The following is a 144179-nucleotide window of genomic DNA, read 5'->3' as shown; positions in this document are numbered from 1 at the left end:
GATAATCTCGTATCTCGCCGGAAATTTCCTCTTAGGGGTTTCATCCACCAAGGTTTTCCTCGTTTACTCACCGATATCTGAATTTCCTTACTCCTCATTTACTTACCTACTTCTTTTTCTAACACCATACCGTCGAGACTCTTCTGTCCTTAACCTATAGTGGAAATATCGTCCTATCTCGTAATACTAACACCATTTGTTTTCTCACTACTATTCAGGTTTCGGTGTCCCTTTACCCGATTGAGGCCTCCTTTACCGTAGCATAGGTTGTTAGGACACACGTGTCTACTGATACCATCACATATGGGATAACGTGTGCACCCACATCTATATATATAATTATTATCAACTAACCCACAAAATACTTCCAAACTTTATTCAAGCCTATCCTAGTTCCCGAGCTGTGACATACTCTTTTGCCTCTTCACCGAGCTAGTCTACCTCGTTTTATGCGCCTTCTTATGGTCTCCAACCACCCCATACACCATAGTCTCACTCAGGTTACTCTAGTTTTCCATTTGTTCCCTTAAATTTTAATTTTGCAAAATTTTCCCAATTATTTCCCAGGGGGGTCACCCATCCTGCAATTGCTCCCACCTGAGCACGCTTAACCTGGAATCTTTAGTGGAATCCGATGCCTTAATGCTGATATTTTCGGATCCACTTTCTCGCATGACCTTTACTACATGATTCGGGACTAATCGAGGTCTTACAGATCCCGGAACACCCTCGGGACACGTCTTTTCTTTCACAATTACCATTTTACCCCTTTTCAGCCCTCAGTGCTCACCTTTCACTTTCTTATGTAACTACCTTTTATCCTGGGTTCCCAGACCCCTGCTGATAACAGATACACCTTCGTTGCCATTATTTTATAGATGCCCTGATATCAGTCTGTTCGAACTTCTTACTCACCGCTTTTACATAGTAACCTATGGCAAAATTAATTGTCGACCTTCTGAATCCTCCATCCGACCTTGTTTTTCTTATACTATCTTCCTGTACACAGCAAATACCAACAACACCTTACAGAACATACAGCTATACCACATTCTGGCCATCCGGGACTGCCAATTCCAGGTAACAAATCAAATACACCGATACTTACCCCTGCGACTTTCCATGTCATCACTCACCTTTTCCGTCGTACGTAAGGCTTACATAAGAAATTTCATTTCCTATAGCTTGGCTCTATCGCACGATCTATGACAGAAAGAAGGTCAACAATCCCTAAATGCCCCGTAGCCTCCTGTTTATAAATGTGGCGCGCTACACACCATAAACAGGACTCTACCGGACACGACTTTGCAGACAACCTCTAGGACAGACCTGCTCTGATACCACTTTGTCACACCCTAACCTTATTAGGGTGTGATGGGCACTCGACCCCACATACAGAGCCGAGCGAACCCGCAGACCCCGATTACACACCTATGTTTTTTTTTTTTGAATTCTGAAAGTCAATTACAAATAAAATACATGTTGATCTTTCAAATTTACTGCTTACTATTTTCAGAATTTAACAAATCTGTAATTATATGAAATTTACTACATAACACAAAATGACATATTGGCTGATGGAGCTGCTTACAGACTGACTATCATTACCCACGACGTTGTCTGCAAAGTCTCTAATACTGATCAGACATCACAACATGCATACTCTGATTCGGCAGCACTCCTGGAGGAAATGGAGCCGCCAATCCACTGGATCATCTTCAGCTAATCTCGTCTATCCACTTGTGGGTACCTGCGCGGCATGAAACGCAGCCCCCGAAGAAGAGGGGGTCAGTACGGAATATGTACTGAGTATGTAAGGCATGAGTACAGAAAACGAAACCATGACTGAGACAGATAGAACAACATACAAATAGCCTATCCAGAAAACCAAACACTTATTATTTTTTTCTTTTTTTTTTTCTTTTCCAGACACGAATCATACTTACTCATCTCGTATGCCAGACGGATTACAGAACGTACAAATTACTCAAATGATGTCATATAGCAAACGGGATACAGAATATACGGAACGTCAGAATGCTTACTCTCCAACACAAGTCATGCATATCGGAATCGGATATCATATCACATACGCGGTAACCCCGGGGACATATACCACGCCGGGACAAATACCATTTCGTACATACGGTAACCTCGGGGACAAATATCACGCCGAGGGACCGGTCACATCCTATCATATACATGATAACCTTGGGGACAGATAACACGCCGAGGAACCGGTGAACAATGCCAAGGGATGCGCACTATAACGTAGGAACGTGGTCGCCACTCCTACCTTTGGCGCCACAACACATCATATTTCAGAAAATTTGCTCCGATCTCCGTCACACATCATAACATAACCACGGTACCCGGGGGCGGACAGATAACACGGCACCCCGAGCCCGGACACATCATACTTCATAATATATCCTCGGTAACCGGGGACGGACATATAACACAGTACCCCGGAACCGGACACATCATACTTCGGAATTCATATATGGAACCCGGCCCTTAACAGAGGACTCGGCGAACCATCCGCACGATATATATATACCGGCCCGGGATCCGGTGAAAGGGATCATAGCACATGCACGAGCAGAGTAGTGAGCAACTAAATGCACATAAATCGAGACTCGATAGAATGATCGAACGGGCCATCAGAATAATCATAGCAGGTTACCCATATCAGAATGCTTATATTAAAATACTTATGTCGGGGTACTCATATCAGAATACTTATGTCAGAATGCTTAGGTCATAATACTTATATCAAAATACTTATATCAGAGTGGTTATAACAGAATACGTATGTCAGGATTCTCATATCCAAAATACTTATATCTGAATACTTCTATCAAAATGTTTACGTCAAATTTCTTGTATCGGAGTACTTACGTCAAAATACTTTTGTCAAAATATCCATATCGAAAATACTTGTATCCAAATGCCTATATAGGAATACTCATATCAGAATTTCCAGACACTTATATCAGAGAGTACAAACAGTTCATAACAAATCCAGATCAATAGCCCAAGTTTCTCTTAATTACTATGCGGAAATGAGTCCAATAGAGCAATACAAATGGGGTTCGGGAATTATGGCCCCACCTCGGATTAAGTCGAGGTGGCGTATATAAACTATGAACATTTAGCCTTATAGAGTCATCCATGAAGGTTTCAGGGCAATCCGGTTTCATTTGTAGAAGTTACGGACGTTCAAACTATGTTTCCATCAAAGCATAAGGTTCTTAGTTCAATTTCACTGAATGAATAGGGGTCCAAATCAAGCTCGGATTTCTAGGAATAGAGTTTCCCTCGAGGCTCGTATCATAGCCTATTACAACTAGGACATGCCAAAAGAAAGGAAGGGTAAGCCTTACATACCTGTGCCGCGACCTCCAGCTACGCTTATGCATCCAATTTGTTTGTCTACATGCAGGAGAATCCATCCATTCGTTAGTTTCATTATCATATACCTGCCTTAACCTTTCAAACACATTCACTTGTATCCTGCCGGAATTTCGGCAGCACCTCCCCTGTAAATATACCAACCCCGAGAATACGGCTCGGCTCCAAATCAACAACAACAACAATCCGGGAATTTGACCCGGCCACAATATCAACAACAATAACAACAAACATTCTAACAACATCGACCGTTAATGTAAACGCACTTTAACATTAGCAACCTTCTTTCGCATAATGCGACGATATTCCAATTACGTTCAAATCAAGATATATAATCAATCCAAAACCATTCAAACATGATTCCATAACATTTCCAACAATTCACAAAATTTTCCAAAACGACTCGAGCAAGGTTCCAACTCACCCGAAATTGTCCCCAAGCCCGAGAACAACACCAAACACATTCTTTCCTTCCAAATTCACACATTATGTCACAATACATACATTTACAACTTCATTTCATAAATTCAAGAAACCACATCAAAACTACATTACAGTCATATTAGCCTCCAAATCAGCCCACACAATTATAATCTTAACTTGGATTATTAAAACTTCATTTTCCATCATAGAACTCACAACGACGACCACCCAAAATAGTAACGACGATTTATTCATTCCCAACTACACAAAAGGGGACCATACGACCAACACTACATGTACACGGCCAACACCAACAAGTCCATATTTCATGAATTTCTTCCAATTCCACATACTACAACGTGCATGAATCATCCATAACAATAACAATCATAAGACTAAGTAAAATTTGTTCATTCTTTCTACTCAAAACAGCCCATACACACGGCTCAACTACAACACACACCCTTTCATGGTTTTCATCCATTTTCATGTACCATAATACATCCAACACATCTATAAAACATGCAAGAGAGGATTGAACCATACCTTTCCATTCATCTTCTCCACTTCCTCTTCTCGGCTAGAAGTACATATGGCAACAACGAACGATCATTTTGTTCCAACAACTACTCCACGTCGACGAGGACCTTCCAATTAGTATGGAAGCATGAAGAAAGAATTTTTTTCCATGATCAACTCATGGGGCTGGTTCGGCCAGCCCCTATGGCCGTGCCCTTCTTCTCCTTTTTCTCTCCCTCTCTCTTGAATTTTCTAGACCTTAAAATGATGAATTGTCTTGTTCTTTCAAGACTTATACATATATATATATATATATATATATATATATATATAGTTTTAGTGGCATGTGAGGGGCACATGCCCCTCTCTAGATTTTTCTTTTCTTTTTCACCTTTCTTTTTCTAGACTTTTCTTGAAAATTTAAAAAGACGACTTAATTATTCTTGCCATGCAAGCTTGTCTACATGCATATTTTCCCCTTCTATTTTCGGCCAATATGGCTTTTTTTTGAATGCCTTGTGAAATTACCATTTTACCCCTAAGTTCCCACATTATTTCCATTGATCATTTTGCGAATTTCGCCTTTCGCCCTTAACCTCTCTCAATCTTTCCATACTAGTAATAACCATAAATAATATTTTCAACAACTCGTATGTTAAAATAATTTTTGAAAATGATCTCGCCCCTCACTTTCCACGACGGCTATAACAATGATGTCAGTTGAGTCCTTTGTGGATTTTAAAATAGTATGTATTTTAGATGATTTCAATTGGTTTAAATTACTTATTTGATTGAAAGTTTTCATAATCATTATAAAGATAATGATTTCTATTTGAAAAAGTTTTATATTCTTAAAAGTTTTTGAAATGATAGGATTTGATAGAGCGAATGTCTAAAGGTTCGCTCGACTCTAATGAGAGTCGGGTGCCCGTCATGCCCTACCACTGTTAGGGTGTGACATATAAAAAATATGAACTTTTTTCCTCGTTTGGATTTTTTACTCAATTTTTTGGCTCCATAACTTAAGATTCTAACCGTCACGATCCAAATCGGAGGGCCGCAACGGGCACCCGGGCCTTACTTGTCGGGCACCACCATGACATACATCCATAAAAATACTAACATACATAAGTGGGCCGCAATGAGACAAACTGAATAAAACAAAGGATACTCGACAATAAATGACCTCAACATGATATACATGAGATATACTGGCCTAACAGGCCGGCATGAGCATCCATACAAAACAACTATATACATGACTACAAGCCTCTAAGGAGTACATAAATATCATAAGGTCGGGACAAGGCCCCGCCATACCTATAAACATGTGAACATATCCATACCGACCCAAAAAGGCAACTCCAGAGCAAGTGGAGTTCGACGACACTTCTGCTGAGCTGATAAGCTACTGGGAGGACCGTCAACCTGTATAGGGGGGCCTGCGGGCATGAAACGCAGTGTCCCCTGGCAAAGGGACATCAATACGAATAAAATACTGAGTATGTAAGGTATGAAAGTAACATAAAGGAGACATAAGATCAACATAGGATAAGAGCATACAACCTGTATAGCTGAATTACCTCTGAGGGCCATGATATGCATAAGTACTATATATATGCGTATATATATGCATATATTACGCCATCGACCTCTGTGGGTAGCATTATACTATATATATATATATATATATATATATATATATATATATATATATATATATATATATATATATATATATATATATATATATATAAATGCACAAGTATGATAAGAGTACATTCTGAGTTTGTCGGAGTGACGTAAGGTCGTTACACCTCCGAACATCGTTATGAGACTAACATCATTATCATTGCATGACTCTATAGGACTCACAAATCATGAATAAACTTTCTGGAAGCAATACTGTTACACCTCGGAAATTTTTTGATTTGTTGCCCTGAAAGTAGACCAATGTGAGTTTAAGGTGATTATGAAATCCTTACGAGATTACGTAAGGTATTAGATAGTTTAAGGTGCATACCATAAGATTTTGAAGTTGTGCAAATATACGAGCCTTATTTCGTTGAAGGAAGTGAAATGTAAGTTGTGTCCGGAAAGGTATTTGCTATAATTGAGCTAATATTTATTTGGTGATATCTTGAGGGGCTGATATAGAGCCTATTGTATGGTTAATGAAGTATTATGTAAGTGCCTAGAAGGTTCCACGAGGATTGGAAGTCAAACGAATCAACGAGAGAAATTTTTGCATAACTGGGAGTTATACGACCACTTATATGGTCCGTATAACTTTATACGGTCCATATAAGGAGGGTCCATATAACTTGACCTTCACAGAAAGGGTCATTTTCTTGGTAGTGTTATACGACCACTTATACGGTCCGTATAAGGGGGTCTGTATAACTTAACCTATTTCAGAAAGGGACTTTCCCATGGTGGTGTTATACGGTCCACTTATACGGACCGTATAAATGGTCCGTATAAGTCCATCGGGCAGATTTTTAACTTTTTGTACAAATAGATGGCCTTTGTTCGTTTATTTCATTTTTCATTTTCCACAAGACTTGAGAGCTCCAAACCCTTCTCCAAGCATATTCCACTCCAATCCAAGAGAAAACAAAGATCAAGAGGCAAGAATCAAGATACCCACGTGTAAGAAGTCTTGCTAGGGTTAGTAGGCTACAAGAAATTCTTGAGTATTGAAGTTAGGGTTTTCAAATAAGTTGATAGCTACTCCAAAGCTCATTCCCATGTGATAAAAGGTTAGTTCTCATGCTTATTTCATGTTATCATGGATGCTTGGTTGTTGAACAACTTGGGTAGAAGAATAAAGTAGAAAATAAGGGCTAAATGTAACATTTATGATGTTTTTGAGTAGTAAGCTAACATGAGTCATGATTCCTAGTATAATATGGATATAATATTGTTATGGAAGGTAGAAATGGTGATGAGGAAGTATTGTATGAAAATGTGTTAAGAATGGGTGTGAAGTGTTAGTATAAGCTAAGCATAAGGATGAATTTTGAAGGCTTAATTGTTACACCTCGGAAAATTTTCCGTTGATGCACAGCGAATAGACTAACGAAGGGCACGAAGTATACGATGTTTCGATAAGCAAGATATAGCATTTGATAATCCTAATTGAGATTTCAAAGACATTCGAAGTAAGAGAAGGAAGTTGGCCGAGAAAGGCAAGGTATACGTTATGTATCGGAAGAGATTTACGAGTAACAAGTTAATGGTGACTTAATGATGTCTTGGAGAAGAGTTATACCGTCCCTTAGATTGTTAATGAGGTGTTAAACAAGTGTTAAGAAGGCTCCATAAGGATTGGAGATCAAATGAGTCGACGAGAACGAGTTCGGAAAAGCTGGGCATTATACGGCCTAACATACTGGCCGTATAAAATATACTGGCCATATGTTAGGCCGTATATCTTGCCCAGAATGGCAACCTCTCTGGACCAAATGTACGGCCAGACGTACGGTCCATATATATTATACGGACCGTATGTTGGTCCGTAGAACTGAGTCGGGACAGATTTTAAAATTGATATAAGGGGTACGGTCCGTAGAACTGAGTTGGGACAAATTTTAAAATTGATATAAGGGACTCAACCTCATTTATTTCATTTCATTTTCTCACTCCACACTTCAAGAACACTCTAGAAAGCTCTCCATCTTTCTTCCACAAGAACTTAAGAGAAATTTATGATCAACTTCATCAAACCAAGAAAATCAAGTGTAAGAAACTCATTGGAGTTCATCCAAGGCAAGAAATCCCATTGGAAGTGAACTAGGGTTTTTGCTCAAGTGAAGTATTTCCACTCAAGGATTATTCCCACACTATCTAAGGTAAGTTTTATGATCATTTCATATTTTTTAAGGTATTGAGAGGTTGAAATATTTGGATTGTAGAAGGAGATAGAAAATGGGTCATGAATGTGAGAATAGTGACATTTTTGAGTTGTAGTTTGAAATGAGTCATGATTCTTGATATGTTGTGATTATAAGTATGTTATCAATGATATTAAGAACATGGGATAAGCATTATATGTGAGAAAACTTACTAGTGTACTATGACCATGATTATGGATGAATTGAAGTGAAATTGTGAAATGTGGATAATGTAGAGGAATGAAGATTGTTGGTTATAATATTGTGAATGTATTATAGACGTTTGGGAGTTGATATATGATATGGGGAAAGTTGTATAAACAAAGGAAATGCTGCTCAATTTTCTCTAGCTTCAATTGAGCATGTTCATGTAATCGATTAGCTAACGTTAATACGAACTCTCTTGAAGGTAGAAACGTGAGCGTTGAAGGAGAACGATCGAGCGATGGAATAGCTAAACGAAAAGGTATGTGAGGCTAGTCCCTTTCTTCTAAGGCATGACTCCAATAGCATGAATTCTCCTATTTTCCCATGACTTTCTTACATTCCAGCAATCATGAGCCTATCATTATAAAGAGCTTCACATGAGATAGAGAAATGAGATATGTCATGAGCATGATAGTGATGATGATGAGTTAAGTCTAAAGACTCTAAAGCTAATGATCCTAACTATGATCCATTGATGCTGTTTATTGTATACACTCACCTTATATGCTAATTCCTTCAAGGTAAGGCAGAATGCTTATGAATGCTCCATAATGGAATCGGGGGCTCACGACCTTATTGTTACACCCCGCACTTTCAGAGCATGAGCATGCCACATACTTCACTGTAGTAATGGAGTATTGGATACGTCCCATGAATATTTGGAAGGTACAAGCCATGGGAAGTACGTAACAATGAAGTAAAGGATGAATTACGATCTCGTAAGTCGTAACCGGGAAGGACAATCTTGAAACACGAGAAAATGACCATTATCAAGTATAATAAATGATAAATATCATGTAGGGGGAGTTGTGGAAGATTCTAGGATCAAGCAAATCAACGAAAATAAGTTTGTCGAACATTTGGAACAAGTTGGCAGAATTATGGACAGAATTTTGAGTCAACTTTGGAGGGGTATATCTCCAGGTATATGGGGAGTTTTAAGGTGTTTCAAAAGTCTAAAATTAAGTTCGTCGAGTCCAGTTTCCAACACAACAAACCTATTGTCCATACGACATCGGAGTAGAGAATTATGGACGTTACAATATAGGCTGACAAAGCAGAAACTGCTACAGTAACCGACCCGACTTTACCCACCTATAAAAGGATAAAAACCCCTTTATTTTCATCAAAAATCTGATGAAAAATCTCATAAAACATATAGGGTTATTTATGTCATAAAAAGTTGAGAGAATTGAGTGATTTTAGCTAATCGAGGCTCGGGTAGCGCATAACCGCAATTATAGTATCGTTGGGCAGTGGATCTTGATTTGGATATTGAAGATATTGCTCTTTTAACAAGAATAAGGTATGAATATTTTATCATCAATATTTATTTCAGTTTATTTACGGAGATAAAGTCATTAAGTAGTCGTATAACAAGTTGGAAAGTTGAGAAATTTGGAAAACATCATGTGGATGTTTTATGGAGCCTATTGGTATTGATAGTGTTATTGTGATGTTGGTATTTTAGTTGTTGTTAGTTATTGTATTGTGATTTCGGGCTAGGCATATAAACAGGGGAGATGCTGCCCGAATTTCGGCAGATTCTAAATGGATTTAAATTGAAGGCTTAAGATAAGCATATGACAATGAGCCTAACAATAGTATGAATGGTTTACATGTAGATTTACGAGCTTGGAAGGATAAACGTTGAATAGTTAAGGAGACCAAAAGGTATGTTAAGGCTATTCCTCTTTCTTTTAAAGGCATGATTCATTTCCTATGAACGTATACACGCCTTCCATAATACCTTATTTCTGAAAATACTAGCAGTTCATGATTCTCATAATCCTTATGATGCTAAAGACGAATGTTTTCTATAAGGACCATGATGAGGATTATGATGATCCCATTTCTGGAGATTCCAAAGTTATGGTTTTAATGTCATTATGAGATTACTGAGCTGGTTTCAAGATTTTGATTATGTTTGTTGATGTTGATCTCATCTTATGATTTTGCTCAAAAGGCATGATTCCTATTTTATGATTCCATATATGTTTCCATAACTCTCTTACTTCCAAAAGTTAGGAGTTCATGATTCTTAAAAACTTCTTATGACACTTAAGATGAGATGTTTTCTATGATGAACATGATGATGATGATCTTAATTCTAGAAATTCCAAAGCTTATGATTTTAATGCTATTATGAGATTATTAAGCTTATTTCATGATTTTCTCGATTTTATTCATTATTGTTGATCTCACCTTATAATAATTGGTCCTCCAAGGTGGGATAAATGATGATGATTGATCCATAATATAATCGGAGGCTACCGACCTTATGTCACTCCAATATAGTTGTGGCTTTTGATTGGGCTCTCATGCATGCTTTATATATATGTACGTATTTTCTCACACCGCGCCGCGCTATAGTCGTCCGGGCATGGCACGTAGATGTGCACACCACTGCAGTGGGCAGGTTATGATATTGCCCCGGACGCAGGCTAATGATGATAACACCGAGCCTTAATGGCTGGGCATGATACTATATATATGACACCGAGCCTTAATGGCTGGGCATGATACTATATATATGACACTGAGCCTTAATGGCCGGGCATGGTATATATGTATAAAAATATGTTTTTTAAAAGGCTAAGCATGCATGACACCGCCTTATGAGGCATCCAGATGTACAAGTTATTTCTCATATTCCATTTACCTTTCATATCTATATTATGTTGTTATTCATGCCTTACATACTTAGTACATTATTCGTACTGACGTCCCTTCTTGTGGACGCTACGCTCATGCCCGCAGGTAGGCAGGGAGACGGATGAGACCCGTAGGTGTTCTATCAGCGAATTCTCAGGAGCACTCCACTTACTTCGGAGCTGCAGTCTATTTGGTATTGTCTTTATGATCATTTGTATTCTATGCAGAGGCTTGTAGACGTGTGTGTACAGTTAGATGTTTTATAGCTCCATCGGTTCATATTGTTGTATAATATATTGGTGGCTTTGTCGGCCTTATTTTGAGCTCCTGATACTTTACTGTTAGCCTTGCCGGCTTTATGATATACGTTATGTTGTAGCGACCTTGTCGGTCTGCATATGAGCCTATATGCTGAATGATCGGATATTCCTGTGTTGGGCCTTTTCTGCGTGCAGGTGTTCTTTCAGTTATGGTTTATAATGTTCAAAGTAACGGATAAGTCAGGTGGTTCCCGGCCTACTGGTCGGAGCCCGTCATACTCCCGGTAGGGGTGTGACACTCATGTCACCCCGATCAAGTATAGTTGTCTTCGAGTTTCTATGCATGCATTATGATGAGTACATAATAATGATATTACACCGCGCCTACATGGCCGGGCAGACATCGCTAAGGCGGGTAGCCTATACACTATGTCTAGAAGGCATGGGCAGACACCACTAGTGGGCGGCATGAGATGGTTGCCCCGGACGTAGGAGGCCTGGACGCAGGCTAATGATGATCACACCGTACCTATATGGTCGGGCAGCTTATACATATATATATATATGCATACATGTAAGTCAACATGCATTATTTCTATTAAAACTGGCAGTCAATCAAAGATTGTTCTTCATTTGATATCCCTCTATTTTATTGATGTATCGTTATTGTTTATGCCTTACATACTCAGTATAATATTTGTACTGATGTCCTTTTCTTTGGATGCTGTGTTCATACCCACAGGTAGACAGGGAGGTGATTCAGATTCATAGGAGCTATCAACAGACTTTGAGAGCACTCCATTGTTTCGGAGGTGCCATTGCTTATTATTTTTGTGTACATATATTTTGGGCACGACGGGGTCTTGTCCCGTCCATATGTCTAGTACTCTAGTAGAGGCTCGTAGATACGTATGTGTGGGTAGTATGGTCTCACGATTTCCTCATTGTATATATATTATTTTGATAGCCGAAGGGCTTATGCATATAAAGGTGAATATGTTTCAAGTGAGAATGGTTCTTCTATGATTACAAGCATGAGATTAATGAACGATCGCAGGATGAGTATGGTTACTAGCAGTATGAGCGATGCTCGGTGGTTAGCCCCGGGTACCCGTCATGGCCCCTAGTCGGGTCGTGACAGAAGTGGTATCAGAGCAGTTCAGTCCTAGGAAGTGTCTACGAGCCGTGTCTAGTAGAGTTTTGTTTATGGTGTGTTGCGCGCCACACTAATAAACAGGAGGCTACAAGGCATTTAGGAAAAATGACCGTTCTTCTCCTTATGAGATCGTGCGATAGAGCCGTGTTATAAGATTTTCTCCTCCCTAATAATGTGTTATGATTTCAGAGATGCCCGTAACGAGAAAAGCTACAGCCGCCTAGAAGGGAAAGACTACGATAGAAAGGCGGGGAGAAAGAGAGCCGCCAATGAATGTAGAAGAGGGTGAATTACATAATGAGGCTCCATCTAACACCCCTCCTACTTCGCCTAATTTAGAAGAACAAGAGGGGGCTTCAACTCCAGCTCCTATGCCTCCAGTTCCTCCCCCGGTTACTTCGAGTCAACAAATGACCAAGGCTATTCATCTATTGACGCAGTTAGTTGTCGCCCAGGCAGAGCGGCAGGGTACGGGTTCAAGTGACAGGGCAGTTAGTACTAGAGCCCGTGATTTCATGAGTTTGAATCCTCCGGAGTTTTTCGGGTCAAAGCCGAATGAAGATCCGCAAAGTTTTATTGATGAAATGTTGAGAACATTGAAAATTATTCATGCCTCCGAAACTGAATCTGTGGAGTTGACATCTTATAGACTCCGGGATGTGGCGGTCTTATGGTATAATAATTGGATATTGTCAAGAGAAGAGAATGCACCTCCTTTAGTTTGGCAAGAATTTGTAGATGCCTTTATCCGCCACTATTTGCCACCCGAGGTCCACCGAGCTAGAGCGGATAGATTCTTAAATTTGAAACAAGAAAATATGAGTGCCCGAAAGTATAGCCTTCAGTTTAATTCATTGGCTAGATATGCTCCGACTATGGTGGCCGACATAGGAGATAGAGTGCACAGATTTGTCAGTGGCTTAGGGCCACATTTGTTCAAGGACTGCTTGACGGCTTCATTGCAAGATGGAATGGATATTTCCCACATTCAGGCCTATGCCCAGAACTTAGAAGGGCAACAACACCCACAAAGGGGTGAGCGTGATATTGATAGAGGGCAAGGCAAGAGGGCCAGATCTATGGGTGCAGGTAGGGACTATAGAGAAGGATCAGGCATTCATATCCTAGACACTCAGGCCAGTCGACGACTAGTGCACCCCCATGATTTGCAGGTAGGATATTTGACCGCTCCATTCATTCAGGGCAGGGTCCGAGCTCGAGAGCTTCGGGTTCCCAGTTTGGGGGTGATTATAGCCAGAGGAGACCACCAGTACAGTGATTTAGCCAGTGCGGTAGATTACATTCCGGACAGTGTCGCCGAGGTTCAGATGCTTGCTATGCCTGTGGCCAGGTTGGGCACATGATGCGAGATTGCCCGTCGATGAGTGGTAGAGTTGGGGTTCAGCCCACAGGATCAGCGGCTGGTTCTTCTTCTGTGCGCCCGACAGGGCAGACTCCCCAGATTCCAGCGAGGTAGAGGCAGAGGGGGAGCATCTACTTCAGGTGCTACTCAGCCCCGTATCTATGCCTTAGCCGGACGAATCTTGAGTCCTCCCCGGATGTGGTTACAGGTATATTATCCGTATTTTCCTATGACGTATATGCATTGGTAGATCCGAGTTCTAGCTTATCTTATATTACTCCGTATGTTTCTAGTCGTATTGGGGTAAAACCCGAGCTAATTAAACCTTTTGAGGTATTTACTCTGGTTGGTGATCCCGTGATAGCTAGACAAGTATACAAAAATTGTGTAATTGTGATATGTGACCACCAGACTAAAGTTGTTTTAGTTGAGCTGGAAATGCTAGATTTTGATGTCCTTATAGGTATGGATTGGTTGACCTCATGTTATGCTAATGTTGATTGCCGAATGAAAGTAGTTCAATTTCAATTTCCGGGAGAGCCCGTGCTTGAATGGAAGGGTAATACAGCATCTCCAAGGGGTAGGTTTATTTCCTACCTTAAGGTAAGAAAGATGATAGCTAAAGGATATATTTATCACTTAGTCCGAGTTCATGACACCGAAGCAAAGCCACCAACTTTCCAATCCGTTCCGGTAGTGAATGAATTTCCGGATGTATTTCCAGAAGAACTCCCAGGTCTTCCTCCGGAAAGAGAGATTGATTTCACTATTGATGTGTTGCCAAACACCAAGCCTATCTCTATCCCTCCTTATCGAATGGCTCCTGTAGAATTGAAAGAGCTAAAGGCACAGTTGAAGGATTTACTTGAAAAAGGATTCATCAGGCCTAGTTCATCACCTTGGGGAGCACCAGTCCTATTTGTGCGAAAGAAAGATGGTTCTTTACGGATGTGTATTGACTACAGGCAGTTGAATAAGGTGACGATAAAGAATAAATATCCTCCTCTGAGAATTGATGATTTGTTTGATTAATTACAGGGTGCCAAGTGGTTTTCCAAAATAGATCTAAGGTCAGGTAATTGTTATATCCCGTATTTTGTACATTCGGATATTTCAAGATAGTCGTGATAAGTTAAGGGCAAGGCTATTTTCCGGATTTATTTTAATACACAAGTTGTTTATTAGTATGGAAATGTTGAGAAAGGCTAGGGGTAAAAAGGGAAATTCACAAGGTGGTTCATGGTAATATTGAGGAAGGTTAGGGGCAAAAAGGGAAATTTACAAAAAGTTCAAGAAGGTTCATGAAGGCCCACTTGGCCGTGTGGTGTGTGTGTGGGCCCCACCCATGGCTTGGCCAATTAACTCAAGACCATGAGTGGGGGCATGTGTTCACCTTATATTAGTAGGAGCTATACATATATATAAATATATATATGGGTAAGTGATGACAAAATAAGACAATTATTCATCTTTGTTTTATTTTAAGAAACTTCAAGAAAGAGGGAGAAGGGGCATGTGTCCTAATTATATATATAGATAAGTGATGGCAAAAATAAGACATCTTCATCTTTATAAATCAAGAAGCTTGGAGAAGAAGAAAAAGAAAAAAAAATGAGAGGCATTCGGCCAAGCTAGCCAAAATTAAGGCCATAGAAATTGATCAAGAAAAATAATTTTCTTCTAGTATTTCAACCAAATGGAAGGTCCTTATTAACGTGGAGTGGTTCTTGGAACAAGCAAGTATTTATGGTGCAAGTTGTAAGCCCTAGCCAAACAAGAAGACAAGTGGAAAGAGGTAAGGTTTAATCTTCTCCTTCATGTGTTGTGGGTGATTTGTGAGTATTGTAGTATGTAGAAATGGATGGAATTCATGAAATATATGTATGGTGGTTGTGGCCGAATAGGGCCATGTTGGTAAGATGTGATGAATTGATTTTATTTAGTATCTTGATTGTTGTTGATGTGGATTCCATGATAAAAATGAAGGTTTGATGGCTTAAAAAGGAAGTTGTAATCGTTGTGGGATTGTTGAAGAAGTTAATGTGACACTAGCATGAATTTTTATATTTGTATGAATGATGTTGTTAATGTGTAGATTGTTGGTGTAGTTCAAGAATTTGGAAGAAAGGAAAGTGTTGTTGTTGTTTTTATGGAGTTGGGAAGATTTCGGGTGGTGTTGCATAATGGTTGGGCCGTTTTGATCATTGTGCGGATTGTTTGAAGTGTTCTTGAATTTTGTTTGTAAGGTCTTGGGCAAGTATTTGAACGTGTGAGTATTGGTGTTGGTTTGATTGTATGAGATTGAATTGAATATAAGTGAAATGTTATCGAATTATGTAAGAGGAGTTATTAACGTTAGAATGCATTTTGAATTAATTGTTGGAGTTGGAAATATGATTGTTGGTATTATTGTTGATGATTTGGCCGAGTTGAATTCTCGGGGTTGGTTGAATTTATAGGGGAAATGCTGCCGAAATTTCGGCAGAATATAAATGAATTTATTTGAAGGATTAAGACAAGTTTATGACGATAAGTCTAATGATTGTGTAAATTCTCTTGAATGTAGACTAGCAACATTGGACGAATAAGCGTAGCTAATAGGACGTGGAACAGGTATGTAGGGCTTACCCTTTCTTTCTTTCTTTGGCATGTCCTAGAGCTAAGTAAGGTATGATACGTATCTTGAGGTAACTCTATTCTTGATTCCGAGCTTGTTTACGATTTTTAATCACTTCTTGACATGAGCATATTTAGTATAGTCGAGTCTGTTGCATGATTTAATAACAAACAAACTATAAAGAGTCCCTAACTTTCATAGGTGGTCTCGGATTGTTTTGAAACGTTCGTAAAAGTTTCTGTAATGAATAATGTCCATAACTTTCCTATACTAACTCGGATTGCCTCGAAACGGGCTTATGTTCCTTCAAGTGTCGTGTTGTGTACTTATCCATCGAGTCTTAAAAATTGATTTGTGTGCATATAGTTTCTCACTACTCTGCTCGTGCATGCCTCAATGTATCCTTCATTGAGTCCCGGGCCAGGACACGTTCTCGTGCGTACTCCACTGCATTGTTCACCGAGTCCCTCACTAGAGGGCCGGGACACGTTATATATATATATATATATATATATATATATATATATATATATGTATGTATGTTTATGATGATATGCTGATGTGGGCGTGGTGGCCAGGATGGCATATGATGATTCTATTCACCGAGTCCCTCACTAGAGGGCCGGGACACGTTACATGCATATATGATATATGATGTTGACATACATGATTTTCATTTCAAAAGGCAAGTGCATTGATGTTTTCAAAAGTCATACTTGTTTTTAGTAAATCTCTGTTTCAGTTATGATTCTCTTTACTGTATTTCATGCCTTACATACTCAGTACATGTTCCGTACTGACCCCCTTTCTTCGGGGGCTGCGTTTCATGCCACACAGGTGTTTACAGATGAGTAGAAGCCATTGTAGAAGATGTTCCAGCGGAATTGGCGAGCTCCATTGTAGAAGATGTTCCAGTCAGAGTATTCATGCTATGGTATCTTGGTCGATGTTAGAGACTTTGCAGACAGAGTCACGTGTATAGAATGTCAGTCTTGTAAGCGGCTCCACCAGCCGATGTGTCATTATGCATCATGTTACAAGTTTCCTATGATTATAGATTTTACTTGATTTGAGAATGTCGAAAAGAATGGTTTTGACAAGTTTTTATTATGTATTTCATTTTGTAACTTAAGAGTCCAGTAAGGTTAGGAACATGACGAGAGCTAAAGGGGTTCTCTCGGCTCCGAGTATGGGGTCGGGTGCCCATCATGCCCCATCGGGATTTGGGGTGTGACAGTTATCATCAGGTGAGAGTTAAAGAAGAAGATATTCCCAAAATAGCTTTTCGATTGAGATATGGCCATTATGAATTCCGGGTGATGTCATTTGGGTTAACTAATGCCCCGGCAGTGTTTATGAATTTGATGAATAATGTATTTAGGCCTCTCTTGGATTTGTTTGTAATCGTGTTTATTGATGATATTCTGGTATATTCTCGGACAGAATCAGAACATGCAGACCATTTATGTATTGTTCTTGGAATTCTTCGAACTCGAAAATTGTATTCAAAATTTTCAAAGTGCGAGTTTTGGCTAAATTTTGTGACATTTTTGGGTCATGTTATTTCAGATGATGGCATCCGAGTGGATACTCAGAAAATTGAAGTTGTGAAAACTTGGCCAAGGCCTACAACGCACGGAAGTCCGTAGTTTTCTGGGATTGGCAGGTTACTATAGAAGATTCATAGAAGGATTTTCCTCTATTTCAGCCCCATTGATGAAGCTAACCCAGAAGTCAGCTAAATTTCAGTGGAATGATGCTTGTGAACACAACTTCCAAGAGTTGAAGGACAAATTAACTTTGGCCCCGGTCTTGACATTCCCAGAAGGGCCAGATAGTTATGTTGTATATTGTGATGCTTCTGGCATTGGGTTAGGATGTGTATTGATGCAGCATGGTAAAGTCATTAATTATGCTTCGAGACAGTTGCGGAAACATGAAAGGAACTACCCAACTCATGATCTTGAATTGGCTGCAGTTATCTATGCACTAAAGATGTGGAGACATTACTTGTATGGTGTTCACGTTGATAGTTACACTGATCACAAGAGTCTTCAATGTATTTTCAAACAGAAGGAGTTAAATCTGCGGCAGAGGCGGTGGTTAGAATTATTGAAAGACTATAATGTGAGTATTTTATACCACCCCGGGAAGGCAAATGTAGTAGCTGATGCGCTTAGCCGCAGATCAATGGGTAGCCTATGTGAAGCTCCTCCGGAAAAGAAGGAATTAATTCATGAGCTCCACTAGCTAGCTAACCTTGGGGTTCGTCTAATTGATTCAGGCAGTGCAGGAATTGATATCAATAATCCAACTGTTTCATCCTTGGACATGGAGGTGAAAAAGCGTCAATATGAAGATCCTCAGTTGAGCCACTATAGAGACACATTTCATGAAAAAGAGAGGTCTCCATTTGAAACCTCTATAGATGGAGTTCTTAGATACCGAGGCAGGCTATGTGTCCCGAACGTTGCAGAATTACGTCGTCGAATAAGAAGCTCATTATTCTGGGTATTCTATTCATCCAGGGCGACAAAGATGTATCATGATCTCAAGTTAATGTATTGGTGGGATGGAATGAAGAAAGACATAGCAGAATTTGTAGCTCAATGTCCAAACTGTCAACAAGTAAAAATCGAGCATCCAAAGCCAGGAAGGTTATTACAAGCAATAGAAAGTTGAACCTGGAAATGGGAAGCGATCAACATGGATGTTATTGTGGGGTTACCTCATTCCCGAAGTAAATATGATTCCATATGGGTGGTCGTGGGAAGACTCACGAAAGCAGCTCATTTTCTTCCAGTCAGAACCAAGTACTCAGCAGAAGATTATGCAAGGCTATATCTTAAGGAGATTGTACGACTTCATGGTGTCCCGGTGTCCATTATTACTGACAGAGGAGCACAATTTACAGCTAAGTTCTGGAAATCCTTCCAAGAAGGTTTGGGTACTCAGGTAAAGCTTAGCATGGCGTTTCATCCATAAACTGATGGGCAAGCTGAACGTACCATTCAGAACTTGGAAGATATGCTAAGAGCATGTGTTCTAGAGTTCGGTGGTATTTGGGATGACCACTTCCCCCTTATTGAGTTTGCATACAACAATAGTTACCATTCCAGTATCCAAATGGCTCTGTATGAAGCTCTGTATGGAAGGAAGTGTAGATCCCCAATTGGGTGGTTTGAAGTAGGAGAAGTACAGCTAATAGGCCTTGAGTTGATTCAACAAGCAGTAGAAAAGGTCAAGGTCATCCGAGATCGGTTGTTGATAGCCCAAAGTCGTCAGAAATCTTATGCAGACAACCGTCGACGAGACTTAGAATTTCAAGTTGATGACTGGGTATTCTTAATGGTGTCGCCAATGAAAGGAGTGATGAGATTTGGTAAGAAAGGGAAGTTGAGTCCTCGATATATAAGACCTTATAAGATTGTTCGTAAGGTGGGCCAAGTAGCCTATGAATTGGACTTACCCTCAGAACTTTAATCAGTCCATCCAGTTTTTCATGTCTCAATGCTCCGCAGGTGTGTTGGATATCCTACAAGGATTGTTCTAGTAGATGATGTTCAAGTGACAGAAAAATTGGCTTATGAAGAAGTACCTGTTGCCTTACTAGATAGGCAAGTACGGAGACTTAGAAATAAAGAAGTAGCCTCAGTTAAGGTCTTATGGAGAAATCACAACTGAGAAAAAATGACTTGGGAAGCGGAAGAGAATATGAAATCCAAGTACCCACACTTATTTCAGCCCCCGGACGAAATCCAAGATGAAATGTTAAAATTATAAGGTAAGTAAGTTTCCTTTTATGCTTTTGGATCGTGTGTGGCCAAACTTTGTTACTATTATGTTGTAGCCCTGTGAGGCGTTGTTATTATTGGCTATTGTGACAGGATGGTAGTGCCATATTATAGAGAAACCTCTAGCGAAATTTTCGTAGGATTCCCGAGTGCTTAACATTCGAGGACGAATGTTCCAAAAGGAGGGAAGAATGTTACACCTCGAAAAAAATTTCGTTGATGCACAGTGAATAGACTAACGAAGGGTATGAAGTATATGATGTTTCGATAAGCAAGAGATACATTTGATGATCCTAATTGAGATTTCAAAGACATTCGAAGTAAGAGAAGGAAGTTGGCCGAGAAAGGCAAGGTATACGTTATGTATCGGAAGAGATTTACGAGTAACACATTAATGGTGACTTAATGACGTCTTGGAGAAGAGTTATACCATCCCTTAGATTGTTAATGAGGTGTTAAACAAGTGTTAAGAAGGCTCCATAAGGATTGGAGATCAAACGAGTCGACGAGAACGAGTTCGGAAAAGCTGGGCATTATACGACCCAACATACTGGCCGTATGTTAGGCCGTATATCTTTCCCAAAATGGCAACCTCTCTGGACCAAATGTACGGCCAGACATACGGTCCATATAAATTATACGGACCGTATGTTGTTCCGTAGAACTGAGTCGGGACAGATTTTAAAATTGATATAAGGGACTCAACCTCATTTATTTCATTTCATTTTCTCACTCCACACTTCAAGAACACTCTAGAAAGCTCTCCATCCTTCTTCCACAAGAACTCAAGAGAAATTTATGATCAACTTCATCAAATCAAGAAAATCAAGTGTAAGAAACTCATTGGAGTTCATCCAAGGCAAGAAATCCCATTGGAAGTGAACTAGGGTTTTGGCTCAAGTGAAGTATTTCCACTCAAGGCTTATTCCCACACTATCTAAGGTAAGTTTTATGATCATTCCATGTTATTTAAGGTATTGAGAGGTTGAAAGACTTGGATTGTAGAAGGAGATAGAAAATGGGTCATGAATGTGAGAATAGTAGCATTTTTGAGTAGTAGTTTGAAATGAGTAATGATTCTTGATATGTTGTGATTATAAGTATGTTATAAATGACATTAAGAACATGGGATAAGCATTATATGTGAGAAAACGTAGTAGTGTACTATGACCATGATTATGGATGAATTGAAGTGAAATTGTGAAATGTGGATAATGTAAAGGAATGAAGATTGTTGGTTATACTATTGTGAATGTATTATAGACGTCTGGGAGTTGATATATGATATGGGGAAAGTTGTATAAACAAAGGAAATGCTGCTCAATTTTCTCTAGCTTCAATTGAGCATGTTCATGTAATCGATTAACTAGTGTTAATACGAACTCTCTTGAAGGTAGAAACGTGAGCGTTGAAGGAGAACGATCAAGCGATGGAATAGCTAAACAAAAAGGTATGTGATACTAGTCCCTTTCTTCTAAGGCATGACTCCAATGGCATGAATTCTCCTATTTTCCCATGACTTTCTTACATTCCGGCAATCATGAGCCTATTATTTTAAAGAGCTTCACATGAGATAGAGAAACGAGATATGTCATGAGCAGGATAGTGATGATGATGAGTTAAGTCTAAAGACCCTAAAGCTAATGATCCTAACTACGATCCATTGATGTTGTTTATTGTATACACTCACCTTATATGTTAATTCCTTCAAGGTGAGGCAGAATGCTTATGAATGCTCCATAATGGAATTGGGGGCTCACGACCTTATGTCACCCGATAAAATATAGTTGTCCTCGAGTTTCTATGCATGCATTATGATGAGTACATGATGATGATATTACACCGCGCCTACATGGCCGGGCAGACACCGCTAAGGCGGGCAGCGTATACACCATATCTAGGTGGCATGGGCAGACACCACTAGTGGGCGGCATGAGATGGTTACCCCGGACGCGGGATGCCTGGACGCAGGCTAATGATGATCACACCGTACCTATATGGTCGGGCAGCTTATACATATATATATATATATATATGCATACATAATATGATGATGATGTTTATGAAGTATGTCAGCATGCATGATTTCTATTAAAACTGACAGTCAATCACAGATTGTTCTTCATTTGATATCCCTCTATTTCATTGATGTATTGTTATTGTTTATGCCTTACATACTCAGTAAAATATTCGTACTGATGTCCTTTTCTTTAGACGCTGTGTTCATGCCCACAAGAAGACAGGGAGGTGATCTAGATTCATAGGAGCTATCAGCAGACTTTGAGAGCACTTCATTGTTCCGGAGGTGCCATTGCTTATTATTTTTGTGTACATATATTTTGGGCACGACGGGGTCTTGTCCCATCCATATGTCTAGTACTCTAGTAGAGGCTCGTAGATATGTATGTGTGGGTAGTATGGTCTCACGATTTCCTCTTTGTATATGTATTATTTTGATAGCCGAAGGGCATATGCATATAAAGGTGAATATGTTTCAAGTGAGAATGGTTCTTGTATGATTATAAGCATGAGATTAATGAACGATCGCAGGATGAGTATGATTACTAGCAGTATGAGCGGTGCTCGGTGGTTAGCCCCGGGTACCCGTCATGGCCCCTAGTCGGGTCGTGACATTAATGGAATGTGATTGCTAGATTATGATATTGTGGGTGTATTATGGATGTTTGGGAGTTATTTTGTAATGTGGTGGAAGTTGACGAAATAAGGGAAATGCTGCCCAATTTTCATTATCATGAATTATTCTAGTTTGAATTTAAGAGTATCATTAAGGCTTAATCATGGTATGAATCCTTCTAAATGTAGATTGTTCAAGCTACGATGGTGAACGTTATGTAGTTAAGAAGACAAAGAGGTATGGAAGGCTAACCCTTCTTCCATTAAGGCATGGTTCCTTTGATATATATCCTTTCATGAGTTCCATAATGTCTTCCAAATGACTCTATCTCTAAGATTGCCAAAGCTCATGATTCTCGTTACGTTCATGATACTATTATCTCCTTTATATGGTAGTTGATCCTCTAAGGATAGATGTAACTAAAATGATGATGGTAATGATGTTGATGATACTTATGAACTTTTATGTATACGAGTCTATGTATGTATGACTATTATGTAATACTGAGCTTATATGGCCGGGTATGATCTTATCGCGTGCGCACCTCTGCTGTTGGGTACGGATAACACTGAGCCTTGGTAGGGCTAGATATGTATAATCGTCGAGCCTTGTCATGGCCGGGTATGTGAAACACTGAACCTTCATGGTCGGGTATGATATGGATACGAATATGAATACGAATACGAATACGAATATATATATACACATGATTAAGCATTAGAAATGGAAGGCCCCTATGAGAGATAAGTAAGTAAATATGATGATGGCCATTAGAAGTACAAATGGCTCTATTACTTCCGGATTCTCCCATCTTAAGCTATTTCTTATGCTAATTCTTATGTTGTCTCTTATGATCCTACTATGATGTTGATTATGCTTTAAATACTCAATACATTATTCGTATTGTTGTCCTTATGTTTGTAGACGCTGCGTCATGCCCGCAGGTGGACAGGGAGACAGGCTTGATCCATAGATTTCTTATTCAGGGACTGCATAGAGGAGCTCCATTTATTCGGAGTTATAGCTTTTGGGTATTATTCTTTTGTGTACATACCTATGGACATGGCGGGCTCCTATCCTGCCTATATGATGTTACATACCCTTCCTAGAGGCTCGTAGACAACTGTGTATGGTTAGATGTCTTGCAGCCTTGTCGGCTCATGTTTTGTACATTATTTTGATAGCCTCGTGGGCTTATGTATATAGATATAGGCATAGTTGTTGATGATGATATGAATGTGTTGTTGCCCAATGAGTTTAGCAATATTGATGTATAGAAATTATGCGTAAGCTATGTGGCTCACCTAGATGTGAATGTGAATGTACGATAAGAGGTGCCCGGGTGGGTTAACACCTGGTGCCTGTCATGGCCCTCCGATCGGGTCGTGACAAAAGTGGTATCAGAGTAGTTCTATCCTAGGGTGTGTCTACGCGCCGTGTCCAGTAGAGTCTTGTTTATGGGTGTGTTGCGCGCCATACTTATAAACAGGAGGCTGTGGGCATTTTAGGAATGAATGACCTTCTTTCTTTGTAAGATCATGTGATAAAGCCATAATATAATGATTTCTTTTTCCTTAACCGTGTGTTATGTTTTTCAAAAATGCCTGTAAAGAGAAAGTCTATGGCAGCCCAAAAGGGCAAGACAGTGGCAGAAAAGCGGGCTGAAAGAGTACCGCCAACGGTTGTAGAGGAAGGTGAGTCCCAGAATGCGGCTCAATCTCAGTCCTCCCACTCGGTGCCTATTTCTGAGGGGCATGAGAGAGCCTCAGCCCCAGCTCCAGCACCCCCAGCTCCTCCACCAGATGCTTCAGGCCAAGATGTGAAAGAGGCCACTCATTTACTTACTTAGTTGGTTGCTGCCCAGACTCTACGGCAAGGCATAGGGCAAGGTGATAGGGCTGTTATTGCAAGGGCCAGTGTTTTTATTAGCTTGAACCCTCCAGAATTCTTCGGGTCAAAGCCGGATGAGGACCCTGAAAACTTTATTGATGGGATGTTGAGGACACTTCGATTAATGCATGCTTCAGACATTGAATCGGTAGAGTTAGCGTCCTATAGATTGTTGGATGTTGCGGTTCATTAGTACACGGTTTGGATGGCTTCAAGGGGAGTTAATGCACCTCTCTCGGTATGGCAAGAATTTGAGGATGCCTTTCTCCAACATTACTTGCCTCCAGAAGTTTGACGGGCTAGGGCCGATAAGTTCTTGAATCTTAGGCAAGGAAGTATGAGTGCTTTAGAGTACAGTCTTCGCTTCAATTCTTTGGCTAGATATGCTTCGGCCATGGTAGCGAATATGGGTGACCGAGTGCACCGATTTGTGAGAGGCCTAGGGCCACATTTGATGGATAGGTGCTTGACTGCGTCCCTTCAAGACAACATGGATATTTCATGCATTCAAGCCCATGCCCAGAATTTAGAAGAAAGCCAACAACAGCAAAGAAGTGAGCGTGAGCATGACAGGGGGTATAGCAAGAGGGCTAGATCTTCTGGTCCGACGAGTGAGTTTAGAGGCGGGCAAAGACAACAGTTTTCTAGGCATTCAGGCCATTCTATGACTAGTGTGCCTCCACGATTTACAGGCCAGAGATTTGATAGATTTACTTATTCCAGGCCGAGTAAGAGTTTCAGGGCTTCAAGTTCTCATTTCAGAGGCGATTCGGGTCTGGCAAGGCCACCCATGCCACGATGTTCCCAGTGCAGGAAATTACATTGAGGCTAGTGTCGACTAGGTTCAGAGGTTTGCTATGCATGCGGTCGGCCAGGCCATATCATGCGTGATTGTTACACCCCTCGTCTTCGTAGTGGTAGAACTTATGATTTCCTAATTGGGTATGGCTTGGGAATTAAGACCCGAGCTCGATTTTTGGAGATAGGAAGTGTCCCACCCCATGTGTAATGGTACCAGTAGGTATTCCTAGTGATTTACAGGATTTGAAGTTGAACGAATCGAATCGACGTGACCTGAACCGAATTAGAAAAGTCTGTAGACACCAGTCAAGATCGACGGGTCGTCGAACCTGTCGATGGGCCGTCGTTGTGAGGCGTCGATAGGGTTCCGCAGCCCTGCATTCTGCAGGCGCAGGTCAACGAGCACGTCGACGGACCGTCGACACGTCGACGGGTCGTCGACCCGTTTGTCGAACCGGACCACTGAAGCATTTAATTCTCCGAGTATAAATATATGGTCCACGACTTTATGTCTTATTTCTCTCATTCCCAGATCAGAAAACCCTAATATTTTGCTCTCCATACATTTATGGCATAATAGTGAAGATTTGTTAAGACCCGGACCCCGTATACCCGAGCTTGTGAAGAAGAAGGTTGGTTCTAGGGTTTCTCCAAAAATGGGAATCTTAGGAAGTTGAAGTTAAAGTGATCCTTGGGATTCTTTACCCCTCAAGGTATGTAAATGATTTCTACCCTTGTATTTGAGTTTGCTATCAAGAGCTTTAATGATTTTAGATAAAGAAAGGGTATTTGTGGAAGTGGTAGATGATGAAGGGTAAGGTAGTGGCATGAGACTATTTTAAAGAAATAATTAGGGATGGATTTACGTGTATTTGGATATATATAGGCGCTATCATTGTAAGCTTATAATGGAGATGGTCATCTATGATTCGTTAAGCTGTATACGTGCTTGGGGGATGATTAGTAAGCAAATCAAGTAGCCTAATTAAGGCTTATGTTATCTTAATTGTGGATTTACAAGTTCAAGAAGTAGAAGTTGGGCGATTTGATATACGTCAAGGTATGTTAAGGTTATTCCTTCTTTTTTTGGCATGATCCCATGATATGAACCGATAAACGAGTAAGAGAGTTTCCATATTACTCTATTCTTATAAGTATTAAGAGAAATACAGTATTGATGTCCCCGTACCCCGGCTATGGTATTTTCCCTATATACAGATCTTATGATTTCCTGTCCTAGTAGTATGAGTTCAGTAAGGCCCATGAGACGCAAACTGTCATTTTTATTGTTTTAAGAATCCTGTTGTTCAGTTCTACTTGTACTATGTATTCACTTTCAGTTATCAGAGGTACAGTGAAAGGCACACTTGACAGGGGGTGAGGGTGTGACCTGTGATATTACGTCTTATATGGGAAAGGCACGCTTGACAGGGGGTCAAGGTGTGGCCTATCAGTGGTCCATGAGTGGCCTATGATGTTGGAGTATATATATGAGAAAGGCACACTCGACAGGGGGTGAAGGTGTGGCCTGTGATGTGACAATAAGGTGTGTACCTCCTATAGATATATATATAGGAGGCAGTCAGAGGCAGACAGATACTAGTTCATACAGATTCATACAGATAGTCATTTCAGCTTATGAGTTCAGATCTTATTCATGGTTTCTATACATATATACATGTTGTCTTTATGCCTTACATATTCAGTACATTATCCGTACTGACTCCCCATTGCTCGGGGGGCTGCGTTCAGGCCCGCAGGTACAGGTAGACAGGGAGGTGGTCCGGCTTAGTAGGACCCTTATCCAGCAGCGATCAGTGCACTCCATTCGATCCGGAGTTGCAGTCTATTTTGGTAGGCCGTTCTTTTGATATGTATATAGATGAGTACGACGGGGCCCTGTCCCGTCCTTTCTATAGCTTTATTCCAGTAGAGGTTTGTAGACAGTTGTATGTAGTAGTCAGACAATGTAGCCTTGTCAGCTTACATTCTTTGTGTACAATATATATAGCAGCCTAGCCGGCTTGCACTGTTCTTCCGCATGTTGTGTATATATATGCAGATTGTACAGAGTTCGGATGTTCCCTCTTTATGAGATTAGTTTGTGCCATTTATGGGCTATTGATGTTCAGTATGTTTTAGATAAGTGTTTAGGGGTGTTTGGTCGCTAGAGGTCAGACTCCCGTCACGACTCATCGGTTTGGGTCATGACAGTGATTACCCCTCGGTTGGTGGTAGGGGTAGTGTTACACCTCGAAATGTTTTACGTTGATGCACAGTGAATAGACTAACGAAGAGCACAAAGTATACGGTAATTCGATAAGTAAGGAATGACATTTGATGACTCTAGATAAGATTTCAAAGATGTTCGAGATAGGGGAAGAAAGTTGCCAAGAGAAGGAAAGGCATACGATAGGTAATGGAAAGGAATTACGAGTAACGAGTTAACGAGGATTTAATGATGTCTTGGAGAAGAGTGATAACATCCCTTAGATTGGTATTGAGGTGTTAAACAAGTGTTAAAAAGGTTCCATAAGGATTGGAGATCAAACGAGTCGACGAGTACGAACATCGGATCACTGGGGATTATACGGCCAAACATACTGGCCGTATAAAATATATGGTCCGTATGTTGGACCGTATAATCATCCCAGAATGACACACTTCACTGGACCAAACATACGGCCCGTATAAAATGTACGGACCGTATGTTGGTTTGTATATCTGGCCGGGGACAGAAATGGGTGTATTAAATGAGGGATCAAGTTTATTTCATTTCATTTCCATATCACACCCCTTCTCTCTGAAACATATCTCTACATTTATTCCACAAGAATTCAAGAGGTATTAGTGATCAACAACATAAACTAAGTGAATCAAGTGTAAGAAAACCCATTAAAGATCATCCAAGTCAAGAAATCTCATTGGAGATGAACTAGGGTTTTGGCTCAAGTGAAGTATTTCTATCCAAAGCTTGTTCCTACAATTTCTAAGGTAAGATTTATGGTATTTCCATGTTGTTCAAGGTATTTAGAAGTTGAAACACTTGGATTGTAGAAGGATATAGAAAAAAATGGGTCATGAACGTGGAATAGTGCCATTTTGAGTAATAGCTTGAATTGAGTAATGATTCTTGATGTATTGTGATATTGATATGTTATAAATGATGTTAAGAACATGAGATAGGCAATTTATATTAATGAACGTAGTCGTGTGTTATGACCATGGATATGGGTGATTGGAAGTGAATTGAGAAATATAGATAATGTGGATGAATAAAGGCTATTGTTATGATATTGTGAATGTATTATTGACGTTTGGGAGTTGATATACGATATGGAGGAATGTCGTATAAACAAAGGATATGTTTTCCAATTTTCTCTAGCTTTAGTCATGTATGCTAGCTATCGATTTCTAATGATAGTATGACTTTCTGAAGGTAGAAACGTGAGCGTTGGAGGAGAACGTGCAAGTGGTAAAATAGTTGAACGGAAAGGTATGTAAGGCTAACCCTTCTTTCATAAGGCATGGTCCTTGGGCCAATCGTCTAAATCTTCTATAAGTCTATGATGTTCTCCAAATGACTCTATTTCCAAAAGCTACAAAGCTTATAATCCTTGATATGTATTACGATTGTACTGAATTCCTCATATGACAAATAATCCTATAAGGATAGACGTAATGAATGACGATAATAGCGATAACAATAATGATGACAATGATAGTAGTGACAAAGCTAAGGATGCCTATGAGCTTATATGTATGTGTGCCTATGTATGGCTATTATGAAACCCCGAGCTTATATGACCAGGTAGAATATATAGGTGTATATATATATATATATATATATATATATATATGATTATGCGCGCGCACCACTGCAGTTGGGTACGGATAACACTGAGCCTTGGTAGGCCCAGGTATGTGTAACACTGAGCCTTGGTTGACCAAGTATGTATGATCACCGAGCCTAGCCATGGTCGGGTACGTGAAACACCGAACGTTCGTGGTCGGGTATGCTATGTAAATGATATGGATATGTTTAAGATATGGATATGTATATGATATAGATATGAGTATGAATACAGACATGATATAAATACGAATAAGAATATGTATACGAATACGATTATGGATACGAATGTAAATGAGTACGGATATGAATACGGATACGGATACGGATGTATGTACACAATCTCGCACTAGAAATGGAAAGATCCTATGAAAGGCAAGTAAGTGATTATGACGATATTACTATCTCCCATCTTATGATATTCCTTATGTTGCTTATTATGCTTCCATATTGATATTGATCATGCTTTACATACTCAGTACATTCTTCGTATTGACGTCCTTTTGTTTTTGGACGCTGCGTCATGCCCGCAGGTGCCCAGGGAGACAGACTTGATTCATAGCTACATTATTTAGGGACTACATAACGGAGCTCTATTTTTTTCATAATTAAAGCTTTTGGTACTTATTCTTTTGTGTATATAATTATGGGCAAAGCGGGGTCCTGTCCCGCCTATACGATATGATATACTCTTCTTAGAGGCTCGTAGACATGTGTATATGATTAGACGTGTTTGGCCTTGTCGGCCTATATTTTGTACATCATTTTGTTAGCCTCGTTGGCTTATATACATTGATATGAGCATAGATGCCAATGATAATATAAAGGTATTGTTGTCCAATAGGACTAGTGTGATTGACGAATAGAAATGTATGTTTTAATATGTGGCTCACCTAGATGTAAGTGTAAAGGTATGTCAAGAGGTGCCCGGGTGGGTTAGCACCGGGTGCCCGTCGCGGCCCTCCGGTTGGGTCGAGACAAAAGTGGTATCAGAGCAGTTCTGTCCTAGGGTGTGTCTACGAGCCGTGTCTAGTAGAGTCTTGGTTATAGGTGTGTTGCACGCCACACTTATAAATAAGAGATTGCGGGCATTTTAGGAATGATTGACCTTCTTTCTTCATAATATCGTGCGATAAAGCTATGATATAAGAACTTCCTCCTCCTTAACCGTGTATTGTGTATTTCAGAGATGTCTGTAAAGAGAAAGGCTACAGCAGCCCAAAAGGGAAGACAGTGGCAGAAAAGCGGGCTGAAAGAGCACCGCCAACAGTTGTAGAGGAAAGTGAGTCCCAGAATGCGGCTCAATCTCAGTCCTCCCAGACAGTGCCTATTTCTGAGGAGCGTGAGGGAGCCTCAGCCCCAGCTCCAGCACCTCCGGCTCCTCCACTGGATGCTTCAGGCCAAGATGTAAAAGATGTCATTCATTTACTTACTCAATTGGTTGCTGCTCAGACTTAGCGACAAAGTACATGGCAAGGTGATAGGGCTGTTAGTGCAAGGGCCCGTGACTTCATTAGCTTGAACCCTCCGAAATTCTTTGGATCAAAGCCGGATGAGGACCCTCAGAATTTTATCGATGGAATGTTGAGGACGCTTCGTTTTATACATGCTTCAGACACCGAATCGGTGGAGTTAGCGTCCTATAGACTGAGGGATGTTGCGGTTCATTGGTACACGGTTTGGATGGCTTCACGGGGAGCCAATGCGCCTCCCCCGGTATGGCAAGAGTTTGTTGATGCTTTCCTCCGATGTTATTTGCCTCCAGAGGTTCGGCGAGCTAGAGCCGATAAATTCTTGAATTTGAGGCAAGGAAACATGAGTGCTCTAGAGTATAGTCTCCACTTTAATTCCTTGGCCAGGTATGCTTCGGCCATGGTAGTGGATATGGTTGACCGGGTACACTGATTTGTGAAAGGCCTAGGGCCACATTTAATGGATAGGTGCTTGACTGCGTCCCTTTAGGACAATATGGATATTTCACACAATCAGGCCCATGCTCAAAATTTGGAAGAAAGTCTACAATAGCAAAGAAGTGAACGTGAGCATGATAGGGGACATGGAAAGAGGGCCAGATCTTCGGGTCCGATGAGTGAGTTGAGAGGCGGGCACAGACAACAATTTTCTAGGCATTCAGGTGTTACACCTCGAAAAAAATTTCGTTGATGCACAAGTGAATAGGCTAGTGAAGAGCACGAGCATATGATATTTCAATAAGTAAGAAATGACACTCGATGACCCTAGTTAAGATTTCGAAGATGTTAAAGATGGGGGAAGAAAGTTGGCCAAGAGAAGGCAAGGCATACGATAGGTATCGGAAAGGAAATACGAGTAACGAGTTAGCGAGGCTTTAATGATGTCTTGGAGAAGAGGAATAACGTCCCTTATATTGGTATTGAAGTGTTGAACAAGTGTTAATAAGGTTCCACAAGGATTGGAGATCAAACGAGTCGACGAAACGAGCTTTGGAATCTCTGGGGATTATACGGCCAAACATACTGGCCGTATAAATTATACGGTCCGTATGTTGGGACCATATGATCTGCCCAGAATGGCATGACTTTCTGGACCAAACATATGGCCAAACATACGGCCCGTATAATTTGTACGGACCGTATGTTGGTCTGTATATACGGTCGGGACTGAAATGGTTCATTAAATAAAGGGACCAAGTCTTATTTCATTTCACTTCCGTATCACACCCCTTCTCTCTAAAACATCTCTCTACATTTATTCCACAAGAATTCAAGGGTTATTAGTGGTCAACAACATAAACTAAGTGAATCAAGTGCAAGAAAACCCATTACAGATCATTGAAGTCAAGAAATCTCATTGGTGATGAACTAGGATTTTTGCTCAAGTGGAGTATTACCAACCAAGGCTTGTTCCTACAAAATCTAAGGTAAGATTTATGGTATTTCTATGATGTTCAAGGTATTTGAGAGTTGAATACTTGGATTGTAGAAGGGTATAGAAAAATGGGTCATGAATGTGGAATAGTGTCATTTTGAGAAATGGCTTGAATTGTGTCACGACACGACTAGGGCCGCGACGAGCACCCGGCACTACCCCACCCGGGCACCCCTTTAACATACTTTCACATAACGTCTAGGTGAGCCATAAATCAAATCATGCGTTCTAGCCATCAATCATACTAGTCCCAATTGGACAACAACATTTCTTATATCATCATAGGCATCTATGCCACATCAATGTACATGGGCCGACAAGGCCAACAAAATGACATACAGAAAAATATAGGCCGACAAGGCCAACCACATCTAACCACATACACATGTCTACGAGCCTCTAAGAAGGTTATAACATATCACATGAGTGGGACAGGACCCCGCTATGCCCATAATTATGTACACAAAAGAATGAGTACCCAAAAGCTATAGCTCCGGATGAAATGGAGCTCCGCTATGTAGTCCCTGAAAATATAGCTATGGATCAAGCCTGTCTCCCTGTGCACCTGCGGGCATGACGCAGCGTCCACAAACAAAAGGACGTCAGTACGAAGAATGTACTGAGTATGTAAAGCATGATCAATATCAATATGAAAGCTTAAGAGTCAACATATGAAATACCATAACATGGGAGATAATAATATCGTCGTCATAGCACTTACTTGTTTTCCACAAGGACATTCCATTTCTATTGCGTATCCGTGTACATACATCCATATCCATATTTATTTACCTTCAAATTCATTTTTTATAACATATTCGTACTCATATTGGTGTCATATACACACACATATATATATATACATACATAGCTATAGCGTGCCCGACCATAAAGGTTCGGTGTTTCATACATACTTGGCCAACCAAGGCTCAAGGGCATACATACCTGGCCCTACCAAGGCATCAGGGTTATCCGTACCATCTGCAGACGTGCGCGCGCATTACGTAATCATATACATACATATACATATATATACATATATTCTACCCGACATTATAAGCTCGGGGTCTCACTATAGCCCTTTATAGGCACACGTACACATAATAGCTCATGAGCATTTCTAGCATCATTTTACTCTCGTCATCATTATTATCATCATCATTACTATCATCATCATTATCGTTACGTCTGCATTATAGGCTTACTCGTCGTGTGAGGAACGTAGTACACATCAAGGATCGCAAGCTTAGTAGATTTTGAGAATAGAATCATATGGAGCACATCATGAGCTCATAGAAGGATAAATGATTGGCCAAAGAACCATGCCTTATGAAAGAAGGGTTAGCCTTGCATACCTTTTCGTTGAACTATTCTACACTCTCACGTACTCCTCTGATGCTCACGTTTCTACCTTCATTAAGGTCATGCTATCATTAGAATCGATAACTAGCACACATGGCTACAGCTAGAGAAAATCGAACAGCATCTCCTTTATTCATACAACGTTTGTCCATATCGTGATTCAACTCCCAAACGTCAACAATATATTCACAATATCATAACAATGGCCATTAGTCATTCACATTATCCACATTTCCCAATTTACTTTCATTTGCCCATATCTATGGCTATAGCACATGCTTTCATCCATTCACATACAATATCTATTTCATGGTCTTTCAACGTCATTTATAACCCATTCATGTCACAATATAACAACAATCATGATTCGATTCCAACTAATTCTTTATTAACATTCCTGACCCATTTTACCATATTTTTCTACAATCCATGTATTTCAACTCTCCAATATCTTAAACAACGTATAAATATCATGAATATTACCTTAGATGTTGTAGGACCGAGCCTTAGTTGATAATACTCCACTTGAGCAAAAACCCTAGTTTTCCTCCATTTGGATTTCTTGACTTGGATGATCTTTAATGGGTTTTTCTTACACTTGATTCACTTGATTAATGTTGTTGATGACTAATAATCCTTGAAAACTTGTATAATAAATGTAGAGAGATGTTTTAGAGAGAAGGGGTGTGATGTAGAAGTGAAATGAAATAAGTCTTGGTCCCCTTATTTAATGACTTAAAAATCTGAATTGAAGTGCACAGTGGTCGTAAACTTGGTTTACGGCCCGTATTCCAGTTTACGGACCGTCCTTCGTGGTCATGTTTAACCATAACAGAATAAAAAACTCAGGCTGCAACATGGTGATTTACGACCATGGTTTACGGGCCGTAAATCACTTTACGGTCCGTATTCCAGATCGTATTTAACCATTGATCATCTGGCAGAAAGTTGAAGTCTCGAATGCCAAAATACGACAGGCCAGTTTACGGACCGTATACCATTTTACGGTCTGTATTTCACTTTACGACCGACTGGCTAGATTGCAAACCTGTAACTTTTCACACTTCTTGACTCTTCATTCTAATCATCCACATCCATTTGCCTACCTTGCTCATCTCATACCTTGCCTTATCTTAGCCAACTTTCTCGTCTTGCATCGGATGCCTTTGAAATCTCGCCTAAGGTCGTCGAACGTCATTTCTTACTCATGGAACGTCATACACTCGTACTCATCACTAGTTTATTCACTTTCGTACCAACGGAAGATTTTTCAAGGTGTAACATTCTCCCCCCCTTAGGAACATTCGTCCTCGAATGTTAAAGTCTTCGGGAGTTCTATGAAAATTTCGCCAGCGTTTCCCCTATAATATGTGATGAAAGATGAAGAATATCAAGAAATTCAAGAAAATCAAGAAACACAAGACTGAAATTCAAGAAAAAGAAAAGTCCAAGAAGCTCAAGTTTGAAGATTATTTCCCATTCTTGTTTCTTGAATCCTTTTCTAAATAGGTTTCTTATTTCTTGATTTATATTATAGTAGGATTAAATTTCCTATCATTAGTAGGATCTTTATCCTAGTTCTAGTAGGATTTTGGTTTTATTTATTCTTTTCCTTATAAAATAGGGATTTTACTTTCCTTGTTTTTAGCTATTTCCTTTCTAGAGTAGAATAGAGATTTGTAGTCATCAAATAAGAGACCCTAGGCTTATATAAAGGGTTCTTATTCTTTGTTAAACACTAGTCATGTTTTTAGCATAAACCTAAATTTTGCAATAGAGTTATTCTCTCTATTTCTTGTTCTTTATCCTTGTTTTTGGTTCCAAGCAAGGTGGTGATAGTCTTTACCTTGTTTTCAGTTGCGTGTGGTGTTTCTTTATCACGTTAATTGATTTCAAGTGGTGACTTAGGAACTTTATTTGTTCTTGATCATTCAAGAACGCGTTTCTTGATTAAAATTTGTTCTAGTTCATACCCAGAACCTTAATTTTCTTTCCATCGTTTTGCCCTCAATACTTACTTGATTTAAACCATTAAATAGTTATTTTTATAATTCAAATCGTCATCTTTCACATAGTTTTTGAATCACTTTAATCCTACGCCTACAACTTGAGATACATCTGTTTCTTGAATCTGCCCATCAAACTGCTTCAAGAACAAGATCCTGGTCGATTGGTTCTTTGTTAACTCGAAGAATCACATCAATTTGGTATCAGAGCACAGTTGAGTAATTTCATGGATTATATGCAAGAAAGAAGAGGACGTTGGGTTCAAGAAGATGAAAAGAAAAAGGAATCTCTTTTCCGCACTAGATGTACCTCACATGGTAAGGTATGTTCGGTGATCATTGATAATGAGAGTCATATTAATGTTGTTTCTGAAGAGATGGTTTCAAAACTTGGCTTGTCAACCAAGCATCATCCATATCCTTACAGCATAGAATTTGAGAATGGTGATGGCGTAGAGGTAACTCGTCAATGCCTAGTTTCTTTTTCTATTGGCAAAATATATAACAATCTTGTTTGGTGTGATGTAACAAAGATGGATGCTTGCCACTTATTACTTGGAAGACCATTGGTGTATGATAGGGGTGCTAAGTATGATGTATACCGTAATAACTATTCTTTTACAAAGGATGGGCAAAAAATCAATTTGGTTCCCTTGAATCCAGAAGATATTGCTAAAAAATCCAAGTGCGTTGATGATTCTTTTGTGACCAAATTACAAATCATTGGTCCCATCAATGTGGAACAGCAAACGGAGGAGAAGAAAGAATTAGATCCACAAGTTGAGGATTTACCTCCAAAGTTTGATGAGGATCCATTGGAGCATCCAACTATTTGTGAGATTGACTTTCCATCTTTAAGTGATTTCAAAAAGAATCCAGATTTTGTTTCCTACTCCACACCAACTAATGCAGTGTATTGCATAGGACCAATAGTGTATGAATATTTGAAAGAGAAAGAGAAAGAGTTGCTGAAAAAGGAGTCTATGAATGAGAGTTTAATTTATGATCTAGTTCGAGCAAGAATTATTCCTCAAAAGATTGAATCTTTGCAAGAAAGTGTGGATTTAATATCTCTCAATTTCATTGAGATTAATGGCTATAATCATGTCAAATATGAGAGCATCAAAATCATCAAGGAGCTCATAAGAATACATGATTTATTCTCTAACCCTGATCCAAAGGTACATGAATTTGAGTTATTTAAAGGTTTTTGTGGCACTAACTCAGATTTTGCATGCAAACACCACATCGACATGGGAGTGTTCAAGATTCATGAAGATCAAAAGGAAATAAGTTGTGATCATGGTTTACACATAGAAGATCAGTTTAAGATGCTACGTTTGAGAAATCATGGTATAAAGTTACTACTACTAAGGAAGTGGGATTTAGTTCGGCCATATGTAAAGATATCTTTCAACATGATGAAGCTCTATAACAAACTAGAAAAATGCAACTTAAAGCCTGGTGGTATGGGTTGTTACAATTTTTTTTTGTTATTTAATCTTTCACAATTTATGGAGCCTTTAGACTCGAGGACGAGTCTTTCTCAACAAGGGGAGAATGATGAAAGATGAAGAATATCAAGAAATTCAAGAAAATCAAGAAACACAAGACTGAAATTCAAGAAAAAGAAAAGTCCAAGAAGCTCAAGTTTGAAGATTATTTCCCATTCTTGTTTCTTGAATCCTTTTCTAAATAGGTTTCTTATTTCTTGATTTATATTATAGTAGGATTAAATTTCCTATCATTAGTAGGATCTTTATCCTAGTTCTAGTAGGATTTTGGTTTTATTTATTCTTTTCCTTATAAAATAGGGATTTTACTTTCCTTGTTTTTAGCTATTTCCTTTCTAGAGTAGAATAGAGATTTGTAGTCATCAAAGAAGAGACCCTAGGCTTATATAAAGGGTTCTTATTCTTTGTTAAACACTAGTCATGTTTTTAGCATAAACCTAAATTTTGCAATAGAGTTATTCTCTCTATTTCTTGTTCTTTATCCTTGTTTTTGGTTCCAAGCAAGGTGGTGATAGTCTTTACCTTGTTTTCAGTTGCGTGTGGTGTTTCTTTATCACGTTAATTGATTTCAAGTGGTGACTTAGGAACTTTATTTGTTCTTGATCATTCAAGAACGCGTTTCTTGATTAAAATTTGTTCTAGTTCATACCCAGAACCTTAATTTTCTTTCCATCGTTTTGCCCTCAATACTTACTTGATTTAAACCATTAAATAGTTATTTTTATAATTCAAATCGTCATCTTTCACATAGTTTTTGAATCACTTTAATCCTACGCCTACAACTTGAGATACATCTGTTTCTTGAATCTGCCCATCAAACTGCTTCAAGAACAAGATCCTGGTCAATTGGTTCTTTGTTAACTCGAAGAATCACATCAATATGGCACTACCAACTTGTCACAGCATCCCATAATAACAAAGCCTCACAGGGAAACAACATAATAGCAACAAAATTTGGCCACACACGACCCAAAAGCATAAAAACAAAGCATACATACCTTATGATCTTGACGTCTCATCTTGGATCTCTTCCAAGGGCTGAAATAATTGTGGGTATCTGGATCGCATACTTTCTTTCGCTTCCCACGTCATTTCCTCTCGTTTACTGCTTCTCCATAGAACCTTAACTGAGGCCACCTCTTTGTTTCTAAGCCTCCGTACTTGCATGTCTAGTATGACAATGGGTATCTCTTCATAAGTCAATTTCTCTGTCACTTGCACATCATTTACTGGGACGATCCTAGTAGGATCTCCAATACATTTCCGGAGCATCGAGACGTGGAAAACTGGATGGACTGACTCCAAATCGGGAGGTAGATCTAACTCATAGGCCACCTTGCCTATCTTGCGCACAATTTCATAAGGCCCAATGTACCAGGGACTAAGCTTCCCCCTTTTGCCAAACCTCATCACGCCCTTCATTGGCGACACTTTCAAGAATACCCAATATTTCACCTGGAACTCCAAATCTCTTCGACGATTATCCGCTTAGGACTTTTGACGACTCTGAGCTGCTAATAACCGATCTCGTATGAGCTTGACTTTCTCTATGGCTTGCTGAACCAAGTCTGGCCCTATCAACTGAGCCTCCCCTGTTTCAAACCACCCAATTGGGGATCTACACTTCCGCCCATATAAAGCCTCATACGATGCCATTTGAATGCTAGAATGATAATTATTATTGTAAGCAAATTCAATGAGTGGCAAATGATCACCCCAATTACCTCCAAAATCCATCATACATGCCCGTAACATATCTTCAAGAGTCTGAATAGTACGTTCAGCTTGTCCATCGGTCTGTGGATGAAATGCCGTGCTAAGGCTAACTCGGGTCCCTAAACCCTCTTGGAAAGATTCCCAAAATTTAGCGGTAAACTGAGTCCCTCTATCGGAGAAAATAGATACTGGAACACCATGAAGTCGCACTATCTCTTTAACATAAATCCTTGCATAATCTTCCGCCACATACGTCGTTCTGACTGGTAAGAAATGAGCCGACTTTGTGAGTCTATCTACGATCACCCATATAGAATAATATTTACGTCGAGAATGAGGTAAGCTTGTAATGAAATCCATGTTATTTGCTTCCCACTTCCAAGTTGGGTTTTCTATAGCTTGCAATAATCCGCTCGGCTTTTGGTGCTCGATTTTCACTTGTTGGCAATTAGGACATTAAGCTACAAATTTCGCTACATCTTTATTCATCCCATTCCACCAATATATAGACTTAAGGTCATGATACATTTTCGTCGCTCCCAGGTGAACGGAGTAACAGGAACAATAAGCTTCTCTCAATATATGGTGGCGTAGACTTGCCACATCGGGAGCACATAATCTGCCTCTACATCGGAGAACTCCTTCTCCTAAAATATCAAATGATGATGACTCCTGCTGAGGGAGTGTATCTCTGCACTGCATTAGCATGGGGTCTTCGTATTGCCGCTCTTTCACTTCCGCGATTAGCGACAAAACTGCTGAATTCTGAATAATAGTTCCCTTGCTACCTGAGCCCACTACTCAGACTCCTAGGCTGGCTAATTGTTGAAGCTCACGGGCCAATTCTCTCTTCTCCAGTCGTACATCACATAAACTTCCCATAGATCTGCGGCTAAGAGCATCAGCTACCACATTCGTCTTTCCGGGGTGATACAAAATATCAACATCATAATCCTTTAGCAACTCCAACCATCGTCGTTGCCGCAAATTCAACTCTTTCTGCTTGAAGATGTATTGAAGGCTCTTATGATCTGTATAAATATCCACATGGAAACCATATAAATAATGTCTCCATATTTTTAATGCATAAACCACCGCGGACAATTCTAGAACATGGGTAGGATAATTATGCTCATGTTTCCGCAATTGCCTTGAAGCATACGCAATCACTTTACCATGCTGCATCAACACACAGCCTAGCCCAACACCTGAAGCATCACAATAAACAACATATCCTTCCAATCCCTCTGGAAGGGTCAAGACTGGGGAAGAAGTCAATCTATCTTTCAACTCTTGGAAACTGCGTTCACAAGCATCTGTCCATTGAAACTTTGCTGACTTCTGGGTCAACTTTGTGAGTGGTGCGGAAATAGAAGAAAAACCTTCAACGAATCTCCTGTAATAACCTGCTAAACCCAGAAAGCTACGAACCTCCGTAGGAGTCGTGGGCCTTGGCCAAGTCTTCACAGACTCAATCTTTTGGCTATCCACTCGAATACCATCGGCTGCAACAATATGGCCTAGAAACGATACTGAGTTCAACCAAAACTCACACTTGGAGAATTTTGCAAACAACTCTCGAGTTCGAAGAATTCCAAGGACAATACGCAAATGATCCGCATGCTCGGCCTTGGATCTAGAATACACTAAGATATCATCGATGAATAGAATCAAGATAGATCCAGAAAAGGCCTGAATACATTGTTCATTAAATCCATAAATACTGCTGGCGCATTAGTTATCCCAAATGACATTACTCGGAACTCAAAATGACCGTATCTTGTTCTGAAGGCTGTCTTAGGGATATCTCTTTCCCTAACTCTCACTTGATGATACCCAGATCTCAAATCAATCTTTGAAAACCATTTGGCACCTTGCAATTGATCAAATAAGTCATCAATCCTCGGGAGAGGATATTTATTCTTAATCGTCACCTTATTCAGTTGTCGATAATCAATGCACATTCTCAAGGAGCCATCTTTCTTTCGGACGAACAATACGGGTTCTCCCCACGGGGAGGAACTAGGCCTAATGAAGCCTTTATCAAGCAAGTCTTTCAATTGCTCCTTCAACTCTTTCAATTCTGCGAGTGCCATTCTATAGGGAGGAATAGATATAGGCTTAGTGTCTGGCAACACATCAATAGCAAAATCAATTTCCCGCTCGGGAGGAAGGCCTGGAAGCTCTTCCGGGAACACATCCGGAAATTCACTCACCACTGGAACTGACTGAAGAGTCGGCGACTCAGCTTCTACATCTTGAACTCACACTAGATGATAAATGCACCCTTTCGTGATCATTTTCCTTGACTTTAGATAGGAAATAAACCTACCTTTTGGTGACGCCGTATTCCCTTTCCATTCTAGAACTGGTTCTCCCGGAAATTGAAAACGAACCATCTTCATTCTACAATCAACATTGGCATAGCAAGAGGCCAACCAATCCATGCCCATAATGACATCAAAATCCACCATCTTTAGTTCATACAAGTCAACTATAGTACGGCGGTCACATATCACAACTACACAATCTCTATATACTCGGCTAGCTATTACCGATTCACCCACGGGTGTAGACACCTCAAAAGGGTTGATCGACTCCGGCTCGACTATAAATCGACCCGCAATATATGGAGTAACATATGATAATGTGGAGCCCGGATCAATCAAAGCATATACATCATGAGAGAATACCGATAATATACCTGTGACCACGTCAGAAGAAGACTCAAGATCTTGGCGTCCAGCCAAAGCATAAATACGGTGCTGAGGACCGCTAGAACTGGGAGCTCTCCCTTTGCCTCTACCATGGCCAACTGGCGCATGTGAACCTGGCCCCGTAGGGCGTACAGATGCTGAAGATCCGGCTACCGACCCTGATGGCTGGGTCCCACCTCTACCATGAACTGAGAGGCAATCACGCATAATATGGCATGACCGACCACATGAATAGCAAACGTCTGAACCTGATCGGCATTGACACCAATGCAACTTCCCACACTAGGAACATCGTGGTACGGGTAGCCTCGCCTGACCCGAATCACCCCTAAACTGAGACCCTGAAAAACTCTGACTCGGCCCCGAACGAGTAGATCTCTCAAATCTCTGGCCTGAAAATCGTGGAGGTGCACTAGTCATAGAATAGCCTGAATGTCTAGGGAACTGCTGTCTGTACCCACCTCTAAACTCGCTCGTCGAACCCGACGATCTGACCCTTTTGATATGGCCACTATCTTGCTCACGTTCACTTCTCTGCTGCTGCAGGCTTTCTTCTAAGTTCTGAGCATGGGCCTGAATGCATGCAATATCCATACCATCCTGAAAGGACGCAGTCAAGCATCTATCCATCAAGTGTGGCCCTAGGCCCTTCACAAATCGGTGTACCCGGTCACCCATATCCGCTACCATGGCCGAAGCATACCAGGCCAAGGAATTGAAGCGGAGGCTATACTCTAAGGCACTCATACTACCTTGCCTCAAGTTCAAGAATTTATCGGCCCTAGCTCGCCAAACTTCTGGAGGCATATAATGACAGAGAAAAGCATCAACAAACTCTTGCCATACCGGGGGAGGTGCATTGGCTCCCCGTGAAGCCATCCAAACCATATACCATTGGATCGAGACATCTCTCAATTTATATGACGCTAGCTCCACCGACTCGGTGTCCGAAGCATGTATCAATCGAAGCGTCCTTAACATACCATCAATAAAATCCTGAGGGTCCTCCTCCAGCTTTGATCCAAAGAATTCCGGAGGGTTCAAAGTAATGAAATCACGGGCCCTTGCACTAACAGCCCTATCACCTTGCCCTGAACTTTGCCTCTGAGTCTGGGCCACAACCAATTGAGTCAGCAAATTAATGGCCTTTTTTACATCTTGGCCCGAAGCATCTGGTGGAGGAGCTGGAGGTGCTGGAGCTGGGCGGAGGCTCCCTCACGCTCCTCAGTAATAGGCACTGTCTGGGAGGACTGAGATTGAGCCGCACTCTGGGACTCACTTTCCTCTACTACCGGTGGCGGTGCTCTTTCAGCCCGCTTTTCTGCCACCGTCTTGCCCTTTTGGGCTGCTGTAGCCTTTCTCTTTTTAGGCATCTCTGAAATACACAACACACGATTAAGGAACAAGAATTTCTTATATCATAGCTCTATCGCACGATTCTTATGAAGAAAGAAGGTCAATCATTCCTAAAATGTCTGCAGCTTCTTGTTTATAAGTGTGGCGCGCAACACACCCATAACCAAGACTCTACCAGACACGGCTCGTAGACACACCCTAGGACTGAACTGCTCTGATACCACTTTTGTCACAACCCGACTAGGGCCGCGACGAGCACCCGACGCTACCCCACCCGGGCACCCCTTTAACATACTTTCACATAACGTCTAGGTGAGCCATAAATCAAATCATGCGTTCTAGCCATCAATCATACTAGTCCTAATTGGACAACAACATTTCTTATATCATCATAGGCATCTATGCCACATCAATGTACATGGGCCGACAAGGCCAACAAAATGACATACAAAAAAATATAGGCCGACAAGGCCAACCACATCTAACCACATACACATGTCTACGAGCCTCTAAGAAGGTTATAACATATCACATGAGCGGGACAGGACCCCGCTATGCCCATAATTATGTACACAAAAGAATGAGTACCCAAAAGCTACAGCTCCGGATGAAATGGAGCTCTGCTATGTAGTCCCTGAAAATATAGCTATGGATCAAGCCTGTCTCCCTGTGCACCTGTGGGCATGACGCAGCGTCCACAAACAAAAGGACGTCAGTACGAAGAATGTACTGAGTATGTAAAGCATGATCAATATCAATATGAAAGCTTAAGAGTCAACATATGAAATAGCACAACATGGGAGATAATAATATCGTCTTCATAGCACTTACTTGCTTTCCACAAGGACATTACATTTCTATTGCGTATCCGTGTACATACATCCATATTCGTATTTATTTACCTTCACATTCATTTTTTATAACATATTCGTACTAATATTGGTGTCATATACACACATATATATATACATACATAGCTATAGCGTGCCCGACCATAAAGGTCCGGTGTTTCTGTCACGCCCCGAACCTAGGCCTGGACGTAACACGACACTCGGTGCTTGACTGCATGTGACCGAGAGAACCAACTGGCTGGCTGAATCAACATGTGATACCAAAACATAACTAATTTATAAAATAAAACCAACACATGCTGATTAACTAAAAGTCTCACTAAAATATCATAATGCGGAAATGCTTAGACAATCTGAACATATCTGAAAGTAGCCAACATGGCTAAACCAACCAACTGAACGTCTGCCAAAAAGGCTAACATAATAAATATCTGACTGTCTGAACTGTGTCTATGAAGCCTCTAAGAGTACTAAATAATAGAGTTGTCTATAAACTGAAATAACTGGATAGCTGACAACGCCCCAAAGGAATTTGGGGCTCACCAGTAGCTGATACGTGCACTCCTAAATAGCTGAGTCATCAACCTGTATATCGTTGCCTGCATCGCGAGATGCAGGCCCCTAAGCAATAAAAAGGGACATCAACACATTTGAATTGTACTGGTATGTAAAGCAACTGAAGCAATAAAATACTGAAACTGAAACTGATAATTGTAACTGTAATAGCAAGGAAGTTGAGATATGAATACTCCCTGCTCTATATCTGAATCATCTGTATTATCTGTGTTTGTATATGTGGGGCCTCGGCCCAATAATAAATGCACGCTATGGCCTCGGCCTAGTAGTGCGTCAGGCAATGGCCTCGGCCATGTATACGTATACACAAGACTGTGCTGTGCCCTCGGGCAAAATCACATATGTATAATTATGGTTAATTAATAAGGACTGAGACCATAACAACAATGAACAATGTTGAACTGAAATAGACATGCTGGACTGAATTGAAAACACTGACTGTTTCCGAGCATACTGAATTTCTAGACTGAGACTCATGTGGTAACAATACATAAGTCTATAAAGATTACATGCTGAGTTCATGATATTCAAAGTGACAACCATGAACGAATTCTGTAACTGCAACCTAGAAGATAACAGTTCTACAACATATCACGAAACTAGGGCTAAACTGTATTCTGAGCCATATTACGGACAAGTATGAAGAATGAGGCGTAGGGAAATCATGAACATTCCCTAACGTAGATAGTTAACCTCACATACCTTAATTCCAGCCTTTGAGCGTAATACAATGTTCGTCAACCCTTTCAACTTTGATCTATATCAATACAAGTCAAAGGGATTCTATATTAGCAATACTATTCATGCTTTGGTCATCTAAGCATTTTATCAAACACTTAGTAGGCATGAAGCTCCACAACCTTCATTAATGGTGTTTTCTTCACCCAATCCCCACTCTATTACTTCTAGCTGATTCTACAATCCCAATTAGGTGTAGTTAACATCATTCTTCATCACCCACATGAATACAACAATCCCAAGTCAACAATCCAAAACTCTAGCATAGTTCATATTATCCTCTTTATCAAACCCATTTACTATTCTCCCAAGAACTCATCAATTCACAACTATCAATGTTTAGAGAGTAGAAACATTACCTTTTTGAAGTCCAATCCTCTTGAATTCGGGTTCTAGGGTTTCCACATCCAACAATAATGTTCCAATCCTAACTCTATGGATTAGAAGAGTTTACTCAAGTTAGAAAGGGATTAGGGATTTAAATTCAACCTAGAATCATGATAAAAACTAACCTTGGAAGATCTTGAGGTTTGGGACTTATTCTCTATGAGTTTAGAGAGAATTTTCGTGAATGGGGGGCTGGGGAAATAAACCCCAAGTCCTAAATATAGCTTAAAACGCGTAAACCCGACTTTTGACCCGAAACTGACCCTGTTATGCGATGGTCGCGCGACGCACATGTAGCGCACGACCATACTCAGATCATTAGTCAGAGTAGGGGTTTTTGTGCTATCGGCGTGCGGCGTGGGGCCATCGCACGCGCCCTCACAAGCGGCAGGTGTCGGTTCTGCACAACGTTTGGTAAAATAGGCATAACTCTTTGTACGAAGCTCTATTCAAGACCCATAATATACCGTTGGAAAGATATTTCAAAGGGCTACATCTTGTATCAAGGAAGTTTTCCCAAATTCCAAATTAATAGAGGGGTTATGGTCGTTGGAAGTAAGACCTTCTATAAGCTCACTTGCAAACATGCCCCGTAGAGTGGCTTCCAACTTTTCTTTGCCCAAAGACATTTCTTATGACTTAATTGGTTTTCAAAACACTTCCTATAACCCTCATATTGGTTCCATTATATTATCATCTTATGAGTCAAACTTTCGCCCGAAGCTACGAGGTGTTACAATATCTCCCCCTTGGGATCATTCGTCCTCGAATGATAAACATTCGGGATTCTACAAAAATTTCGCCAGAGTTTCCTCTGTAATATGGCACTACCAACCTGTCACAACAACCCATAATATCATTGCCTCACAGGCCTATATCACAATAGCACTATAAATTGGCCACACATGACCAAAAGCATGAAAAGAAAGCTTACATACCTCAAAATCTTGGTGTTTCATCATAAATCTCTTCTGCGGGCTGAAACAAGTGCGGGTACATGGATTTCTGTCACACCCTCATCTTGATAGGGCATGATGGGCACCCGACTCCCTTCAGAGTCGAGCGAACCCTTAAACATTCGCTTTACGAAAACCTGTCATTTCAAAATCTTTTAAACACATGAAACTTTTCCAAATAGAGGTCATTATCTTTATACAAATTATAAAAAAACTTTCAATCAATTACGTACTTTTTACCAACTGAAATCATCTAAAAATACATACTCTTTTAACGTCTATAAATGATTCGCACTTCTCGACGCCTTATCCACAGGTGGTCTGCAAAGTCTCTAACACATACAAAACACCATAACAAAGGTACTCGACTCGGCAATACTCTGAACTGAGATGGAGCTCGCCAATCCCGCTGGAATACCTTCTAGCAAAATCTTCTACTCACCTGGGTGTACCTGCGTGGCATGAAACGCAGCCCCCGAAGAAAGGGGGTCAGTACGGAATATGTACTGAATATGTAAAGTGGGAATAAATGATAACCATCGAATAATTTAGGAAAGAAGAAATCATAACCAACCCAATACCTGCAGCCTTCGCTGGAAGAAACGTAAATAGGTACGCAAATCTCAAGCAGGCTTCAAGTAAATAATTGCAATCTAACTAACATTTTCAAAATAAGTAATGTAATCTAACACACCTCCTTTAAGTGAATAATGCAATGCAACACACGTGCCGCTTCCGGCTCTATATCAATAATGGCCCCTTCGGGCAGCCGCTTCCGGCTCTATATCAATAATGGCCCCTTCGGGCAGCCGCTTCCGGCTCTATATCAATAATGGCCCCTTCGGGAAGCCACTTCCGGCTCAACATCAATAGTGGCCCATTCGGGCAGCCGCTTCCGGCTCTATATCAATAATGGCCCCTTCGGGCATGAATGCAAATATGCAAATGTATGGAAATCTCTTTTAAAGAAAATCCATAACATAAACTAAGGCCACGTGTCACATAGCACACTCAGACATAAACTGAGGCCATAGCGCACCCAGGCGTAAGCTGAGGCCATAGCTCACTCAGGCACGAGTTGAGGCCATATATCATATAGCACACTTAGCTACGTCATGAAGTCATCTAGTGACTTAGGCTTGAAAATCTCGCACCCCCTTCGGAGTGGTTTTTGGAAAGTCTAAATAATAAAATATCGCACTCCCTTCGGAGTGGTTTTGAAAATCGACTTTATGTTTCCTTTAGTACAAAATTAGTTTTCTTGAAATCATTAGTAAACCACAAGCACGTTTCAAGTAAATCCGAGTTAGTCTACGAAAGTTACGAGCTTTTGAAGTACGGAACCTTCTAAAAACATTTCATAAGCCATATTTCGAAATTCAAGTATTATTCATATTAGGAAACTTCTGAATAATGTTTTGGACAAAATCAAATAGGGACCTTAAGATTATATTTAAGTATCAAAATATTCATCAAAGACTTTAGTCATATCGATTTTCTTTCGAACAACATTCGGAAATATACCCACTAAAATCTTTGAACGTCATGTATATACATATCAAACCATATGGAGTACTTATGGAGATCAAAGACATCGGCCATCCTAGTGGCGCTAAGAATAGAATTTTCCTTAGAATCATACATATACATTATTTGTTCATTTCATAAAAGTCATGCCAAAAGAAAGAAAGGTAGGCTCTACATACCTGTCAGTGACTTAGTCGTGGATCCTTTTTGCCTCGTCGCCCTTTTAGCCTATTTATAAAAAAGTAACGTTATCGTTAGTAACTATATTTTCTAGTCCACAATTCTATAACCCATTTCTTATTGAACCTATATTTTAGTTTATATATCCCCATTTAGGGTTTTTTTATTATCTAAAAATCTAGCGAAAATCCGGCAGCACTTCCCCTATACATTCGCCTATCCCAAATTTTCAATCGCCCTCCTGTTGACACAGAAATACCAACAACAACATATGGATACAATCATATCTTCAATTCCTTCAATTCAACGAAAACAACATCATATTCACATCAACAAAATTCCAACTTTAACTTTCTAATCTTTTCGCCATATAATCCATGATAATAACAACCACACTACTAATTAAACTTCATTTACCATAGCTAGTTTAAATTGGCCCCATACGGCTCAAACTCCACTTCCATATCAACATACACAACTCTTGCAATTTCTTCCACATCCACCAATTCATACAAAGACTAATCATCTTCTAAAATATGTAGGAAAATATTAAACCTTACCTTAATAGTAGCGCCGTGAATAGTGACGCCGTGAACAGTGCCCCCGTCGTGAATAGTAGCCCCGCCGTGAACAATGCCCGAACCTCTCTCTCAATTCTCTATCCACAAGATAAAAAAATGATCTTTTGTTGCTGAATTTTTCTGAAAATATTGGGAACTTTTGTGCTGAAAAAAAAAAGAGATTTTTGTCCCTTAAAAAGGAATGCTGAAGTCAGTTTCACTGTAGCTACAGTACTGTAGCGGTACCGCGGGAATGCTGTTTCTACATCGACAGTTCAGTTTGTAACGTCTATAATTCCCTATTCTGATGTCCTATCAATGAACGGTTTGTTGCATTACAAACTAGACTCAACGAACTTCATTTTAGGATTTTGAAATACCTTAAAACTCCACATATACTATGAGGTACGCGCCTCCAAAGTTGACTAAAACCCGTCTCGCGTTTCTCAAATTTTCGTCGAACTTATTTTCTTCAATTTGCTCGATCTCGAAATATTCTGAAATTATCCATACATGGTATTCATCACTTATTACACTAATAATGGCCATGTTCTCGTGTTTCAAAGTACTTTTTCCTGATTACGACTTACGAGATCGTAATTCACCCGTTTTCTTCGTTGTTACGTACTTTCCATGGCTTGTGCCTTTCAAAGCAACCTGGGATGTCTCCGATACCCCATTACTACGATGAGGTACATGCCATACTCATGCACTGGAAATGCAAGGTATAACAATTTCATATCCTCCTCGGCTTCCCATGTAGCTTCCTTAACTTTCTGACTCCTCCACAGGACTTTCACTGAGGCTACTTCCTTAGTTCTCAGCTTGCAAACTTGACGGTCAAGAATGGCTACGGGGATCTCCTCATAGGTAAGGCCATCCTTAACTGTTATAGTATTAGCAGGAACAACCAACGATGGGTCTCCTACACACTTCCTCAACATGGATATATGAAACACTATGTCACACCCTAATCTTACTAGGGTGTGATGGGCACCCGACCCTTACCTAGGGCCGAGCGAACCCGCTGACTCTTACTACACACATAATAAGGGCTTGCAGAATCATTTTTTCATCGTTCTCATTGCAAGTAAATCTGTAGTCATAAAGAATCCGTAACATAATACATAATGACACATCGGCTGGTGGAGCCGCTTACAAGACTGACATTCTATACCCACGACTCTGTCTGCAAAGTCTCTAACATCAACCAAGATACCATAGCATGAATACTCTGACTCGGCAACACTCCAGGAGCAAATGGAGCTTGCCAATTCCGCTGGAACATCTTCTATAATGGCTTCTACTCATCTGGGTGTACCTGCGCGGCATGAAACGCAGCCCCCGGAGAAAGGGGGTCAGTACGGAATATGTACTGAGCATGTAAGGCATGATATACAGTAAAGAGGATCATAACTGATATAAGGAGTACAGAAACAAGTACAATGTTCAGAATACCAGAACTCTTGCCTTTAAAACATAAATTATGCATATCATTATCATATACCGTACCCGGCCCGTTATGGGACTCGGTGGATAAAATCATGTCATCACATTATCATATCATCATGCATGCATATATATAAATACATATATACCGTACCCGGCCCTCTAGTGAGGGACTCGGTGAATGAAGTCATACCGTACTCGGCCCATCTTGGGACTCGGTGCCATAATCATGTCATCACATACATATACCGTACCCGTCCCATCATGGGACTCGTTGCCATAATCATATCATCATATACATATACCGTACCCGGCCCTCTAATGAGGGACTCGGTGAACAATGCAGTGGAATACGCACGATAACATATCCTGGCCCGGGACTTAGTGAAAGATGCATTGAGGCATGCACGAGCAGAGTAGTGAGAAACTATATGCACATAAATCAATTTTTAAGACTCGATGGATGAGTACACAAAACGACACTTGAAAGATCACAAACACGTTTCGGGTCAATCCGGGTTAGTATAAGAAAGTTATGAATATTTTAGTACAGAAGCTATCTTTGGAAAATCAAAGCAATAGTCATTTCAAGTACCATTCGAATACCGCTATGGATCAAATCAAAATAGAACTTTTGGAACCACACACATGTATCAAGCCATAACAAAACAGTTTTCGGAAGTCAAGAACATTAGCCATCCTAGTGGCTCTAAGAATAGGAGTTTCTTTGAAATCATACATATACTTTGTCTATTTGTTTCACAAGGATCATGCCAAAAGAAGGAAAGGGTAAGCCTTACATACCTGGAAGATGATTCTCGACTTTCAACTTACTTCCCGTCTTGCAACTCGCGTAAGAATTATTCGTAGCCTCATACTCTACATATGGAATCATTCATAATATCATTAGGATCATCGTCGTACGTTCGTCTCGAAACTTTAATTAAAACCCCTTTAAATTCTGCCGAAATTCGGGCAGCATTTCCCCTGTTTATATGCCTAGCCCGAAATTCCAATTCAACAACCCACAACATCAACAGCAATACCAATAGTATTAACATCATTTCCAATACCGACGTATGCCATAAAACAGCCCGCGCACTGTTTTCTAAATTTCTCAACCAACCAAATTTGCGATATAACTATTTAATAATTTTATTTCCGTAAAAAAGCTGAAATTAATACCAATGACATTAATAACAACATCCTCCACATTTTACAAGTTAAATACATTTATTACCATCCAAAATTTTCTTCAAGTTTCATTCCATAATTCACAACACCAACAAACGAATTTATCAGGCTATTCTCTCCATGCTAATCCGTCGAAACTCTAAATAAACTCGTTAACAATGAAGAGGAACATTTTTCATACCTTAATCATGCAGCCACCACGTTATCACTCTTCTCCTTGGTTGATTTTTAGCTCAAATTGAAGACAACGCAGCGTACAACACTTTTCCCTTCATGGGTTTTGGGATTCGGGGCTCAGATTTCGATCAAAATTGGTGTTTCTTCTCCAAGACTCTTTTTCTCTCTCTCCCCAGAATTTTCTAGGCGTTCCTGGTCTTAAAATGAGGAGGAAGGCCGAAATTTGCACTTATAAAGACATGGGTAATGGGCCTAACCCGGTTGGGCTCGGATTGGGCCTAGCCCACTGACCTTTCTGCCTTAAAACGACCATATCTCCTTATTCCGACGTCACCTGTGAACCCACGACCTATGGTTGGATAGATAATTCAATTATATACAACTTATATTTCTTGGTATTTTTCCAAATTCCAAACTTATAATACCGTTTTTGCCCCTCGAATTCAGATCACCCGAAAACGTTACTTAAAAATATTTGTTTGGAGGACTTCCACTTTGATTCGGCTCAAGGGTCCTTCTTGAGTTGTGTTCAACTTCACATATGTGCTTCATATAACTTGTCATGTGTCCTAAAAAAAATCTCGACGCGTGGGCCCCACCTCAGCTTATGAATAATCCGACGTACAAAAGTACGGAATACAACATTATCAACGTGAGTTTAAATTATGTGGCAACAACATGATTGTCAATTTTGAGGAAGCGTGTGTCACGCTCATGCTCTGAAAATGCGGGGTATAACATCCTCCCCCCCTTTAAAAACATTCGTCCTCGAATGTTGAGGTGGAGTTCGCTCTGAGGTAGATATCGATGTTTTTACCTGTATGTGTCCGTATCTACTTTACTAACTTGCAGTCTTACTTGCTCGTTAAAACTGAACATATCTGAATTATGCAATCTATTCTTCTTCCTTTGTGGCCAAAGTTTACGCCTGAACTCAAGGTCATCCCTTTTTCTTATTATTCGTTTGTCCACTAACTCTTTACACTTTATCGCTTTCATCGTCTCTTTAGTCTTCGTTATTTACATTCTTGTATGCCGCTTTCATGCCGTGCTTACCACATACTTTTTTCTAATTCGATCACATTTTCTTTTCGTTCAGAAATTCTTTTTCTTTTCGATCTCCACGTATCTTTCTTATGTTGCACAGATATCCCAAGCCTTATCTCCTTGGAGTTGACTTATTCCTATTCTTACTTCCTTAAAGATAAATTCAAGACTGGTCATATCTAGCGTCCTCTGCTTAACTAGTTTAACACTGAAATGTCCCGCTTAATTTCTCTTCCCTTCAATTAGACTCCCGGCACCTGGCTAGCTAACGATAATTTTTGCACTTATGTCGAAAACATTTCAAACATCTTCTTTAATGATTTATTTCCTTCTGTTTATTCTGAAAGTTTCTAATCCTTATTTTGGCTAATAACTTAGGGGTGAATTCAGAAGTTTGTCGAAAAATAACTAAGATTCTTGAATCATGCGGCTAATTCAGATCTTTTCATTCTTGCTTTTGTCTGTATCCTCCATTTGTCCCTTTTCCAATAAGATCCATCATATTGCTTCTCCAGTGATACTTTATATTCATATCATTTCATCTTCTTTTTAATACTTTTGTTGTACTTCTTAATTCCTTACAATGTCATCATAATTCCGCTGATGGTAGCGCCCAGATGGCTTGCAATAGCACTTCCTTGCTAATGACGGATCATTCTCATTAACTACCTTACCTCAGGTTACTCATCCAATGCGTCGAAAATACCGTAGCTAAGGGATTTATAGTCAAATGAGACTCAATTCGACCCATACAACGATCCTCAGCACCATTTCTTATACTCTTGTATATAATATTTTCTCATCATCATTGTTATCCCCCAGGACACGAGAGTATACTTACAACATACTATTCCACTATTCAAAATATTTTCAAATCCTTGTATGAATCTTTCCTCCAACCTTTTCTCCTCTGATCTGAACGTCATTACAAAATAACTCATAAGTAGGAGGCTAATAGAGATTTAACGAGATTCCGTTCTTCTTCAAATATTTATTGTCGTTTCCACACTATTTTACTAGTCATTTCGTTAGGACGATCATTTATGTGGTCCTATGACATATACTCCCACGATTTGATACATAAATGGTGACCTATGATTTCATGATGCAGGAGGTGTTTTCCAAATCTCAGGTAGTACTGCTGTCAAGCTATCCATAGGCATATTGCCTTTTTTTCCTTTTAACAAGCATTGAGATTCCTATAAATATTCCTCTTTTAAAACTCTCATTCCTTCCAACGTCGCGATTTTTCTTTAGTAATCCCGTCTGTCCTGATACTTATCCTTGGTTACTCGTAGGCGTTTCTCACTTCCTCCGTTACCTTTTTGGAGTATGCCTGCTACATATTTATTTGCAACAAAATTTCTCCGGTACGAGCTATTCGAATCATAGCCCGGGGCATAACGTATTGCTTGACAAAACTTATTTCCTTGATTCTTCTAAACCTTTATTATCTTGTCATGCCTCCTTTCCCATGTCTGTTTCGTAATATACCTGAATTTAGTCCAATTTCACTTTTTTTTTAGTTGACTTCCTCTTTCATCATGCTTGCTATCAGTCCTGACATTGCAAAACCTCTTAAGTCGTTTCCTCGCTGTACTTTACTTACTTTGTATTGTAGTTCTTGCTACGTTCTCATTATATCCCAATCATAATCAACTCTATAGAGTACCATTTCTTGATCTCATTCGTAACACTGCTTATAAAACAGAATAAAGCTCGTGGAGTAAGCTTACTTAACCGGTAACTCTTTCTAATTGACCGTATTACACTTACCACATAAGTTGTCTAACCATGTTATTCACATTCATTACAAACCTTAGTATTCTATACCCCTGTCCCCGTCACGTTGTTACTTCGTTTTACTAATAGACTTGTCGCATTTCCCTTGTAGTTATCCATCCCAATCAATCCTTTATTTATCTTTTTGATGCCACGGCCAAGTTTGTCTTCTCCTCCACGCACGTTTCTTACATTTCATTCTATTTCCTTTATAATCGAACCTCTCGGTCTTTACAGAAGTTCTTGCCTCATATCACTAATTTTCTAATCAATTGTGTCAACTCACCATCCTCGTTCTTTCCTTGATGAGTAATCGGTCTCCTACCGTCATTTAGTTAAAGTATCCTTCTTACTCCCATGGTTAGAGATTTCCAGTTACTCCACTCCTAAATACTCTCTTCTTTCTTCGACCAACCCATTAGTATACCTTTCCTACTTTCATCCTTAACCTTCCTTGGGTCTATTCCTCCTCGAGTACCTTTCTTCTCTTGTTATTTGTAACATCAGCTCTGAAGTTCGTGAAATATTCCTTTAGACACGCAAATCCGTCCTATTCTTAAGTCATTCTTTCAGGAAAGCTCCTCCATGTCTGAGGCAACCACATTAATATGGCCGCACATTTATCCCTTTATATACCTTTCAAGGGCCGAAATCTCCTAACAGCGACACAAGGCTTAATCATTCCTTCTCTTACTTCATATTCGTCTTTTGTTCCATATTACCATACTCTATCCCCTTCATATGCCTACCTTCGAATTTTTACCCAAATAGTCTCGTGCTTTGCCCGTCGTTTCTTTTGGAGGCTTTGCTCAATCATGTTTCTTGCTTTTCACTTTTCCCGACATTTTGATCTCCTTGCCTTCTACTTACTCACTCTCTTTCTTTTCTAAATATCGTCGTATTAAAACTTTCCAATCTTAACCTGTAGTGAAAATAGCATCAGCTTACCTTGTAACACTTGTACCGTTTATTTTTGTTGTCACTTGAACTTCGGTACCCTTACTTTATTGATGCCTTCCATACTGTAACACCGGTTGCTGGGATACACATGCCCATCGATACAGTCATAAATAGGATACCATATGCATACACATATATATATATATATATATATATATATATATATATATTTACTACCACCTCGCTTACAAAATATTTCCAAATGCTATTCAACCTCATCCTAGTTCTAGAGTCGTGGTGCACCTTCTTTCTCTTCACCGGTCTAGTCTACCTCGTCCTATGCAACCTCTTAAGGTTTCCAACCATTCCGTATACTCTGATTTCCCTTAGGCTACTCTAGCTTCTCATTTTTTCTTTTATGTCTGCTTTTGCAGAACTTTTAGTGCACTTCCCAGGGGGTCACCCATCCTAAGATTTCTCTCACCCCAGCACGCTTAACCTTGAAACTCCGATGAAATCCGGTGCATTAGTGCTGGTATAATCGCACCCACCTCATTGCATGACCTTCATTACATGATCTGGAGCAAGTCGAAGTCTTACAGATTCCAAGACATTCTCGTAACACGTCCTTCCCTTTACAATTACTATTTTACCCTTTTCAATCCTCAATATTCACCTTTCACTTATGTGTATGACTACCTTTCGTCCTAGATTCCTAGATTCCCGATGGTAGTGAACACACCTTCGTCGCCGTTACTTATGAATTCTCGGGTATCAGCCTGTTCGGATTCCCACTCACCATCCTTATATAATAATCTACAACAAAACTGATTGCTGACTTTCTCTAAATCCTCCAACAGACCTTACTCCTACTAAACCTCGAATGTTGTCCATCTTAATCCTTCGGCTGCTAATCGTCTTTCTTGCAATTATTCTTCATGCCATGCCAAATCCATAACTCCTCTAGAAAACCGCACCTCACTTATTGTCTATTTACAATATTCCCTTTCCACGCTTCCTTCTTTTAGGCGTACTTCTAAATGACCTGATTTTGAACAATTCTGGCAGAATCTCCTTTACAATTCTTACTATTCAGAATCCGCACGCAGCAAATACCAACAATGCCTCACAGGGCATACATATGTATACGGCACATTTCAGCCACCCAGAGCTCCCAATTTCAGGTAAAAGAATGAAAATATCAGAACTTACCCCTGTGACTTTCCATATCTTCATTCATCTTCTCCCGTCGATACTGTGCATTTGCTAAAATCAAGGGTTAGTGCCAGGAATCTCATTTCCTATGACTTGGCTCTATCGCACGATCTAAGACAAAAAGAAGGTCAACAATCCCTAGATGCCCTGCAGCATCCTGTTTATAAATGTGGCCGGCTTCACACCCATAAACAAGACTCTACTGGACACGACTTTGCAGACAACCCCTAGGACGACCTGCTCTGATACCACTTTGTCACACGGATCTTACTAGGGTGTGATGGGCACCCGACCCTTACCTAGAGCCGAGCGAACCCGCTGACTCTTACTACACACATAACCGCTTTGGACTCTTTAAATCAAATAAGAATAGAATACATAACAAGGCTTGCAGAATCATTTTTTCATCGTTCTCAAGGCAAGTAAATCTGTAGTCATAAAGAATCCGTAACATAATACATAATGACACATCGGCTGGTGGAACCGCTTACAAGACTGACATTCTATACCCACGACTCTGTCTGCAAAGTCTCTAACATCAACCAAGATACCATAGCATGAATACTCTGACTCGGCACCACTCCAGGAGCAAATGGAACTTGCCAATTCCGCTGGAACATCTTCTATAATGGCTTCTACTCATCTGGGTGTACCTGCGCGGCATGAAACGCAGCCCCCGGAGAAAGGGGGTCAGTACGGAATATGTACTGAGCATGTAAGGCATGATATACAGTAAAGAGGATCATAACTGATATAAGGAGTACAGAAACAAGTACAATGTTCAAAATACCAGAACTCTTGCCTTTAAAACATAAATTATGCATATCATTATCATATACCGTACCCGGCCCGTTATGGGACTCGGTGGATAAAATCATGTCATCACATTATCATATCATCATGCATGCATATATATAAATACATATATACCGTACCCGGCCCTCTAGTGAGGGACTCAGTGAATGAAGTCATACTGTACTCGGCCCATCTTGGGACTCGGTGCCATAATCATGTCATCACATACATATACCGTACCCGGCCCATCATGGGACTCGGTGCCATAATCATATCATCATATACATATACCGTACCCGGCCCTCTAATGAGGGACTCGGTGAATAACGCAGTGGAATACGCACGATAACATATCCTGGCCCGGGACTCAGTGAAAGATGCATTGAGGCATGCACGAGCAGAGTAGTGAGAAACTATATGCACATAAATCAATTTTTAAGACTCGATGGATGAGTACACAAAACGACACTTGAAAGATCACAAACACGTTTCGGGTCAATCCGGGTTAGTATAAGAAAGTTATGAATATTTTAGTACAGAAACCTCTACGAACGTTTCAGAAGCTATCTTTGGAAAATCAAAGCAATAGTCATTTCAAGTACCATTCGAATATCGCTATGGATCAAATCAAAATAGAACTTTTGGAACCACACACATGTATCAAGACATAACAAAACAGTTTTCGGAAGTCAAGAACATTAGCCATCCTAGTGGCTCTAAGAATAGGAGTTTCTTTGAAATCATACATATACTTTGTCTATTTGTTTCACAAGGATCATGCCAAAAGAAGGAAAGGGTAAGCCTTACATACCTGGAAGATGATTCTCGACTTTCAACTTACTTGCCGTCTTGCAACTCGCGTAAGAATTATTCGTAACCTCGTACTCTACATATGGAATCATTCATAATATCATTAGGATCATCGTCGTACGTTCGTCTCGAAACTTTAATTAAAACCCCTTTAAATTCTGCCGAAATTCGGGCAGCATTTCCCCTGTTTATATGCCTAGCCCGAAACAACAATTCAACAACCAACAACATCAACAACAATACCAATAGTATTAACATCATTTCCAATACCGACGTATGCCATAAAACAGCCCGCGCACTGTTTTCTAAATTTCTCAACCAACCAAATTTGCGATATAACTATTTAATAATTTTATTTTCGTAAAGAAGCTGAAATTAATACCAATGACATTAATAACAACATCCTCCACATTTTACAAGTTAAATACATTTATTACCATCCAAAATTTTCTTCAAGTTTCATTTCATAATTCACAACACCAACAAACGAATTTATCAGGCTATTCTCTCCGTGCTAATCCGTCGAAACTCTAAATAAACTCGTTAACAATGAAGAGGAACCTTTTTCATACCTTAAGCATGCAGCCACCACGTTATCACTCTTCTCCTTGGTTGATTTTTAGCTCAAATTGAAGACAACGCAGCGTACAACACTTTTCCCTTCATGGGTTTTGGGATTCGGGGCTCAGATTTCGATCAAAATTGGTGTTTCTTCTCCAAGACTCTTTTTCTCTCTCTCCCTAGAATTTTCTTTGCGTTCCTGGTCTTAAAATGAGGAGGAAGGCCGAAATTTGCACTTATAAAGACATGGGTAATGGGCCTAACCCGGTTGGGCTCGGATTGGGCCTAGCCCACTGACCTTTCTGCCTTAAAACGGCCATATCTTCTTATGCCGACGTCACCTGTGGACCCACGACCAATGGTTGGAGAGATAATGCAATTATCAACAACTTATATTTCTTGGTAGTTTTCCAAATTCCAAACTTATAATACCGTTTTTTCCCCTCGAATTCAGATCACCCGAAAACGTTACTTAAAAATATTTGTTTGGAGGACTTCCACTTTGATTCAGCTCAAGGGTCCTTCTTGAGTTGTTTTCAACTTCACATATGTGCTTCATATAACTTGTCATGTGTCCTAAAAAAAATCTCGACGCGTGGGCCCCAACTCAGCTTATGAATAATCCGACGTACAAAAGTACGGAATACAACATTATCAACGTGAGTTTAAATTATGTGGCAACAACATGATTGTCAATTTTGAGGAAGCGCGTGTCACGCTCTTGCTCTGAAAATGCGGGGTATAACATACTGGGTGTACAACAGCCAAATCTTGTGGCAACTCAAGTTCATAAGCTACTAGACCAACCTTTCGTAGAATTCTGTAAGGTCCAATATATCTGGGACTGAGCTTCCCTTTCTTGCCAAATCTCATAACACCCTTCATGGGTGAGACTTTAAGGAACACCCAATCATCAACTGAAAATTCTCAGTCCCTTCGCCTCACATCTGAGTAAGACTTTTGGCGACTCTGAGCAGTTTTCAAACGCTCCTGTATTAACTTGATTTTCTCCATAGCCTGTGTTATATCCCGTATTTTTGAACCTCGGAGCATCTGCTGGGGTGGGGCCCACATACCGAGATTTTTTTTGGAACATCTGAAAAGTCATATGAATCACATGTGTAAAGTTAAACACAACTCATGAAGTACCTTTGGACCAAATCAAAGTGGAAACCCTCCAAACGAATATTTTTAAGAAAACGTTTTCGGGTGACCTGACTTTGGGGGGCAAAAACTGTATTGTAAGTTTGGAATTTCGAAAATACCTTGAAATAGAAGTTGTAGATAATTGAATTATCTTTCCATCCATAGGTCGTGGGTTCCCAGGTGACGTCGGTGCAAGGAGATATGAACGTTTTAAGGTCGAAAGGTCAGTGGGCTAGGCCCAACTCGGGACCAACCGAGTTGGCCCAAAAAATATGAAAAAAAAAATTCAGGCCCAAGTGAGGAGCCATTCGGCCATGGTCCATAAAAAGGATCCAAGCCCATGGAATTAAGTCATGTGGTCAATGAATAAAAGACCACTTAATCATCCAAATTCCATAGAACTTTCAAGAGAAAGAATATGAGGAAAAACAAGAGAAAAACAAGAACAAAAAGAGGGCATTTCATCTGGTTCGGGTGCAAGACTTGGACGCCGAGACGCCGACACTTCAGTCAGTCCCCGTGATTAATGAGTTTCCAGATGTTTTTCCCGACGAGCTTCCAGGTCTTCCTCCAGAGCGGGAGATAGATTTCTCTATTGATTTACTCCCAGACACTCAGCCTATCTCTATTCCTCCGTATAGAATGGCGCCTGCAGAATTAAAGGAGTTGAAGGAGCAGCTGAAAGATTTGTTGGATAAGGGCTTCATCAGACCCAGTACTTCGCCTTGGGGAGCCCCGGTATTATTTGTGCGTAAGAAGGACGGGTCGCTGCGTATGTGTATTGATTATCGGCAGCTGAATAAGGTAACTATAAAGAATAAATACCCCCTCCCCAGGATTGATGATTTGTTTGATCAGCTGCAGGGCGCTAAGTGTTTTTCGAAGATAGATCTTCGATCCGGTTACCACCAGGTGCGAGTACGAGAGGCCGATATCCCTAAGACAGCTTTCCGGACCCGATATGGGCATTACGAGTTCAGGGTTATGTCTTTTGGGCTTACTAATGCCCCCGCAGTATTCATGGATTTGATGAACCGGGTATTCAGGCCATTCTTGGATATGTTTGTAATTGTATTCATTGATGATATCCTGGTTTATTCTCGGTCTGAGGCGGAGCACGCAGATCATCTGAGATCGGTATTAGGGGTACTCCGGCATCAGAAATTATATGCGAAATTTTCTAAGTGTGAATTCTGGCTGTCTTCAGTGGCCTTCTTGGGGCATGTTATTGCAGCTGATGGTGTCCGGGTGGACACACAGAAGATTGAGGCCGTGAAGAATTGGCCCAGACCTACGACGCCCACAGAGGTACGCAGTTTCCTGGGGTTAGCAGGCTATTACAGGAGATTTGTGGAGAAGTTTGCTTCGATTTCAGCGCCTTTGACAAGGCTGACTCAGAAGGGAGCTAAGTTCCTGTGGTCTGACGCTTGTCAACGGAGCTTCCAGTTCCTGAAGGAGAAGCTGACTACAACCCCAGTTCTGACTCTTCCAGAGGGACCGGACGGGTATGTTATTTATTGTGACGCTTCTGGCATGGGGTTGGGCTGTGTATTGATGCAGCATGGCAGAGTTATAGCGTATGCTTCCCGGCAGCTCAAGAAGCATGAGAAGAATTATCCTACCCACGATCTGGAGCTCGCAGCGGTAATTCATGCTCTAAAGATATGGAGACACTATTTATATGGCGTTCATGTGGATATCTATACTGATCATAAGAGTCTCCAGTATATTTTCAGGCAGAGAGAGCTTAATTTGCGACAGCGGAGGTGGCTGGAGCTTCTGAAAGATTATGACGTGGATATTCTGTATCATCCGGGTAAGGCTAATGTTGTTGCCGATGCGCTCAGTCGGAAGTCTATGGGCAGTTTGGCCGATTTACAGCCAGACAGGAGAGAGATAGCCCGTGATATTCAGCAGTTGGCTAGTCTCGGGGTTCGTCTGGCCGATTCTGGAGATACACGGATTTCTGTTCGAGGGGTTTCTGAGTCATCCCTCGGGGACGATATTAAGCGGCGTCAATACGAAGATCCTGTCTTAGCTCAGTACAGGGACACAGCCTATGATAAGGAGAGGACTCCGTTCGAGTTTTCACCGGACGGTACTTTGTTATACAGAGGCAGGTTGTGTGTACCTGATATTGCAGGCCTTCGGCAGCAGGTTATGAGCGAGGCACATTATGCTCGCTATTCGGTCCATCCTGGGTCTACGAAGATGTACCATGATCTCCGATGCTTATACTGGTGGGACGGCATGAAGCGGGATATTGCAGAGTTCGTCGCCCAGTGCCCTAATTGTCAGCAGGTCAAGATTGAGCATCAGAAGCCGGGTGGACTGTTGCAGGAGATGGAAATCCCGACTTGGAAGTGGGAGGTTATTAATATGGACTTCATTACAGGTTTGCCTCGCACTCCACGGAAGTATGATTCCATCTGGGTCGTTGTTGATAGGCTAACGAAATCAGCCCATTTTCTTCCCGTCAGGACTACTTATTCCGCCGAGGATTATGCCAGGCTCTATATTAGAGAGATTGTGAAGCTTCACGGAGTTCCTATATCTATTATTTCTGACAGAGGCGCCCAGTTTACGGCGCGTTTCTGGAGGTCGTTTCAGGAGGGTCTAGGGACTCAGGTGAGTCTGAGCACAGCCTTTTATCCTCAGAGCGACGGACAGGCCGAGCGCACTATACAGACGCTGGGGGATATGTTGCGGGCCTGCGTTATTGATTTCAGAGGCAGCTGGGATGATCACTTGCCATTGATTGAGTTTGCATATAATAACAGTTACCATTCCAGCATCCAGATGGCTCCGTACGAGGCTCTATATGGCAGGAAATGCAGATCGCCGATTGGCTGGTTTGATATTGGCGAGTCAGAGTTGATTGGCCCAGATATGGTCCAGCAGGCCGTGGACAAGGTAAAACTTATTCGGGAGCGACTGTTGGCAGCCCAGAGTCGACAGAAGTCATACGCGGATAAACGGCGTCGACCGTTGGAGTTTCAGGTAGGCGATTGGGTATTCCTGAAGGTATCGCCTATGAAAGGCGTGATGCGGTTCGGCAGAAAGGGTAAGCTCAGTCCGCGTTATATTGGGCCTTATCAGATTGTTCGAAAAACTGGAAATGTCGCCTATGAGCTAGATTTGCCATCTGATTTGGAAGTGGTACATCCGGTATTTCATGTCTCTATGCTTCGTAAATGCGTCGGTGACCCTTCTAGAATATTTCCTGCTGATGATATTCAGGTGACGGAGCAACTATCGTACGAGGAGCAGCCCGTATCTATTTTGGATCGTCAGGTAAGGAGGCTTCGGAATAAAGATGTAGCCTCTGTTAAGGTACTGTGGCGGAACGATAATAGGGAGGAAATGACATGGGAGGCCGAAGAGGAAATGAAGAAGAAATATCCTCATTTGTTCTCTATACCCACAGGTAACCTTAAATCCCTGCTTTAATTTATTCCAATATCAATCGTGTGTCATATGTGATGTCTGTAAACATGAACTCCCCCAAAGTATTTTCAAACCCTATGAGATTAATTTAACATTCGAGGACGAATGTTCTAAAGGGGGGGAGGATGTTATATCCCGTATTTTTGAACCTCGGAGCATCTGCTGGGGTGGGGCCCACATACCGAGATTTTTTTTGGAACATCTGAAAAGTCATATGAATCACATATGTAAAGTTAAACACAACTCATGAAGTACCTTTGGACCAAATCAAAGTGGAAACCCTCCAAACGAATATTTTTAAGAAAACGTTTTCGGGTGACCTGACTTAGGGGGGCAAAAACTGTATTGTAAGTTTGGAATTTCGAACATACCTTGAAATAGAAGTTGTAGATAATTGAATTAGCTTTCCATCCATAGGTCGTGGGTTCCTAGGTGACGTCGGTGCAAGGAGATATGAACGTTTTAAGGTCGAAAGGTCAGTGGGCTAGGCCCAACTCGGGACCAACCGAGTTGGCCCAAAAAAAATGAAAAACAAATTCAGGCCCAAGTGAGGAGCCATTCGGCCATGGTCCATAAAAAGGATCCAAGCCCATGGAATTAAGTCATGTGGTCAATGAATAAAAGACCACTTAATCATCCAAATTCCATAGAACTTTCAAGAGAAAGAATAGGAGGAAAAACAAGAACAAAAAGAGGGCATTTCGGGTTTGGCCATAGAAAAATAACCCCTCAAAATCTTGCCTCTAAAATTATTTTCTTGTTGAATTCCTACTAAATTAAGTGTCCTCTACAACTTGGTGTAATTGTTTTGGAAGAAGGAGCACTTATTTCTTCAAGTTGACAACTTGTTCAAGTGAAGAAGTTTGTAGAAAAAGGTAAGAATCAATTCCTTTTTCTTATGTTATGAAGGTTTGTTTATGTTGTGGTATGTGGAAATGAGTAGAAATTATGGAAATAAGGAAGTTTGCAAAGTGGGTATGTATATATATATGTAGCCATGGGTGTATATATGTTGTATACATATATGAGTTGAATTTTATGTTGCATTCTAGTTGTGGTTATGATGGAAATTATATTGGGAATGAAAGTTGAATGAATTTTGGTTGAAGTTGGAATATAGATGATTATGTCACTTTAGAATAATTTTGTGATATTATGGAAATGAAGTTGTTAAGATGTGAATTATGATTATGGTTGATGAATTTGGAAGTTGGAAATTTGTTATGAAGTTGTATGCCAAAGATTTGATGTTTTGCATAAGTTATGATTTTGGCGGAAGATTGCATATCATGTATATCGAGTGTATATCTTAAGGAAAACGATATGAAATGTTTCTAGAACTATATGGTGATGATCATGATGGTTGTTGAATATGAAATTATTGATCTTAGTTGAAAGTTGGGTTGAATTGAAGATTATGTCAACTTGTGAGAAAAATGACTAGTTGAAGGATATTTGTGTTTTTAATGTTCATTGTTGATATTGTTGTTGTCGTTTGGGTTGTTGTTGATGATTTATAGCCGAGTTGAATTCTCGGGGTGTCATATGTATAGGGGAAGTGCTGCCGAAATTTCGGTAGCCAAATATGCTTAAAGTTGAAATAATGGCATTAATAATTCACAATTGGTAAACTTGACCAATTGCAGTTTTTCGACGAAACGGGAAGTGAGTTTGGAAAGGCTTAAGGAGCGCGAAAGGTATGTAAAGCAACCCCAATTCTTCCCTTGGCATGCCCCTAGTGTGTTAGGGTCGGATCCGGGCCTCGAAGGACCTCTTGGCCCTCGGAATCCGCAAGACAAAATTTCAGTTTTTCCTTCAGTAGAATTGAACCATTTTGATACGCTTTTTCTGAAATTATGCAATTTTGCTCTAAATTATTCAGAAAGTCATAGAATGTTTGTATAACCTTTTTAGGTGATACTATATGCTTAGAGGGCACAATTTGAGCCCGCCGCCTTGTTTGTCCCAAGGTGGGCCCGCTATTTACGGTTTTGCCCCTAATGTTTTAAAGCTTCCTTTTTAAGCGATTTTTGAAAGAAATGTTTTAATTACCCTACTAATCGCTTAACGAATATTATTTTAAATATTCTGTTAAATATTATAAATTATTTTGACACTCGGAATGACTTCGGGAAAGTTATACTTCTGTAATTTATTATGATATCCGAAATACATTTATTATGATTCCGTCCGACCCCATTGGATTTGTTTGTCTTTGATACGCTTCATCGAGTCTTTGAAAACATTTATTATATTTTTAAATTGCATTAGTCTCTCACTACTCCATTCGTGGATGTCCCAATGTTTCCCACACTGAGCCCGGGCCAGGATATGTTGTCAAGCGTAATTCTCTGCATTGTTCGCCGCGCCCCGATGTGAGGGGGCAGGTATACGCGTACATGGGTCTGTGGAGTATGATGTTCCATGTCCGCCTATTCTGATCTGATCTGTTATGGCCATTCTGATATGACATTTTATGATACGGGGCCACGCCCCCTTTTCTGATTCCTCTGTATTGTGGCACCAGTGTCGGGAGGGTGACCACGTTCTGTCTGCCGAGTCCCGTGGCAGGGATCGGATATGATATGACATATGTTTCTGTACACATTCTGTCTGATTTGGAAATATGCATTTGACACTCTGGATTTTGTACCCATTTTCTGTAATCATTATGATTTGACTTCTGTGATTCCGCTTTACATATTCAGTACATATTTCGTACTGACCCCCTTTCTTCGGGGGCTGCGTTTTCATGCCGCGCAGGTACTGACGACAGGTTCGCTGATCCACACGTTTAGGATCCTATTTCTGCTATTTGGGGCGCTCTCTTCTACAGAGCCCATCTTTTGGTACAGTCTGTCACTGCTATCTGGATATGTACTTTGTTCAGGGTATGACGGGGCCCTGTCCCGTCTTATGATTATGATATGTTCTGTAGAGGTCTGTGGATACATCTGTGTGGGTTCTGTACATATGTTTGGGATATTCTGTTCTGTGATGGCCTTATCGGCCTATGTGTGCCAAGTCTGCTTTTCTGCTAAATTCTGTAGCGACCACTAATATTATTATTATATTATTATTCTGTTAATATGCTAATTTGGGGTATCGGGTACGTATAGGTGCCCAGCTAGGGCACTGGTCGCGGCCCACGGGGTTGGGTCGTGACAAAAGTGGTATCAGAGCAGTTCGTCCTCGGAATGTCCACAGACCGTGTCTAGTAGAGTCTTGTTTATCGGTGTGTTGTGCACCACGCCTATAAACAGGAGGCTACAGGCCATTTAGGATACTACCCTCCTTTCTGTCTTAGATCGTGCGATAGAGCTGTGTTATCAGGATGACCCCTTCCTAACGAGTGGCTATATTTGCAGATATGCCTCCAAAAAAGGCGACAGCGGCCCAAAAGGCCAAGTCAGTTGCCGTAGGAGAGACTAGCCGGGTCCAGAGGACTACCAGGGCCCAGGTATATATTGCTCCGGAGACTTTGCCCCAGACAGAGGGTTCTTCTACACCGCCACTCGTGGAGGAGATTGGGGCAGCCGTAGCTGCAGATCGGGGGACGGCTCCACTGCCAGCTCCCGCAGTTCCAGTACCTGAGCCTCCAGCTCCACGGCCAGGCACTGAGGATCAGTCTATGAGGGAGGCAGTCCAGTTGCTGACTAGACTTGTGGCAGGGCAGGTTCAGGGGCATGGACTGGGAGGTGACCGGGCAGTCAGGCGTGATAGTTCGAGAGCCCGTGAGTTTTTGACTTGTAACCCTCCAGAGTTCTTCGGGACAAAGCCCAAGGAGGATCCTGAGGAGTTTATCAGGAAGATGCGACGCACTCTAGATTTGATTAATGCTTCCGAGACAGAGTCAGTCGCGTTAGCTTCGTACCGGTTATATGATGTGGCGGCAAACTGGTACGAGTCATGGGGGCTATCCAGGGGGGACGGCGCTCCTCCAGCAGTTTGGGGCGATTTTTCTCAGGCATTTCTTGGACATTTTCTGCCCCCAGAGTTGCGACGAGCCAGATCTGATAGATTCTTATTATTGAGGCAGAAGGGCCGCAGTATCCGGGACTACAGTTTGGAGTTTGATTCCTTGGCCCGATATGCACCTACTGTGGTGGCTACTATGGCGGACCGGATGCACAGATATATTATGGGGCTGGATCGGTATTTTGTTGATAGCTGCTTAGTGTTGGCTGCTCAGCCCGGTATGGACATTGCCCGTATCCAGGCCCATGCCCAGGGTATGGAGGATCGGGGCAGAGGAGGACACCAGCCTGACAGGGGCCAGGATCGGAGACAGCCCAAGAGGGCCAGGTCATCTGGAGATTTTCGGGGCAGACAGCCCCAACAGCCGCAGCAGCCTAGCAGATTTTCATCTCAGCCAGCGCAGAGCGCGCCTCCCCAGCCTGCAGGTCGCAGGTTCGATAGCCCAGGGTATTCAGGAGCAGGCCAGAGCTCCAGGGCTTCAGGTTCGCGGACAGATAGGGGTTCTGGTCAGATGAGGCCACCCAGGGTTCAGTGTTCTTTTTGCGGCAGATACCATACGGGAGAGTGCTACAGAGCCACCGGTGCATGCTTTTCTTGTGGCCGTCAGGGCCATTCTGTGAGAGATTGCCCGTATAAGGGTAGTTCGGGTGGTGCAGCGCAGCCTACCGGATCAGCCGCTGGGTCTTCATCGTCGTCAGTGGCTATGCGCCCTACGGGGCAGGGTTTTCCAGCACCAGCAGGTCGCGGCAGAGGCCGTGGTGGAGCTTCTGGTATTAGCGGTCCTTCGAACCGCATTTATGCTTTGGCCAGCCGCCAGGATCAGGAGGCATCTCCTAATGTCGTCACAGGTACTTTATTGGTCTTTTCTCGATCTGTGTATGCACTAATTGATCCAGGTTCGACTTTATCATATATTTCACCCCTTGTTGCCCGTAAAATTGGTATTATGTCTGAACCTATAGAGCCATTTGAGGTAGCCACACCGATAGGGGATTTTGTTGTAGCGAAACAGGTTTATAAAGACTGTTCTATGATCGTTTGTGACCGTGACACTAAGGCAGATCTGGTAGAGTTAGATATGACTGAATTTGATGTTATTATGGGTATGGATTGGCTAGCTTCCTGTTACGCTAATGTTGACTGCCAGAATAAGGTAGTTCGCTTCCAGTTTCCCGGGGAGCCAGTTATAAATTGGGCTGGTAATACAGCATCGTCGAAAGGTAAGTTTATTTCATACCTTAAGGCAAAGCAAATGATCGGGAAGGGTTATATCTATCATCTGGTTCGGGTGCAAGACTTGGACACCGAGACGCCGACACTTCAGTCAGTCCCCGTGATTAATGAGTTTCCAGATGTTTTTCCCGACGAGCTTCCAGGTCTTCCTCCAGAGCGGGAGATAGATTTCTCTATTGATTTACTCCCAGACACTCAGCCTATCTCTATTCCTCCGTATAGAATGGCGCCTGCAGAATTAAAGGAGTTGAAGGAGCAGCTGAAAGATTTGTTGGATAAGGGCTTCATCAGACCCAGTACTTCGCCTTGGGGAGCCCCGGTATTATTTGTGCGTAAGAAGGACGGGTCGCTGCGTATGTGTATTGATTATCGGCAGCTGAATAAGGTAACTATAAAGAATAAATACCCCCTCCCCAGGATTGATGATTTGTTTGATCAGCTGCAGGGCGCTAAGTGTTTTTCGAAGATAGATCTTCGATCCGGTTACCACCAGGTGCGAGTACGAGAGGCCGATATCCCTAAGACAGCTTTCCGGACCCGATATGGGCATTACGAGTTCAGGGTTATGTCTTTTGGGCTTACTAATGCCCCCGCAGTATTCATGGATTTGATGAACCGGGTATTCAGGCCATTCTTGGATATGTTTGTAATTGTATTCATTGATGATATCCTGGTTTATTCTCGGTCTGAGGCGGAGCACGCAGATCATCTGAGATCGGTATTAGGGGTACTCCGGCATCAGAAATTATATGCGAAATTTTCTAAGTGTGAATTCTGGCTGTCTTCAGTGGCCTTCTTGGGGCATGTTATTGCAGCTGATGGTGTCCGGGTGGACACACAGAAGATTGAGGCCGTGAAGAATTGGCCCAGACCTACGACGCCCACAGAGGTACGCAGTTTCCTGGGGTTAGCAGGCTATTACAGGAGATTTGTGGAGAAGTTTGCTTCGATTTCAGCGCCTTTGACAAGGCTGACTCAGAAGGGAGCTAAGTTCCTGTGGTCTGACGCTTGTCAACGGAGCTTCCAGTTCCTGAAGGAGAAGCTGACTACAACCCCAGTTCTGACTCTTCCAGAGGGACCGGACGGGTATGTTATTTATTGTGACGCTTCTGGCATGGGGTTGGGCTGTGTATTGATGCAGCATGGCAGAGTTATAGCGTATGCTTCCCGGCAGCTCAAGAAGCATGAGAAGAATTATCCTACCCACGATCTGGAGCTCGCAGCGGTAATTCATGCTCTAAAGATATGGAGACACTATTTATATGGCGTTCATGTGGATATCTATACTGATCATAAGAGTCTCCAGTATATTTTCAGGCAGAGAGAGCTTAATTTGCGACAGCGGAGGTGGCTGGAGCTTCTGAAAGATTATGACGTGGATATTCTGTATCATCCGGGTAAGGCTAATGTTGTTGCCGATGCGCTCAGTCGGAAGTCTATGGGCAGTTTGGCCGATTTACAGCCAGACAGGAGAGAGATAGCCCGTGATATTCAGCAGTTGGCTAGTCTCGGGGTTCGTCTGGCCGATTCTGGAGATACACGGATTTCTGTTCGAGGGGTTTCTGAGTCATCCCTCGGGGACGATATTAAGCGGCGTCAATACGAAGATCCTGTCTTAGCTCAGTACAGGGACACAGCCTATGATAAGGAGAGGACTCCGTTCGAGTTTTCACCGGACGGTACTTTGTTATACAGAGGCAGGTTGTGTGTACCTGATATTGCAGGCCTTCGGCAGCAGGTTATGAGCGAGGCACATTATGCTCGCTATTCGGTCCATCCTGGGTCTACGAAGATGTACCATGATCTCCGATGCTTATACTGGTGGGACGGCATGAAGCGGGATATTGCAGAGTTCGTCGCCCAGTGCCCTAATTGTCAGCAGGTCAAGATTGAGCATCAGAAGCCGGGTGGACTGTTGCAGGAGATGGAAATCCCGACTTGGAAGTGGGAGGTTATTAATATGGACTTCATTACAGGTTTGCCTCGCACTCCACGGAAGTATGATTCCATCTGGGTCGTTGTTGATAGGCTAACGAAATCAGCCCATTTTCTTCCCGTCAGGACTACTTATTCCGCCGAGGATTATGCCAGGCTCTATATTAGAGAGATTGTGAAGCTTCACGGAGTTCCTATATCTATTATTTCTGACAGAGGCGCCCAGTTTACGGCGCGTTTCTGGAGGTCGTTTCAGGAGGGTCTAGGGACTCAGGTGAGTCTGAGCACAGCCTTTTATCCTCAGAGCGACGGACAGGCCGAGCGCACTATACAGACGCTGGGGGATATGTTGCGGGCCTGCGTTATTGATTTCAGAGGCAGCTGGGATGATCACTTGCCATTGATTGAGTTTGCATATAATAACAGTTACCATTCCAGCATCCAGATGGCTCCGTACGAGGCTCTATATGGCAGGAAATGCAGATCGCCGATTGGCTGGTTTGATATTGGCGAGTCAGAGTTGATTGGCCCAGATATGGTCCAGCAGGCCGTGGACAAGGTAAAACTTATTCGGGAGCGACTGTTGGCAGCCCAGAGTCGACAGAAGTCATACGCGGATAAACGGCGTCGACCGTTGGAGTTTCAGGTAGGCGATTGGGTATTCCTGAAGGTATCGCCTATGAAAGGCGTGATGCGGTTCGGCAGAAAGGGTAAGCTCAGTCCGCGTTATATTGGGCCTTATCAGATTGTTCGAAAAACTGGAAATGTCGCCTATGAGCTAGATTTGCCATCTGATTTGGAAGTGGTACATCCGGTATTTCATGTCTCTATGCTTCGTAAATGCGTCGGTGACCCTTCTAGAATATTTCCTGCTGATGATATTCAGGTGACGGAGCAACTATCGTACGAGGAGCAGCCCGTATCTATTTTGGATCGTCAGGTAAGGAGGCTTCGGAATAAAGATGTAGCCTCTGTTAAGGTACTGTGGCGGAACGATAATAGGGAGGAAATGACATGGGAGGCCGAAGAGGAAATGAAGAAGAAATATCCTCATTTGTTCTCTATACCCACAGGTAACCTTAAATCCCTGCTTTAATTTATTCCAATATCAATCGTGTGTCATATGTGATGTCTGTAAACATGAACTCCCCCAAAGTATTTTCAAACCCTATGAGATTAATTTAACATTCGAGGACGAATGTTCTAAAGGGGGGGAGGATGTTATATCCCGTATTTTTGAACCTCGGAGCATCTGCTGGGGTGGGGCCCACATACCGAGATTTTTTTTGGAACATCTGAAAAGTCATATGAATCACATATGTAAAGTTAAACACAACTCATGAAGTACCTTTGGACCAAATCAAAGTGGAAACCCTCCAAACGAATATTTTTAAGAAAACGTTTTCGGGTGACCTGACTTAGGGGGGCAAAAACTGTATTGTAAGTTTGGAATTTCGAAAATACCTTGAAATAGAAGTTGTAGATAATTGAATTAGCTTTCCATCCATAGGTCGTGGGTTCCCAGGTGACGTCGGTGCAAGGAGATATGAACGTTTTAAGGTCGAAAGGTCAGTGGGCTAGGCCCAACTCGGGACCAACCGAGTTGGCCCAAAAAAAATGAAAAACAAATTCAGGCCCAAGTGAGGAGCCATTCGGCCATGGTCCATAAAAAGGATCCAAGCCCATGGAATTAAGTCATGTGGTCAATGAATAAAAGACCACTTAATCATCCAAATTCCATAGAACTTTCAAGAGAAAGAATAGGAGGAAAAACAAGAACAAAAAGAGGGCATTTCGGGTTTGGCCATAGAAAAATAACCCCTCAAAATCTTGCCTCTAAAATTATTTTCTTGTTGAATTCCTACTAAATTAAGTGTCCTCTACAACTTGGTGTAATTGTTTTGGAAGAAGGAGCACTTATTTCTTCAAGTTGACAACTTGTTCAAGTGAAGAAGTTTGTAGAAAAAGGTAAGAATCAATTCCTTTTTCTTATGTTATGAAGGTTTGTTTATGTTGTGGTATGTGGAAATGAGTAGAAATTATGGAAATAAGGAAGTTTGCAAAGTGGGTATGTATATATATATGTAGCCATGGGTGTATATATGTTGTATACATATATGAGTTGAATTTTATGTTGCATTCTAGTTGTGGTTATGATGGAAATTATATTGGGAATGAAAGTTGAATGAATTTTGGTTGAAGTTGGAATATAGATGATTATGTCACTTTAGAATAATTTTGTGATATTATGGAAATGAAGTTGTTAAGATGTGAATTATGATTATGGTTGATGAATTTGGAAGTTGGAAATTTGTTATGAAGTTGTATGCCAAAGATTTGATGTTTTGCATAAGTTATGATTTTGGCGGAAGATTGCATATCATGTATATCGAGTGTATATCTTAAGGAAAACGATATGAAATGTTTCTAGAACTATATGGTGATGATCATGATGGTTGTTGAATATGAAATTATTGATCTTAGTTGAAAGTTGGGTTGAATTGAAGATTATGTCAACTTGTGAGAAAAATGACTAGTTGAAGGATATTTGTGTTTTTAATGTTCATTGTTGATATTGTTGTTGTCGTTTGGGTTGTTGTTGATGATTTATAGCCGAGTTGAATTCTCGGGGTGTCATATGTATAGGGGAAGTGCTGCCGAAATTTCGGTAGCCAAATATGCTTAAAGTTGAAATAATGGCATTAATAATTCACAATTGGTAAACTTGACCAATTGCAGTTTTTCGACGAAACGGGAAGTGAGTTTGGAAAGGCTTAAGGAGCGCGAAAGGTATGTAAAGCAACCCCAATTCTTCCCTTGGCATGCCCCTAGTGTGTTAGGGTCGGATCCGGGCCTCGAAGGACCTCTTGGCCCTCGGAATCCGCAAGACAAAAATTCAGTTTTTCCTTCAGTAGAATTGAACCATTTTGATACGCTTTTTCTGAAATTATGCAATTTTGCTCTAAATTATTCAGAAAGTCATAGAATGTTTGTATAACCTTTTTAGGTGATACTATATGCTTAGAGGGCACAATTTGAGCCCGCCGCCTTGTTTGTCCCAAGGTGGGCCCGCTATTTACGGTTTTGCCCCTAATGTGTTAAAGCTTCCTTTTTAAGCGATTTTTGAAAGAAATGTTTTAATTACCTACTAATCGCTTAACGAATATTATTTTAAATATTCTGTTAAATATTATAAATTATTTTGACACTCGGAATGACTTCGGGAAAGTTATACTTCTGTAATTTATTATGATATCCGAAATACATTTATTATGATTCCGTCCGACCCCATTGGATTTGTTTGTCTTTGATACGCTTCATCGAGTCTTTGAAAACATTTATTATATTTTTAAATTGCATTAGTCTCTCACTACTCCATTCGTGGATGTCCCAATGTTTCCCACACTGAGCCCGGGCCAGGATATGTTGTCAAGCGTAATTCTCTGCATTGTTCGCCGCGCCCCGATGTGAGGGGGCAGGTATACGCGTACATGGGTCTGTGGAGTATGATGTTCCATGTCCGCCTATTCTGATCTGATCTGTTATGGCCATTCTGATATGACATTTTATGATACGGGGCCACGCCCCCTTTTCTGATTCCTCTGTATTGTGGCACCAGTGTCGGGAGGGTGACCACGTTCTGTCTGCCGAGTCCCGTGGCAGGGATCGGATATGATATGACATATGTTTCTGTACACATTCTGTCTGATTTGGAAATATGCATTTGACACTCTGGATTTTGTACCCATTTTCTGTAATCATTATGATTTGACTTCTGTGATTCCGCTTTACATATTCAGTACATATTTCGTACTGACCCCCTTTCTTCGGGGGCTGCGTTTTCATGCCGCGCAGGTACTGACGACAGGTTCGCTGATCCACACGTTTAGGATCCTATTTCTGCTATTTGGGGCGCTCTCTTCTACAGAGCCCATCTTTTGGTACAGTCTGTCACTGCTATCTGGATATGTACTTTGTTCAGGGTATGACGGGGCCCTGTCCCGTCTTATGATTATGATATGTTCTGTAGAGGTCTGTGGATACATCTGTGTGGGTTCTGTACATATGTTTGGGATATTCTGTTCTGTGATGGCCTTATCGGCCTATGTGTGCCAAGTCTGCTTTTCTGCTAAATTCTGTAGCGACCACTAATATTATTATTATATTATTATTCTGTTAATATGCTAATTTGGGGTATCGGGTACGTATAGGTGCCCAGCTAGGGCACTGGTCGCGGCCCACGGGGTTGGGTCGTGACAGCCTGATAGACCAAATCTGGTCCTAACAACTCTGCTTCCCCAACTTTAAACTAATCAATCGGTGATCTACACCTTCGCTCAAAAAGGGTTTCAAACGGTGCCATCCCAATTACCTTGAAATCAAGGACACAAGCTTACTGAACTGAACGAATACAAGATTACTAAACTGTTGAGATACTAAACTGAATGTCTATTGAACTGACTGAAAACTGGGCTGACTGAATACTGGATTAATTAAATAACATTAACTGAATACAAAACTAGCGCACTAACTTAATGCTGGACTGGCATCTGAGTACTAAGCTGACATGAATATTATAACATGAGATCTGAATAGCGTATCTGTCTGATCATCGGTCTGTGGTTTAAAAGTTGTGCTGAGTTTAACCCTCATACCCAATCCTTTCTGAAATGATCTCTAGAAGTTTGTTATGAACTGGGCACCACAATCTGAAATGATGGACGCTGGGTCCCATGAAGTCGAAAAATTTCTCGAATAACAACTTGACATAGTCTGGTGCTGAATCTGTCGTCTTAACGGGAAAGAAGTGCGTCGACTTCATAAGTCTATCCATAATCACCTAAATCGGAACGTGTCTCCTAACTGAATGAGGTAACCTGTTATAAAGTCCATATTTATCATCTCCCATTCTCAAAACAGGAATATTTATATTCTGAGACAAGTCGCAGGGCCTCTAGTGTTCGGCTTTCACTTGCAAAAAAATAAAATTTGGGCCACTTAGCCACAAACCCTACCATATTCTAGAATTGTGATCCTCTGACATAATCCGCTCTCTGAGCCCATCTACACCTGGAATGTGTAATTTGCCTCGGTATCTCATGGTACCGCCATCTTTCCCTTGTTCAAAAACTGACGCTTTATGTTCGTGAATCCTCTCTTTCATCTGCAACAAATAGGAATCACCAAACTGCTTCTCTCTAACTTCAATGACTAAGCAGGAATGCCATGTTCTGGGCAATAACTCCACCCACTTCGGAGTCTGAAAGTCGAATTCCTAGCTTGGATAAGCGGTGAACTTCTTTCACCATAGTTCTCTTGTCTACCTAAATCATGAGCTGTACTTCCCATAATTGATTTTGTTTTTGAGATACTTCCTAAAATACTCATAGTACTGTTGTGCGCTAAGTCTTTGACTAGCACCTTAAAGATTAGAGTCTCGTGCAATGGCACTACCCTTGTGACACATAACTGGGCATGATCTTATAGCTTTTCTGTGCTCGCCTAATCGATAATAATTGAACTTGACACGATTCGTTCGACGATCATTCTACTCATTTCGGGTTTCCTCTAAGTTGAGGCATATTCCTTATGGAGACTATCTCATTATGCCAACTTAACTGAACTAAGGTTCTTTATATCTCGTACTAACCCTTCGGGTCTTCAATTATCTCACTGGACTTACTGGTGATTTATGCATCTCCCCCTTAGACCAAGGCTAACATCTTATACTTATCTCTTTTGATGGGATCCAATTAACGTTCCATATCTTCTGTAATTCCTTTGTACTCTACAACACTGACGACCCTTTTTTTTTCGACTCACTTCTGAGCAATTTCTCATGGGGAAAAACTAAATTTACTGACATGAACGGGTTGCTACTGTATTCATAACTGGCATACTCCATCTTAATGACTTAACTTTGCTCACATTGTAAATCTTAGGACAACCCCTTTTGACAACTCTTAAAGGCTATTCTTCTGTAGTTTGCTCTCTTACAGCTTAGTTGATTTCTTCTTCCATTAATCACTCTACTCCGAACTTAACTTAAGCCCTTGGTTTCTAACACACATTCGGATGTATCCGAACTGTCACCCACTTAAGGTGTTCATCTGAATAAGGAAATCAAATCATATTTCTAATAGTTCTGCTGAAATTGCTAATGCATTGTATCTACTCAAAACTTACTTACTATTTTTCTGTTAATCACCTGCTAGCTTCATATTTCCTTATTGTGCTCTGAATAACCTAAGTTATTTCTAACTCTCCCTCATCATCTGACGCTATTCTATGGTTGTATACTATCTTTTCTGAAATATGGATCACACTTAACAAACTTTCGTCTATCTTATACGAAAGATTGGAACAACTAGACCCAAACTTTCTATACACTTCAAAATCGTATCAGACTATACACATCTAGGATAAACACTTACTCACATAGCTTAAGCGAGAAATGTCACATCTTCTTATCTCATAATAATAATTACTTCTTATATTAACCTACAACCATCGTACTCTCTAACTCTGATCTGACTAACTTAAACAAATTAAAATCATTCCCGAAAATTTAATATCGTCTACTCATGGTTATTATTTCATACATACCTCTTTTCTTAACAGGCATAGTTCGTACGAAAATTTCATCTGTGGCGATAACTGGGGATGCCTCTTTATCCTGACGACCTGTTGAAGCTTCCAAGCAGTTTTTACTGAGAACTGAAATACCAGGCTTAGATGTATTATAACCTAACTGGGCTTGAGAATTAAGAGGGGCCACCGAAACATATATCAAGGCCCCAAACGATACACCCCTTGGTGTCTCCTATAACACTTGTTACACATAAGATTCTGAAAACTTCTATGGCTCACACTGGTATATCACTGAGAGGCGTGCTCTTAAAATCTATTTCTAGTTGAACTGACCCCTTTTTGGTCACATCTAGACCTCGAGACTAGTGCAGTAGCTGCAGATGGAATGGGTCCTGATGACCTCCGGTAGAAAACTGTCTGCCCATTGAGATCCTCCATGATTTACGTTTCCTGTAGACTTAGCTCCTTTTCTAATTTCTCTGATATCCTCTCCCTGTTGTATCCCATTCTCATTTCTCAAGTACATCATTATTATTCAACTTCCCATTCATTATACAACACCCTTTCTCGGGCAACTTACATTTTATTCACCTTTCAATAACACCTCAAGTCTCATTCATTACCAGCAAGTACTTCACAATTGTATCCCTATGGATAATCGACCTCAGTTGGGCCTTGAATTAACTGTTCATATCCTGCGCATTCGAAACGTACGTAATTCGATAAGAAGAGAAGTTACTTATTGCTCTAAGCTTCATGGCACGATCTAGAGTAGAAAGAAATGAGACAAATCCTGAATGTCTTGGTGGTCAACTGTTTATATGTTTGGGGCCCTCACACATATAAAAGAGACTCCTCTGGACATGACTTCATAGACTCCCTAAGACACTTGAACCTAGGGCTCTGATACCAAGCTTTGTCACGCCCCGAACCTGGGCCTGGACGTAACACGATACCCGGTGCCTGACTGCATGTGACCGAGCGAACCAACTGGCTGGCTGAATCAACATGTGATACCAAAACATAACTAATTTATAAAATAAAACCAACACATGCTGATTAACTAAAAGTCTCACTAAAATATCATAATGCAGAAATACTTAGACAATCTGAACATATCTGAAAGTAGCCAACATGGCTAAACCAACCAACTAAACGACTGCCAACAAGGCTAACATAATAAATATCTGACTGTCTGAACTGTGTCTATGAAGCCTCTAAGAGTACTGAATAATAGAGTTGTCTATAAACTGAAATAACTGGATAGCTGACAACGCCCCGAAGGAATTTGGGGCTCACCAGTAGCTGATACGTGCACTCCTAAATAGCTGAGTCGTCAACCTGTATATCGTTGCCTGCATCGCGAGATGCAGGCCCCCAAGCAATAAAAAGGTACATCAACATATTTGAATTGTACTGGTATGTAAAGCAACTGAAGCAATAAAATACTGAAACTGAAACTGAAACTGATAACTGTAACTGTAATAGCAAGGAAGTAGAGATATGAATACTCCCTGCTCTGTATCTGAATCATCTATATTATCTGTGTTTGTATATGTGGGGCCTCGGCCCAATAATAAATGCACGCTATGGCCTCGGCCTAGTAGTGCGTCAGTCAATGGCCTCTGCCATGTATACGTATACACAAGACTATGCTGTGCCCTCGGGCAAAATCATATATGTATAATTATGGTTAATTAATAAAGACTGAGACCATAACAACAATGAACAATGCTGAACAGAAATAGACATGCTGGACTGAATTGAAAACACTGACTGTTTCTGAGCATACTGAATTTCTAGACTGAGACTCATGTGGTAACAATACATAAGTCTATAAAGATTACGTGTTGAGTTCATGATATTCAAAGTGAAAACCATGAACGAAATCTGTAACTGCAACCTAGAAGATAACAGTTCTACAACATATCACGAAACTAGGGCTAAACTGTATTATGAGCCATATTACTGACAAGTATGAAGAATGAGGCGTAGGGAGAATCATGAACATTCCCTAACGTAGATAGTTAACCTCACATACCTTAATTACATCCTTTGAGCGTAATACAATGTTCGTCAACCCTTTCAAGTTTGATCTATATCAATACAAGTCAAAGGGATTCTATATTAGCAATAATATTCATGCTTTGGTCATCTAAGCATTTTATCAAACACTTAGTAGGCATGAAGCTCCACAACCTTCATTAATGGTGTTTTCTTCACCCAATCCCCACTCTATTACTTCTAGCTGATTCTACAATCCCAATTAGGTGTAATTAACATCATTCTTCATCACCCACATGAATACAAAATCCCAAGTCAACAATCCAAAACTCTAGCATAGTTCATATAATCCTCTTTATCAAACCCATTTACTATTCTCCCAAGAACTCATCAATTCACAACTATAAATGTTTAGAGAGTAGAAACATTACCTTTTTGAAGTCCAATCTTCTTGAATTCGGGTTCTAGGGTTTCCACATCCAACAATAATGTTCCAATCCTAACTCTATGGATTAGAAGAGTTTACTCAAGTTAGAAAGGGATTAGGGATTTAAATTCAACCTAGAATCATGATAAAAACTTACCTTGGAAGATCTTGAGGTTTGGGACTTGTTCTCTATGAGTTTAGAGAGAATTTTCGTGAATGGGGGGCCAGGAAATAAACCCCAAGTCCTAAATATAGCTTAAAACGCGTAAACCCGACTTTTGACCCGAAACTGACCCTGTTATGCGATGGTCGTGCGACGCACATGCAGCGCACGGCCATACCCAGATCATTAGTCAGAGTAGGGGTTTTTGTACGATCGGCGTGCGGAACGGGGCCATCGCACGCGCCCGCACGCGCCCTCACAAGCGGCAGGTGTCGGTTCTGCACAGCGTTCGGTAAAATAGGCATAACGCTTTGTACAAAGCTCTGTTCAAGACCCATAATATACCGATGGAAATATATTTCAAAGGGATACAACTTGCATCAAGGAGGTTGTCCCAAATTCCAAATTAATAGAGGGGTTATGGTCGTTGGAAGTAAGACCTTCTATAAACTCACTTGCAAACATGCCCCGTAGAGTGGCTTCCAACTTTTATTTGCCCAAAGACATTTCTTATGACTTAATTGGTTTTCAAAACACTTCCTATAACCCTCATGTTGGTTCCATTATATTATCATCTTATGAGTCAAACTTTCGCCCGAAGCTACGAGGTGTTACAATACATACTTGGCCAACCAAGGCTCAAGGTCATACATACCTGGCCCTACCCAGGCATCAGGGTTATCCGTACCATCTGCAGATGTGCGCGCGCGTTACGTAATCATACACATACATATACATATATATACATATATTCTACCCAGCATTATAAGCTCAGGGTCTTGATGCAATCCAAATTACCATGGTGACGACTAAAATGTTCAAGCCGAGGAGACCCAAATTGAAGCCCAAAAGGATGTGGATTGAAGCCCAAGATCTGAAAGAACAGGTCTAGCAGCCCAAATTAGGACTTCTAGAAGCTCTAGTGTGAACATGAGGGGCTAGACTAATGTGAACGAAGGAAGCTTCCCTTTTTGTGTTTTCTAGGCTTATCAAAGGCTATTTTGACTTTCAATATGTGTAGTGGCTTTCAAGGCTTCTAGGAGTATGCATTTTGTAGTCTTCTATGCACCTAGAAGACTACACTTTCATTTATTTCTTTTGACTAGTATATTTTAAGAACCTTATTTAAAGGTGCTTGTAATTCATTTTGAAAGGAAAAAAACCTATCCTTGAATATTGAATATTATTGAAACCCTTTAGTCTTGAATGACTAGTGTTAATTTGGTGGACTCCAAATTGTACAACCCCCGTTTGATCTAACAGTTTGCTAGAGATGGCTATTCTCTTGAGGATTGTTCGAATAGGATAGGTGCCTTTTGATCCTTTTGGGAGGTAACTAGGATTAGTTCTTCTAGTTATTGTCCAATTGTTCTTCAAATTGTGTCTTCTTTCTATCTTTGTTATTTTTCTTGCATCATTTGGTATCAGAGCCAGTCATAGATTTGTCCCTACAAATCTAGTCCTTGTTTTGTATCAAACTTTATTTAACCAAAAAAAATATATATATATTCTGTTTTGGACGAATTTCTTAGTGTTCTTAGGGTTAAACTTCTTGATAGTTGTTGTTTTGGATGAAATTCGTGTTACTTGGAGTATTTGGGTGTTCTTGATCTGTTGGTGAATCTGATTTTGTTTTGTGTTTGAAGACATGTGTTCTTGGATGTTCATATGTTCAAGAAAAAGTTCATGAACTATTATTTTAAAGTCTCCAATCGTGCCAATAGTTTAGGTATCTTGGGTGATCCATGGTGATATTTGGAAACTAGGCATCAAGATGGTCATTTTGGTATATCATTTGAAGTGTTTTGAATACTTGTGTTCTTGAGTGTTCATAAATATTTTGTGAATGTTCATGTGTGTTCTTGATAATTTCAGATTTACTAACTTTGTTTGATCTAATTTTGGTGATAAGTTAAGCTTTCAAGGTGTTAGGGAGTGTGAAAGCTATTTGGGAAGTCAAAGGGACTAGTCAAGAGTTAATTCCCAAGGAGTTGGTGCATTCAACCCCTCCAAAACGTGGAGAAGGGGGCTGCACTCATTAGGAGAAGTCAAAAATCAGTTTGGGGTGTGTGAAAGGGAGTAGAGGCAAACAAATAGTCAAACCATTAATTGACACAAGTTCCCAAGTCAATTCTTGGGAAGACTAACAGTCACCTTGAGAAAAGAGTGTCCAAGTTTCTAATCACCTCTTGGGAAAATGAGAAGTCAAGTTTCCAAGTCCCTAGTCATCTTTTGGGAAGACGAGAAGCTACATTGAAACTTGTAGTAATTAAATTCCAAGATAAGTTGGTCAAAGGATATTAATTAGCAAGACTTAAGGGGCTGCCTTGCAAATTTTAAAGGGGGGTTGGGAAGCTTCTTAATTCTTTCTTTGTGACATAACTTCTAGCTAGTATCCATTGAGTAATTACCTACTCAAAGTTTACTAGTTCTTGAGCTATAACATTTTCCGTGCTAATTCTTTCAAGCTTTTCTCGTTTTAACTCGTCGTGAATTGTTTGACTCAAGTGCGCCACAATTAAAAGAGTCGTCCGACTATAGAGTCCATAATCTCACTCTAATTCCGAAGAGGTAGCATCTTTTGTATAATAGGAGTTGGTCAATTCCGAGGAAGCCAGTAACAAGACGGAGTGAACCAAACCTATTGTATCATTGAGTGAACCGAGGGCCACCCAAATAAAGTAAGGGAGTGAGTAAGGTGATTTTTAACTCATAACCTTTTCTTTGAGCTTTGTTATGCAGGTATGATGGACCAAGGTGCAATGAGGACTAAACCCGTTCAATCGGAAGTAAGAACTAGATGGCTTACACAAAGGAGAGGACCACTATTTCCAAGAAAAGGAGAGAGATTTCCTAAGCCAAGGTTTCAAAAATTGAAGGTGAATGTTTGTGGGTATAATGGCTTTGATCTAGAGCTTGACGATTTGTGTGACTCCACATTCATCTCTCCTTATGCGGCTGATTGGTTGAATTTGACATGGGTTAAAAAGAGATATCCATATGACTATAATGGGTATCAAGTTGAGTGGATGGTCAAGGTGGTAATATCTCATGGAGATTATGTTGAAACGGTCCGATGTGATGTGTTTCCCCTAAAAATAAGTCACTTATGCTTTGGACAGCCCTGGTTTCGAAAACACGATGTTCCAAATGTACGAGATTGGATAAGGTATGTCATAGATGAGGAAGGATGGCCTCTCTTTCCATTCCCACTTCCGAAAGAAAATCCTAATAGTGCATATGTCTCTTCTATGCCTATAGGGGAGTGTAATGCCATGCAAAATGGGAAGTCCGAGTTGACTGGAATGAGTAGGCTGCCACAAAAGAAACAAGAGAATGGAATTGAAAAGAACATGAGAGAAAAGAAAAATAATGAGGGAGATGAAGTTCTTGACTCTGACACTCACAATCTTTCTTTTTCCTCTAGTTGCTTGAATTCTTTTGTAGGTACCGGTGAAGACAAGTTGGATAGTGAGCCTCCGACAATGGAAACTCATGAAGAGGATGCAATGACTTCGGAAGAGCTGATTTGCCGAAAAGAGGAACTTGAAGGTAAAGAGAACCATTCTTGTGAGCTTGAAGGTAAGTTGACTAAATTCACTACTTTAGATGCTAATGTTGAGCATGTTGATTGTGTGAGTATGAGTAAGGAATTATCTTGTGTGGGCTTAAAATCTTCTTTGTCTTGTGCTGATAAGTTGAATGAATCTTGTGGAGATACACTAGTTGTTCTTGGTTGTGATCCTGAAACTGAAACTACTTATGCGTTTAATATGATGAAAACTAGTGTTGACACTTATGATGAGAGTCTTAATGCAAAAGACACAACTTCTGTGGGTGAAAGGAGTGAAAACAAGTTGATTGATTTAGCGTCTTGTCTTTAGAAAGCAATCTTGAACCTTGTGTGTGTGTGTGAGCAATATTCCATTATTAGTTGATGATTATTCTGGATATGATGGAATTGTTGGCCATAAATGTGATTGTTTGGAATTAGGCACACCACCCATGTTTGATAAGGAAGAAAGCAATTCATCTTTAAGTCTTTATGATGTTGAATCTGCGCATGATAATGAAATTGACTTGAATGATGAGTTTGAACATGTGAACTTGGATGAGACCTTTCTTGTGAAACTATTTTTACTTGGAGATGCTTGTTTGTTTAATGATGAGTTTGAGTTTCTTAATACTCTTTCTTGTGATGGAATTAACTCCTTGTTGGATAGTTCACTTGATAGAGGACATTGTCTTGGAAAGGAAAGTGTGGAAAGTTGCTTAAGTAATAAGTCTTCTTTGTGTGGTCCAAATCGTGATCTTGTGCTTAATAGTATTCATGATTGTGAAAGTGAACTTACTGATGGTGAAGTGACCTTAAGCAGCACTTTTCTTTACTATTTGTTTGCATATGATGAGGGTCATGATTGTTTTAGGAGCTTTTGTGATGTGGAGGACTTAAAGTGTGACTTTGAGTGTGCTAGACGTGTAGGAAGTGATCTTGAAGAGGATTGGGAAAGTAGTGCAGAATTCTTTAATAGTGAAGAAGAATGTGAGGATGAGTTCTCACTAGGAGCAGAATTTGAGTTGAAATCTCTAGGTGTGATTCTTGAAGCGGAAAAGGAAAGTAGAATGGTGGATGCTAGTTCTAGTGTCTATTACTTTACTTATTGTGATCCTTGCATGGATAACTCACTTGAGATAGGCTATACCAAATTCCTTAGCTTGAAATGTGGAAGTTATGCATTTGAACCTTGGGATTGTAGTCATGATCTTAGAGGTAAAATTCTTCCTTTTGATAAGTTTGATTGCTTATTTGATTTTTGTGTGAGTTCTTGTCAAAGGAAAAGACGAGAGAAGTATGAGAAATCTGGTCATTACACATGGTTTGATCCCTTTGATGTTTCTAAGATCAATGATGGCACATATTCTTACCTCATGATTCATGCTTCTCTAGAGTACTCTTGTAGTAATTGGATACATCATTGTCACTCTTGTTTGTTGTTACTATTCGAGTTACTAGTTGATATGCTTGAGACATATGCTAACCTTGATGTGTTGACCATTTTTGTTTTTGACCCTGGAATTGATCATAAGGTTTATAACTTGTTGGAATTGATGACTTTGGGGTGTGATACAACTCGAATGGCATCAAGACCTTTTACAAGGAGCCAAGCGAGGGAACTTCAAGCTATGCAAGCATTGTTCATGAGGAGGGACATACTTGAATACACTCTAACACCTTCCCGGGGATTGCAAGTGTTCATGATAGCATGGGAGGATGGTTTGGAGAAGAGGTTGGAAGATGGTCATACTTTCAATGTGACTATTACTTGAAGATTTGCAAATTCAAGTTTTGTTCCCAAAAGAAGACACCCAAACAAGGCCCTTACTTCATTAAGGGTAAAAGTGTAATAGTGTAGTTGTCTTCTTTTGAACCTTAGTATAAGTAGTAGTCTATTTCATTTGGAAGACTTAGTCCATGTTGAATATTGATGTCTTGAAATTGTGAACTCTTTTGAGTGTTGAGAGCTTGCTAAGCTAGAGATTGTGAATCTTGTGAGAGGATTGGTTATTAGGGTATCAAATCCCTATTGGTCATCCTAAGAGTTTGGTGCTCTTTAGTTCCTAAATTAGAGGTCAAGTTAATTCAAGAACTTTGGTTGCTAATTTGGGTCTTTAGTTGTGTCAAATTATCTATCATTTATGTTTCTTGTCCTTTTTCTTCATTTTCGTATGGAATATTGTATCAATTGGTATCAGAGCTTAGTTTAGGTTTGTTCTACCAAATCTAATCTTGGGTTTTGATTCAACAAAAAAAAAATCCGAAATTAAAAAAAAAAAAAATCGAATTTTCTTGTTGATTTTGTTGAATCTGGTGTTAGATTAGAGTTTCTTAGTGTTTCTAGAGTCTAAATCTTCAATTTCGAATCCATTGGGAGTTAGGGTTTGTGTTCCACCATTGTTGAGCTTCAAAGCTTCAAGAACTTGAAAGTGGGTCTTGTTGGAGAAGGTGAAGTTGAAGGTTGAAACCTATTGGGCTTTGTTCTCTACATTGAAGAGAACTTAAATCCGAAATTTGAGTCAATTTGGAGTTGATTTGAGGGTAGTTGAATTTTTGACTTGTTCTTGTGTTCTTGAACACCTTCAAATCTTCATAAGGAAGAAGACTCTCCAAAGGGCCATTTGATCCAAAAGTTGTCAAAGTTTTCTGATTTTTGCGAAAAAAAAAAAAAAAGCATCGAATTGGCCCATATGCGACACTACATGCGAGCCGCATGTTGAACCTGCGAGTCGCAGGTTGTGTCGCACCTTGTGACAGAGAGTTGAACGTTTTGGGGTGCCTCATCTGCGAGTCGCGGAACACCATCGCGGGTTGCACCTGCGAGTCGCAGGTGGTGTCGCACCTTGTGACAGAGAGTTGGCATTTTGGCTGCATCATCCGCGAGCCGCGGATCACTATCACAGGTTGAACCGCGAGTCGCAGGTGCTGCACAGGCGTCGCGGGTTGCACATTTCAGGTTTTTTCGACTTAAATTCTCTTTGATTTCATTTCTCAAAACAAAAATTTCTTGATCCTTAGTTGATGGTATTGTCTCCCTAATCCTTTGGTAGGGAAAAAAAAAAAACGAGTATAGAAATTTAAAAATTTTCATTATTTCAAATTGATACCTTGGATCAATTGGGGCTTCCCGCTCGTGTTTTCAAGTTATCACCTACCCGGACCCGAAAGTTTAGTTATTTTCCCGATTTTTGCAATTCCATTTTCTTGTGTCTCTTAACTAGTAGCCATTTAGTAGTTGTTCCTATTTGTGTTGCTAGTTCTTGTGTCCGCATTTCTTTCGTGCCAATTCTTTCGTGCTTTTCTCTTTTTGTTTTTACTTCGTTGTCATTTCTTGGCTGAAATACGGACCGTAAACCTCCATGGACGACCACTGTTCACCCAGCACAGATTTTTCAAGTCATTAAATATGAGGATCAAGACTTGTCTTATTTCATTTCCACATTACACCACTTCTCTCTAAAACTTCTCTCTACATTTATTATATGAGTTTTCAAGGATTATAAGCCATCAATAACATTAAGACAAGTGAATCAAGGATAAGGGAATCATCAAGGATCATCCAAGTCAAGAAATCCAAATGGAGAAAAACTAGGGTTTTGCTCAAAGAGGAGTATTATCAACCAAAGCTTGTTCCTACAACTTCTAAGGTAAGATTCATGACTTTTACAAGATGTTTAAGGTATTGGAGAATTAAAATACATGGATTGTAGAAAATGTGGTCAACTAGGTCATGAATGGTGAATAGTGACTTTTGAGGAATAGTTTGAATTGAATTATGAATGTTGTTGTGTTACGATATTAATGTATTATAAATGGTACTAAGATCATGAACTAGACACTTTAGACGAATGGACGAAGTTGGAGGTCATGACCATAAATATGGGAGAATTAGAAGCAAATTGAGAAATCTAGGTAATGTGAATGACTAATTGATACAACTCGAATGGCATCAAGACCTTTTACAAGGAGCCAAGCGAGGAAACTTCAAGCTATGCAAGCATTGTTCATGAGGAGGGACATACTTGAATACACTCTAACACCTTCCCGGGGATTGCAAGTGTTCATGATAGCATGGGAGGATGGTTTGGAGAAGAGGTTGGAAGATGGTCATACTTTCAATGTGACTATTACTTGAAGATTTGCAAATTCAAGTTTTGTTCCCAAAAGAAGACACCCAAACAAGGCCCTTACTTCATTAAGGGTAAAAGTGTAATAGTGTAGTTGTCTTCTTTTGAACCTTAGTATAAGTAGTAGTCTATTTCATTTGGAAGACTTAGTCTATGTTGAATATTGATGTCTTGAAATTGTGAACTCTTTTGAGTGTTGAGAGCTTGCTAAGCTAGAGATTGTGAATCTTGTGAGAGGATTGGTTATTAGGGTATCAAATCCCTATTGGTCATCCTAAGAGTTTGGTGCTCTTTAGTTCCTAAATTAGAGGTCAAGTTAATTCAAGAACTTTGGTTGCTAATTTGGGTCTTTAGTTGTGTCAAATTATCTATCCTTTATGTTTCTTGTCCTTTTTCTTCATTTTCGTATGGAATATTGTATCAATTGGTATCAGAGCTTAGTTTAGGTTTGTTCTACCAAATCTAATCTTGGGTTTTGATTCAACAAAAAAAAAAAATCCGAAATTAAAAAAAAAAAAAAAAACGAATTTTCTTGTTGATTTTGTTGAATCTGGTGTTAGATTAGAGTTTCTTAGTGTTTCTAGAGTCTAAATCTTCAATTTCGAATCCATTGGGAGTTAGGGTTTGTGTTCCACCATTGTTGAGCTTCAAAGCTTCAAGAACTTGAAAGTGGGTCTTGTTGGAGAAGGTGAAGTTGAAGGTTGAAACCTATTGGGCTTTGTTCTCTACATTGAAGAGAACTTAAATCCGAAATTTGAGTCAATTTGGAGTTGATTTGAGGGTAGTTGAATTTTTGACTTGTTCTTGTGTTCTTGAACACCTTCAAATCTTCATAAGGAAAAAGACTCTCCAAAGGGCCATTTGATCCAAAAGTTGTCAAAGTTTTCTGATTTTTGCGAAAAAAAAAAAATGAAGCATCGAATTGGCCCATATGCGACACTACATGCGAGCCGCATGTTGAACCTGCGAGTCGCAGGTTGTGTCGCACCTTGTGACAGAGAGTTGAACGTTTTGGGGTGCCTCATCTGCGAGTCGCGGAACACCATCGCGGGTTGCACCTGCGAGTCGCAGGTGGTGTCGCACCTTGTGACAGAGAGTTGGCATTTTGGCTGCATCATCCGCGAGCCGCGGATCACTATCGCAGGTTGAACCGCGAGTCGCAGGTGCTGCACAGGCGTCGCGGGTTGCACATTTCAGGTTTTTTCGACTTAAATTCTCTTTGATTTCATTTCTCAAAACAAAAATTTCTTGATCCTTAGTTGATGGTATTGTCTCCCTAATCCTTTGGTAGGGAAAAAAAAAAACGAGTATAGAAATTTAAAAATTTTCATTATTTCAAATTGATACCTTGGATCAATTGGGGCTTCCCGCTCGTGTTTTCAAGTTATCACCTACCCGGACCCGAAAGTTTAGTTATTTTCCCGATTTTTGCAATTCCATTTTCTTGTGTCTCTTAACTAGTAGCCATTTAGTAGTTGTTCCTATTTGTGTTGCTAGTTCTTGTGTCCGCATTTCTTTCGTGCCAATTCTTTCGTGCTTTTCTCTTTTTGTTTTTACTTCGTTGTCATTTCTTGGCTGAAATACGGACCGTAAACCTCCATGGACGACCACTGTTCACCCAGCACAGATTTTTCAAGTCATTAAATATGAGGATCAAGACTTGTCTTATTTCATTTCCACATTACACCACTTCTCTCTAAAACTTCTCTCTACATTTATTATATGAGTTTTCAAGGATTATAAGCCATCAATAACATTAAGACAAGTGAATCAAGGATAAGGGAATCATCAAGGATCATCCAAGTCAAGAAATCCAAATGGAGAAAAACTAGGGTTTTGCTCAAAGAGGAGTATTATCAACCAAAGCTTGTTCCTACAACTTCTAAGGTAAGATTCATGACTTTTACAAGATGTTTAAGGTATTGGAGAATTAAAATACATGGATTGTAGAAAATGTGGTCAACTAGGTCATGAATGGTGAATAGTGACTTTTGAGGAATAGTTTGAATTGAATTATGAATGTTGTTGTGTTACGATATTAATGTATTATAAATGGTACTAAGATCATGAACTAGACACTTTAGACGAATGGACGAAGTTGGAGGTCATGACCATAAATATGGGAGAATTAGAAGCAAATTGAGAAATCTAGGTAATGTGAATGACTAATTGATACAACTCGAATGGCATCAAGACCTTTTACAAGGAGCCAAGCGAGGAAACTTCAAGCTATGCAAGCATTGTTCATGAGGAGGGACATACTTGAATACACTCTAACACCTTCCCGGGGATTGCAAGTGTTCATGATAGCATGGGAGGATGGTTTGGAGAAGAGGTTGGAAGATGGTCATACTTTCAATGTGACTATTACTTGAAGATTTGCAAATTCAAGTTTTGTTCCCAAAAGAAGACACCCAAACAAGGCCCTTACTTCATTAAGGGTAAAAGTGTAATAGTGTAGTTGTCTTCTTTTGAACCTTAGTATAAGTAGTAGTCTATTTCATTTGGAAGACTTAGTCTATGTTGAATATTGATGTCTTGAAATTGTGAACTCTTTTGAGTGTTGAGAGCTTGCTAAGCTAGAGATTGTGAATCTTGTGAGAGGATTGGTTATTAGGGTATCAAATCCCTATTGGTCATCCTAAGAGTTTGGTGCTCTTTAGTTCCTAAATTAGAGGTCAAGTTAATTCAAGAACTTTGGTTGCTAATTTGGGTCTTTAGTTGTGTCAAATTATCTATCCTTTATGTTTCTTGTCCTTTTTCTTCATTTTCGTATGGAATATTGTATCAATTGGTATCAGAGCTTAGTTTAGGTTTGTTCTACCAAATCTAATCTTGGGTTTTGATTCAACAAAAAAAAAAATCCGAAATTAAAAAAAAAAAAAAAACGAATTTTCTTGTTGATTTTGTTGAATCTGGTGTTAGATTAGAGTTTCTTAGTGTTTCTAGAGTCTAAATCTTCAATTTCGAATCCATTGGGAGTTAGGGTTTGTGTTCCACCATTGTTGAGCTTCAAAGCTTCAAGAACTTGAAAGTGGGTCTTGTTGGAGAAGGTGAAGTTGAAGGTTGAAACCTATTGGGCTTTGTTCTCTACATTGAAGAGAACTTAAATCCGAAATTTGAGTCAATTTGGAGTTGATTTGAGGGTAGTTGAATTTTTGACTTGTTCTTGTGTTCTTGAACACCTTCAAATCTTCATAAGGAAAAAGACTCTCCAAAGGGCCATTTGATCCAAAAGTTGTCAAAGTTTTCTGATTTTTGCGAAAAAAAAAAAATGAAGCATCGAATTGGCCCATATGCGACACTACATGCGAGCCGCATGTTGAACCTGCGAGTCGCAGGTTGTGTCGCACCTTGTGACAGAGAGTTGAACGTTTTGGGGTGCCTCATCTGCGAGTCGCGGAACACCATCGCGGGTTGCACCTGCGAGTCGCAGGTGGTGTCGCACCTTGTGACAGAGAGTTGGCATTTTGGCTGCATCATCCGCGAGCCGCGGATCACTATCGCAGGTTGAACCGCGAGTCGCAGGTGCTGCACAGGCGTCGCGGGTTGCACATTTCAGGTTTTTTCGACTTAAATTCTCTTTGATTTCATTTCTCAAAACAAAAATTTCTTGATCCTTAGTTGATGGTATTGTCTCCCTAATCCTTTGGTAGGGAAAAAAAAAACGAGTATAGAAATTTAAAAATTTTCATTATTTCAAATTGATACCTTGGATCAATTGGGGCTTCCCGCTCGTGTTTTCAAGTTATCACCTACCCGGACCCGAAAGTTTAGTTATTTTCCCGATTTTTGCAATTCCATTTTCTTGTGTCTCTTAACTAGTAGCCATTTAGTAGTTGTTCCTATTTGTGTTGCTAGTTCTTGTGTCCGCATTTCTTTCGTGCCAATTCTTTCGTGCTTTTCTCTTTTTGTTTTTACTTCGTTGTCATTTCTTGGCTGAAATACGGACCGTAAACCTCCATGGACGACCACTGTTCACCCAGCACAGATTTTTCAAGTCATTAAATATGAGGATCAAGACTTGTCTTATTTCATTTCCACATTACACCACTTCTCTCTAAAACTTCTCTCTACATTTATTATATGAGTTTTCAAGGATTATAAGCCATCAATAACATTAAGACAAGTGAATCAAGGATAAGGGAATCATCAAGGATCATCCAAGTCAAGAAATCCAAATGGAGAAAAACTAGGGTTTTGCTCAAAGAGGAGTATTATCAACCAAAGCTTGTTCCTACAACTTCTAAGGTAAGATTCATGACTTTTACAAGATGTTTAAGGTATTGGAGAATTAAAATACATGGATTGTAGAAAATGTGGTCAACTAGGTCATGAATGGTGAATAGTGACTTTTGAGGAATAGTTTGAATTGAATTATGAATGTTGTTGTGTTACGATATTAATGTATTATAAATGGTACTAAGATCATGAACTAGACACTTTAGACGAATGGACGAAGTTGGAGGTCATGACCATAAATATGGGAGAATTAGAAGCAAATTGAGAAATCTAGGTAATGTGAATGACTAATTGATACAACTCGAATGGCATCAAGACCTTTTACAAGGAGCCAAGCGAGGAAACTTCAAGCTATGCAAGCATTGTTCATGAGGAGGGACATACTTGAATACACTCTAACACCTTCCCGGGGATTGCAAGTGTTCATGATAGCATGGGAGGATGGTTTGGAGAAGAGGTTGGAAGATGGTCATACTTTCAATGTGACTATTACTTGAAGATTTGCAAATTCAAGTTTTGTTCCCAAAAGAAGACACCCAAACAAGGCCCTTACTTCATTAAGGGTAAAAGTGTAATAGTGTAGTTGTCTTCTTTTGAACCTTAGTATAAGTAGTAGTCTATTTCATTTGGAAGACTTAGTCTATGTTGAATATTGATGTCTTGAAATTGTGAACTCTTTTGAGTGTTGAGAGCTTGCTAAGCTAGAGATTGTGAATCTTGTGAGAGGATTGGTTATTAGGGTATCAAATCCCTATTGGTCATCCTAAGAGTTTGGTGCTCTTTAGTTCCTAAATTAGAGGTCAAGTTAATTCAAGAACTTTGGTTGCTAATTTGGGTCTTTAGTTGTGTCAAATTATCTATCCTTTATGTTTCTTGTCCTTTTTCTTCATTTTCGTATGGAATATTGTATCAATTGGTATCAGAGCTTAGTTTAGGTTTGTTCTACCAAATCTAATCTTGGGTTTTGATTCAACAAAAAAAAAAAAATCCGAAATTAAAAAAAAAAAAAAAAAACGAATTTTCTTGTTGATTTTGTTGAATCTGGTGTTAGATTAGAGTTTCTTAGTGTTTCTAGAGTCTAAATCTTCAATTTCGAATCCATTGGGAGTTAGGGTTTGTGTTCCACCATTGTTGAGCTTCAAAGCTTCAAGAACTTGAAAGTGGGTCTTGTTGGAGAAGGTGAAGTTGAAGGTTGAAACCTATTGGGCTTTGTTCTCTACATTGAAGAGAACTTAAATCCGAAATTTGAGTCAATTTGGAGTTGATTTGAGGGTAGTTGAATTTTTGACTTGTTCTTGTGTTCTTGAACACCTTCAAATCTTCATAAGGAAGAAGACTCTCCAAAGGGCCATTTGATCCAAAAGTTGTCAAAGTTTTCTGATTTTTGCGAAAAAAAAAAAAATGAAGCATCGAATTGGCCCATATGCGACACTACATGCGAGCCGCATGTTGAACCTGCGAGTCGCAGGTTGTGTCGCACCTTGTGACAGAGAGTTGAACGTTTTGGGGTGCCTCATCTGCGAGTCGCGGAACACCATCGCGGGTTGCACCTACGAGTCGCAGGTGGTGTCGCACCTTGTGACAGAGAGTTGGCATTTTGGCTGCATCATCCGCGAGCCGCGGATCACTATCGCAGGTTGAACCGCGAGTCGCAGGTGCTGCACAGGCGTCGCGGGTTGCACATTTCAGGTTTTTTCGACTTAAATTCTCTTTGATTTCATTTCTCAAAACAAAAATTTCTTGATCCTTAGTTGATGGTATTGTCTCCCTAATCCTTTGGTAGGGAAAAAAAAAAACGAGTATAGAAATTTAAAAATTTTCATTATTTCAAATTGATACCTTGGATCAATTGGGGCTTCCCGCTCGTGTTTTCAAGTTATCACCTACCCGGACCCGAAAGTTTAGTTATTTTCCCGATTTTTGCAATTCCATTTTCTTGTGTCTCTTAACTAGTAGCCATTTAGTAGTTGTTCCTATTTGTGTTGCTAGTTCTTGTGTCCGCATTTCTTTCGTGCCAATTCTTTCGTGCTTTTCTCTTTTTGTTTTTACTTCGTTGTCATTTCTTGGCTGAAATACGGACCGTAAACCTCCATGGACGACCACTGTTCACCCAGCACAGATTTTTCAAGTCATTAAATATGAGGATCAAGACTTGTCTTATTTCATTTCCACATTACACCACTTCTCTCTAAAACTTCTCTCTACATTTATTATATGAGTTTTCAAGGATTATAAGCCATCAATAACATTAAGACAAGTGAATCAAGGATAAGGGAATCATCAAGGATCATCCAAGTCAAGAAATCCAAATGGAGAAAAACTAGGGTTTTGCTCAAAGAGGAGTATTATCAACCAAAGCTTGTTCCTACAACTTCTAAGGTAAGATTCATGACTTTTACAAGATGTTTAAGGTATTGGAGAATTAAAATACATGGATTGTAGAAAATGTGGTCAACTAGGTCATGAATGGTGAATAGTGACTTTTGAGGAATAGTTTGAATTGAATTATGAATGTTGTTGTGTTACGATATTAATGTATTATAAATGGTACTAAGATCATGAACTAGACACTTTAGACGAATGGACGAAGTTGGAGGTCATGACCATAAATATGGGAGAATTAGAAGCAAATTGAGAAATCTAGGTAATGTGAATGACTAATTGATACAACTCGAATGGCATCAAGACCTTTTACAAGGAGCCAAGCGAGGAAACTTCAAGCTATGCAAGCATTGTTCATGAGGAGGGACATACTTGAATACACTCTAACACCTTCCCGGGGATTGCAAGTGTTCATGATAGCATGGGAGGATGGTTTGGAGAAGAGGTTGGAAGATGGTCATACTTTCAATGTGACTATTACTTGAAGATTTGCAAATTCAAGTTTTGTTCCCAAAAGAAGACACCCAAACAAGGCCCTTACTTCATTAAGGGTAAAAGTGTAATAGTGTAGTTGTCTTCTTTTGAACCTTAGTATAAGTAGTAGTCTATTTCATTTGGAAGACTTAGTCTATGTTGAATATTGATGTCTTGAAATTGTGAACTCTTTTGAGTGTTGAGAGCTTGCTAAGCTAGAGATTGTGAATCTTGTGAGAGGATTGGTTATTAGGGTATCAAATCCCTATTGGTCATCCTAAGAGTTTGGTGCTCTTTAGTTCCTAAATTAGAGGTCAAGTTAATTCAAGAACTTTGGTTGCTAATTTGGGTCTTTAGTTGTGTCAAATTATCTATCCTTTATGTTTCTTGTCCTTTTTCTTCATTTTCGTATGGAATATTGTATCAATTGGTATCAGAGCTTAGTTTAGGTTTGTTCTACCAAATCTAATCTTGGGTTTTGATTCAACAAAAAAAAAAATCCGAAATTAAAAAAAAAAAAAAAACGAATTTTCTTGTTGATTTTGTTGAATCTGGTGTTAGATTAGAGTTTCTTAGTGTTTCTAGAGTCTAAATCTTCAATTTCGAATCCATTGGGAGTTAGGGTTTGTGTTCCACCATTGTTGAGCTTCAAAGCTTCAAGAACTTGAAAGTGGGTCTTGTTGGAGAAGGTGAAGTTGAAGGTTGAAACCTATTGGGCTTTGTTCTCTACATTGAAGAGAACTTAAATCCGAAATTTGAGTCAATTTGGAGTTGATTTGAGGGTAGTTGAATTTTTGACTTGTTCTTGTGTTCTTGAACACCTTCAAATCTTCATAAGGAAAAAGACTCTCCAAAGGGCCATTTGATCCAAAAGTTGTCAAAGTTTTCTGATTTTTGCGAAAAAAAAAAAATGAAGCATCGAATTGGCCCATATGCGACACTACATGCGAGCCGCATGTTGAACCTGCGAGTCGCAGGTTGTGTCGCACCTTGTGACAGAGAGTTGAACGTTTTGGGGTGCCTCATCTGCGAGTCGCGGAACACCATCGCGGGTTGCACCTGCGAGTCGCAGGTGGTGTCGCACCTTGTGACAGAGAGTTGGCATTTTGGCTGCATCATCCGCGAGCCGCGGATCACTATCGCAGGTTGAACCGCGAGTCGCAGGTGCTGCACAGGCGTCGCGGGTTGCACATTTCAGGTTTTTTCGACTTAAATTCTCTTTGATTTCATTTCTCAAAACAAAAATTTCTTGATCCTTAGTTGATGGTATTGTCTCCCTAATCCTTTGGTAGGGAAAAAAAAAACGAGTATAGAAATTTAAAAATTTTCATTATTTCAAATTGATACCTTGGATCAATTGGGGCTTCCCGCTCGTGTTTTCAAGTTATCACCTACCCGGACCCGAAAGTTTAGTTATTTTCCCGATTTTTGCAATTCCATTTTCTTGTGTCTCTTAACTAGTAGCCATTTAGTAGTTGTTCCTATTTGTGTTGCTAGTTCTTGTGTCCGCATTTCTTTCGTGCCAATTCTTTCGTGCTTTTCTCTTTTTGTTTTTACTTCGTTGTCATTTCTTGGCTGAAATACGGACCGTAAACCTCCATGGACGACCACTGTTCACCCAGCACAGATTTTTCAAGTCATTAAATATGAGGATCAAGACTTGTCTTATTTCATTTCCACATTACACCACTTCTCTCTAAAACTTCTCTCTACATTTATTATATGAGTTTTCAAGGATTATAAGCCATCAATAACATTAAGACAAGTGAATCAAGGATAAGGGAATCATCAAGGATCATCCAAGTCAAGAAATCCAAATGGAGAAAAACTAGGGTTTTGCTCAAAGAGGAGTATTATCAACCAAAGCTTGTTCCTACAACTTCTAAGGTAAGATTCATGACTTTTACAAGATGTTTAAGGTATTGGAGAATTAAAATACATGGATTGTAGAAAATGTGGTCAACTAGGTCATGAATGGTGAATAGTGACTTTTGAGGAATAGTTTGAATTGAATTATGAATGTTGTTGTGTTACGATATTAATGTATTATAAATGGTACTAAGATCATGAACTAGACACTTTAGACGAATGGACGAAGTTGGAGGTCATGACCATAAATATGGGAGAATTAGAAGCAAATTGAGAAATCTAGGTAATGTGAATGACTAATTGATACAACTCGAATGGCATCAAGACCTTTTACAAGGAGCCAAGCGAGGAAACTTCAAGCTATGCAAGCATTGTTCATGAGGAGGGACATACTTGAATACACTCTAACACCTTCCCGGGGATTGCAAGTGTTCATGATAGCATGGGAGGATGGTTTGGAGAAGAGGTTGGAAGATGGTCATACTTTCAATGTGACTATTACTTGAAGATTTGCAAATTCAAGTTTTGTTCCCAAAAGAAGACACCCAAACAAGGCCCTTACTTCATTAAGGGTAAAAGTGTAATAGTGTAGTTGTCTTCTTTTGAACCTTAGTATAAGTAGTAGTCTATTTCATTTGGAAGACTTAGTCTATGTTGAATATTGATGTCTTGAAATTGTGAACTCTTTTGAGTGTTGAGAGCTTGCTAAGCTAGAGATTGTGAATCTTGTGAGAGGATTGGTTATTAGGGTATCAAATCCCTATTGGTCATCCTAAGAGTTTGGTGCTCTTTAGTTCCTAAATTAGAGGTCAAGTTAATTCAAGAACTTTGGTTGCTAATTTGGGTCTTTAGTTGTGTCAAATTATCTATCCTTTATGTTTCTTGTCCTTTTTCTTCATTTTCGTATGGAATATTGTATCAGGGTGGGCTGGTACATTACTTCGGTATTGGGAGTTGAGTTATTCTACTTGTTTTTTACTTAGCCTTGGAGCGAATTTAGTGTATTTTAAGGTGAATCTGGTGGAAAGCCATTGGAAAGATCCTCCCTGGACATCATTGTGGTATGTGTCACGACCCAACCCCGTGGGCCGCGACCAGTGCCCTAGCTGGGCACCTATACGTACCCGATACCCAAATTAGCATATTATCAGAATAATAATATAATAATATTAGTGGATGCTACAGAATTTATCAGAAAAAGCAGACTTGGCACACATAGGCCGATAAGGCCATCATAGAACAAAGTATCCCAAACATGTGTACAGAACCCACACAGATGTATCCACAGACCTCTACAGAACATATCATAATCATAAGACGGGACAGGGCCCCGTCATACCCTGAACAAAGTACATATCCAGATAGCAGTGACAGACTGTACCAAAAGATGGGCTCTGTAGAAGAGAGCGCCCCAAAATAGCAGAAATGGGATCCTAAACGTGCGGATCAGCAAACCTGTCGTCTGTACCTGCGCGGCATGAAAACGCAGCCCCCGAAGAAAGGGGGTCAGTACGAAATATGTACTGAATATGTAAAGCGGAATCACAGAAGTCAAATCATAATGATTACAGAAAATGGGTACAAAATCCAGAGTGTCAAATGCATATTTCCAAATCAGACAGAATGTGTACAGAAACATATGTCATATCATATCCAATCCCTGCCACGGGACTCGGCAGACAGAACGTGGTCACCCTCCCGACACTGGTGCCACAATACAGAGGAATCAGAAAAGGGGGCGTGGCCCCGTATCATAAAATGTCATATCAGAATGGCCATAACAGATCAGATCAGAATAGGCGGACATGGCACATCATACTCCACAGACCCATGTACGCGTATACCTGCCCCCTCACATCGGGGCGCGGCGAACAATGCAGAGAATTACGCTTGACAACATATCCTGGCCCGGGCTCAGTGTGGGAAACATTGGGACATCCACGAATGGAGTAGTGAGAGACTAATGCAATTTAAAAATATAATAAATGTTTTCAAAGACTCGATGAAGCGTATCAAAGACAAACAAATCCAATGGGGTCGGACGGAATCATAATAAATGTATTTCGGATATCATAATAAATTACAAAAGTATAACTTTCCCGAAGTCATTCCGAGTGTCAAAATAATTTATAATATTTAACAGAATATTTAAAATAATATTCGTTAAGCGATTAGTAGGGTAATTAAAACATTTCTTTCAAAAATCGCTTAAAAAGGAAGCTTTAACACATTAGGGGCAAAAACGTAAATAGTGGGCCCGCCTCAGAACAAATAAGGCGGCGGGCTCAAATTGTGCCCTCTAAACATATAATATCATCTACGAAGGTTATACAGACCTTCTATGACTTTCTGAGTAACTTAGAGCACAATTGCATAATTTCAGAAAAAAAAAAAAAAAAGCGTATCAAAATGGTTCAATTCTACTGAAGGAAAAACTAAAATTTTGTCTTGCGGATTCCGAGGGCCAAGAGGTCCTTCGAGGCCCGGATCCGACCCTAATACACTAAGGGCATGCCAAGGGAAGAATTGGGTTTGCTTTACATACCTTTCACGCTCCTTAAGCCTTTCCAAACTCACTTCCCGTTTCGTCGAAAAACTGCAATTGGTCAAGTTTACCAATTGTAAGCTATGAATACCAAAGTTTCAACTTAATGCATATTTGGCTACCGAAATTTCGGCAGCACTTCCCCTATACATATAGCACCCCGAGAATTCAACTCGGCTAGAAATCATCAACAACAACCCAAACGACAACATCAATATCAACAATGAACATTAAAAACATAAATATCCTTCAACTAGTCATTTTTCTCACAAGTTGACATAATCTTCAATTCAACCCAACTTTCAACTAAGATCAATAATTTCACATTCAACAACAATCATGATCATCACCATATAGTTCTAGAAACATTTCATATCGTTTTCCTCAAGATATACACTCGATATACATAATATACAACTTTCCGCCAAAGTCATAACTTATGCAAAACATCAAATCTTTGGCATACTGATAACAACACGGTTAGCGGAAGACTTTAGAATTGAAAATTAGAAAGGGGGAAGGATTGATTCTTGAGAAAGAAGTTCACAAGTTTAAGTATTTGATACTTAAAACGTTGTTTAATAGTGAAAGAAGGAGTTGAATCAATTAAGAAGAAGAAGAAATGGAGGGAGGGAACTCAAACAAGGAATCTTACCATCGAAGAATCCGAGTTGCGGTTCAAAGTAGAACAAAAAGGGCATAACCCAAAAGAGAACCTCAAAGGTCTCCACAAGCACAAGGCTAATATTATTAATATTCAAACATAGTTACAATGAAAAAGAAAACACCCCTTTATATAGGAGAAATGGTGGCTGCCACCCTAAATAAAATAAAGAACATTCTAGACATTAAAGTTGGTCAAACCAAATTAATTAAGGTGCAATTTCCAAGCTGCATAGAAGACCACCAATTCTTTGTTCCAAAGTGCATAGAAGACCACCAACATTTCACCAAACATTTGTTCCAATGTGCATAGAAGACCACCAACACTTTGTTCAATAAAAACATTAAATGTAGTCAACATAGCATTAAATGATCTTCTAGAAACACAAGTATGGGCTGCTGAACTTGTTCCTTCTTTGGGCATGTTTTGGGCCATAATCCAACTCATCTTGGTTTTCAATTGGGGCCTCCAATTAGTATTAAGACTTTCCCTAAAGATCTCCTTTGGGCTGGAGCTATTCCTCCATTACATGACATGTCATTACCAAATGAAGCCCATTAAAGCATCTTGATATTTTTTAGTCTTCAACGAAAATTAAGCTTCCTTGGTTGCTATCATTCTCCCCCTCTTATAGAAGATTCGTCCCGAATCTTGGTGGTGACCTTTTTTGATCCTTAATGCATTTGAGCCTCCATGGTTGCTATCACATACAACTTCATAACAAGTTTCCAACTTCCAAATTCATCAATGATCATCACTATTAGCAACCAAACAACTTCATTTCCTTAATGTCGGAAAATCATACTAAAACGACATAAGTTTCTACATTCCAATTCAATACAAACTTATATCATTCTAACTTCATTTACATTACAAACATCACAACAACACTTTAACACACTAAACAACTCAATTCCTTTCTATCCCAAACCATATACACCCTACGGCCATATGCCTATTTTTTCCAATATCAACTAAATTCATCCAACTTTCAATTCCCATATGCATTTCATCACAATCACAACTAGAATATAACATAAATTCAACACATTGTGGCTATACAATTGTGCATACCCACGGCTACACACCTACAACACACACCCACTTTGCAAACTTCCATTTTTCCATACAATCAACACATTTCTATATACTACAACACAATCAAAACTTCATAACACAATAAAAAGGTAGAAATTCTTACCTTTTCTTCAAGTCTTCTTCACTTGGAGATGTGATCACTTTGGTGATTCTAATGCTCCCCACTCCAATCCAACTATACCAAGTTACAAAGGAACCTTAACTTAGTAGGAAAACCACAAAAGAAAAATTTTAGGAGCAAGATTTTTGGTGGTGAATTTTTGCACCTCAAACCCGAAATGGTCTTCTTTTTTTGCTCTTGTTTTGCTCTTCTTTCTCTTCTAAGTCTCTTGAACCTTCTAAGGGATATTGATCCCTTTATAATTAATTAGCACATGGAAATACTCATTAAAGCCATGGGTTGGGCCTCACTTGGCCGGCCACCCCCTAAACATTGGGCCTAAATTTTTTTTATTTTTTTTTTGGGCCAACTCGGTTGGTCCCGAGTTGGGCCTAGCCCACTGACCTTTCGACCTTAAAACGTTCATAACTCCTTGTACCGACGTCACCTGGGAACCCACGACCTATGGATGGAAAGCTAATTCAATTATCTACAACTTCTATTTCAAGGTATTTTCGAAATTCCAAACTTATAATACAGTTTTTGCCCCCCAAAGTCAGGTCACCCGAAAACGTTTTCTTAAAAATATTCGTTTGGAGGGTTTCCACTTTGATTTGGTCCAAGGGTACTTCATGAGTTATGTTTAACTTTACATATGTGATTCATATGACTTTTCAGATGTTCCAAAAAAAATCTCGGTGTGTGGGCCCCACCCCAGCAGATACTCCGAGGTTCAAAAATACGGGATATAACATCCTCCCCCCCTTTAGAACATTCGTCCTCGAATGTTAAATTAATCTTATAGGGTCTGAAAATGCTTCGGGGGAGTTTCTTTTTATGGTCAGCACATATGTTACACATTCATTATTGAATATAATTAAGCAAGGATTTTTTATTACCTGTGGGCATAGGGAACAAATGAGGATATTTCTTCTTCATTTCCTCTTCGGCCTCCCATGTCATTTCCTCCCTATTATCGTTCCGCCACAGTACCTTAACAGAGGCTACATCTTTATTCCGAAGCCTCCTTACCTGACGATCCAAAATAGATACGGGCTGCTCCTCGTACGATAGTTGCTCCGACACCTGAATATCATCCGCAGGGAAAATTCTGGAAGGGTCACCAATGCATCTGCGAAGCATAGAGACATGGAATACCGGATGTACCGCTTCCAAATCAGATGGCAAATCTAACTCATAGGCGACATTTCCAACCTTCCGAACAATCTGATAAGGCCCAATATAACACGGACTGAGCTTACCCTTTCTGCCGAACCGCATCACGCCTTTCATAGGCGATACCTTAAGAAATACCCAATCGCCTACCTGAAACTCCAACGGTCGACGCCGTTTATCCGCGTATGATTTCTGTCGACTCTGGGCTGCCAACAGTCGCTCTCGAATAAGTTTCACCTTGTCCACGGCCTGCTGGACCATATCTGGGCCAATCAACTCTGTCTCGCCAATATCAAACCAGCCGATCGGCGATCTGCACTTCCTGCCATATAAAGCCTCATACGGAGCCATCTGGATGCTGGAATGGTAACTGTTATTATATGCAAACTCAATCAACGGCAGGTGATCATCCCAGCTGCCTCTGAAATCAATAACGCAGGCCCGCAACATATCCCCCAGCGTCTGTATAGTGCGCTCGGCCTGCCCGTCGCTCTGAGGATGAAATGCGGTGCTCAGACTCACCTGAGTCCCTAGTCCCTCCTGAAAAGATCTCCAGAAATGCGCCGTAAACTGGGCGCCTCTGTTAGAAATAATAGATATAGGAACTCCGTGAAGCTTCACAATCTCCTTAATATAGAGCCTGGCATAATCCTCGGCGGAATAGGTAGTCCTGACGGGAAGAAAATGGGCTGATTTCGTCAGCCTATCAACGACGACCCAGATGGAATCATACTTCCGTGGAGTGCGAGGCAAACCTGTAATGAAGTCCATATTAATAACCTCCCACTTCCAAGTCGGGATTTCCATCTCCTGCAACAGTCCACCCGGCTTCTGATGCTCAATCTTGACCTGCTGACAATTAGGGCACTGGGCGACGAACTCTGCAATATCCCGCTTCATCCCGTCCCACCAGTATAAGCATCGGAGATCATGGTACATCTTCGTAGACCCAAGATGGACCGAATAGCGCATAATGTGCCTCGCTCATAACCTGCTGCCGAAGGCCTGCAATATCAGGTACACACAACCTGCCTCTGTATAACAAAGTACCGTCCGGTGAAAACTCGAACGGAGTCCTCTCCTTATCATAGGTTGTGTCCCTGTACTGAGCTAAGACAGGATCTTCGTATTGACGCCGCTTAATATCGTCCCTGAGGGATGACCCAGAAACCCCTCGAACAGAAATCCGTGTATCTCCAGAATCGGCCAGACGAACCCCGAGACTAGCCAACTGCTGAATATCACGGGCTATCTCTCTCCTGTCTGGCTGTAAATCGGTCAAACTGTCCATAGACTTCCGACTGAGCGCATCGGCAACAACATTAGCCTTACCCGGATGATACAGAATATCCACATCATAATCTTTCAGAAGCTCCAGCCACCTCCGCTGTCGCAAATTAAGCTCTCTCTGCCTGAAAATATACTGGAGACTCTTATGATCAGTATAGATATCCACATGAACGCCATATAAATAGTGTCTCCATATCTTCAGAGCATGAATTACCGCTGCGAGCTCCAGATCGTGGGTAGGATAATTCTTCTCATGCTTCTTGAGCTGCCGGGAAGCATACGCTATAACTCTGCCGTGCTGCATCAATACACAGCCTAACCCCATACCAGAAGCGTCACAATAAATAACATACCCGTCCGGTCCCTCTGGAAGAGTCAGAACTGGGGCTGTAGTCAGCTTCTCCTTCAGCAACTGAAAGCTCCGTTCACAAGCGTCAGACCACTGGAACTTAGCTCCCTTCTGAGTCAGCCTTGTCAAAGGCGCTGAAATCGAAGCAAACTTCTCCACAAACCTCCTGTAATAACCTGCTAACCCCAGGAAACTGCGTACCTCTGTGGGCGTCGTAGGTCTGGGCCAATTCTTCACGGCCTCAATCTTCTGTGTGTCCACCCGGACACCATCAGCTGCAATAATATGCCCCAAGAAGGCCACTGAAGACAGCCAGAATTCGCACTTAGAAAATTTCGCATGTAACTTCTGATGCCGGAGTACCCCTAATACCGATCTCAGATGATCTGCGTGCTCCGCCTCAGACCGAGAATAAACCAGGATATCATCAATGAATACAATTACAAACATATCCAAGAATGGCCTGAATACCCGGTTCATCAAATCCATGAATACTGCGGGAGCATTTGTCAGCCCAAAAGACATAACCCTGAACTCGTAGTGCCCATATCGGGTCCGGAAAGCTGTCTTAGGGATATCGGCCTCTCGTACTCGCACCTGGTGGTAACCGGATCGAAGATCTATCTTCGAAAAACACTTAGCGCCCTGCAGCTGATCAAACAAATCATCAATCCTGGGGAGGGGGTATTTATTCTTTATAGTTACCTTATTCAGCTGCCGATAATCAATACACATACGCAGCGACCCGTCCTTCTTACGCACAAATAATACTGAGGCTCCCCAAGGCGAAGTACTGGGTCTGATGAAGCCCTTATCGAACAAATCTTTCAGCTGATCCTTCAACTCCTTTAACTCTGCAGGCGCCATTCTATACGGAGGAATAGAGATAGGTTGAGTGTCTGGGAGTAAGTCAATAGAGAAGTCTATCTCCCGCTCTGGAGGAAGACCTGGAAGCTCGTAGGGAAAAACATCTGGAAACTCATTAATCACGGGGACTGACTGAAGTGTCAGCGTCTCGGCGTCCAAGTCTTGCACCCGAACCAGATGATAGATATAACCCTTTCTGATCATTTTCTTTGCCTTAAGGTATGAAATAAACTTACCTTTCGGCGATGCTGTATTACCAGCCCAATTTATAACTGGCTCCCCGGGAAACTGGAAGCGAACTACCTTATTCTGGCAGTCAACATTAGCGTAACAGGAAGCTAGCCAATCCATACCCATAATAACATCAAATTCAGTCATATCTAACTCTACCAGATCTGCCTTAGTGTCACGGTCACAAACGATCACAGAACAGTCTTTATAAACCTGTTTCGCTACAACAAAATCCCGTATCGGTGTGGCTACCTCAAATGGCTCTATAGGTTCAGACATAATACCAATTTTACCGGCAACAAGGGGTGAAATATATGATAAAGTCGAACCTGGATCAATTAGTGCATACACAGATCGAGAGAAGACCAATAAAGTACCTGTGACGACATTAGGAGATGCCTCCTGATCCTGGCGGCTGGCCAAAGCATAAATGCGGTTTGAAGGACCGCTAATACCAGAAGCTCCACCACGGCCTCTGCCGCAACCCGCTGGTGCCGAAATACCCTGCCCCGTAGGGCGCATAGCCACTGACGAAGATGAAGACCCAGCGGCTGATCCGGTAGGCTGCGCTGCACCACCCGAACTACCCTTATACGGGCAATCTCTCACAGAATGGCCCTGACGTCCACAAGAAAAGCATGCACCGGTGGCTCTGTAGCACTCTCCCGTATGGTATCTGCCGCAAAAAGAACACTGAACCCTGGGTGGCCTCATCTGACTAGAACCCCTATCTGTCCGTGAACCTGAAGCCCTGGAGCTCTGGCCTGCTCCTGAATACCCTGGGCTATCAAATCTGCGACCGGTAGGCTGGGGAGGCGCGCTCTGCGCCGGCTGAGATGAAAATCTGCTAGGCTGCTGCGGCTGTTGGGGCTGTCTGCCCCGAAAATCTCCAGATGACCTGGCCCTCTTGGGCTGTCTCCGATCCTGGCCCCTGTCAGGCTGGTGTCCTCCTCGGCCCCGATCCTCCATGCCCTGGGCATGGGCCTGGATACGGGCAATGTCCATACCGGGCTGAGCAGCCAATACTAAGCAGCTATCAACAAAATACCGATCCAGCCCCATAATATATCTGTGCATCCGGTCCGCCATAGTAGCCACCACAGTAGGTGCATATCGGGCCAAGGAATCAAACTCCAAACTGTAGTCCCGGATACTGCGGCCCTTCTGCCTCAATAATAAGAATCTATCAGATCTGGCTCGTCGCAACTCTGGGGGCAGAAAATGTCCAAGAAATGCCTGAGAAAAATCGCCCCAAATTGCTGGAGGAGCGCCGTCCCCCCTGGATAGCCCCCATGACTCGTACCAGTTTGCCGCCACATCGTATAACCGGTACGAAGCTAACGCGACTGACTCTGTCTCGGAAGCATTAATCAAATCTAGAGTGCGTCGCATCTTCCTGATAAACTCCTCAGGATCCTCCTCGGGCTTTGTCCCGAAGAACTCTGGAGGGTTACAAGTCAAAAACTCACGGGCTCTCGAACTATCACGCCTGACTGCCCGGTCACCTCCCAGTCCATGCCCCTGAACCTGCCCTGCCACAAGTCTAGTCAGCAACTGGACTGCCTCCCTCATAGACTGATCCTCAGTGCCTGGCCGTGGAGCTGGAGGCTCAGGTACTGGAACTGCGGGAGCTGGCGGTGGAGCCGCCCCCCGATCTGCAGCTACGGCCGCCCCAATCTCCTCCACGAGTGGCGGTGTAGACGAACCCTCTGTCTGGGGCAAATTCCCCGGAGCAATATGTGCCTGGGCCCTGGTAATCCTCTGGACCCGGCTAGTCTCTCCCAAGGCTGCTGACTTGGCCTTTTGGGCCGCTGTTGCCTTTTTTGGAGGCATATCTGCAAACATAGCCACTCGTTAGGGAGGGGTCATCCTGATAACACAGCTCTATCGCACGATCTAAGACAGAAAGAAGGGTAGTATCCTAAATGCCCTGTAGCCTCCTGTTTATAGGTGTGGTGCACAACACACCGATAAACAAGACTCTACTAGACACGGTCTGTGGACATTCCGAGGACGAACCGCTCTGATACCACTTTTGTCACGACCCAACCCCGTGGGCCGCGACCAGTGCCCTAGCTGGGCACCTATACGTACCCGATACCCAAATTAGCATATTATCAGAATAATAATATAATAATATTAGTGGATGCTACAGAATTTATCAGAAAAAGCAGACTTGGCACACATAGGCCGATAAGGCCATCATAGAACAAAGTATCCCAAACATGTGTACAGAACCCACAGAGATGTATCCACAGACCTCTACAGAACATATCATAATCATAAGACGGGACAGGGCCCCGTCATACCCTGAACAAAGTACATATCCAGATAGCAGTGACAGACTGTACCAAAAGATGGGCTCTGTAGAAGAGAGCGCCCCAAAATAGCAGAAATGGGATCCTAAACGTGCGGATCAGCAAACCTGTCGTCTGTACCTGCGCGGCATGAAAACGCAGCCCCCGAAGAAAGGGGGTCAGTACGAAATATGTACTGAATATGTAAAGCGGAATCACAGAAGTCAAATCATATTGATTACAGAAAATGGGTACAAAATCCAGAGTGTCAAATGCATATTTCCAAATCAGACAGAATGTGTACAGAAACATATGTCATATCATATCCGATCCCTGCCACGGGACTCGGCAGACAGAACGTGGTCACCCTCCCGACACTGGTGCCACAATACAGAGGAATCAGAAAAGGGGGCGTGGCCCCGTATCATAAAATGTCATATCAGAATGGCCATAACAGATCAGATCAGAATAGGCGGACATGGCACATCATACTCCACAGACCCATGTACGCGTATACCTGCCCCCTCACATCGGGGCGCGGCGAACAATGCAGAGAATTACGCTTGACAACATATCCTGGCCCGAGCTCAGTGTGGGAAACATTGGGACATCCACGAATGGAGTAGTGAGAGACTAATGCAATTTAAAAATATAATAAATGTTTTCAAAGACTCGATGAAGCGTATCAAAGACAAACAAATCCAATGGGGTCGGACGGAATCATAATAAATGTATTTCGGATATCATAATAAATTACAGAAGTATAACTTTCCCGAAGTCATTCCGAGTGTCAAAATAATTTATAATATTTAACAGAATATTTAAAATAATATTCATTAAGCGATTAGTAGGGTAATTAAAACATTTCTTTCAAAAATCGCTTAAAAAGGAAGCTTTAACACATTAGGGGCAAAAACGTAAATAGTGGGCCCGCCTCAGAACAAATAAGGCGGCGGGCTCAAATTGTGCCCTCTAAACATATAATATCATCTACGAAGGTTATACAGACCTTCTATGACTTTCTGAGTAACTTAGAGCACAATTGCATAATTTCAGAAAAAAAAAAAAAAAAGCGTATCAAAATGGTTCAATTCTACTGAAGGAAAAACTAAAATTTTGTCTTGCGGATTCCGAGGGCCAAGAGGTCCTTCGAGGCCCGGATCCGACCCTAATACACTAAGGGCATGCCAAGGGAAGAATTGGGTTTGCTTTACATACCTTTCACGCTCCTTAAGCCTTTCCAAACTCACTTCCCGTTTCGTCGAAAAACTGCAATTGGTCAAGTTTACCAATTGTAAGCTATGAATACCAAAGTTTCAACTTAATGCATATTTGGCTACCGAAATTTCGGCAGCACTTCCCCTATACATATAGCACCCCGAGAATTCAACTCGGCTAGAAATCATCAACAACAACCCAAACGACAACATCAATATCAACAATGAACATTAAAAACATAAATATCCTTCAACTAGTCATTTTTCTCACAAGTTGACATAATCTTCAATTCAACCCAACTTTCAACTAAGATCAATAATTTCACATTCAACAACAATCATGATCATCACCATATAGTTCTAGAAACATTTCATATCGTTTTCCTCAAGATATACACTCGATATACATAATATACAACTTTCCGCCAAAGTCATAACTTATGCAAAACATCAAATCTTTGGCATACAACTTCATAACAAGTTTCCAACTTCCAAATTCATCAATGATCATCACTATTAGCAACCAAACAACTTCATTTCCTTAATGTCGGAAAATCATACTAAAACGACATAAGTTTCTACATTCCAATTCAATACAAACTTATATCATTCTAACTTCATTTACATTACAAACATCACAACAACACTTTAACACACTAAACAACTCAATTCCTTTCTATCCCAAACCATATACACCCTACGGCCATATGCCTATTTTTTCCAATATCAACTAAATTCATCCAACTTTCAATTCCCATATGCATTTCATCACAATCACAACTAGAATATAACATAAATTCAACACATTGTGGCTATACAATTGTGCATACCCACGGCTACACACCTACAACACACACCCACTTTGCAAGCTTCCATTTTTTCATACAATCAACACATTTCTATATACTACAACACAATCAAAACTTCATAACACAATAAAAAGGTAGAAATTCTTACCTTTTCTTCAAGTCTTCTTCACTTGGAGATGTGATCACTTTGGTGATTCTAATGCTCCCCACTCCAATCCAACTATACCAAGTTACAAAGGAACCTTAACTTAGTAGGAAAACCACAAAAGAAAAATTTTAGGAGCAAGATTTTTGGTGGTGAATTTTTGCACCTCAAACCCGAAATGGTCTTCTTTTTTTTGCTCTTGTTTTGCTCTTCTTTCTCTTCTAAGTCTCTTGAACCTTCTAAGGGATATTGATCCCTTTATAATTAATTAGCACATGGAAATACTCATTAAAGCCATGGGTTGGGCCTCACTTGGCCGGCCACCCCCTAAACATTGGGCCTAAATTTTTTTTATTTTTTTTTTGGGCCAACTCGGTTGGTCCCGAGTTGGGCCTAGCCCACTGACCTTTCGACCTTAAAACGTTCATAACTCCTTGTACCGACGTCACCTGGGAACCCACGACCTATGGATGGAAAGCTAATTCAATTATCTACAACTTCTATTTCAAGGTATGTTCGAAATTCCAAACTTATAATACAGTTTTTGCCCCCCAAAGTCAGGTCACCCGAAAACGTTTTCTTAAAAATATTCGTTTGGAGGGTTTCCACTTTGATTTGGTCCAAGGGTACTTCATGAGTTGTGTTTAACTTTACATATGTGATTCATATGACTTTTCAGATGTTCCAAAAAAAATCTCGGTGTGTGGGCCCCACCCCAGCAGATACTCCGAGGTTCAAAAATACGGGATATAACAGTATGCAACCACGACTTGCAAACTCCATGAAGATGGTAGGTTTTCTTGGCTCATGCTTCTTCTTGGGATTTCCAAATCTATGACGGTAATCTCTATTATCTTTGGGCAGTTTTGTAGCACTCTTGTTTTTATATCATGATTATTCACTCATGTTGCTACTGAACTCTTACCCGATTGAGACTTGGAAGCTACACATAGTCATTCTCGTCCATGTTTTGCAGGGATCGAATTTCAGGACAAATCCTTTTCAAGAGGGGGAGAATGATGTAATCCGTATAGCCATGATGATGATCCAACTGTGCCATAATGATGTGGTTGAGGTTGACGCTGCGGTCGCTGCGGTCGAGGTTGATATTAATGTTGTAATTTCGAGGACGAAATTCTTCCAAGAAAGGGAGGATGATGCAATCCAAATTACCATGGTGACGACTAAAATGTTCAAGCCGAGGAGACCCAAATTGAAGCCCGAAAGGATGTGGATTGAAGCCCAAGATCTGAAAGAACAGGTCTAGCAGCCCAAATTAGGACTTCTAGAAGCTCGCTCTAGTGTGAACATGAGGGGCTGGACTAATGTGAACGAAGGAAGCTTCCCTTTTTGTGTTTTCTAGGCTTATCAAAGGCTATTTTGACTTTCAATATGTGTAGTGGCTTTCTAGGCTTTTAGGAGTATGCATTTTGTAGTCTTCTATGCACCTAGAAGACTACACTTCCATTTATTTCTTTTGACTAGTATATTTTAAGAGCCTTATTTAAAGGTGCTTGTAATTCATTTTGAAAGGAAAAAAACCTATCCTTGAATATTGAATATTATTGAAACCCTTTAGTCTTGAATGACTAGTGTTAATTTGGTGGACTCCAAATTGTACAACCCCCGTTTGATCTAACAGTTTGCTAGAGATGGCTATTCTCTCGAGGATTGTTCGAATAGGATAGGTGCCTTTTGATCCTTTTGGGAGGTAACTAGGACTAGTTCTTCTAGTTATTGTCCAATTTTTATTCAAATTGTGTCTTCTTTCTATCTTTGTTATTTTTCTTGCATCAGGTCTCACTATAGCCCTTCATAGGCACACGTACACATAATAGCTCATGAGCATTTCTAGCATCATTTTACTCTCGTCATCATTACTATCATCATCATTATCGTTACGTCTGCATTATAGGCTTACTCGTCGTGTGAGGAATGTAGTACACATTAAGGATCGCAGGCTCAGTAGGTTTTGAGAATAGAATCATATGGAGCACATCATGAGCTCATAGAAGGATAAATGATTGGCCAAAGAACCATGCCTTATGAAAGAAGGGTTAGCCTTACATACCTTTTCGTTGAACTATTCTACACTTGCACGTACTCCTCTGATGCTCACGTTTCTACCTTCATTAAGGTCATGTTATCATTAGAATCGATAACTAGCACACATGGCTAAAGCTAGAGAAAATTGAACAGCATCTCCTTTATTCATACAAAGTTTGTCCATATCGTGATTCAACTCCCAAACGTCAACAATATATTCACAATATCATAACAATGGCCATTAGTCATTCACATTATCCACATTTCCCAATTTACTTTCATTTGCCCATATTTATGGCTATAGCACATGCTTTCGTCCATTCACATACAATATCTATTTCATGGTCTTTCAACGTCATTTATAACCCATTCATGTCACAATATAACAACAATCATGATTCGATTCCAACTAATTCTCTAAATGGTACTATTCAACATTCCTGACCCATTTTACCATATTTTTCTACAATCCTTGTATTTCAACTCTCTAATATCTTAAACAACGTATAAATATCATGAATCTTACCTTAGATGTTGTAGGACCGAGCCTTAGTTGATAATACTCCACTTGAGCAAAAACCCTAGTTTTCCTCCATTTGGATTTCTTGACTTGGATGATCTTTAATGGGTTTTTCTTACACTTGATTCACTTGATTAATGTTGTTGATGACTAATAATCCTTGAAAACTTGTATAATAAATGTAGAGAGATGTTTTAGAGAGAAGGGGTGTGATGTAGAAGTGAAATGAAATAAGTCTTGGTCCCCTTATTTAATGACTTAAAAATCTGAATTGAAGTGCATAGTGGTCGTAAACTTGGTTTACGGCCCGTATTCCAGTTTACGGACCGTCCTTCATGGTCGTGTTTAACCATAACAGAATCAGAAACTCAGGCTGCAACATGGTGATTTACGACCATGGTTTACGGGCCGTAAATCACTTTACGGTCCGTATTCCAGGTCGTATTTAACCATTGATCATCTGGCAGAAAGTTGAAGTCTCGAATGCCAAAATACGACAGGCCAGTTTACGGACCGTATACCATTTTACGGTCCGTATTTCACTTTACGACCGACTGGCCAGATTGCAAACCTGTAACTTTTCACACTTCTTGACTCTTCATTCTAATCATCCACATCCATTTGCCTACCTTGCTCATCTCATACCTTGCCTTATCTTAGCCAACTTTCTCGTCTTGCATCGAATGCCTTTGAAATCTCGCCTAAGGTCGTCGAACGTCATTTCTTAGTCATGGAACGTCATACACTCGTACTCATCACTAGTTCATTCACTTTCGTACCAATGGAAGATTTTTCGAGGTGTAACAAATTGAGTCATGATTCTTAATGTGTTGTGATATAAATATGTTGTAAATGACATTGAAGAACATGGGATAGGCAATGTATGTGAATGAACGTAGTCGTGTGTTATGACCATGGTTATGGGTAATTGAAAGTGGATTAAGAAATGTGGATAATGTGGATGGATAATGACTATTGTTATAGTATTATGAATGTATTATTGATGTTGGGAGTTGATATATGCTATGGAGGAATGTCGTATAAATAAAGGAGATGCTGTCCGATTTTCTCTAGTTCTAGTCGTATATGCTAGCTATCGATTTCTAATGATAGTATGACTTTAATAAAGATAGAAACGCGAGCGTTGAAGGAAAATGTGCAAGTGGTGAATAGTTGAACGGAAAGGTATGTAAGGCTAACCCTTCTTTCATAAGGCATGGTTCTTTGGCCAAACATCTACATCTCTATAAGCCTATGATGTCCTTCAAACGACTTGATCTTCTGAGCTGTTAAGCTCATGACTCTTGATATGCAACGATTGTACTAAGTCCCTCATATGATGAATAAGCCTACAAATACAGACGTAATGAATGACGATAATAGTGATAATGATATTGATGACGACTATAATGGTAATAGCTATGATGATAACGATGACGATGATAATAGTAAAGATTCTTATGAGCTATTATGTATATGTATCTATGTATGACGATTATGGAACCCCGAGCTTATAAGGCCGTGTAGAGTAAGTATGTATATGATTATGTAATGCGCGCACACCTCTGCAGATGGTACGAATAACCCTGATGCCTTGGTAGGGCCAGGTAGATGTGACCTGAAGCCTTGGTAGGGCCAGGTATGTATAACCTTGAGCCTTGGTTGGCCAAGTATGTATGAAACACCGATCCTCCATGGTCGGGTATGCTATGAAAATGCTATGTATATGATATGATTGTGTATATGATATAGATACGAGTATGAATACGAATATGATACGATTATGAATGAGAATATGTACACGATATGAATGTGACTAAGGGTATGTATACGAATGTGAGTACAAATGTGGAACGGATATGGATATGGATGTATGTATACAAATATGCATTAGAAAGGGAAAGTTCCTATGAAAGGAAAGTAAGTGCTTATGTCGACGATATTACAATCTCCCATCTTATGCTGTTTCTTATGATGTACATTATGCTTCTATACTGATATTGATCATGCTTTACATACTCAGTACATTATTCGTACTGACGCCTTTTTGTTTGTGGACGCTGCGTCATGCCCGCAGGTGCACAGGGAGACAGACTTGAATCATAGCCACATTCTCAAGGACTACATAGCAGAGCTCCATTTCATTCAGAGCTATAGCTTTTGGGTACTTATTCTTTTGTGTACATAATTATGGGCATAGCGGGATCCTGTCCCGCCTATATGATATGTTATACTCTCCTTAGAGGCTCGTAGACATGTGTATATGGTTAGATATGTTTGGCCTTGTCGGCCTATATTTTGTACATCATTTTGTTAGCCTCGTCGGCTTATATATATTGATATGGCATAGATGCCAATGATGATATAAAGGTGTTGTTGTCCAATGAGACTAGTACGATTGGCGAATAGAAATGTATGTTTAAATATGTGGCTCACCTAGATGTAAGTGTAAAGGTACGCTAAGGGTTGCCCGGGTGGGCTAGCACCGGGTGCTCGACGCGCCCCCCTTAGTCGAGTTGTTACAAATGTTGTATCAGAGCAGTTCGGTCCTAGGGTGTGTCTACCAGCTGTGTCTAGTAGAGTCTTGGTTGTGGGTGTGTTGCGCGCCACACTTATAAACAAGAAGCTGCGGGCATTTTAGGAATAAATGACCTTCTTTCTTCATAAGAATCGTGCGATAGAGCTATGATATAAGAACTTCTTGTTCCTTAACCGTGTGTTGTGTATTTCAGAAATGTCTGTAAAGAGAAAGGCTACAGCAGCCCAAAAGGGCAAGACGGTGGCAGAAAAGCTGGTTGAAAGAGCACCGCCACCGGTAGTAGAGGGAAGTGAGTCCCAGAGTGCGGCTCAATCTTAGTCCTCCCGTTCAGTACCTATATTAGAGGAGCGTGAGGGAGCCTCAGCCCCAGCTCCAGCACCTCCGGCTCCTCCACCGGATGCTTCAGGCCAAGATGTAAAAGAGGCTATACATTTGCTTACCCAGTTGGTTGCTGCTCAGACTCAGCGGCAGAGTACACGGCAGGGTGATAGGGTTGTTAGTGCAAGGGCCCATGACTTCATTATCTTAAACCCTTCGGAATTCTTTGGATCAAAGTCGGATGAGGACCCTCAAGATTTTATTGATGGTATGTTGAGGACGCTTCGATTGATACATACTTCGGACACCAAATCGGTGGAGTTAGCATCGTATAGATTGAGAGATGTCTCGATCCAATGGTACACGGTTTGGATGGCTTCACGGGGAGCCAATGCACCTCCCCCGGTATGGCAAGAGTTTGTTGATGCTTTCCTCCAACATTATATGCCTCCAGAGGTTCGGCGAGCTAGGGCCGATAAATTCTTGAATTTGAGGCAAGGTAGCATGAGTGCTCTAGAGTATAGTCTCCGCTTTAATTCTTTGGCTAGGTATGCTTCGGCCATGGTAGCGGATATGGGTGACCGAGTGCACCAATTTGTGAAGGGCCTAGGGCCACATTTGATGGATAGGTGTTTGACTGCGTCCCTTCAGGACAATATGGATATTGCACGCATTCAGGCTCATGCTCAGAACTTAGAAGAAAGTTTGTAACAGCTGAGAAGTGAACGCGAGCAGGATAGGGGTCATAGCAAGAGGGCTAGATCTTCAGGTCCGATGAGTGAGTTCAGAGGTGGGCACAAAAAGCAGATTTCTAGGCACTCGGGCTATTCTATGACTAGTGCGCCTCCACGGTTTTCAGGCCAGAGATTCGATAGATCTACTCGTTCCGGGCCGAGTCAGAGTTTTTTGGGGTCTCAGTTCAGAGATGATTCGGGTCAGGAAAGGCCACCCGTACCACGGTGTTCCCAGTGTGGCAAGTTGCATTGGGGTTGATGCCGATTGGGTTTAGATGTTTGCTATTCATGTGGTCGACCAGGCCATATTATGCGTGATTGCCCCTCAGTTCATAGTAGAGGTAGGACCCAGCCATCAGGGTCGGTAGCCGGATCTTCAGCATCTGTGCGCCCTATGGGGCCAGGTTCACATGTGCCAGTCGGCCATGGTAGAGGCAGAGGGAGAGTTCCCAGTTCTAGCGGTCCTCAGCACCGTATTTATGCTTTGGCTGGACGCCAAGATCTTGAGTCTTCTCCTGATGTGGTCACAGGTATATTACCGATATTTTCTCATGATGTATATGCTTTGATTGATCCGTGATCCACACTGTCGTATGTTACGCCGTATATTGCGGGTCGATTTAGAGTCGACCCGGAGTCTATCAAACCTTTTGAGGTGTCTACACCCGTTGGTGAATCGGTAATAGCTAGCCGAGTATATAAAAACTGCATAGTTGTGATTTGTGACTGTCGTACTATGGTTGACTTGCATGAGCTAAAAATGGTAGACTTTGATGTTATTATGGGCATGGATTGGTTGGCTTCTTGCTACGCCAATGTTGATTGTAGAATGAAAATGGTTCGTTTCCAATTTCCGGGAGAACCAATCTTAGAATGGAAAGGGAATACGGCGTCACCAAAAGGTAGGTTTATTTCCTATCTAAAGGCAAGAAAAATGATCACAAAAGGGTGTATTTATTATCTAGTTCGGGTTCAAGAAGTAGAAGCTGAATCGCAGACTGTTCAGTCAGTTCCTGTAGTAAATGAATTTCCGGATGTGTTCCCGGAAGAGCTTCCAGGCCTTCCTCCCAAGCGGGAGATTGATTTTGTCATTGATGTGTTGTCAGGCACTAAGCCCATATCTATTCCTCCTTATAGAATGGCACCCGTAGAATTGAAAGAGTTGAAGGAGCAATTGAAAGACTTACTTGAGAAAGGCTTTATTAGGCCTAGTTCATCCCCGTGGGGAGCATCCGTATTGTTTGTCTGAAAGAAACATGGCTCCTTGAGAATGTGCATTGATTATCGGCAATTGAATAAGGTGACGATTAAGAATAAATATCCTCTTCCGAGGATTGATGACTTATTTGATCAATTGCAAGGTGCCAAATGGTTTTCAAAGATCGATTTGAGGTCCGGGTATCATCAAGTGAGAGTTAGGGAGAAAGATATCCCTAAAGACAGCCTTCAGAACAAGATATGGCCATTTTGAGTTCTGGGTAATGTCATTTGGGCTAACTAATGCGCCGACAGTATTTATGAATTTGATGAACAATGTGTTCAGGCCTTTCCTAGATCTGTTTGTGATTGTATTCATCGACGACATCTTGGTATATTCTAGATCCGAGGCAGAACATGCGGATCATTTGCGTACTGTCCTTGGAGTTCTTCGAACCCGAGAGTTGTTTGCAAAATTCTCCAAGTGTGAGTTTTGGTTAAACTTTGTGACATTTCTGGGGCATATTGTTGCAGCCGATGGTATTCGAGTGGATAATGAAAAGATTGAGGCCGTGAAGACATGGCCAAGGCCCATATATCCTACGGAGGTTCATAGCTTTCTGGGCTTAGCAGGTTATTACAGGAGATTCGTTGAGAGTTTTTCTTCTTTTCTGCACCACTCACAAAGTTGACCCAGAAATCAACAAAGTTTCAATGGACATACTTGTGAACGTAGCTTCCAAGAGTTGAAAGATAGATTGACTTCCGCCCCCGTCTTGACACTTCCAGAGGGATTGGAAGGATATGCTGTTTATTGCGATGCTTCAGGCATTGGGCGCTGTGTGTTGATGCAACATGGTAAAGTAATCGCGTATGCTTCGAAGAAATTACGGAAACATGAGTAGAATTATCCGACCCATGATCTAGAATTGGCCGCAGTGGTTCACGCATTAAAGATATGGAGACATTATTTATATGGTGTCCATGTGGATATTTATACAGATCATAAGATTCTTCAGTATATCTTCAAGCAGAAGGAGTTGAATTTGAGGCAATGGCGATGGTTGGAATTGCTAAAGGATTATGATGTTGATATCCTATATCACCCCGGAAAGGCAAATGTTGTGGCTGATTCTCTTAGTCACAGATCTATGGGAAGTCTATGTGATGTACGACAAAAGAAGAGAGAAATGGCTCGTTAGCTCCAGCAGTTTGCTAGCCTAGGAGTTCGAGTAGTGGACTCAGGTAACCGAGGAACTACTATTCAGAATTCAGCAGTCTCGTCGCTAGTAGCAGAAGTGAAAGAGCGACAATACGAAGATCCTATGCTAATGTATTACAGAGATACCCTCCCTCAGAAAGAGGAGTCATCATTTGACATTTCAGAAGACGGAGTTCTTCGATGTGGAGGCAGATTATGTGTTCCCGATGTGGCAGGTTTACGCCACCAGATATTAAGAGAAGCTCATTGTTCCCGTTATTCTGTTCACCCCGGTGCGAAGAAAATGTATCATGATCTCAAGTCTATATATTGGTGGAATGGGATGAAGAAGGACATAGCAGAATTCGTAGCTCAATGTCCCAACTGTCAACAAGTGAAGATCGAGCACCAAAAGCCGGGTGGATTGTTGCAAGCTATAGAAATTCCAACTTGGAAGTGGGAAGTATTTAACATGGACTTCATTACAGGCTTACCCCGTTCTCGACGTAAGCATGATTCTATATGGGTGATTGTGGATAGACTCACCAAGTCAGTTCATTTCTTACCGGTCAGAACGACATATGTAGCAGAAGATTATGCAAGGCTTTATGTTAAAGAGATAGTGCGACTCCATGGAGTTTCAATATCTATTATCTCTGATAGAGGGACTCAGTTTACAGCTAATTTTTGGAAGTCCTTTCAAGAGGGTTTAGGGACCCAAGTGAGCCTTAGCAGGACATTTCACCCGCAGACTGATGGACAAACTGAGCATACCATTCAGACTCTTGAAGATATGTTACGGGCATGTATGATAGATTTTGGAGGTAACTGGGATGATCACTTACCACTCATTGAGTTTTCTTATAATAATAGTTATCATTCTAGCATTCAAATGGCACCGTATGAAGCCTTATATGGGCGAAAGTGTAGATCCCCAATTGGGTGGTTTGAGACAGGAGAGGCTAAATTGATAGGACCAGACTTGGTCCAGCAAGCCACAGAGAAGGTTAAGATCATACAAGATCGGTTGTTAGCATCCCAAAGTTGTCAAAAGTCCTATGCGGATAATCGTCGAAGAGACTTAGAGTTCTAAGTAAAAGATTGGGTATTCTTGAAAGTGTCACCAATTAAGGGTGTGATGAGATTTGGCAAAAAGGGGAAGCTTAGTCCCTGATATATTGGGCCTTATGAAATTGTGCGCAAGGTAGGCAAAGTGGCTTACGAATTAGATCTACCTCCTGATTTGGAGTCAGTTCATCCAATGTTCCATGTCTCGATGCTTTGTAAATGTGTTGGAGATCCCACTAGGATCGTCCCGATAAATGATGTTCGAGTGACAGAAAGGTTAACTTATGAAGAAATGCCCATTGCCATACTAGATAGGCAAGTACGGAGGCTTAGAAACAAAGAAGTGGCCTCAGTTAAGGTTTTATGGAGAAACAGTAAACGAGAAGAAATGACACGGGAAGCGGAAGAAAGTATGCGATCAGATACCCGCACTTATTTTAGCCCTTGGAAGAGATCCAGGATGAGACGTCAAGATTATAAGGTATGTATGTTTTCCTTTTATGCTTTTTGGTCGTGTGTGGCCAAATTTTATTGCTATTATGTTGTGGCCCTGTGAGGCATTGTTAATCCTTGTTGTGGCAGGATGGTAGCGCCATATTATAGGGGAAACTCTGGCGAAATTTTTATAGAATCCCCGAGGACTTTAACATTCGAGGACGAATGTTCTTAAGGGAGGAAGAATGTTACACCTCAAAAAATTTTCATTGATGCACTAGTGAATAGGCTAGTGAAGAGTACGAGCATATGATATTTCAATAAGTAATAAATGATACTCGATGACCCTAGTTAAGATTTCAAAGATGTTAGAGATGGGGGAAGAAAGTTGGCCAAGAGAAGGCAAGGCATACGATAAGTATCGGAAAGAAAATATGAGTAACGAGTTAACGAGGCTTTAATGATGTCTTGGAGAAGAGTGATAACGTCCCTTAGATTGGTATTGAAGTGTTGACCAAGTGTTAAGAAGGTTCCACAAGGCTTGGAGATCAAACGAGTCGACGAAACGAGCTTCAGAATCACTGGGGATTATACGGCCAAACATACTGGCCGTATAAATTATACGGTCTGTATGTTGGGACCATATAATCAGTCCAGAATGGCATGAATTTCTGGACCAAACATACGGCCCGTATGATTTGTACGGACCAGGACCGTATGTTGGTCCGTATATATGGTCGGGACTGAAATGGTTCATTAAATAAAGGGACCAAGTCTTATTTCATTTCATTTCCATATCACACCCCTTCTCTCTAAAACATCTCTCTACATTTATTTCACAAGAATTCAAGGGTTATCAGTGATCAACAACATAAACTAAGTGAATCAAGTGCAAGAAAACCCATTACAGATCATTCAAGTCAAGAAATCTCATTCGAGATGAACTAGGGTTTTTGCTCAAGTGGAGTATTACCAACCAAGGCTTGTTCCTACAACATCTAAGGTAAGATTTATGGTATTTCTATGTTGTTCAAGGTATTTGAGAGTTGAAATACTTGGACAGTAGAAGGGTAGAGAAAAATGGGTCACGAATGTGGAATAGTGCCATTTTGAGAAATGGCTTGAATTGAGTCATGATTCTTAATGTGTAGTGATATAAATATGTTGTAAATGACGTTGAAGAACATAGTATAGGAAATGTATGTGAATGAACGTAGTCGTGTGTTATGACCATGGATATGGGTAATTGAAAGTGGATTGAGAAATGTGGATAATGTGGATGGATAATGACTATTGTTATATTATTGTGAATGTATTATTGATGTTGGGAGTTGATATATGCTATGGAGGAATGTCGAATAAATAAAGGAGATGCTGTCCGATTTTCTCTAGTTCTAGTCGTATATGCTAGCTATCGATTTCTAATGATAGTATGACGTTAATGAAGGCAGAAACGCGAGCGTTGAAGGAAAACGTGAAAGTGGTAAATAGTTGAACGGAAAGGTATGTAAGGCTAACCCTTCTTTCATAATGCATGGTTCTTTGGCCAAACATCTACATCTCTATAAGCCTATGATGTCCTTCAAACGACTTGATCTTCCGAGCTGTTAAGCTCACGACTCTTGATATACTACGATTGTACTAAGTCCCTCATATGACGAGTAAGCCTACAAATACAGACGTAATGAATGACGATAATAGTGATATGATATTGATGACGACTAGAATGGTAATAGCTATGACGATAACGATGACGATGATAATAGTAAAGATGCTTATGAGCTATTAGGTATATGTATCTATGTATGACGATTATGGAACCCCGAGCTTATAAGGCCGGGTAGAGTAAGTATGTTTATGATTATGTAATGCGTGCACACCTCTGCAGATGGTACGAATAACCCTGATGCCTTGGTAGGGCCAGGTAGATGTGACCCTGAAGCCTTGGTAGGTCCAGGTATGTATAACCTTGAGCCTTGGTTGGCCAAGTATGTATGAAACACCGATCCTCCGTGGTCGGGTATGCTATGAAAATGCTATGTATATGATATGATTTTGTATATGATATAGATACGAGTATGAATATGAATATGATACGATTATGAATGAGAATATGTACACGATATGAATGTGACTAAGGGTATGTATACGAATGCGAGTACAAATGTGGAACAGATATGGATATGGATGTATATATACAAATACGCATTAGAAAGGGAAAGTTCCTATGAAAGGCAAGTAAGTGCTTATGTCGACGATATTACAATCTCCCATCTTATGCTGTTTCTTATGATGTACATTATGCTTCTATACTGATATTTATCATGCTTTACATACTCAGTACATTCTTCGTACTGGCGTCCTTTTGTTTGTAGACGCTGCGTCATACCCGCAGTTGCACATGGAGACAGACTTGATCCATAGCCACATTCTCAGGGACTACATAGCAGAGCTCCATTTCATTCGGAGCTATAGGTTTTGGGTACTTATTCTTTTGTGTACATAATTATGGGCATAGCGAGGTCCTGTCCCGCCTATATGATATGTTATACTCTCCTTAGAGGCTCGTAGACATGTGTATATGGTTAGATATGTTTGGCCTTGTCGGCCTATATTTTGTACATCATTTTGTTAGCCTCGTCGACTTATGTATATTGATATGGCATAGATGCCAATGATGATATAAAGGTGTTGTTGTCCAATGACACTAGTATGATTGGCGAATAGAAATGTATGTTTAAATATGTGGCTCACCTAGATGTAAGTGTAAAGGTACGCTAAGGGGTGCCCGGGTGGGCTAGCACGTGGTGCTCGACGCGGCCCCCTTAGTCGGGTCGTGACATCAGGCCTTCCTATGACTAGTGCGCTTCCACGGTTTTCAGGCCAGAGATTTGATAGATCTACTCGTTCCGGGCTGAGTCAGAGTTTTTCGGGGTCTCAGTTCAGAGGTGATTCGGGTCAGGCGAGGCCACCAATACCATGGTGTTCCCAGTGTGGGAAGTTTCATTAGGGTCAGTGCCGATCAGGTTCAGAGGTTTGCTATTCATGTGGCCGATCGGGCCATATTATGCGTGATTGCCCCTCGATTGATGGTAGAGGTAGGACCCAACCTTCAGGGTCAGTAGACGGATCTTCATCGTCTATAAGCCCTATAGGGCCAAGTTCACATGCGCCAGTCGGCCATGGTAGAGGCAGAGGGAGAGTCACCAGTTCTAGCGGTCCTCAGCACCGTATTTATGCTTTGGCTGGACGCCAAGATCTTGAGTCTTCTCCTGATGTGGTCACAGGTATATTATCGGTATTCTCTCATGATGTATATGCTTTGATAGATCCAGGCTCCACATTGTCATATGTTACTCCGTATATTGCGGGTCGATTTAGAGTCGAACCGGATGCGATCAAACCTTTTGAGGTGTCTACACCTGTTGTTGAATCGGTAATAGCTAGCTGAGTATATAGAAACTGCATAGTTGTGATTTGTGACCGACGTAGTATGACTGACTTGCCTGAGCTAGAAATGGTAGATTTTGATGTTATTATGGGCATGGATTGGTTGGCTTTTTGCTATGCCAATGTTGATTGTAGAATGAAAATGGTTCCCTTCCAATTTTCGAGAGAACCAGTTTTAGAATGGAAAAGGAATACTGCGTCACCAAAAGTTAGGTTTATTTCCTATCTAAAGGCAAGGAAAATGATCACAAAAGGATGTATTTATCATCTAGTTCGAGTTCAAGATGTAGAAGCCGAACCGCCGACACTTCAATCAGTCCCCGTGGTGAATGAATTTCCAGATCTGTTCCCGGAAGAGCTTCCAGGCCTCCCTCCTGAGCGGGAGATTGATTTTGCTATTGATGTGTTGCCAGACACTAAGCCTATATCTATTCCTCCTTATAGAATGGCTCCCGCCGAATTGAAAGAGTTGAAGCAGCAGTTGAAAGACTTGCTTGAGAAAGGCTTTATTAGGCCTAGTTCATCCCCGTGGGGAGCACCCGTATTGTTTGTCTGAAAGAAAGATGGCTCCTTGAGAATGTGCATTAACTATCGGCAGTTGAATAAGGTGACAGTTAAGAACAAATATCCTCTTCCGAGGATTGATGACTTATTTGATCAATTACAATGTGCTAAATGGTTTTCTAAGATAGATTTGAGGTCTGGGTATCATCAAGTGAGAGTTAGGGAGAAAGATATCCCTAAGACAGCCTTCAAAACTAGATACGGTCATTTTGAGTTCCGGGTAATGTCATTTGGGCTAACTAATGCGCCGGCAATATTTATGGATTTGATGAACAATGTGTTCAGGCCCTTCTTAGATCTATTTGTGATTGTATTCATCGACGATATCTTGGTGTATTCTAGATCCGAGGCAGAACATGCGGATCATTTACGTGCCGTCCTTAGAGTTCTTCAAACTCGAGAGTTGTTTGCAAAAATTTTGAAGTGTGAGTTTTGGTTGTACTCAGTGACATTTTTGGGGCACATTGTTGTAGCCGATGGTATTCGGGTAGATAGCCAAAAGATTGAAGCCGTGAAGGCTTGGCCAAGGCCCACAACTCCTACGGAGGTTCGTAGCTTTCTGGGCTTAGCAGGTTATTACAGGAGATTTGTTGGTTTTTCTTCTATTTCTGCACCACTCACAAAGTTGACCCAGAAATCAGCAAAGTTTTAATGGACAGATGCTTGTGAACGTAGCTTCCAAGAGTTAAAAGATAGATTGACTTCTGCCCCAGTCCTGACACTTCCAGGGGGATTGAAAGGATATGTTGTTTATTGTCATGCTTCATGCGTTGGGCTAGGCTGTGTGTTGATGCAACATGGTAAGGTGATTGCGTATGCTTCAAGGCAGTTATGGAGACATGAGAAAAATTATCCAACCTATGATCTAGAATTGGCTGCAGTGGTTCATGCATTAAAGATATGGAGACATTATTTATATGGTTTCCATATGGATATTTATATAGATCATAAGAGTCTTCAGTATATCGTCAAGAAGAAAGAGTTAAATTTGCGGCAACGACGATGTTGATATCCTATATCACCTCGGAAAGGCAAATGTTGTGGCTGATGCTCTCAGCCGTAGATCGATGGGGAGTTTGTGTGAGGTATGACCAGAGAAGAGAGAAATGGCTCGTGAGCTCCAGCAGTTTGCTAGCCTAGGAGTTCGAGTAGTGTACTCAGGCAGCAGGGGAACTACCAGTCAGAATTCAACAGTCTCGTCTCTAGTAGCGGAAGTGAAAGAGCGACAATACGAAGATTCCATGCTAATGCATTACAGAGATACACTCCCTCCGAAGGAGAAGTTATCATTTGAGATTTCGGAAGATGGAGTTCTTCGATGCCAAGGCAGATTATGTGTTCCCGATGTGGCAGGTTTACGCCACCAAATATTGAGAGAAGCTCATTGTTCCCGTTATTCTGTTCACCCTGGAGCGACAAAAATGTACCATGATCTTAAATCTATATGTTGTTGGAATGGGATGAAGAAAGATATAGTGGAATTCATAGCTCAATGTCCCAACTGTCAGCAAGTGAAAATCGAGCACCAAAACCCGGGCGGATTGTTGCAAGCTATAGAAATTCCAACTTGAAAGTGGGAAGTAATTAACATGGACTTCATTACAGGCTTACCCCGTTCTCGACGTAAGTATGATTCTATATGGGTGATGGTGGATAGACTCATGAAGTCGGCTCATTTGTTACCAGTCAGAACGACATATGTGGGGGAATATTATGCAAATCTTTATGTTAGAGAGATAGTGCGACTCCAATGGTGTCCGAGCATCTATTATCTCTGATAGAGGGACTCAGTTTACAACTAATTTTTGGAAGTCCTTCTAAGAGGGTTTAGGGACTCAAGTGAGCCTTAGCACAACATTTCACCCGCAGACTGATGGACAAGCTGAACGTACCATTCAGACTCTTGAAGATATGTTACGGGCATGTATGATAGATTTTGGAGAAAATTGGGATGATCACTTGCCACTCGTTGAATTTGCTTATAACAATAGTTATCATTCTAGCATTCAAATGGCACCGTATGAGGCCTTATATGGGCGAAAGTGTAGATCCCCAATTGGGTGGTTTGAGGTAGGAGAGACAAAATTGGTAGGGCCAGACTTGGTCCAGCAAGCCATAGAGAAAGTTAAGCTCATACAAGATCGGTTATTAGCAGCTCAAAGTCGTCAAAAGTCCTATGCGGATAATCATCGAAGGGACTTAGAGTTCCAAGTGAAAGATTGGGTATTCTTGAAAGTGTCACCAATGAAGGGTGTAATGAGATTTGGCAAAAAGGCGAAACTTAGTCCCCAATACATTGGGCCTTATGAGATTGTGCGCAAAATAGGCAAAGTGGCCTATGAGTTAGATTTACCTCCTGATTTGGAGTCAGTTCATCCAGTTTTCCATGTCTCGATGCTCCGTAAATGTGTTGGAGATCCTACTAGGATCGTGCCAGTAAATGATATTCAAGTGACAAAGAAGTTGACTTATGAAGAGGTACCCATTGCCATACTAGATAGGCAAGTACGGAGGCTTAGAAACAAAGAAGTGGCCTCAGTTAAGGTTTTGTGGAGAAGCAATAAACGAGAAGAGATTACATCGGAAAAGGAAAAAATTATGCGATCCAAGTACCTGCATCTATTTCAGCCCTTAGAAGAAATCTAAGATGAGATATCAAGATCATAAGGTATGTCTGTTTTCCTTTTTATGTTTTGGGTCGTGTGTGGCCAAATTCTATTGCTAGTATGTTGTGGCCCTGTGAGGCATTGTTATTATGGGTTGTTGTGACAGGATGGTTGTGCCATATTACAGGGGAAACTCTGGCGAATTTTTTATAAAATCCCCGAGAACCTAACATTCGAGGACGAATGTTCTTAAGGGGGGAAGAATGTTACACCTCGAAATTTTTTTTGTTGATGCACAGTGAATAGACTAACAAAGAGGACAAAGTATACGGTAATTCAATAAGTAAGGAATGACATTTGATGACTCTAGATAAGATTTCAAAGATGTTCGAGATAGGGGAAGAAAGTTGCCAAGAGAAGGCTAGACATACGATAGGTAATGAAAAAGAATTACGAGTAACGAGTCAACGAGGATTTAATAATGTCTTGGAGAAGAGTGATAACGTCCCTTAGATTGGTATTGAGGTGTTAAACAAGTGTTAAGAAGGTTCCATAAGGATTGGAGATCAAACGAGTCGACGAGGATGAACATCGGATCACTGGGGATTATATGGCCAAACATACTGGCCGTATAAAATGTACGGTCCATATGTTGGACCGTATAATCAGCCTAGAATGACACACTTCACTGGACCAAACATACGGCCCGTATAAAATGTACAGACTGTATGTTGGTCCGTATATCTGGTCGGGGACGAAATGGGTGTATTAAATGAGGGATCAAGTGTTACACCTCGGAAATTTCCCCGCGAACGTACAATGAAAAGTTGCAGGTTTGCACTTTGACCCAGTTGGTCGTAAAGTGGAATACGACCCGTAAAGTGATTTACGGACTGTAAACTTCTATCGTCCTCCAACCTTTCAAAAATTTCAACTTTCTGTCAAACGCTTCAAATGGTTAAAAACGACTTGGAATACGGATCGTAAATCGAAATACGGCCCGTAAACTGAGTCGTAAATTGCCATGATCTCCAGCATGCCTTTCTGGTTTTGGTATGCTTAAATACGATCGAGGAGGATGGACCGTAAACCAGTATACGGCCCGTAAAGTGGGTTTACGACCACTGTACACCTCAGTCACTGTTCATTCCGGAATAGATTTTAAGTCATTAAAAAAAGACCCAAACTCATTCAAATCATTTCATATTCACGATATTTCTCTCTAGAAACTCCTAGAATACTCTCTATTCTTCAATTACAAGAACTCAAGGGAGATTGGTGATCAATTACATGAGACCCACGAAATCAAGTGTGAGAATCACACTAAAGTTCATCCTTCTCAAGAAAACCCAAAAGGAGTGGAGTAGGGTTTTGGTGCTAGAGGAGTAAATCCATTCAAAGCTTGTTCAACCATCATCTAAGGTAAGTTTCATGACCATTTCATGTTGTTTAAGGTATTGGAAGGTTAAGATACCCGAATCGTAGAAAAGCATAGCAAATGGGTCATAAATGAGTGAACAGTGCCATGAGTGAATGGTAGTTGAATTGAATCATGAATGTTAGTGTGTTGTGAATATGAATACATTATAAATGACATGTAGACCATGAGATAAGTGTGATACATGAGAAAATACGATAGCGAACCAACAACCATAATTGTGGGAAAAATGAAGAGAAATGGTGGATCATGGTCATTGTATATGAATGATGATTGTTGATTGCTATATTGTAATTGTAGTTGTGGGTGTTGGAATTTGAAATGAAATATGGGAAAAGTAGTATAAACAAAGGAAGTGCCGCCCAATTTTCCTAGAAATAGTAGCACGTTTTTATAGTCAATTAACTAACGTTAATGCGAATTCTCTCTTGAAGGTAGAAACGTGACATTGAAGGAGAACAAGCGAACGATAGCTTAGTTAAACATAAAAGGTATGTGAGGCTAGTCCCTTCTTTCTAATGGCATGAATCCTATAGTGTAACTACTTTCTTATCCACGAGCCTGTGTCAATAATTAGCTACACAAGGTAATGAGTTAAAGTACAAAAAGTCTAATGATGTTATTCATTGCTTACACTCACCTTATACACTAATTCCTTCAAGGTGAGGCAGAATGTCCATGGTTGTTCCATAATGCAATCGGGGGATCACGACCTTACGTCACCCCGATAGAGTATAGTTGATCTTGAACCTTATGCATGTACTATGATAAGATAAGCATACCATGATGAGAACATTATGATGATGATGATATAACACCGCGCCTAGTTGGCCGGGCAGTCACCGCTAAGGCGGGCAGCTATATGTATACATCATGGCCAGATGGCATGGGCAGACACCACTAGTGGGCGGCAGGAGATGATACCCCGGACGCGGGAGGCCTGGACGCAGGCTAATGTTATTTATTATCACACCGATCCGATATGGATGGGCAGCTTATACATTTTGCATATAGAATATGATAATGAGTATGAGTAAGATAGCATGCATGACTTATTTTCTTTATACTTGACAGTCAGATTCAGATGTTCCATAATGATATCATTCCCATTATCATTGTCTTATTTCATTGTCTATGCCTCTCATACTCAGTACAATGTTCGTACTGACGTCCATTTTCTTTGGACACTGTGTTCATACCCACAGGTAGACAGGGAGGAAAGCTCGATCCAGATCCGTAGTAGCTGTCAGCTGAGTGGAAGCCCTCCATTGTCCCGGAGGTGCTTATGATTATTCTTTTGAGTATATATATATATATCGCCATGTATATGTATTTGTTTTTGGGCACGACGGGATCCTGTCCCGTCCTGATGTTCAGCACTCCAGTAGAGGCTCGTAGATACGCAGTACGGGTTAGATGGTCTCACGAGATCACTACTGTATACATATCTATATTGTTTTGATATCCTAAGGGCACATGTACGCGAAAGTATTTTATGTTTTCATACGAAATATGATTTTCCTCCGCTATGAGTATAAAGATGATAAAAAGAGCATTAAATGAGTAAAATGAGCGACAGAGCGAGCGGTGCTCGGTGGTTAGCCCCGGGTACCCGTCACGGCCCCTAGCTGGGTCGTGACAAAAGTGGTATCAGAGTAGTTCGGTCCTAGGAAGTGTCTACGAGCCGTGTCTAGTAGAGTCTTGTTTATGGTGTGTTGCGCGCCACATCAATAAACAAGAGGCTACGGGGTATTTAGGAAAAATGACCATCCTTCTTCTCATGAGATCATGCGATAGAGCCATGTTTAAGATTTTATCCTCCCTAATAGTGTGTTATGATTTCAGAATGCCGCCGAAGGGGAAGGCTACAGCCGCTCAGAAGGGAAAGACTACGACAAAGAGACGGGTAGAGAGAGCGCCTCCAATGAATATCGAAGAAGGCGAATCACATAATGAGGCCTTATCTAATACCTCTTCTACCCCACCTAATGTGGAAGGGCAAGGAGGAGCTCCAGCTCCAATTCCTCCACTGGTTGCTTCGGGTCAACAAATGACCGAGGCCATTCAACTATTGACACAATTGGTTGCCGCACAGGCACAATGACAAAATGTGGGTTCAAGTGACCGGGCAGCAAGTACCAAGGCCCGTGATTTTATGAGTTTAAATCCTCCGGAATTCTTCGGGTCAAAGCCGGATGAGGATCCGCAAAGTTTCGTAGATGAGATGTTAAGGACATTAAAGATTGTCCATGCCTCCGAGACCGAATCCATGGAGTTGGCATCTTATAGACTCCGGGATGTGGCTATTTTATGGTATAACAATTGGGTATTATCAAGAGGAGAGAACGCGCCCCCTCCGGTTTGGCAAGAATTCGTGGATGCATTTATTCATCACTATTTGCCACCCGAGGTCCGCCGAGCTAGGGAGGACAGGTTTCTAAATCTGAGGCAAGGAAATATGAGTGCCCGGGAGTATAGCATGCAATTTAATTCTTTGGCTAGATATGTTCCGGCTATCGTGGCCGACATGGGAGATCAGGTACATAGATTTGTGAGTGGCCTAGGGCCACATTTATTCAGAGATTTCTTGACGGCGTCCTTGCAAGACGGGATGGATATTTCCCGAATACAGGCCCATGCTCAGAATTTGGAGGGGCGACAACAACAACAAAGAGGCGACCGTGATGTCGATAGAAGACAAGGCAAGAGGGCCAGATCCATGGGAGCTACCAGCGAACATAGAGGGGGATCAAGGCAGACATATTCTGGGTACTCAGGCCAGTCAGTGACAAGTGCACCTCCTCGATTCACAGGTAGGGGATTTGATCGCTCTTTCCGTTCAGGACAGGGCCAGAGTTCGAGGGCTTCAGATTCCCAGCTCATGGAAGATTATAGTCAGAGGAGACCCCCAGTGCCGTGATGCAACCAATGAGGCAGATTATACTCCAGACAGTGTCGTCAGGGTTAGGATGCCTGTTATACTTGTGGTCAGGTGGGGCATATGATGAGGGATTTCCCGTCGATGAGTGGCAGAGTTGGAGTTCAGCCTATAGGTTCAGCAGCTGGCTCTTCATCGGTGCGCCCGATAGGGCAGACTCCCCAGATGACAGCAGGCCGAGGTAGAGGCCGAGGGGCAGCATCTACTTCAGGTGCCACTCAGCCCCGCGTATATGCTTTAGCCGGACGACAGGATCTCGAGTCCTCTCCGGATGTAGTTACAGGTATATTGTCTATATTCTCCCGTGATGTGTATGCATTGATAGATCCGGGTTCTACATTCTCTTATATTACTCCATATGTTGCTGGTTGTATTGGGGTGAAACCCGAGTCAATTGGACCCTTTGAGGTACTCACTCCGGTTTGTGATCCCGTGATAGCAAGACAAGTGTACAAAAATTATGTCGTGATGGTATGTGATCGTCAGACCAAAGCTGACTTGATTGAGCTAAAAATGGTAGATTTCGATGTGATCATAGGTATGGATTGGTTGGCGTCGTGCTATGCAAACGTTGATTGCCGCACAAAAGTGGTCCGATTCCAATTTTCGGGAGAGCCCGTGCTTGAATGGAAGGGTAATACAGCATCTCCAAAGGGAAGGTTTATTTCTTACCTCGAGGCAAGGAAGATGATAGCCAAGGGTTATGTTTATCACTTAGTCCGGGTTCATGATACCGAGGCAAAGCCGCCAACTTTCCAGTCAGTTCCGGTAGTGAATGAATTCCCAGATGTGTTCCCAGATGAACTTCCAGGACGTCCTCCAGAAAGGGAAATTGATTTCGCCAATGATGTGTTGCCGGACACCGAGCCCATTTCTATTCCTCCTTATTGAATGGCTCCAGCCGAACTAAAAGAGCTAAAGGCACAACTGAAAGACTTGCTTGACAAGGGATTTATTAGGCCCAGTTCATTGCCATGGGGAGCACCGGTCTTGTTCGTGAGAAGGAAAGACGGATCTCTACGAATGTGTATCAACTACAGGCAATTGAACAAAGACAAATATCCTCTTCCAAGGATTGATGATTTGTTCGATCAACTACAAGGTGCCAAGTGGTTTTCCAAGATAGATTTGAGGTCGGGCTATCATCAAGTGAGGGTTAGAGAAGCAGATATTCCCAAGACAACCTTCAGAACGAGATATGGCCACTATGAATTTCGGGTGATGTCATTCGGGTTGACTAATGCTCCGGCCGTATTTATGAATTTGATGAACAACGTATTCAGGCCTCTCTTGGATCTATTTGTGATAGTATTTATACATGATATTCTGGTGTATTCTCGCACAGAATCAGAACATGTGGATCATCTGAGAATTGTTCTTGGTATTCTTCGAGCCCGAGAATTGTATGCAAAATTTTCAAAGTGTGAGTTCTGGCTGAATTCTGTGACATTCCTAAGCCATGTCATTTCAAATGATGGTATTCGAGTCGACACCCAGAAAATTGAAGCTGTGAAGACTTGGCCAAGACCTACGACGCCCACAGAAGTCCGTAGTTTTCTGGGTTTGGCAGGTTATTATCGAAGGTTCGTAGAGGGCTTCTCATCTATTTCAGCCCCATTGACTAAGCTAACCCAGAAGTCAGCCAAATTTCAATGGAACGATGCTTGTGAGCGCAGCTTCCAAAAGTTGAAAGACAGATTGACCTCAGCTCCGATCTTAACACTTCCAGAAGGGCCAGATGGCTATGTTGTGTATTGTGACGCTTCCGGTGTCGAATTGGGATGCGTATTGATGCATCATGGTAAGGTTATTGCATATGCTTCGAGACAATTGCGGAAACATGAGATGAATTATCCAAATCATGATCTCGAACTAGCTGCGGTCATCCATGCCTAAAAAATGTGGAGACATTATTTGTACGGTGTGCACGTTGATATCTATACAGATCACAAAAGTCTCCAGTACATCTTCAAGCAAAAAGAGTTGAACTTGCGACAGAGGCGGTGGTTAGAATTATTAAAAGATTATGATGTTAACATTTTATACCACCCCGGGAAGGCGAATGTAGTAGCCGACGCACTTAGTCGCCGATCAATGGGCAGTTTATGTGAAGTCCCTTCGGAAAGGAAAGAGATAGTTCAAGAACTTCATCGATTGGATAATCTTGGAGTGCGTGTAATTGATTCGGGCGATGCCGGGATTAGTATAAATGATTCCACAATTTCGTCCTTGGATATGGAAGTGAAAGAACGGCAGTGCGAAGATCCGCAGTTATGTCATTATAGAGACACATCTCATGGGAAAGAAAAGTCTCCGTTTGAAGTTTCCATGGATGGAATTCTTAGGTACCGAGGCAGGTTATGTGTGCCGAATGTGGCGGAAATGCCCCAACGAATTTTAGAAGAAGCACATTGCTCTCGATATTCTATTCATCCAGGTGCAACCAAAATGTATAATGATCTCAAGATGATGTACTGGTGGGATGACATGAAGAGAGACATAGCAGAATTCGTAGCACAATGTCCAAATTGCCAACAGGTAAAAGCTGAACATTAGAAGCCAGGGGGCTTGTTACAGGCAATAAAAACCCTACTTGGAAATGGGAAGTGATAAACATGGATTTTATAGTGGGATTACCTCGTTCCCGTGGCAAGTATGATTCCATATGGGTGATCGTGGACAGATTGACGAAGGCAGCCCATTTTCTCACAGTTAGGACTACATACTCAGCGGAAGATTATGCAAGGCTGTATCTCAAGGAGATTGTGCGACTTCATGGTGTTCCATTATCCATCATCACAGACAGAGGAGCACAATTTACAGCCAAGTTTTGGAAATCCTTTCAAGAAGGTCTAGGCACTCAAGTGAAGCTTAGCATGGCGTTTCATCCGCAAACGGATGGGCAAGCCGAGCGTACCATTCAAACCTTGGAAGATATGTTACGAGCATATGTGCTGGATTTTGGTAGAAGTTGGGACGATCATTTTCCGCTAATTGAATTTGCATATAACAACAACTATCATTCCAGTATTCAAATGGCTCCATATGAAGCTTTATATGGAAGGGAATGCAGATCTCCAATCGGATGGTTCGAAATAGGAGAAGCACAATTTGTGGGCCCTGAATTGATCCAACAAGCAATAGAAAAAGTTAAGGTGATCCAAGATCGGTTGTTGACAGCTCAAAGTCGCCAAAAGTCCTATGCGGACAACCGCCGACGAGACTTGGAATTTCAAATTAATGATTGGGTATTTTTTAAAGTGTCACCCATGAAAGGGGTGATGAGATTTGGTAAAAAAGGGAAGCTAAGTCCAAGATACATTGGACCCTACAAAATCATTCGCAAGGTGGGTCAGGGAGCCTATGAATTGGATCTACCTTCAGAGCTTGAATCAGTCCACCCAGTTTTTCACGTTTCGATGCTCCGCAAGTGTATTAGAGATCCCACAAAAAATTGTTCCAATTGATGATGTTCAAGTGACAGAAAAGCTAACCTATGAAGAAGTGCCTATTGCTATCCTAGACAGGCAAGTGCGAAGGCTTCGAAATAAAGAGGTAGCTTCAGTTAAAGTCTTATGGCGGAACAGCAATCGGGAAGAAATGACTTGGGAAGCGGAAGAGAGTAAGAAGTCCAAGTACCCACGCTTATTCCAACCCCCGGGAGAGATCCAAGACGAAACGCCGACGATATGAGGTATGTACGCTTTATTTTTATGCTTTTGGTCGTGTGTGGCCACGGATATGTTGATATTGTGATGTAGCCCTGTGAGGCGATGATATTATGGGTTGTTGTGACAGGTTGGGAGTGTCAAATTACAGGGGAAACTCTGGCGAAATTTTCATAGAATCCCGAGTGTTTAACATTCGAGGACGAATGTTCCAAAAAGGGGGGGGGGGGGGGGGGAGAGTGTTACACCACAGAAATTTCCCCGCGAACGTACAATGAAAAGTTGCAGGTTTGCACTTTGACCCAGTTGGTCGTAAAGTGGAATACAGCCCGTAAAGTGATTTACGGACCGTAAACTGCTATCGTCCTCCAACCTTTCAAAAATTTCAACTTTTTGTTGGGTCGTTATAGGTAGAGTCCAACCTTCAGGATCGGCAGTCGGGTCTTCATGATCGATACGCCCTATGGGGCAAGGTTCACAAGCACCGGCTAGCCATGGTAGAGGTAGAGAGAGAGCTCCCAGTTCTAGTGGTCCTCAGCATCGTATTTATGTTTTGGTGGGACGCCAGGATCTTAAGTCTTCTCCCGATGTCGTCACAGGTATATTATCGGTATTTTCTGATGATGTATATGCTTTGATAGATTCGGGCTCCATATTGTCATATGTTACTCCATATATTGCGAGTCAATTTGGGGTCAAACCGGAGTCAATTAAACCTTTTGAGGTATCAACACCCGTTGGTGAACCGGTAATAGCTAGTCGAGTGTGTAGAAATTGTGTAGTTGTGATTTGTGACCATCGTACTATGGTTGATTTACATGAGTTAAAGATGGTGGACTTTGATGTTATCATGGGCATGGATTGGTTGGCTTCTTGCTATGCCAATGTTAATTGTAGAATGAAAATGGTTAACTTCCAGTTTCCGAGAGAACCAGCCTTGGAGTGGAAAGGAAATACAACGTCCCAGAAAGGTAGGTTTATTTCCTATCTCAAGGCAAGGAAAATGATCACAAAAGGTTGTATTTACCATCTAGTTCAAGTCCAAGATGTAGAAGCTGAATCGCCAACCCTTCAGTTTGTTCCCATAGTGGATGAGTTTCCAGATGTATTCCCGGAAGAGCTTCCAGGCCTCCCTCCAGAGCGGGAGATTGATTTCGCTATATATGTGCTACCGGATACAAAGCCCATATCTATTCCTCCTTATAGGATGGCTCCCGCAGTGTTGAAAGAGTTGAATGAGCAATTGAAGGACTTACTTGATAAAGGTTTTATTAGACCTAGTTCTTCCCCATGGGGAGCAACCGCGTTGTTTGTGCGAAAGAAAGATGTCTCCTTGCGAATGTGCATTGAATATCGGGAACTGAATAAAGTGACGATCAAGAACAAATATCCACTCCCAAGGATCGATGACTTATTTGATCAATTACAAGGCACCAAATGGTTTTCAAAGATAGATTTGAGATTCGGGTATCATCAAGTGCGAGTCAGGGAGAAAGATATCCCTAAGACAATCTTCAGAACCAGATATGGTCATTTCGAGTTTCGGGTAATGTCATTTGGGCTAACTAATGCACCAGCAGTATTTATGGATTTGATGAACAATGTGTTCAGGCCCTTCCTAGATTTATTTGTGATTGTGTTCATCGACGATATCCTGGTATATTCTAGGTCCGAAGCAGAACATGCGGATCATTTACGTACTGTTCTTAGAGTTTTTCAAACTCGTGAGTTATTTGCCAAATTTTCTAAGTGTGAGTTTTGGTTGAATTCAGTGACCTTTTTAGGGCATATTATTTCAGTCGATGGTATTCGGGTAGATACCCAAAATATTGAGGTCGTGAAGACTTGGCCAAGGCCCACAACCCCTACGGAAGTTCATTGTTTTCTGGGCTTAGCAAGGTTATTACAGGAGATTTTTAGAAGGCTTTTCTTTTATTTCTGCACTGCTCACGAAGCTGACCCAGAAATCAGCTAAGTTTCAATGGACAGGTGCTTGTGAGCGTAGTTTCCAAGAGCTAAAGGATAGATTAACTTCTGCCCCAGTCCTGACACTTCTAGAGGGATCAGAAGGTTATGTTGTCTATTGTGTGCTTCTGGCGTTGGGTTAGGGTGTCTGTTAATGCAACATGGTAAGGTGATTGCGCATGCTTCAAGACAGTTGCTGAAACATGAGAAACATTATCCGACCCATGATCTTGAATTGGCCGCAGTAATTCATGCATTGAAGATGTGGAGACATTATTTGTATGGCATCCACGTTGATATTTATACAAATCATAAAGGCCTTCACTATATTTTCAAGCAGAAAGAATTGAGTTTACGGCAACGGCGATGGTTGGAATTGTTGAAGGACTATGATGTTAACATCCTATATCATCCCAGAAAAGCAAATGTTGTGGCTGATGCTCTGAGTCGTAGATCCATGGGAAGTTTATGCGATGTGCAGCCAGAGAAAAGAGAGATAGCTCGTAAGCTATAATAGTTAGCTAGCTTGGGAGTTCGAGTAGTGGACTCAGGTAGTATGGGAGCTATTATTCTAAATTCAGCGGTCTTGTCGCTAGTAGTGGAAGTGAAAGAGCGACAATACGAAGATCCCATGCTAATTCATTACAGAAATACACTCCCTCAGAAGGAGAAGTCATCATTTAAGATTTCTGGAGATGGAGTTCTCTGATGCCGAGGCAGGTTATGTGTTCCTGATGTTGCAGGATTACGCCACCAAATATTGAGAGAAGCCTATTGTTCCCGTTATTCCGTTCACCCATGAGCGACGAAGATGTATCATGATCTTAAATATATATATTAGTGGAATGAGATGAAGAAAGATATAGCGGAATTCGTAGCTCAATGTTCTAACTGTCAGCAAGTGAAAATTGAGCACCAAAAGCCGGGTGGATTGTTGCAAGCTATAGAAATTCCGACTTGGAGATGGGAAGTAATTAACATGGAATTCATTACAGGCTTACCCCATTCTCGACGTAAGTATGATTCTATATGGGTGATTGTGGATAGACTCACGAAGTCAGCTCATTTCTTACCGGTTAGAAGTACATATGTAGCAGAAGATTATGTAAAGCTTTATGTTAAAGAGATAGTGCGACTTCACGGTGTTCCGGTATCTATTATCTCCGATAGAGGGACTCAATTTACAGCCAATTTTTGTAAATCCTTCCAAGAAGGTTTAGGGACTCAGGTGAGTCTTAGCACAACATTTCACCCACAGACTGATGGACAAGCTGCACGTACCATTCAGACCCTTGAGGATATGCTACGGGCATGTATATTGGATTTTGGAGGTAGTTGGGATGATCACTTACCACTTATTTAATTTCCTTATAACAATAGTCATCATTCTAGCATCCAAATGGCCCCGTATGAGGCTTTATATAGGCGAAAGTGTAGATCTCCAATTCGGTGGTTCGAAGTAGGAGAGACCAAATTTATAGGGCTAGACTTGGTCCAGCAAGCTATAGAGAAAGTCAAGCTTATATAGGATCGATTATTAACAGCCCAGAGTCGTCAAAAGTCCTATGCAGATAATCGTCGAAGGCACTTAGAGTTCCAAGTGAAAGATTGTGTATTTTTGAAGGTGTCGCCAATGAAGGGCATCATGAGATTTGGCAAGAAGGGCAAGCTTAGCCCCCGATACATTGGACCTTATGAGATTGTACACAAGGTAGGCCAGGTGGCTTACGAATTAGATCTACCTCCTGATTTGGAGTCAGTTCACCTAGTTTTCCATATATCGATGCTTCGTAAGTGCATTAGAGATCCTTCTAGAATTGTACCAATAGACGATGTCCAAGTTACCAAACAATTGTCTTATGATGAATTCCGCATTGCCATTTTAGATAGGCAAGTACGGAAGCTCAGAACCAAAGAGGTAGCTTCAGTACAAAATTTATGGAGAAATAATAATAGAGAGGAAATGACTTGGGAAGCCGAAGAAGACATGAAGTTCAGGCACCCGCATTTATTCCCCCCCCCCCCCCCCCAGAGGAGACTCAGGCAGAGACGTCGTTATGCTCAGGTATGTTGTGTTTTCCTTGATGTTTCCTGGTCGTGTGATACAATATTCCATACGAAAATGAAGAAAAAAGGACAAGAAACATAAAGGATAGATAATTTGACACAACTAAAGACCCAAATTAGCAACCAAAGTTCTTGAATTAACTTGACCTCTAATTTAGGAACTAAAGAGCACCAAACTCTTAGGATGACCAATAGGGATTTGATACCCTAATAACCAATCCTCTCACAAGATTCACAATCTCTAGCTTAGCAAGCTCTCAACACTCAAAAGAGTTCACAATTTCAAGACATCAATATTCAACATAGGCTAAGTCTTCCAAATGAAATAGACTACTACTTATACTAAGGTTCAAAAGAAGACAACTACACTATTACACTTTTACCCTTAATGAAGTAAGGGCCTTGTTTGGGTGTCTTCTTTTGGGAACAAAACTTGAATTTGCAAATCTTCAAGTAATAGTCACATTGAAAGTATGACCATGTTCCAACCTCTTCTCCAAACCATCCTCCCATGCTATCATGAACACTTGCAATCCCCGGAAAGGTGTTAGAGTGTATTCAAGTATGTCCCTCCTCATGAACAATGCTTGCATAGCTTGAAGTTCCCTCGCTTGGCTCCTTGTAAAAGGTCTTGATGCCATTCGAGTTGTATCATTCTCCCCTTCTTGAAGAGAATTTGTCCTCAAATTTAAGGGATCAACATCTTGCACCACCATAGGAGAGAGATCACACACATTGAAGGTGTTATGAACTTGGTATTCGGGTGGAAGATCAATTTTGTATGCATTATCATTGAGTCGTTCAAGTACTTCAAATGGACCATCTCCTCTAGGCATCAACTTGGTCTTTCTTTTGTTGGGAAACCTCTCCTTTCGGAAATGTACCCAAACCCAATCACCCGGTTCAAGCACAACTCGTTTGCGGCCCTTGTTTGCTCTCTTGGCCGTTTCTTGATTCTTTTTCTCAAGGTGAAGCCTCACCTTCTCATGCAACTTCTTCATGGCCTCGGCTCGTTTGTTTCCATCTAAACTCAACACAACATCTTGAGATAAAGGGGTTAGATCTAAAGGGGTTAGGGGGTTAAAACCATAAACGACTTCAAAAGATGACATGCCAATAGTGCTATGAATGACTCTATTGTAAGCAAATTCAACCAAAGGCAATTGATCTTCCCAAGATGTTAATTTTCCTTTAACCATGGCCCTAAGCATAGAACCCAAGGTCCTATTGACAACTTCGGTTTGGCCATCGGTTTGTGGGTGACAAGAGGTAGAAAACAACAATTTAGTACCAAGTCGTCCCCACAATTCTTTCCAAAAGTGGCTAAGGAATTTTGGATCCCTATCGCTCACAATGGTTTTGGGAATACCATGTAACTTTACCACATGTTCAACAAACAAAGAGGCAACATGAGGAGCATCATCAACTTTATGACAAGCAATGAAATGAGCCATTTTAGAAAATCGATCAACCACAACAAAGATGCTATCTTTACCCCTTTTGGTTCTAGGCAAACCCAACACAAAATCCATTGAAATATCAACCCAAGGTTGTTGAGGGGTGGGGAGAGGGGTATACAAACCATGGGGAAGGAGTCTAGACTTGGCGCCGCGACATTCAATGCATTGGCCACAAATCTTAGCCACATCCCTCCGCATATGAGGCCAATAAAATTGTTCCTCAAGAATCCCCAAAGTCTTATCAATCCCAAAATGTCCCATCAATCCCCCCATTATGTGCCTCTCTCACAAATAACTCCCTCCAAGAGCTCATGGGCACACATAGTCGCTTGTTCTTGAACAAGAAACCATCAAACTTGGAATAGGAAGTAGAAGACCTATCCCTAATCCACCTCTCCCTTTCCCATTCTTCGCAATCTAGAAAGATTTTGGCAAAGACGGGGTCCTCGGGATACAATGTCTTCAAGCTTTCAAAACCCATCAATTTGGAAGACAAGGTATTAATCAAAACATGTTTCCTTGATAGGGCATCCGCCACTACATTCTCCTTTCCCTTTTTGTATTGGATTACATAAGGGAAGGTTTCAAGGAATTCAACCCATTTGGCATGCCTTTTGTTCAACTTACCTTGGGCCTTAAGATGCTTTAAGGACTCATGGTCGGTCCGAAATACAAACTCTTTAGGCCACAAGTAGTGTTGCCAATTTCCCAAAGCACGAATCAAGGCATACAACTCAAGATCATAGGTAGTGTAATTCAAAGTCGCTCCCTTGAGTTTTTCACTAAAATAGGCTATGGGCTTTTGGTCTTGCATTAAAACAGCTCCAATACCCACTTTGCTTGCATCACATTCAATCTCAAATATTTTGTCAAAGTCGGGTAATTGCAACAATGGTGCGGAGCTAAGCATTTGTTTCAAAGTTTCAAAGGCATTAGCTTGCTCCACACCCCAAGAAAAAGGTTTGTCCTTTCGGATTACCTCGGTCAAAGGAGCGGCTATGGTACTAAATCCTTTAACAAAACGCCTATAGAAACTAGCCAAGCCATGAAAGCTTCTTACATCTCCAATGGATTTTGGAGTGGGCCAATTTCTTATGGCTTCTACTTTGGATTCATCAACCTCAACCCCCCTTGAGCTCACGACAAATCCCAAGAAAACAACTTCATCCACACAAAAGGAACATTTATCAACATTGGCATAAAGTTGTTCTTGTCTAAGCACTTCAAACACACATTTCAAATGACTAACATGCTCATCCTGGTTTTGCTATACACCAAAATATCATCAAAATAAACAACCACGAATTTGCCAATAAAAGGTTTCATCACATGATTCATCAATCGCATGAAAGTACTAGGAGCGTTAGTGAGACCAAAAGGCATCACCAACCATTCATATAGACCAAACTTGGTCTTGAATGCGGTTTTCCACTCATCTCCGGGTTTCATCCGGATTTGATGATACCCACTCCTAAGATCTACCTTAGAGAATATGCATGAACCATTCAACTCATCAAGCATGTCATCAAGACGGGGTATGGGATGGCGATACTTTACCGTTATCTTGTTGATGGCCCGACAATCAACACACATGCGCCATGATCCATCTTTCTTTGGCACCAAGATCACGGGCACAGCACAAGGACTCATGCTTTCTCTCACAACTCCCTTTTCAAGGAGCTCATCCACTTGCCTTTGAAGCTCCTTAGTGTCATCCGGGTTAGCTCTATAAGCTGGCTTGTTTGGCAATTGAGACCCCGGAACAAAGTCAATTTGGTGTTCAATTCCCCTCAAGGGTGGTAACCCCTTTGGGAGTTCCGTTGGGAACACATCATCAAATTCCTGCAAAAGAGAAGAAATAGAGCTAGGAAAAGAAGGGGTTAGTTCATTAGTGTGCAATGCATAGTCCCTATGCATGAGGAGAATCACCGGGTGACGCTCCCCCAATTCCTCCCTAATTTCCCCACAATTCGCCAAAAGCGACACCTTAGTTTTTCCTCTAAGCTCCCCTTTCTTTCCACTCAACTCTTGAGAACTACTCTCCTCTACTCCCTCGTCCCCCACATTCTTCTTTTGCAATGCACCATGTCCCTTCTCCTTTAACTCCCTCATTTTGTTATAGATCTCACCCACTTGGGAGGGGGTCATGGGATTCAAGACATGTTTGGCACCATTGTGGCCAAGGGTGTATTGGTTAGTTCGCCCATTATGGTTGACGGACCTATCATATTGCCATGGTCGGCCAAGTAGAAGATGACACGCTTGCATGGGAACAACATCACACAACACCTCATCATGATACTTCCCAACCGCGAATTTGATGATAGCTCGTCTAGTCACCTTCAATTCACCACATTCATTGAGCCATTGAAGTTTGTAAGGGTTTTCATGGCGGGTGGTGGGAAGTTTCAAGAAATCAACAAGGGTGGTACTAGCAACATTGGCACAACTCCCACTATCAATGATCATGATGCTAGTGTTTTGGTTAACGATGCACTTGGAATGGAAGAGATTTTCCCGTTGACTTGGGTCATCCATTGCTTTACTTATCATGGTTCGTCGCACCACATATAGAGGTACAATAGGCTCATCATCACCTTCAACACCATCCCCTTCACTATCATGATGTTCATCCTCATGATTGCCCTCTTCATCCCCTTCCTCACATTCTTCCTCATCCTCACTATAAGTGTCTTTCAAAATAAACGCTCTACGATTAGGGCACTCACTTGCTCTATGACCGAAGCCATGACATTTAAAGCATTGAATAGGAGTTTTCGTACCTCCTTCTTTTGGAGCAAACTTCGTAGGTTGCTTGTCAACTTGCTTCTCAACTTGAGAATTCTTCACAAATGGTTTCTTGGCTTCTTGCATGGGGCCCTTATTCTTTTGCCAATTGGAGGAGAAAGCTCCTCGTTCTTTGTTATGGTTCCATGAACTCACATAGCCCCTTGATTTATTGATTTTGTCCTCCTTGAGACCCTCCTCTATTTCAATAGCCGCTTGAAGGGTTTCTTCAATGCTCCCATAGTTGTGGAGTCTCATTTGGGAGACAATGTCACCATTTAACCCGGCTCGGAACCGAGTCATAGCATTTAACTCATCCTCGTCAAAGTCAATTCTCATCTTGACAATTTGAAACTCATCATAGTATTCTTCCACACTCTTTTTGTTTTGCCTTAAGGTATACACCTTCTTGAGTTGTTCTTGTTTGTAGCGCTCGGTGACATACTTACGCCGCATGGCCTCCTTCAATTCATCCCAAGTAGGTGTGGGAGGGAGTCCAATAATTCTTCTTGCTTTCACTTGAGTTTCCCACCATGTGGAGGCATACCCCTCGAATTGAGCAATGGCGTAAGAAGCCTTTTTCACCTCGGACATGTCATTCGTCAAGAAGATTCTATCACAATGCATCACCCAATCAAGGAATGTATCGGGATCACTACTTCCTTTGAAGGTTGGGAGAGTAACCTTGATGGAATTGAGACTCGTGTCTCGCCCTCCGCCATAACCGTGATTCCTATTAAAATCTCCATCGTCGTCATAACCTTGATGGTCACGACCTTGGTACCCTTCACGAGCTTGGTACCCTTTTTGCCTACCCATGTGAGGGTTAGGACCATGCCTCCCCCCCCTTCCTCGATAACCTCCTTGTGCTTGCCCTCGTGGCCTCCAACCTTGGTCACCATAATGTTCGTGCTCAAGTAGAGCTTCCTCTATCCCTTCCTCATTTGGTTGTTGGATGTTTGGACGGTTTTGGGGTGGCATTGGTGCATTTGGGTTGGGGTCATTTAGGGGTGGGTCATTTGGATGTGGGTCATTTGGAGCTTGATCTTGTTGGAGTAGGTTGTTCCGTTGGCCTATGGGAATGTTTTTTGGTGGGGTAAGAGTCGTGTTTTGAGGAGTGTTTTGGGAAGTGGGGTTATATAGATGATGGAAGGTGCCGGGTGACACTGTAGGTGAAGTGCTTCGAGTAGCTCCACTTGTGCCACCTTGGTATTGCACTTGAGGCGAATATGAGACCTCCCTACTACCTCCTTCAATTGCTTCCACCCTACTTCCCAAGTTTTCCATTCGACCACCCATACTATCCACTTTATCGTTCAAGGCTTGTAAGGCTCTCATTACATCAACTAGTGTGAGTTCCCCGGTGGGAACTCGAGTTTCATCCTCCGTAGCCATGGTACCTATTAAGACACTCAACAAAGCAAGCAAACACGTTAGATTAGTAAAATCAACTCACAATCGCTCAAGTATGCGCACCTTTGATTGCCTCACAAATTGCTTCCGCCAAAGATTGTGTGCTTGTTAATGTTGACTAGTCACAAGGGTTCAAATTCTACTCTTGGTCGGAATAGATTCTTGTTATCAAAAAGAACGAGGATGACTCAATAAAACAAACGCACTTGAGCCAAGAAATGAACAACGAAGTAAAAAGAGAAAAAGCACGAAAGAATTGGCACGAAAGAAATGCGGACACTAGAACTAGCAAACACAAGTAGGAACAACTACTAAATGGCTACTAGTTGAGAGACACAAGAAAATTGGAATGCAAAAATCGGGAAAATAACTAAATTTCGGGCCCGGGTAGGTGATAACTTGAAATAACTATTTTTTTTTTTTCGCAAAAATCAGAAATATTTGACAACTTTTGGATCAAATGGCCCTTTGGAGAGCCTTCTTCCTTATGAAGATTTGAAGGTCTTCAAGAACACAAGAACACTTCAAAAATTCAACTACCCTCAAATCAACTCCTAATTGGCTCAAATTTCGGATTTAAGTTCTCTTTAATGTAGAGAACAAAGCCCAATAGGTTTCAACCTTCAGCTTCACCTTC

Source organism: Lycium barbarum, chromosome 8 (assembly GCF_019175385.1).
Source record: "Lycium barbarum isolate Lr01 chromosome 8, ASM1917538v2, whole genome shotgun sequence".
NCBI lineage: Eukaryota > Viridiplantae > Streptophyta > Magnoliopsida > Solanales > Solanaceae > Lycium > Lycium barbarum.
This window is presented reverse-complemented; position numbering follows the sequence as displayed.